At 42.4% G+C, this 144,179-nt stretch overlaps 1 protein-coding gene across 1 annotated transcript; it reads right to left on the reverse strand.

Moving 5' to 3' along the window:
- Positions 1 to 2,932: 2,932 nt before the first annotated feature.
- ARMC2 (armadillo repeat containing 2) lies at positions 2,933 to 107,534 on the reverse strand. Its single transcript, XM_028104190.2, has 18 exons — positions 107,300 to 107,534; positions 98,686 to 98,946; positions 98,137 to 98,209; positions 88,228 to 88,399; positions 80,897 to 81,104; positions 67,659 to 67,735; positions 63,095 to 63,193; positions 58,842 to 59,017; positions 53,570 to 53,672; positions 51,612 to 51,835; positions 37,101 to 37,246; positions 32,843 to 32,942; positions 18,859 to 19,174; positions 12,260 to 12,382; positions 11,839 to 11,952; positions 9,562 to 9,694; positions 9,064 to 9,224; positions 2,933 to 3,090 (listed from the first exon to the last, which is right to left on the reverse strand). The coding sequence occupies exons 2-18, from the start codon at positions 98,901 to 98,903 to the stop codon at positions 2,933 to 2,935; spliced, it is 2,601 nt and encodes an 866-aa protein (XP_027959991.2). The 5' UTR covers positions 98,904 to 98,946; positions 107,300 to 107,534.
- Positions 107,535 to 144,179: the final 36,645 nt, after the last annotated feature.

Below are 144,179 nucleotides of genomic sequence, written 5' to 3' on the forward strand. Positions count from 1 at the left end.
AGCCTCAGGACATTGGATTTGTCAATGATTTATTGGATGTAACACCAAAAGCAAAGGTTAAAGAAAAAAAAAAAACCTAGACAAACAGAATACATCAAACTTAAAAACTTCTGTGCATCATTGGAGTGCCTGGCTGGCTCAGTTGGCAGAACATGCAACATTTGATCTCGGGGTCATGAGTTTGAGTCCCACGTTGGGCGTAGAGATAAAAAAAAAAAGCAAAAAAACTTCTGTTCATTGAAGGGTACAATCAACAGAGTGAAAAGGCAACCTATGGAATGGGAGAAAATATTTACAAATCATATACCTACCTGATAAGGGATTAATACCCTGAATATATAAAGAACTTCTTCAACTCAACAACAACAAAAAACCCAAATAGACCAACTAAAAAATGGTCCAAGGACTTGAATAGACATTAATCCAGGGATGATATACAAACGGTCAACAAATGTATGAAGAGATATTCAACATCAATAATTATTAGAGAAATGCAAATCAAAACCACAATGAGATATCACTTTACACCCCTTATGATGGCTACTATAAAAAAAAATGACAGGTGTTGGCAAAGATGTGAAGAAATTGGAACCTTTGTGCCCCAACCTTTGTTGGTGGTAATGTAAGACAGTGCAGCCTCAATGGAAAGCAGTATAAATATTCCCCCAAAATTAAAAATAGAACTACTATATGATCCAGCAATTCCACTTCTGGATGTATACCCAAAAGAACTGAAAGCAGGATCTCAAAGAGCTATTTATACACCCATGTTCAAAACAGCATGATTCACAATAGCCATGAGGTAGAAGCAACCCAAATGCCCATTGATAGAGGACTGGATAAACAAAATATGGGATCTACATACAAGGAAATATTATCCAGCTTTAAAAAGGAAGAACATCTTGTCACATGCTTCAACATGGACAGACTTGGAGGACATTATGCTAAGTGAAATAAGCCAGTACAAAAAGACAAATACTGTATGATTCCACTTATGTGAGGTATCTGAACTAATCAAATTCACAGAAACAAAGTAGAATGGCGGTTGCTAGGAGCTGGGGTGGGGAGTGGGGAAGAGGAAATGGGTATTTTTTTTTTTTTAACAGATACAGAGTTTTAGTTTTGCAAGATGAAAAAGTTCTAGAGTTCTGTTGCAGAGCAATGTGAATATACCTAACACTACTGAACTGTACACTTAAAAATAGTATGGTCAATTTTATGTTATGTGTTTTTTATCACTTTTTTAAAAAGGCAGGGGCGCCTGGCTGGCTCAGTCAGTAGAACATGCGACTCTTGATCCCAGGGTTGGGAGTTCAAGTCTCATGTTCAATGTAGAGCTCACTTAAAAAATAAAATCTTAAGGAAGGTGGGGCGGGGAGCAGATAGATGGCTCCAAAAGGTCCAGCTTGCCTATGAGTCTGAAGGTGAGGAATTTATATGAAGGAGAACAGGTATACTGGTATTCCACCATGAATTATATTAGTTATAAATACTGAGGGGGCTGTTTTAGGGGAGGAAATAGTTTAATCTTTTTCACTGAAATATATAGCCTGCCATGGATAAAAAAAAAATTAAAAATTGTAAAAACACTTAGATCCTTAAATGGTTTTGAGAGATGAGTCCATCACACTATACGATAAGGGGTGTCCCCAGGGGATTTTGCTGAGTCCTCACCAGAGACAAGCCCCAGACTAGAAGGGCCCTACGAAAGTCTATTTCTTCCTGGAAATTTAGGTATTTTCTAATGGTCTTTGAAAGCCATCCAGTCTGGAATACCTGCATGCCTGCCTTCTTCCCATCAGTCTTGGCATTTTGCAGGGTGAAGAGCCATTAATAACAGCTTTTCTCCAAGCAGAGTAGTACATCTACTTTTATTTCCAAATTCTTCACTTGGTTAATATAGGATAATGGTAATCTCAGTTCCTTTGGTTTTTATCATTTATTCAATGGCCAAACTTACCCTGCAAAGAATGGCAAATAAACTAATCACCATCATAATGTTATTTATTGAGCACCTACTAACCACATCAGACATCGTGCTAGGCAATTTGCCCACTTAATGTTTTTTTTTCCCAAACTGAACTATAATAAAATATTCCCATGTTACAGTTGAAGCTAAAGAAATTAAGTTGCTTGCCCAAGGCCGAAGCAGGAGATAGCTAAGATTCAAACTGAGATCTGCCATATACCTAAGCCTAGACCCTTTCTAGGACATTACAGCACCTCCCTAGTCACAGAAAATTACAATTAGGAAGGACGATCTGGTCTGGTCATTTTATTTCAAATGAGAAGAAAGAGGTAAGATACTCCCTTTTCCACCTATTTTACTTATTTAATAAAGAGTAGATTGCCCAAAGTAGTCTTTTCTAAATGTTTCTGCTTACTCTTGCTCTTAATAGAACCAGAAAAATACTAGTACCTAACCAGAAAATTATTATTGGAGGATGTAAGAATTAGTACAGATGTTTATGTAGGAATGTGTTCCTCATAGTGTTGACCACCATTCTTCCTATATACAAAAATCTAATTTCTTCATCACATAGTTCATTTAACTACTGAACTGACAAACACTTAAATTCCAGAATTGTTAAATTGGGATTTTAAGATTAGAACTGAAGTATTGACTAGAGAATAGAAGAAAAAGTCATTTACTTAGAAAAACCATGGATATATTTTCATCTTACAGTTCTCGTAGCAGAAAGTACATTTATATTCATTTTTCCATAATACCTAATGAGAAAAAAAATGCTTATGTCTTTTAAAATCCTTGGACTACTCCCTAAAATCAGTACCTGAGAAACTTTCAATATTTGCCAGTACAGAAAAACAAATGTTCGTGTTTGTTACCACTGCTCAAGAATGAAGGAGACTGTTTCTGTTTGCTCAAGAATGAAGGAGACTGTTCCTGTTTCTGTTGTTAAGCTGCGTCAGGTTAGAAAGAAGGAATAGGCAGGGGTTCCAGGAAGGTGTGATGACTCTGAATTCGGTTTAGAAGCTGCTGTGCCACAGGTTTGAATTCTGTTTCCCACTGGAGTTTGTGATAGTTTCTTAGGTCTTGGTCAAAACTGCCATCCAGTGCTAGTTCTTCATCTATATCGGAAAAATTAAAATTACAGCGATTATTCGGAAATGTAATCCTATTGGATAAAGTTTAATTTTTGTTGGCATAAGTTAAACTTATCCTGGGTCATCTCTGATTCCGGTATGACACAGATACGATTTGGGGGTTAAAATGTTGCTTTATAGAAGGAGTTCTTTACTCTCTTTGGCGCTTTAGACTACACTTAAACATTCATAATCTCAATAAAAAAGGACAATAATCTTCTCAAAAGAAAAAAATCCTAGATGAAACCGAGCTCTTATTTCAACTAATCCCTAAGTGTTTCTGTGTAAGTGCACATCCAAAAGTCAGATCACAATTTCTAAGAGACAAAATATTAATAGTTACTTCCTTATCCGCACATTAGAAAAGTTAATTACTTTAGCGATTGACAGATATAAAAGAAGTCAGGAGATCTTTTGGGAAAGTAGCACAGTTGAATTTGGCACTGTAAACTTGACTTGAAAATTAATTTTGCTGGCTTCAAAGTAGCCCCAACATGCTGCTTGGAAAAGGCAATCCCCCGTGCTCTTGCCACTAACAGTGAATAGTATGAGACTTTGAGAATCCCAAGGAGTATTAGAATACCAGTGACTCTATGTATAATGCAAAAAGCACTAGTTAAAAAAAAGGGGGGCAAAATTACAACCTTAGCTTGCTTCTTAGTCCAAGGGCACCCTGAGTTCTGCAAACACCGTATGTCCAACCCAAATAGGAAGATAAATGGCCACAAAGGTCTCTGTGCCAAACTGCCACAGCATTTTTACTTGTTTATATTGGGCTTCACGCCCCATGTGAAGGACTTCAGGAAAAGGCACCCGCCTGCCACTCAGAAGATCGGCTCTACCACTTCCAAGGTCCGTGGCCGAGGCCGACTTTCCAAGTGGGAACCACGAAGCCCGAAAGTGACCACAAATATGGCTCCTTACATAACGAGCAAACTCCCCACCCCCATGGGGCCAATTAAAATCCCATTATAAAATGCTTTATTACTGTCTACATCAAATTTTCTATGCTGGATATTTTCCTTGCCCCTGTGTACTTTGGCACTGCTGGTGTTAGTGACAGCACTCAGAACAAGATAAGGGGGCCTGGAATCCCCCGTTTGTCCCCTCCCCTCCCCCAAGTGAGAGGACAGCTATGTAGTGCTGAGAGAAGGTCTGCACAGACACAAACACTCCAGCAAGGTGCTCCACGGAGGCCCGGCAAGCAAAGCTGGATCTCCCCAGCCATACGCTAACCAGGCCTCGACAGGAGGATGCAGGTGGCATTTGGTGCCTTCAAAGCCCTTCCCACTGGGCTACCTGCAGACAAGAGGAGCCTGAGACACACAGCACTTTCGGATTTCTCGATCATCTTCTGGCTCACTCTTTTCCCGGTTTTCTGAGCACAGACTTCTATGAGACAATGAATTCTCCTATTCAAGAGGCTTGGCAGTTCCTTCCTCTGCCCGGGGCTTTGGTTAGATTTAGTAGGTTTAGCAAATCTCAATTTGGCTGTTTTGGGGCTTTTTTCAATCTAAGGTCAAGACTGTATTACTTTTCTTGAGGTTTGGCCTCGAATTAGTTAATCCACACTCGGACCCTATTAATTTGTAAATCGGGTTAGACAAGATAACACAAGTGGCCAAATAGCTACAGGTAAGGGAAAAGCAGTCTGCAGTTTGAACGTAAATAGGCAAATACCTAAGAAAGTATTACGTTTTGGAACTTGACTGCCAAGAATGGCAGAGGTGAATTGAGATCTGTGATTTTCAACCTCTTGACTGTGACCTAAAAAATACATGCCATGACTGTACATTGTTACTTACAAACTTATGTACAAATAACAACTGTTTCACAATAGAATACTTCACTTTACTACATGTGATATATTCTGGTATTTTCTTTCTTTGCTACCTCATTTTTTTAAAGATGCTGGACACAGCGTGAAGAGCACTGATTTAGATAACCCATCATTCTTAAGCTTTCTTCATGCACAGCATACTTCTAATACTAAAATTTAAAGCAAGGTATTAGAAAGGTATAGAAAGGGGTAAAGAACTCAAAACAGATTTCTCAGTCATCATTATATCACAATCTCTATTATAGCTTAAGTATCCTGTGGCATCAATAAAAGCTTCCCCTACTCACTACACTATCTTGCAAGTTGCGGTCAGCACCAGGTAGCTATTGAGGGTTTAATTATTGCCCTATTATAAGGCACAGTCTTCACTGTCCGTGCTGTTTGGAATGGGCTTATTAATGTGCCTTTTTTTTTTTTTTATTTAAGTAATCTCTACACCCAGTGTGGGGCTCGAACTCACAACCCTGAGATCAAGAGTTGGATGCTCCACCGACTAAGCCAGCCAGGCGCCCCTCTAATGTGATCTTTTAACTTGAACATCGGGCTCCACTCTACCCCCTTGTCTCATAATCAAGGGGCTAAGTTGCATATACCTTACAATGAACAAAAGACAACCGATGTACTTTACATTCATAATAATAAACTGCACACTCTGATCACCAGTTGCCAGCCCCCACAAGAGCAGCTCAGGGTAGACCAGTGCGCCAGGGTACACCACTTAAGAACTTCAAGATAAACACACTGCTAATGAGTTTCTAAGAAGTGACTGCAATCCATCAGAAAGTTTTAGACAACATACTTCTTAAGCTATTTTCCAAAAAGAACATCAACATCCCAATGTCCCAACCATGTTGAGGACCATTAGTTTCTCCTTTTTTTCCCCCACCTCAGTCACCCATCAAGAAAAAGTTGATAACTTATATTTCTATATTGATGGCCTTGTCATTATTTCTAAAAACAGTGCTCACACTTCAACATGGGGCTGTAGGACTCAACGGCTCAGCCCGTTTTCAAAATGGCCGGCTTTTTAGCCATCTATGGGAGAGAACTGAAATTCAAGCCCACTCTCACCCCTCCTATCCACAGGGCTGCTGCCCGACCGGTGAGACACAGTTACAAGCCTGTCAGAAAGAAGGGTCTGGGGGGAGAAACCGGGAAACAGCCCAGTCCTTAGGGTTTGTAAGGAGGGCCTTGTGATCACCTGAGAAATCCCTGACACACACACAGTGCCGGTTACTTGGCTCCCTGATCAACTGGCTTTATTTTTGTTACCCATGCCACAGTCCCCTGCCAGGGGTTGGGGGCGGGGTGGATTTAGAAAGTTAGCCAGTCCACAGGCATCCATCAAGGACCTTCTTATGAGGCAATATTCTTTCCCTAACGTGGCTCAACTGGAGTGGGGAAACAAGATAAAAGTTACAAAACAATAATACAGGAGAAGTTACACCATTCATGATTGCTATTTAAGTACAGATTTCCTACGACTAGACTATGGGCTTGAAAAGGGATGCGAAAAGGGTCTGCCGGAACAGGCAGCACCTAGCTAGGCAGGTAAGGGGTACGGCACGTGCAAAGGCTCAGAGGTTGGGGAAGCACAAGGAGAGGCCCAACCTGGTTCTAAGGGAAGGTTGATGGAGGGGGAGCAGGTACTGGGCCTACAAGAATGAAGCACCTGCCAGGTTCTGTACCTGCCGAGGAGCTGGCCGTGCCCACACCCACTTCAGAGGGGCCCTTGTGTCCCAAGGCCCCACCATTTTGCTATTATGGTTGACTGCCCTGGACCTAAGTGCAAAAGGAAGCCAGGGATAGCCTGTGGTGGAGGCAGCTGCTGCCTAAGCCCCGAAGGCCCTATAGCCCCAGGGAGTGATGCACGGAACCAATCACACCTCTTCCCCAAATGAGAGACAAATAGAACGTAAGCCAACAGTGGGGGAGACTCATGCTGTGGGCAGCAAGCAGCAGCCTTGAGCTACTTGAAGCCAGGCCCGAGCGGGAGCCTACAGGGACTTTGTGCATGCCAGCAGAGACAGAGCAGAGTTGTGTCTCCAGCAGGGCGGAGCAGCTGATGGCCTGCTACTGTAGGGGTCAGTCGGACACTCTGGTTTCATCCAGAACGACCTTCCAGGGCCTCTCCAGCAGGCTTTGGGCAAGGCGCATCCTTCCCTTAAAGTCCTTCATTAACCAGGGGAGGGGTTCTCAAGCCTGGCTGCAGAGCAAACTCACCTGTGGGACTTTGGAAAAAACTGCAGACAATGGGCCTCACCCCAGAGTTCCTAAATCAAGAATTTCTGGGGATGGGGTCAGGACAAGTGTGTATTCTTTAAATTCCACACCTGATTCCAATGTTCTGCCACACCTGAGAACTGAATTAAGGCAGGTTGAGCACAGACTTCTGTTCCTGGCAACCTAAGAAAGCTCCGCATTCACAGAGCACACTGTGAACCTCAATGATTTAAAATCATGTTCATGGGCGCCTGGGTGGCTCAGTTGGTTGGGCGACTGCCTTTGGCTCAGGTCATGATCCTGGAGTTCCCAGGATCGAGTCCCGCATCGGGCTCCCTGCTCAGCGGGGAGTCTGCTTCTCCCTCTGACCCTCCCCCCTCTCGTGTGCTTTCACTCTCTCAAATAAAATCTTAAAAAAAATAAAATCATGTTCATTTTTCTCACTCCTACACACATAAAATTACTTTTACTGGGAAAAAGCAAATTTCACATCAATTTAGCAATCCCCAGTCTTTCAGATAACTTCTGGTTCTGAGTTCCTATTTAATAACATTGCTACAACACTTAGAATTTACAAAGCACCTTCACAGCCAGGCTGTGTGTCCGGGACTCTATCAGGCTCTCTGCATATATCTCCTCCTGTACCATTCTAAAAACTCTGTAAAGTGCCCACCAATTGTCCCTAGTTTAGAGATGAGAAAATATAAATTTAGGGAGGTTAAGCCCAACGTCAAAAACTTAGGACTGACTAAAGCAAGGTTTTAAACTCAGAACTGTCCGGCTATGGTCCTCTGGTGTTTTCCTGATGCGCTCTATATAGTGATCCTCACTACTCCGTGGAAAGCGGCAGGAATTACCATTTCCCCGCCGGAGATATGAAAAGACCAGTCCTGAAATTCTCTGGTCGAATCACACCACAGGAGAGCACGAGGGCTTGAATCCATGACTGCTAAGTCACACTAAGCCTCTCCACTTAGCCTTGCTGATCCAACACAGTGCTTGGGCAATGGTAGGGACATTGCCCCCATTTTGGGCAAAGGATTATTGAAAACACTCATTTACTTACTCAAATCATTGTTTTTAGACCTAACCCAGGATGAAAAAAAATTCTCCTAAAAAACCTTCTTTTTTTTTAGTGTAAGAAACTATCCTCTTACCCTTGGTTTGTATCAGTGATTTCCTGCCTTTCAATGGTCTGAACCCCACTGTAATATCAAAACTGTTTCACAGATTCTCCTCTACATTATAATTAATATAGCTGCTAATTAAAATGTATGGATCTGGAGGCACCTGGGTGGCTCAGTCGGTTAAGCTTCTGACTCTTGGTTGCCGCTCAGGTCATGATCTCAGGGTTGTGAGATCGAGCCCCACATGGGGCTCTATGCTCAGAGGGGAGTCTGCTTAAGAGTCTCCCTCTCCCTCTCCCTCTCCCTCTGTCCCTCCTCACCCCCGGTGCTCACTCTCTCATTCTCTTTCTCTCAAAATAAATAATTCTTTAAAAAAAAGTAAAATAAAATGCATACATGAAAAGCATGACTTAATTCAGAGTAGCTTTTAGCCATATTTTCTCAATTGCAACATCTATATATTTTTAAACAATAGCAATAATTCATTTAAATAATAGCAATAATTCAAGCAATAGCAATAATTCATAAATCTTGGAATTAGGCAGTCTATAAAAATGCAAAAAAAAAAGAAAAAGCAACAGAAATCACGACAGTATCCAATGAGTTAAACGTCCTTGTGTCCCCACTGTAAATAACATTCAGCCTCTTCCAGATATGTCCAAATTTACACAGCTACTCAAACACATACCAATCTTTATTCATGCAGGTCACAGAAAAAAAATTCTCTTACTCTGATAAAACTCACAGACTCGCAGTCAGGAGTCTTACCTAAAAATGATGGCAGCAGGACTAAGAGTGTGTTGGTGTCTTCATCTCCAAAACATGATGAAGCACTGATGATATTTTCACTGAAGTTCCATAAAGTTTTGCAAACCAAGCAGGCCAGCTGCCAATCGGTAGGACCAAAATGTCTTAAACAATCCACCAACCTGAGTTTTAAAAAAGTCAAACTGAGAAGTCATTTAGGTCAGAATCTTTTTTGTATTTTTACCATAATGATTATCCTTCTGCATTATTTAATATGTATTATATGTAATTCAGTGATTATTTTTTAAAATTTTCACATCTACAAATTTAAGTAGCTACAAAGTAGCAATAACCGACTTCTGAATTATTTTAAGAGTCCAGTGGAACTTAAATTCCCTCGTTAGCCGTAGCTTGGCGGTTCCAAATGTTGAAATACCTCCACCCTGGTAGAATGACTAGAGGGACCCAAGCTCCCTGGGAAACTATGAGAGAGTCAGGACTCCACACCTTGAAACTTACTTTTTAATGCCACCTCCTTCTTTCAGGATGACACGCTTGTCTTTATCCACAGTGAGATTTAGGAGAACGCCACAGGCAGAAAAGCAAATATCCTGATGCTTGGCATCCAGCAGTGCAATCATGAACTTATGTACTGGGAGGGTAGAGAATAAATACAGACCAGTAAAGCTCAGGGTTCCCAGATGTGCCTTATTTTACAAATGGCAAAGGGGGAAATGGGGGAGTGGCTCACAAAACTGGAAACTCTGCTAGGGGACTTAATCCATTCTTCCTAAGGCTTTCGCCATGCCCAGCCTCGGATTCGCCAACATCCATTGCATCTAGAACCTGCTCCCCATCCCCCAGGTCCTCAGTCCCCAAGTAGTGCTGTATCTGACCCAGACAGCAGCTCCCTCTCCAGGGCAGTGATACAGTCCCTTCTGGTAGAAAAGGGAAAAAAAAAAAATATTGGGTCCAACCACACGGGTGGCATTCATCTCTAACATCTGATTCTTCTTAAGGGCCTTTTTGAACCTTCACCAGCAATTTTCTTTAAATACACAACCCCGGGGGAGGATTGTAGGCTCCTGTTGAGATCTTCTCTAAAGTCTTCCAGGGTTTGTAAGAGAAGACTTGCTCAGGGGGCTGGAAACTGGTCCGTAGCAAGGCAGGGCTTCCAGGGTAGAGGGCCGCTCAGGTCAAGACAGGCCCCCCACCTTTGGGAACCACTTTCCTTTACTTCTAGGAAATGGAACTCTTTGTCTTGTTTTCTTAACACCCCCCAGCAGGGGCCAGGCGAAAGGTTGGGGGAGGTTGGATAAAGTGTGCCCTCTGCCTCCTCCTGTTCTCCCCCACACCTGACAAGTGGCCATCCTGCTCTGACTTTGGTCCCATGGATCGGTCAGACACATATATGTGTGTGTTTCAGAGTCTAAAGAATGGGGGCGCGTGGGTGGCTCAGTCGGTGAAGCGTCTGCCTTTGGCTCAAGTCATGATCCTGGGGGTCCTGGCCTTTGGCTCAGAGCATGCTCCCTGGGGTGGGGGGGGTAGGGATCGAGCCCTGCATTAGGTCATGATCCCAGGGTCCTGGGATTGAGCCCCAGGTCAGGCTCCCTGCTCAGTGGGGAGTCTGCTTCTCCCTCTCCCTCTGCCCCTCCCCCCACTCATACACGTGCGCTTTTATCTCTCTCAAATAAATAATCTTAAAAAAAACAAGATCTAAAAATGTACACCAAAACGTTAACAGTTTATACTTTCTGGGGGAGTGAGATGATGAGTGACAGTTTACTGCTGCTGCTTCCAACCCCCCCCCAATATCTGTATTATCTAAATTCGCTATCATGGATAATTAGGAATTTTTAGTTATTATTCTTACATGAAAGATTTGAGACATATAGAGGATGGTTATTTGGGTACCCACCACCCAGTTTAAGAAATAAAATGTTATGAACCCAATTTTATATCTTTCAGCATCCCTTCCCCTCCAAAGGTGACTTCTGTCTTATTTCCAAATGCCATTTGTACCTTATACCATTACTACATAAGTACATTACATAAACAATACTCATGATTGTTATGCGTGTTCTAAAACCTACTTAATGGCATTATTCTTTATCTACCCTGCTATCACTAGCTTTTTTGCTCCTGTATTACATGTTTGAGGCTGATTCATGTTGATCCATGAATCTCTAGTTCATTTATTTTAAGTGATGCAGAACTTTTTTTTTTTTTTGTAAGTAGACTCTACTGCCCAGTGTGGAGCTCAAGGCAGGGCTTGAACTCACGACCCTGAGATCAAGACCTGAGCTGAGATCAAGAGTTGGACGCTTAACCAAGTGAGCCACCCAGGCGCCCCGATATAGAACTTTTTGTTGAGTGAATGTCATAATGTATTTACACTTAGGCTTTTTCCATTTTTTGCTATTACAAGCTGTATTGTTATGGACATTCTAGTACATGAGGGAGAATATCTCTTGAGTCCATTCTCAAGGACAGTAATGATGACTATAGATTACTTGTTTCCCTTAAACACACACACACACACACACACACACACACACACCGTCTCAGAGCTCTGAAGACCACTCATAAATCAGAGAGGAACAGGGAGAACACTGTCCAGATCTATCTTGGCACACAGAGCTGAAGGCCGTTAAGTACAGATGGAACAGAATGTAAAGCACTACTCGTCCCAGAGCAGAAACAAGTATCACATTGTCATGACCCAAGCTCTAAAACTGCTTAGCTGTTTATTGGCAAGAAGAACATGTTTATGAACATTAAGTGTCATTAACTCACCATTTTTCTGCACAATGAAATCGCAGATGTCACGGTCCTGGGAGAGGTTTCCAAAAACACGCACAGCCTCTAGGATTCCATCCATGTTATTACTCACAAGAAGCTTTATGAGCACTGGGTTTGGGGACCAGAGACATAAAATCAGCGAATTTAACTTTCAGTTTAAAGGCTGTTAGACATCAGCATCATACTAAATACCAGCAACTCAAAATTTTAAAGTGACAATAAAACACAAACTAGAAGGGACTTTAGCAAGAACTAAGACCCTACGTTTCCCCCATATTCTGATTTCTTAGAATCAAATCGGGCTCTTTGATATTGTACAAGAAATCAGAAAATATGAATGACACCAGTTCTGTGTTTCGTTAATAAAGTCGAAATCCTAAACATTCATCTACCCAAACCCAATTCTGGACCTTACATTCAGCAATATATAGCTTTTTGTCTTGAATTATGGAATTCTTCACTTGGTAGTAAGATAAGTTGTTGATTGTGGCCGTAGCATTGATCACCAGCTCCTCACAATCCTCAATTGACTTGTGTTCTGAAAGAAAGTTAGGAAGAATGTATGGAAGACTTGTCGCTGGGGCAGAAACATGACCTTCTAACTGTCCCAGCAGCAGCGCCAGGGTCAGGCCGTTGTCCCCGACGAGGTCCGTGCAGGGACATTGATTCCTGCTTTACTTCCCAGGACTCTCCCTGCAGGGAAATGCACCAAACCCAGGGGACCACTCCTGACCAGGTTCTAGAACACTCTAAGCTCCATCGCTCCATCAGGGGGTTTGGAAAAATTGGGCTGATTTAGGTTCTGTGATTATAGTCAAGTGAAGGTGCTAACGCACCGGCAAGCCGAGCTGTGTCTCATCCCCACCAGTTTGCAGCGCTCCTGAGCTCTCCTGGGGGCTCTCTCTTGTGAGTCTGTTCCTCACTCCTCCACCTCTCAGCAGAATGACCCTTAGGGCATCATCTGTCCATGACTCCTATCCATGCTGCCCTCCAAACACACAGAATCTGATCACTTCGCACCTCTTCTACTACCACTTGGCCCATCCCTCACCTCATAACTGGCTTCTCTTCTTTCACCTTCCTCCCTGAGTCTATCCTTAACACAGCAATCCTTTAATACTAAGTCAGCTAACATCACTTGTCCTACTTGGGCCTCAGGCCCTACCTGGGCAGCCCCAGTTCTTTTTTGGGGGGGGTGGGGCACAGAGGGAGAGGAAGAGAGAGGATCTTGAGCAGGTTCCACGTCCAGCATGGATCCTGATGCAGGGCTCGATCTCATGACCCCCGAGATCATGACCTGAGCTGAAATTAAGAGGTGGAAGCTTAACCAACTGAGCCACGCAGGTGCCCCTGGGCAGCCCCAGTTCTGACATCTCAGGTCTCATTTGCTGTTCCAGCCCTCAGGTCCCCAGTGCCAACAACACTGATCTTCTTGCCCTTTTTTTTTTTTTTTTTTAACATATCAGCATGATCCTTCCTGGACCTTTGCACTGCTATTCCCTCTGTCTAGAATATACTGTTTCCACTTATCCACTTGGTTCACTTCTCACATCCTTCAGGTTGTTGTTTGGATGTCACCTTATTGAACATAGTTTCCTTAACCTCCCTACATAAAATAGCATCCATTACTCTCTTTCTCCTATCCTACTTTTATCTGCTCCATAGCACACGTAATTATCTGACCTGTTATGTGTTTAACATTTGTCTTCTGGTCCTAACAGTAAGCTCTATGAGACTAGGGATTTGTCTGTTTTATTTATTGTTGCATTCCCAGCAGCTAAAACAGTCTGGCACATAGGGGTGCTCAATAAGTAGTTGCTGAATGCACCAATGAGTGAGGGATTGAGCTCTTACTCCGCACATGAGACCCTTAGCGAGTCTCTTCCTACCTTTCACTCAGCCTTCAGACTCACCTCCCGGCAGATGTAGAAAAGCCAGTTAAGAGCCCTAGTTCCCTCCACCCCCAGACTGATGACACTAGACCCTGGGCAGTGTTCGGGAATCTGGTTTTTTTCTCTTGCCTTGGGAGGAAAATTCATTAGCTCGTCCAGGAAAGGAAAGGGTAGCTCTTCTGTAGCACCACCTTCTGTATGGTGTCTGGCATCACCCACAGCTACTAGGCATCCGTCACAACAGCATCAAGTGCTGTACGCGCACTCAGCCCCACAAAAGTAAACGATTAATAATGCTTCAAATGCACTTATAAGCATTTGAACCTACAATAATTCATATTCTAAAGGTGCATCTGTCTCGGTTCAGGCCACCATAACAAAATACCACAGATTTGGGGCTTAAATAACAGAAATTTCTTTTCTCAGAGTTCTAGAGGTTGGAAGTTGGGGTCAGGATGCCAGCGTGGTTGGGTTCTGGTGAGAACCCTTCCCGGCTTACAGATGGCCACCTTCTCGCTGTGTCCTCACATGGCGGAGAGAGAGCAAGAGCAAGCTCCCTGGCGTCTCTTCTTATAAGGACGCCAATCCCACCACGAGCACCCTAGCTTCATGACCTTGCCTACACCTAAGGATCTCCCAAAGGCTCCATCTCCAAATACTATTACACTGAGGGTTAGGGCTTCAACATATGAAGCTGGGGAGTGGCAGATACAATTCAGTCCACATTAACCTCCTAATATCCCATTCTACATATGAGACCACTGAGGCTGAGCGGTGTTAAATAGAGGCCTGACTTCACAGAACCCACATCTGAATCTGGGTGTTTCTGACTCAACCATCTGCTCTTTCCATTGCATCCTGAGTGCCCACTAGAGCTGCCTTGGGCAATCATTTGCTGCCAGAGGGCTTGAGAGAATCACACAGCCCTGTGTAGCTGACTCACCGATGTAAGTCAGTCTAGAATTTGGAGCTTGCCACTAAGGCAGCAAATGTCTAAATCTGGCAGCTTGCTGAAAGGGCTAGTCCTTATTAGAAACATTTCTTTACATTTTCTTTTTCTTTTTATTATTTTTTTAAAGATTTTTTATTTATTCGACAGAGAGAGACTCAGTGAGAGCAGGAACACAAGCAGGGGGAGTGGGAGAGGGAGAAGCGGGCCTCCTGCTGAGCAGGGAGCCCAATGCGGGGCTCGATCCCAGGACCTGGGATCATGACCTGAGCCGAAGGCAGATGCTTAACGACTGAGCCACCCAGGCACCCCCCGCTTTTTTTAAAATACCCTCTGCAATGAGACTGGCCTCTAGAGACAAGTCCTGAGTTTCCAGCCCCTCGGGCCTCATGTCCTGTGTACACCTTGCTGCTGGTGCTTATCATGTTTCCTGTCCACACGCCTGCCATGCCTCCACCATAGACTTGGAGCTCCTAGAAAGCAGATACTACATGTTTTTAAACCTTGTTATGCACTGAATGTTGGCGTTCCTCTCCAAATTCATATGGAGAAGCCCCAACGTGAAGTCACCCCAGTGTGACTGGAGCTGGGGCGAGGGCCTGCATGGAGGCAATGAAGGGTTAAGTGCGTCATCAGGACAGGGCCCTCATCCAATAGGGCTGCTACCCTTACAAGAGGAGGAAAGTAGCATCTGTTAGCCAGAAAGCGCATCCTCGCCACACGCCAACCTTGCTGGCACCTTGACCTTGGGCTTCCAGCCTCCAGAACTGTGAGAAAATAGATGTCTGTTGTTTAAGGCCCCCTGTCTCTGGTAGTTTGTTATATGGGAGCCTGAGCAGACTAAGATAAACCCCCTTTAGCATAGGACTCATTGTGCACTAAGGACTCAATAATGGATTTTTTTAAAAGATTTGTTATTTATTTATTTGAGAGAGAGAGAGAGAGAGCGCGCGCTCACGAGAAGGAGGAAGGCCAGAGGGAGAAGCAGACTCCCCGCTGAGCAGGGAGCCCGATGCGGGACTCGATCCCGGGACTCCAGGATCATGACCTGAGCCGAAGGCAGTCGCTTAGCCAACTGAGCCACCCAGGCGCCCTCAATAATGGATCTTAATGAAGAGCAGGGGGCATAGTTCAAAGGCTACCCCCAAACATCATTTTCATCAGGTAGTAATGTTTCTTACAGCAAGAGAATCTTCCAGAGCTTGGTAAGTAGTGGCTAAGTTGATCACTCTGTGCAGCAGTTAATTTCCCTGCTCACTGGTGGCCAGGGGTACCTGTGGGAAATGACAATGCCTAAAAAGTAGAAGGGGGTGCTATAGACTGAATTATGCCCCCTCCCCAAAATTCATATGTTGAAGCCCTAATGCAACTGTATTTGGAAATACAGCTTTTAAGGGGTAATTAAGATTAAATGAGGTCATAAGGGTGGAATCCTTATCTAGTAGGGCTGGTGGCTTTTATAAGAAGAGGAAGGGCGACACCTTGATGGTTCAGTCGTTAAGCATCTGCCTTTGGCTCAGGTCATGATCCCGGGGTCTTGGGATCAAGCCCCGCATCGGGCTCCCTGCTCAGTGGGGAGCCTGCTTCTCCCTCTCCCTCTGCCTGCCGCTCCCCCAACTTGTGTGTGTGCCCTCTCTCTCTCCCTGACAAGCAATTTAATTTAATTTAATTTAATTTAATTTAATTTAATTTAATTTAAAAAAAAGAAGAGGAAGAGAGCGAGAGCGCATGCTGTCCGAGGGCGCATGCCAACAGAGGCTGTGTGAGGCCACAGTGAGAAGGCAGCCATCCCCAGGCCAGGACGACAGACCTCACCAGAACCCAGCCATGATGTCAGCCTGATCTCAGACTTCCGGGCTCCAGAGTGTGAGGACATGCATCTGTTGCTGAAGTCACCCAGTCTATGCTGTTTTGTTGTAGCAGCCTAGCAGACTGGGATGGGTGTTGGTACCACGAAGTGGGGTGCTGCTGTAACAAGTACCTAAAAGTATGGCATCAGCTCTGGAACCGGGGATGAGGGAGGCTGGAGGAGTCCGAGGTGCATGCTAGAAATTAGAAATGTTAAAGGCAGTTCGAGTGAGGGCTCAGAAAGAAAAGAGCAGAGCTGGAGAGAAAGCTTCCATCTTCTTAGGGAACACATCAGTTATCATGAACAGAACGTTGGTAGAAATATGGACATAAAAGGCCATTCTGGTGAGGTCTCCGATGGAAATGAGGAACATATTACTGGAAACTGCAGGAAAGGTGATCATTGTTGTAAGGGGGCAAAGAACTTGGCTGAACTATGTTTGCAGTCTAGTGTTTTGTGAAAGGTCGAACTTGCAGGCAACGATATTGGATGTTTAGCCGAGATTTCTGAGCAAAAGTGTTTGAGGAGTGCCTTGGCTTCTCCTGACAGTATAGTAAAACGTAAGGAGAGAGAGATGAATTGAAGAAAGAATTGTTAAGCAGAAGATCTGGAAAATTTTCAGTCTATCCCTATGGCAAAAAGTGTGGAAGCATGTGCTAGAGGGAACCAAGCGTGCATCTGGAATATCCATCAGCACAGAGCTTCTGGGATTCCATGGGCAGAAACACTGCCAGTTTGGACAGAAAGGCTCTGAGACAGGAAGGCTATCCGTGCGTGTGACAGGACAGGAGGAGAGAGCTATTGTGCTGTGAGTGGGCATTATTCTTCCAGAAGAGTGGAAATGACCCCAAAGGGGAGTGAGAGGTCACAACCAGGGCCACTGCCTTGGGTTCAACAGGCCAAGACACCTTCGCCCCAAAGCCCTGAGGACGAGCCCAGCCTGCAGAGCCCCGGCACCCTGACTGACAGAGAAGTGGAAGCCGGACCACTGGCCCCGTGGGTCTGGAAGGCAGAGCGCTGAACCAAAGAGGATTGCTTTCAAGTCTTAAACTCCAATGGAATTCACCTTGCTAGCTTGGAGACTTGCCTGGGAACTGCCACCTTTTCCTTTTCCCGTTTCTCCCTTTGGAATGGGAATGTCTATCCCAGGCACGCCCCACCCCTGTATTTTGGAAGCATGTAACATGTCCGGTTGCACAGGTTCACAGGAGAGGAATTCTTCCTCAGGATATATCGCATGTGGAGTCTCACAACATCTGATTTAGATAATATTTAAATGAGATGTTACCCCTTAGACTTTAGAGCTGATGCTAGGATGAGTTAAGACTTCTAGAGCTATTGAGATGGAATAAACGTGTTTTGATGTGAGAAGGACATGAATTTGGGGAGGGTGGCAGGAGCAGAATATTATTGACTGAATTGTGTCCCCTCCCCCAAATTCATTTGTGGAAGCCCTGACGTCCAATGCGATTATAACTGGGGACAGCAGTTTTAGCAGGTAAAGTTAGAAGAGGTTGGAAGGGTGGAGTCCTTATCCGATAAGATTGGTGGTCTTAGAAGAAGAGAAAGAGAGATCATCCCCTCGCTCCCTGAGGGAACACTCTGAGGAACTGCCATGTGATGACCTGGTGAGAGGGCAGCTGTCTACAAGTCAAGGGGAGAGCTCTTGTCCCAGACCCCACTGGCCGGCCCCTCGACCTTAGGCTTCCCGCCTCCAGAACCACGGGAAACAAATTTCTGTGCTTTAAGCCACCCAGTTTGTGATGGTTTGTTATGGAAGAGGGCAGTGGCGACTAATGGGGGGAAAGGGACCTGAATGACTGAGGGCCATAACTGCAGATGCTGTACAAACCTGAGTAAAAGATACACTCTCATCAGGTGGACTAACCCAGGAAAAATTAAGGATTTTAAACTCTTTGTGCTTAGTTTGGCCAATTTTTGGCAATTTGATTCGTACACTTTTTTTTGATTGTGATAAAATTCACATACCATAAAATTCACCCTTTTCAAGGTGTACATTTCAGTGGGTTTTAGTAACTATTTTTTCTTTTTCTTTTCATATATATGTATATATATGAAAATATATTTTTATATATATTTTAAACCTGGATTTTAAAATTTAAAACACACACACACACATATATATACATATATATATATATGAATTACTTTTGAGGCAGTTCTGAGCAGAAGAGGACTTCTCCCACCTGCAGCTGGGAAGGCTCATTGAAGTGAGCCGAAGGCGCTCCCGAAACCCTCGCGCGCCCGCCGGGCCCGGGGCTGCGTCCCCCACAGGCAGCAGCGGCCGGCGGTGTGGGCCTTACCCAGCGTGGCAAGCAGCAGGCCCACGGCGTGCGGGTTAGCGGCCAGCGCCGGGCCGATGCCAGGGTGGATGGCTAAGTTGGCGAGCACGCGGGTCAGCTTGATGAGCACGTCCTCCGCCTGGGCCCGCGGCCTCGGCGCCTGGGGCTGCTCCGCTCCCGCCGCCCGCTTTTCCGCACACAGGTCCAGTTTGTAGAACGTATGGAACAATGACAGCAGGGTCGGGATGCTCCCTTTCTCTTTGGAAAACTGTTCGCGAGCCTGGTTATTTTTCGCTGTCAGGTTGCCGAGGATAAAGACAATACGGACGACTAAATCCTGCAGTAAAGGGAATACGGTTACAAGCGCACCAGGGCCGGGACCAGTCCTGGGAGAGACAGCAGTATTTAATTTATTAACGAGCTACTTAATAGTAGAATGGAACACATCTGGCTTCTACTAACTTGTCTAGTATTCGATTCGGTGCAAATTGACAGAGGAGATTAAAAGCATTGAAAGAATACAAACTGGGGGATGCTATTAGCAAGGGCTGTTAACTTCATATCCTTCATCTGAAATTCCGGCTAGCCTTTTTTTTTTTTTTTAATCCTCCCAGAGAACTATTAGTTGAGTGGGATAGGATTACTGATAAGGTGTTATGTAAATCTAAGTATTGACACTAACAGGTTTCTTGAGCACCCAAATCTTTCCCTGAGAGTTCGCCTCCTACTGAAGCACTGTGTTTCCAAAAATCAGGTGTTCCTCACGATGGTTCATCAGAGAGCTGCTCTTCCCCAACCCAGGCTCCACAGACTTCTGGCGCAGAATAAGCTTTGCTGTGGGGGGCTGTGTTCAGCACCAGTATTCCTGGCCCCTACTCGAGATGCCAGTGGCATCCCCAGATGTCACAACCAAGAAGGTTTAACCATTGTTTTAAGAAGAAACAATGTTGAATCATTGTTTGAACTCACGACCCCGAGATCAAGAATTGCATGCTCTACCAACTGAGCCAGCCAGGCGCCCCCCAACCAAAAAGGTTTAAATGTTCCCTGGGGGCAAAATCACCCCCATTTGAGAATCACCGTGTCATATAAATATACCACTTTAAAGCAGTACTTTTCTTTCTCGACCAGGGTAGGGGTTATGTGGGTGACACCTTTATCACGATTTGCTAAATTGTACATGTGTGTTTCATGCACTTTTCTGCATATCAGCTATATTTCACAATAAATAAATGTTTCTAAAAATCCCAAGCTGAGAACAATTTACAACTAAACAGGATACAAAAACAATTACGTTCTTAATTCTACAACAGACAGACAAACAAGTACAGTTGGCCTTCCCCCTACCCACGGATAGTGAGGAAATTCCTCTAGGAAGAAGAGACTTTATTTATTTATTTAAGATTTTATTTATTTACTTGAGAGGGAGAGAGCACGAGCGGGGGGCGGGCAGGGAGGAAGAGGGTGAGGGAGAAGCAGGCTTCCCACTGAGCAGGGAGCCTGATGTGGGGCTCCATCCCAGGACCCTGGGGATCATGACCTGAGCTGAAGGCAGACTCTTAACCGACTGAGCCACGCAGGCGCCCCAGGAAGAGACTTTAAAGAGACACTCACGGAGGGACTATAAATGATCTGGGTGCTAACTCTCATTGTGCCAGGTGCTGTGCAATTCGACAGACAAGAAACTGGGGTTTGTAGAAGCTGCCTGGTCACACAGCTAGCAAGGAGTGAGTCAGGATTTGAACCCAGGATTCCCCTGACCTGGAGTCCCTGCCTCCCCCAGGGCCTGTCCTGTAGGATCTCCTTTGCCTCGCCTTTTGCGGAGCAGTTAAGGAATTATCTGTTTTTAAAATGCAAATATGTGGGGCACCTAGGTGGCTCAGCCCCTTAAGCCTCTCTTGATTTTGGCCCAGGTCTGATCTCAGGTATGATCTCAGGGTCGTGATTTGGAGCCCCCAAGTTGGGCTCTGCTCTCAGCATGGAGTCAGCTTGTCCCTCTCCCTCCTCCTCCCCAGCTTGCAGGTACTCTCTCTCAAATAAATGAAATCTTTCCAAAAGAAATAAAATAAAAAACAAAATAAAAAGCAAATATGTCAGCAGGAGGGATTCCCAATAAACCCGGCTTTGTTTATCAGATCCGTAGTAATTAGCAGCCTTAGCCAATGGGGACAAAGGGGAGAGGCCTGGACCTGTTTTAATCGGGGAGCCAGGTCTAGGTGGGACCTGAGGGGTGGGGGTGGGTAGCACAGGGACTGTGTGTGCCAGAGAGTGGAGGGTCACAGACCAAGGACAAGACTTCCGGATTTGCCTGGGGCGACTCGGCCAACACCGACTTGTTCCTGCTTGTTTCTGAAAGAAGAGTTTTCCCTGGCAGGCCGAGAAGAAGCGAGGCCACTGCTTGTGCAGCTGGGAACCAATTGTCAACATTAAGAAAGTCGGAGGCTAACACGCCAGCAAGAACTGGAGCTGGTCCAGGAGAGAGTTCACCCTGGGAAAAACCTCTGCTCAGTGCGCAACCCATGGCAGCGAGTCATCCAGTTAGGAGAACCGGCTCCTGGGCCACAGGGAGCCCGAATGCCAGTCTGTGGATAAGTCTGAACGCTCGGGGCCTGGGAGAATACACTCACAGGAACAATATGAGAGAAGGGGCTCTGAAGAGCTTCTAATCTATTTGCGAGGACAAGGCTAACATACGTGGGGTAAGAGCAGAGACGAAAAGGGCCAAGCAGGGAGCGAGACACGGAGAGGGATTAGGATCCCCAGCTGGAGAGCCAGTGAGTCTAGTTCATACATGTGAGTTTACTTAGCCACTCTGTGCCTCCATTAACTCATTTGTAGAATGGAGAAAATATTGTGTTATGAGGGCAAACAAGACAAAACAGGGAAAGCACAAATCGTGAGGAATGATTCAGGCACTGTTCTGAACCATTTTCATGTACTATCAATAACATGTTAGTAGCATTAAACTGTGTAGGACAGACCTGATGGTCTTGGAGGAGTTTAGATGAGAGGACACCCAGGGAACCGTGTGTGTGTGTGTGTGTGTGTGCAAAATTACCTCCAATGGACTTGAATTCAACCTTGAAAAATGTGGGAAATCTGGCTCTCTAGAGGAGAGGATGGGGTGGGTTGAGCGGTCGAAAGCAGTGGGTCTTGAGAAAGAGGACATGGGACAATCCCCTTCCTGGGAACCGGGGTCACTTTGTCTGTCTCTGATCACCAGATGGTTCCCTAAAAAAGCTGAAGTCTGTGGGTCTTACATCTAACACACGCACACAATTTCATTGTAGTACCCGTCACTTGACATAAAACCAGTGGTTACTTCCCATAATTCCTAATGGCAGAGGCTCCTCCCTGGGTTCTGGAAGGAAAGCACGCCTCCACCCTGGCCACACCCAACAGAAAAGCAGGCCGTTTTCCAAACACGACAGAGGGTATTTCTGAGAATAAGGTTCCTCGAAGGTTATTGCATTTTATATTTCCTAAGCTGAGGAACAGGAGCTTTTTGCATCAACTTTGATGTATGATTTCTGATTAAAGACCCGCCAACATGAGTTCTACCTCTGAAAAATTATAATAGTCAGCCGTAATAATAGTTGTGGCAGCAGCAATGAACACAGCGTTTATGACGTGCCAGGCACTGTTCCAAGCATTTAGACATACAAATTAATTCATTAAAAGTGATAACGTGTGGTCCTTTCATCTGAACAAAGCTGTTCCCAAGCTCTACCATCCAGGTAGTCCCCTCCCTCACGCACTCGCACTCGACAGGAGCCCTGTTGATGTTTCTGGACTTCACGCTGTGCCCCAGATTGTGCCCCTCTCCCATCTCCTCAGAAGCACGGTGAGCAAAACAGGGAAGACCTTCTCTGTGATTTTGAATGACTTCTTAAAAAAACGTAAAAAGCAGTTGTATTCTTTTTGCTAAATCATGTACTCCATTTACCCTGTCAAATGTCACAGCTGTCTTGGGAAGGATGCTGGACCATTTCTTCTCCCTTCTCCCTCTTCCCAGGCCTTGCTACTTCACCTCTGCCTCCCTGTGTTTGTTTTACTCCTTCGTAGAATGCAGCAGGTGTTGCTGGTCCTGTCGTTGCTGACCTGCCAGGAGGATTCAGACCAGATCATCCCAGGCTGGAGAAAAAGGCAGCTTGCCTTAGAGATCACTGTCCTTCCAAATTCAAGTGAACTCCACCCACTGCCGCACGTGGTCTAATCTGGGGGAGACTAAGTGCTGCTTTTCTTCTTTGAGAAATTCCCTTGGTCCCTTGGACTTCTAAAATTCTTCAGTTCTCCTGTGTGGACCCTAACATGGCATCGATTATCGAGCCCCACGTGGGAAGGAGAGGCCCTGGACTTCAGCTCAGGAAGAGTTAACGTGGCCACAATACCTCTTTCCCTGCCTTCGGATGGAAAAAGGAGGGGGTGGCTCCTGGGAGCCGGGGTGCCAACTGAAGGATGGCATGCGAGACCAACAAATGGGGGTGGCAGACTGAGCGGCTTGCAGCACTGAGCTCCCAGCGACTGCTATGCTCACCGTGTCTGTCCTCCTTCTCAGGGTTGGCTGAGGCAGCTTTTCATCCCCCTTCAAATATATTCTCTGCAAATCTAGGGAACATGGAATAGGCCAAACTAGAAGCAGTCTCCCAGGAGGTTGGCGGAGGTGGTGCTTGTCCTGACCCATCTGGAATCCTGAAAGCCCCGGCGGGGCAGGAGGGCCTCACAAGGCCCCTTGGCTGGCCATGCGTGGTCGGCACTGTGCCGAGGACTGCCTTGGACAGTATCATAGAGAGGCTATGTATTGTCCCACAACCCAGTCCTTCTCAAGTCCACAGAGTGCCACTTACTTAAATATTCTATAAAGATTTGAAAAATTAGAGGTCCAAATTATCAATTTGTAGAGACCACGGCTTGAATCCATAGCAGAAAATCATTTCGTCAGGATACAAGTCTCCTTCAAGGTACAGATTCTCTCCTTTATTCTCAGACAGTATCTGAGAACTACCTATAAATCAACCCTGAACTTTTGGAGCATTTTTATTAAATTTAACACAAGGTTGCAGATTCATACCACAGCTATGAATTTTGAAACATCAAAATGAAGATGAATCAGGAGAGAGAATTTTTGTTTAAAGAAAGCAGTCCAGTACAACCAGTTCGTATGGACTTTCTCGTTTTGCATAAAAGCGGACCTGGGCGCACAATAGCTACAGCCGGCGAGGGCTCAGACAAGCAGGGACGCCTGTTGCAAGAGGCCTGACCTCCAATGCACCTTCCCGTCATGGCCTGTGGGACATTCTCTTTAGTTTCAAATATGTCGTGCCCTCCCGAGCAAGAATGGTCCTCAGTCTCAATGGGTGCCGCGCTGCTATAAATGAGATTGCTTTAACTGGAACAAAGCAAGGAGCAGGACTCAACTGATCAGCTGGCAAACCCCAGCGGCAGCGGTGTATTGATATTACTTTCCACGTGAGAGAGATTGGCCTCAAGTCAGCGAAAGAGGCTTTCCTTTTCAGAGACGTGCAGACTCAGGCTTCACGGGGCTCACGGTGCCCAAAGTCCGACCCTGGTGAGAAGGGGCAGGACTGGGGCCATCTGTGCTTACAGACCGATTCCCAAACTCCTTCAGCCCATCTCCTCCTTCCCCATAACCCTCACCTGTCTGATACCCCAGACTTGGCCGCACAGGTATCTTTGATTCTTGCTCCCCTCATCAACTACTTGCCGAGTTCCCTCTGCTCTGCCATCTCAAAATCTCCCCTGACCTCTCCTTCCCATGCCTGCTCTGGGGGGCCTGTCTGTAGACTCCTGCCCCAGACCCTTGTGGGATCCTCCCTCGGTGATCAACATTAACACCACTTCCTGAAGCACAGCTCTTAGGTCATCCCCTTGCTCAAAAACATCCACTGCCCATTAAACGTCAAAGGCAGCATCCGGTACACCATCCAGCCCCGTGTGACCAGTTCGGCGTGACCTCACATTATTACTCCCGCCCACAGTCAGTCAGCCAAAGCGAACATATTCCTCCTTGAGGCCCACACCCTTCCTACTGAGCCTTAAAATAACTGGTGGGCATCATGTAGACCATAGGGAAGGAACCATATCAAACTACCACAGAAAGGATAAACCATGTTCAGCAGACTCCACTTACTTAGGAGAGAACTACTTCTACTAAGTATAATAAAACATTTTAGAAAGATTTTCAAGATACCCCGTTTAAAATTGGGTTAGAAACTTCACATGCAATGTGGATCTGAGAGCTGAATCAGGATTTGCAATTTGCAACATTTACTCAACTTCCCACCCTCAAACGAAACCTCAACATTAATCAAACTTATAGGTGGCTCGAAGAACAGATCAATTTTACCCATGTGGAAGGCGGACTGCACTACTGTGAAAATGCTAATTAACCCTAGGGTCCTGAAAGTGGGTCAACAGTTTGCAGAAGTGCTGAACCCTACAAGATGGAAGATTCTGAGATGTTGGAGACTCCAAACCCAGAATCTAAGTGGAAGATCACTTAAAAACCAGAAGAGACTACACTTGATGCCTCATCTATCCATTCCATCCGCAGCCATTTACTGAACACCAGCTACATGCTTCTGGATGTGGCTCTCACTCTGAAGTAGCAGGCAAGGCTAGCATTTCACTGTGCTCTGTTCTTTTTTAAGTCCGCAGACATAAATCAGGCGTTCGGATTCCGTGCTGAGCGGGGGAAGAGCCAGTTCCACGAGGGCAAAGCGGCAGGAACTGGAAAGAATGAACAAGCCGAGGGCTTATTGTGCTGCCCGCCCAGTCAGGGGTGCAGACCAAGGCCAAGGCTGAAAAAAGGAGCTAGCTCAGCCAAATGCTAGCAGTAGCCACTGGGAATGTGCCTGCAGTGGGGCTGGGCAGAGAGCCGCAGGGCGCGCTCCTGCCGGGCAGGAGGCAGAGGGTGAGCTGGGAGCCAAGCTGCCATATAAAGGCTCCAGGGGAAGGGGTGGAGGTGCCTTCCTAGCCAATCCTTACCGGCCCCCACACAAGATGGAGGGGAGGGAGAGGTGACGGCACCCCTGAATGTTCCCTGCTGTGGCTGTGTTACAGACGGACAGCTAGAAAGACGGCAGATGCTTGTGCTTTCAGCACACTCTGCAGACATTCCAGGTCCCGCTGTCAACACGACGATGTCCAAGCATTCCAGACCAGACGGTGCTCACTGGGTGTACATGGCTGAACATGATCCCTTACCCGAAAAGAAGTCTACATGGAATGAGAGAGGCAGGACTTTGAAAGCAGCACAAGCAAGGACACGTCCGGCGAGTCCCAGACTGTGTTTGCAAATGCTCTGATGACGGTTCTGCCTCTGGAAGTTCTGTTTGAAAAAAAACAAGAAACTGACCGTATTTAAAAATGGAGAGGGTTAGATGGGCAGTTAGTTGCTCAGTGGATGTAAGCGATGGGAATGTAGATAAAGGTTATTCCTTTTGGACCATGACCTCTGTAAAGTATTGCCCGTCTTACAAAGCTTATTTGAGGCCTTTTACTGGATCTCCTGCCCAATAGATATTTACAGAAGAAATGGGGAAAATCCCTTCATGTTCTTCCAGAAAACAAACCCAAACATATTTTGCGGTGATGCTAAATGCAGCAATGCTGACGTCAGAGGCACCTCCTAAGGCCAGCCCTGATTTCCGAGGATGATATTGACCCTGCTCATTCCTGCGTTACTAGGCCCATCTGTTTGTACATTTGGTTTTGTACCAAATGTAGTTTACACCATAAAGCATCAATATGTGCACATTTCTTAAACGAGATTTGTCTTTTAATTGAATTTTGGTTAGCATTTGTAATAGATGTTCTACCTAATGCTAAAGTTTAGCTTTCAAACTGCATCAAGCTGACTGAAATGTTGTGTTTCAGTCTCCGTTTGGGGCGGGGGGGGGGGGGGGGACTGGAGTTATTAGTTGTACCATGGATCTTGGACCAATTAATCTCCTCAGACATGAGCCAGAGAAGTTTCCCTTGTTCTCCCTGAGGAAGTCCTTTGTAAGAGCTGGGAGGAGTGGATTCCTTTTCTCTGAGACTGTTGATAAACCAGAAACCCTGGCTGGTACCACAACCATCAGCCACAGACAGGCCCACCTCACTGGAGGGCTGTGTGCAAAGAGGGGCAGAGCCAACTGGGCCGTCGTCTGTATACGCACTAATCTTCCTCAGATGTATCTGTGGCAAACTTACAAAGTTTAGATATGGGTCTACACTGAACTTTCTCAAAGCAGGACATTGGCAGGAACATATGGTGATTACCTTAACAATAAAATTTGGGGGTGACTTCACTAACTGTGAATCAACAATTCATGGTTTGTCTAGTTACCTGAGGTTGAGGCCACTTTTTTCTGAGGGTCCTGCAGGAGAAAGCCTGAACTCGCCTCTCCGAAGTGGTTCATTCCGACCAGCGTCTGAAACCTCACCAATGTGATGGCTGTGTTATAAAGCGTTATCAGTGTTATCACTGGGTGTGGTCCGACAACTCCTTTTTGGTTTGTTTTCTTTTATCCAGGACTAGTTGTTTTGACACATGTCTGGCGGAAAAAAATTCATGGACGAGTCTAATAAACCATCTCATTTTCTCTAACTAAGAAAGCCTTCAGCTATTGGTACAAAAAGCAAAAGGCACGGTTATCCCCACTTGCTGGGGACACCTACACCAACCCCTGGTTTGTCTTGCTAATTTGGCTCCTACTTTGGAAGGGAGATTCACTGTCAGCCACAGGCCCTGCAGAGAAAGACTGACCCTGTGTGGCTGATTTGATTCATCACTTTAAAATCTCTTGAGATTTTGTAGAAACCCTCCGCTGTCAATATTGGAGAAAATTGTTTTAAGGAACAACCTTAATAATTTATACCACAGGGCTCCCAGAGCTGCCAGGCATTTCAATCACTTGAGGAGCCTCTAAAAATAGGTTCTTGCATCCCATTCCAGACCAGAATCAGAATCCCTGAAGGTGGGGCCCAAGAACCTGTATTTTTAAAGCTCCCCAGAAGATTCTGATGATCAGCCAAGTTTAGGAGCTACCACTGACTTAAATCAAGAAAGAATTAGAATCTCTCCATCTTAAGACCTACTGGTTGTTTTTATAATATCACTTTAAAAAATAAAAAAATCCGTATTCCTGGTAACAAATTCTCACAATACAGAGGTGTAGAAAATAAAAGTGACAATGCCCCCCACCCCTTCATTATCATTGATGTGATAGACACAGATTAAGTGCATTTTAAAAAGACCCATTCTTATATGCAGAAGTCAGACTTTACCTTGACAAGAGATGAATATGAATAATATAAAAAAAAGGGAATTCTCTCTCACTTTTTTTTTCCCTTTTGGCATTTTCTCATACAATTTCCTTTTTTTTTTTTTCCTTCAGTGGGAAAAACAGCAGATAGGGGAGGAAATCTTCTACTTCTCCCAGCAGCCATCAGCCCTGGTGCTACCTGGGTCAAAACAGAATTTCCCCCTTGGTGGACCATGGAAGTGGCAGGCACAGTTTCCTGCAAAGCTCCTCACCAGCTTGATAAAATCACTTAAAGAGGTGTGTGTAGGGGTTTTTCTTTTTCCTTCCTTTCCTTTTTTTTTTTTTGAGATTTTTGTTTCTTTATTCTTTGAAAATATGCTTAGCCATGAACCCGATTTGATTTAAAAATGAATCTCAGAAAAATAAAATCTCTGCTGATTACCAGTGTAGCCCTCAGACTTTTAAGACAAAGTTAACACTGACCTCTCAGAACAAAGATAAGGTATATAGACTCTGCTTGTTTAATTGCTTAGTGATAGCTATGTATATTAAGAGACTACCAATCTTCCAAAGTATATGTCTACAACCCACCTTAGTCTTGGATTTTTATAAACAAAAATAGTTATAGAAAGTAATAATTCTATAAGTTGCTGGAGGGCTGTTGGATTTTCCAAAGATTAGTTCAAAGCCTCAACATTCAAATAAATCTCAGGTGTAGCAGTTTTTAGCCACTGCGGATTAATACACTCCCAGCAGAACATGCATGGTGTGGGATTTCTGGATTTACTTTTATTTCTAAAAGCAAGGAAATACAAGTCATATTCACCTGGCCATTTGGGAACATGAACCTAAGACGCTACGCTGGTCTGAAATAATTTAAAATCCATTATTTCTGTTTTACTCTTGTGTATGGCAGTTCACCAATGTGAAAAATGTGGGAAAAAATTATTATTATTTCCCCCTCCAAAGTAGGAAAAAGAAAGTAAATATTTAAGGAAGAAGTACTAGAATACTAGAAGAAATATTTTATTATGCTTTACAGATTCCAAAGCATTTCAAATACTCAAAATTCATTCTTTCAGCACTTTATCATGCATCTACTACGCCAAGCATCATCTCAGGTTTATCAAAACACAAGGCCTGTGTCCTTCAGGAATTCCCAGTAGTGGGTGAGGCAGCTATACAAAAAAATAACCATTTGGAGACTCACAAAAGAAATATTTACAAAGACCTATGGAGTATGGAGCTTTTGGTTAATGATTTTAGGAAGTAGTTGGGACACATAACTACTTCCTTGTAGCCTGAACAATTTCCCTGCTCTTCTAAAATATTTTGGTCTTGAGGAAAATATAAATTACGTATCCATTTTTCTTACTAGAAAAAAATCAGAGATGGTTCAAAACTGTAACATTTCATTCTTTAGGATAAGTAAAACACAGCATAGAGTCAAAGTATAATTTCTGAAGAGTTAACAACATGACTCTCATACAGATATAAAATTAACACATTAAAAAAATTACTTATCTCATTAATGAGGGAGCCAATACAAGGGTTAAGTTGGCTCCAAGAACAATCAAAGAATTGGGTGTTTACAAGCATTTAAAAGAATGTTAGATTACTAGGTTAGATACACACCTGGCTAATAGCCTACAGGGTCATAAAACCATAACTTTTGAGGTTATCTTGTCTACCAGAGAAAAATCTACAAATTAATGTGTAACTTTATAGTGCCTGGGTTCTAATCAAATAGTAAATAGCAAGTTTAAACACAGATACATTCTCATGGAGAATTAAGCCCTGCCTATTAAACAGTTCCCCAGCATGACTTTGTCAGGACATGTAGCCTCCCAGCCCAACATCTTATTTCTAAGGTTTGGATAATTTTTCTTAATTATAGTAAAGCGGTTAAGATTAGGGAACATTCTGCTTGGGTCCTTAGCTCTGGGTGTACTAGCTGGATGCACTGGCTATGTTTAAATCTTTAAAATGATGCACGGATGTGGGAGGAATTGAAGGTCTTGTAAGGCTTCACAGAGGAGGGGACACAAGAGCTACATCTTGTAATATTAATTGGGCCTTGAAGATGAGAAGTGTCAAGGGATATTTCACCAAAGAGTCCCCTCAGGTCTGCTCACTAAGAGCCTATTCATATTCAATTTTATTTAAGACTTTTTTAGGTGACACTTTTAACAAGTTTTATTATGAGTTTCCCCTCCTAACTGCAAGCAAATAATCACAAAAGGTAAGTGAAAATTACCAAAGGCAGAGTTAACATCAATAGAAAAGGAAGAGAGAGAAATCTACAAAAAGAAGACACAGACATTTAAAGAATCTCATCAACAGACTCATGCTCCCAGGATGGGACAAATAGCCTTAGAGTAGTAATTAATGCTTGTAATATTGATCCTTGGCATCAAGAAGAGATTAAATTATTTTTAGTATCTTTAAGAAGGCAAGGAAATATGTAATATATCTGAATATGATTTTTACCACAATGATAAAAATAATGTAATAAGTTATACATTTCTTTGATGGTTCTGGAAACAACGTGTACTGTACATAGTTTGCAAGGAATGCTTCATTCTTGTCTGAACCAGAATAATTTTAATAGGAAAGCAAAATTATCATATAGATCAACAGAGAAAAATATGGCTTTGGAACACCAATTTTGCTTTACAGATAACTATTGGTCCAAAGTGAAAAGTAGTTCACTAAGAGGTATGGTAAAATTTTATGCCAATTAAACTTTAAGACAGTTAGTCCCTTGAACCAGAAGAAGCATACTTTTAACTACGTTGACATCTCAAGTGTCTCATAGTGGCAAGATACCAGGATATTTGTCTGTTTACTAAATGTGGCCATCATCCGAGCTATAATCAGAAAAACAAACAGCTATTTACTAGTAATGCTACAGAACAATAGGACTATTTGTCTGTCAGTACTGGACTGATGGGTTTTCTTCTTTTTAAAAAATTACAGGTTATGACATAACTTGAAATCAAACTGTTAAGCAGAAATGTCTGCTTTCACCCACATTTGAAAATTCTAGTGCAAGCGAAGGTGTCTTCTGCAGTTACAGTTATCTAAATCATCCATGATCCGAACACCAAAACAAAAAAGAATAGTGATGACAAAATAAAACTACAATGAAAGTCCATAAGATTTCAAAAGAAAATCCATAACTAGACTTTTTAAGTATAAGATCTAAAAGAATTCTTTTAATCTATAGTAAAGTATCTTTTTACCATTTTATTTTTTCCTTAGAAAAAACAACCAGGAATAGGAGTACCTAAGCTTTTCATTGGATTAATTCACTTGTCCAAAGATTACAGTTCAGATAATATATTGTACCAAGATCTAGATTAATAAGTGCTTAATGGACACTTCAATTAACAGCAGATTGAGAATACTCTCAGGTAGATGAATCAAATCCATTCTTCCCCTGACATAGCAATTCTTGTACCTTGAAATCTTTCAAAGTGTGTAGTTTAGAGAAAATACAAAATACGTAGGGAAAGGCATTTGTAACCCAAATATTCAGAATCAGAAACTCAAGTGCATATTTTTAAGTCACTACTTAAAAGCTAAATGAAAACTTAACACTTTAAGCAAGGTTGTATCATCTTCAAAATGCAGTAATGGTATAATATGAGCATAGAAACTTCTTTGTCATCTGTATAACCACAAAGAGACTAGGAACCTTTTAATAAATTAGCTAATAATAGCGTCAAATCTGACAAACTTAGTCATCCTCAGCAGAAGTACCTGGCTGGGTAAAAATAAGTTCATTGCTATTTGCGGCAAACAGGGATTATATTTTGAGGTGGTTTTGAGATGGCCAATATAAACAAACACAAAGCTATATATTAAAATGTTCTTAGTATACACATAAATTATTTGGTTTTAAACTTAGTGATTCTGAAATTTTACCATATTTGAAATGAATATATATTGTGTTCATGTATAAAACATCTCACTAAAGAGTTGATGTCACCTTAATCATTTATAAACCCGAATAAAAATAAACTGCATTTAATGAATATTCAAAAACTTATAATAAAACTTAATGTTTGTACTATTACGATTTTATTAAAGTGGAGTCATTTGTGACTTCTTCCTTTTTTTAAACAACTATATATACTTTTACTGGATCCATTAAAACCAAATTATTTTCTTTCTAACACTTACCTTACTTTAGAAGAATTTCATCTAAATACTAAAGTGTCAAAGAATTAGAGAATTTCAGGCCTAGAAGAATCTTTAGAGTATACCCAGTGTAGGGGATCCCAAACTTTACTTTGCATCAGAGGTCCCCGTGGTCCTCACTGAAGTGCAGATGGTCAGGCCCCTCCCCACCCATCTGACTCAGCAGGCCTGGGGTGGGGCCTGGAAGTAACCCCCATCCCACCCCAAGTGGATTCTCATGTAAGGGTCTATAAACCACTGGGAGGAACAACACTGTGCACCCACCCTCTTCCCTAAACCAGGAATCCTACCACATCCACCATCCTATTGTATCCATTTCTGCCTCAAACTACTCCCTCCAAAAAAAACAAAAAAACTACTCCCTCCTCAACCCCTAAGGGTAACTATCTCCTGAGGCCGCCCATTAACACATCAAATGGAAGCGTCTCATAGAAACTGGTACATTCAAAACATAAGACTACCCGACATGAGCTTACACAAATACACCAATGCAAAGACATAGTGAAGAATTAAATGCATGAACTGACCTGTTTCTTCTGGTATTTGTTTATGAGTTTCAAAAACAAGGCGTAACATCTGGAATAGTTGGCCAAGGCTACACAGCAGTCATGGTAAGAAGTAAGTTTGCTGCAGAAATGCCAAATGGGAAAATAAAAATACACTTTTCTTTTTTCTCAGCAAGTTCAAACACACATGGGGTTACTCTAAATACAGATGTTCAAAGCATTGCCCAGTGCCTGAAAAGGAGTCTACAAATACTCCACACACCAGTCCAGAGAAACCAAAAGGAGGTTTGCTATCTGCTCTGGACTCTGGGGGCGGGGGGGGGGGGGGGGGGGGTGCAGGGAGGAGATCCTTTGAAAAAGAGAAACCTGAAGCCTCTAATACATGTATATGGTGTGAATTTACACTATCCATGTGGTTCAGAAAACACAAGCTAAGAAATTTACACAAATTCTGTTTCGATACCAACCACTGAATCCCCTGAGACCCCATGAGAAACAAATGTTAAACTGCTTGAATATTCTAGGATGGTAGTGATATACTAATATCAGGCAAAATAGACCTGAAAGCTAAAAGCCTTGAAAACAGCTTCAAAATTTTGAAGGCATGCAAACAAGCAACCAACCAAGACCCACAAAGCAGTATTGACCAACCTATATCAAATTGGGAGATGTTCATAAATCTCTCATTAAGTGATAGATTAATAGGTAAAACATCATCAATATTGTAAAAAAAAAACATGACCATGTACCAGGCCATTAACAAGTCTCAGTAAATGTTTAGAGAACTGGTGTCTTCCAGCTCACATTCTCTGGTCAAAGAACAATTAAGTTAGGAAATCAATGTAAGAATACATATCTTAGAAAACATACTTTGAAAACTTAAAAACATAACTTATGGGTCAAAGAAACATAAAAGTTTAAAAATAAGACACGGACCTGAATAACTAAAAATACCACAAATCAAAATTTGTGGGATACAGCTGAAGCATTATTTAAAGGAAAATTTATAGTCTTCAGAAGGATTTTTAAAAAGGAATTGAATTTCTAACTAAAACAGAAGAAAAATATGATATATCCAAAGATAGTAGAAGAAAAGGGTTAATACCTATAAGAATAAAGAATATAAAAGAAAACAAACATACAGTGGAGTGGATCAGTAAATCTGCTCATTCTTTGCAAAAACTAATGAAGTTGGCAAACCTTTGGCAAAACTGATTGAGAAAAAAGGAGAAACATCATAAGCAATAAAAATAAGGAGTGAAAATCAGTGTCAACAATGCAGAGGCAGTGTGACATAGTGGTTAAATGTATGGATTCCAAAGCCAGACCCCCTGGTTTGAATTCCAACTATATGACACTGAGAAACATACTGAGTTTCTCCATGACTCAGTTTCCTTATATATAAAATGAAGACAATAATGGTAGTACCCACCTTTAAAGTTGTTATAAGGAATAAATTAATTCATATTTGGAAAGTGCTCAGAACATTGCCAGGCACACAGTAGTCGCTACCTAAGTATTTGTTAAATAATATTACTGGTAAATATTATTAGTAAAAGAATAAAAGGGGACATGATTCGAAATGCAACAGAGATTAAAAGGATAATAAAAGAATATTAGGAGTGACTTTATATTGTTTGAAAACTTAGATAAAATGGGCAGATTCCTATAAAAATATAACTTTCTGAAACTAACCCAGGTACAAATAGGAAGAATAACTGGATATATGACCATTAAAGAAAGTGAAGCAGTAGTCAGTGATATTCACACATGAATGTGTGCAGACACACCCACTAGGATAAAATAGCTTTTCAAGGAAGTTCTCTGAAGTTTTCAAGAAACAGATAAGTTTAATTTTCACAAATTCTTCTAGAAAAGAGAAAAAATGGGAATATTTCCCAACTCATTTTATGAGGGTGGTCTAAACTTGACACTAAAACCAGACAAGGACAATGTGAGAAAGGAAAGGTACAGGTTAACCTAACTCACAGATGAACAATCCTACACGAATTATTCGTTAATTAAACCTAGCAATACATAGCGGCTTAACATGAGAGAATCTATTAATCTGTGATCTACTATATTAATGAATTAAAAAAAGAAAATCCACATAATCAAAATAGATTCAGGGCAAGCATTCAAGAAAATTTAACATCTGTTAGTGTGAGAAAATTCTTCCTTAACCTTCTGAAGGGCATATACAAAAACCTACAAAAAAAATATTCTTTTTTTAATTTTATTTTATTATGTTATGTTAATCACCATACATTACATCATTAGTTTTTGATGTAGTGTTCCATGATTCATTGTTTGCGTATAACACCCAGTGCTCCATGCAGCACGTGCCCTCTTTAATAAATATTCTTTTTAATTGTAAAACCACAAAAATATTTTCTTTAAAGTCAAGAGAAAGGCAGCAGGTCCAACACTCTTACAACTTTGTATGGGACATCCTGAGCGATGTGGTAAGGAAGCGGTGGGGACAGCAGGGAAGAGTTGTGATAATTGGGGGAAAAAAGCCAAATTATTCCCATTTGCAGACAAATTGCATAGAAAATCCAAGAGAATCTATAGACTAACTCTTAGACCTAAATTTCATCAAGGTTCCTGGATAAAGATTAATAAGCAAACATCAATACTATTTATATAAACCAGCAACAACCAATTAGGAAATATTTTATGCACATATTTTATAGTCAGCATGTGCTACAATATTAGTTTCAGGTGTATGACATAGCGATTTGACAATTCTACACATTATAACATGTTCACCAGCGTCTACCACCATACAAAGTTATTACGATATGATTGATTGTATTCCCTATGCTGTACTTTTCTCCCCTGTGACTTATTATTTTATAAGTAGAAGTTTGTACCTCTTAATCCCCTTAAAAAATATGTTTAGAGATTGCATTCATAGTTGCAGCAAAAGCCATGAAGGAATAAATCTAACAAAAGATATGCAAAATCTTTTTGGAGAAAATTATAAAATTTTATGGGAAGATATAAAAGAAAATGTCATAAATGTTTATTGATGGAAGACTCAGTATCATAAAGATGTCAATTCTCCCCACTTGCATCCCAATTGCTCTACAGACTCAGTGTTATTCCATGAAAAACCCTAATGTTCCTACCACAAACCTTAGCTGATTCTCCAATTCTTGAGAAAGGGAAGAATTTGAATCTTAAAGGAGAAAAGGGGTGAGAGATTCATCTTATCTTATAGTAAGACTTCAATCTCTAACAGTAAAAACAGTGTGGTGCTGATCTGAGGATGGACCAGAATGCCCAGAAACAGACCTACAAGTATATAGAATCTTGTCTTTGACTAACTTGGCACTTAGAATCAGTGGGGAAAAAAAAAAAAGACATATTCAATAAAAGGTGCTGGGACAACTGACTATTCACATGGGAAAAAAATTAAATTGGATCCCTACATGCTACCAGATACAAAAACAAAATGTATGATTTTTATAATGCTTCAAAATGGGAGTGCTAAGTACCCAGAATTAAGTACCCAGAACGGAAAGGGCAGTGCTGAAAAATCAAATCTGGACTCACATCCTCATCCTGGGGTCAATTACCAATTCAGGTCTTCAGAAAAATGTTCTATTTTGTTAAACAACTACAGTGAAGTTTAAGAAAGGCCTAGGATAATAATGTAAAAACACTGGCAAAGAGCAGTGAGAGAAGAAATATAAACGCATAATTTAAAGACAGTTCTGAAACTTAACATCTTGCTTTGAAGAGACCTGGATTCAGATAGTCATCCCTTCTGGGGTGAAGTGTAAACATGACAAGTGAATATGTGAGCCAAAGTTCAGTCACACAACTGAAATAAAATAACCTTCTACTACAAATCAGTTCAGATCAGACTTTCTAAGCAACGCTCCCCTTTTTGAGTTATAACCATTAAGTACTATTTCCAAACGTACCAGAAAATTTATCATGTTTGGTGATACAGTTCTTTATCTCCAATAAGCTAAGAGGAATTTTTGTTTATTCTGTAAAAACCGTATGATAACTCACAACTCACCAAAGAACTAAGGTGACTTACAATGGATGAGTTTAGAATCACGTTAGGAATACACAGGAAACGGGGTCATTAGTTTTACATCATTTATTTTGAACTTGGGCCACTAGATTTACTTTTGCTGCTAGGGGAAGTAAGAAGCAAAAATAAGATTCCTTGCCAGCCACACACACAAATATTAAAGATAACCCAAAATTGAAGCCTTAGCATTTGTGTAAGTTTACTTTGTTTTCCTCGTCCACCTACCTGAATATTCTGGCAATATTGGTGCACACATCCTTGTCAGCCTCGTACTGTCCCATTGCTGTGCAGAGCGGGGGGAGGGCACTGATGCTCAGCAACTTACTTCTTGCTAGTGGTGAATCAACCAAGTTTCTCAGTGTAGCAGTCACCTAGGATAAAAGAGGGTTTGTGCCATTTTTTTTTAATTGAAAAGTACCGCAACACCAATCGGTACCGCACAATTGGTCCTACAATCTTCATTCAATCAGTAGCAAAACCAAGCCCCTGTTAGGTGTCTCCTACTAGACAACATGGGCTTAAGGACAAATAGCATGAAATGGAAAAAAAAGAGATGAATACAGAGAAAGCTTACTTTGGTTCAAAGGTTAAGAATGAGAAATTCATGTTAATAAGCAATTAGTATACCAAAACCCTAGGGTTAAATAAATCATCCTCTGGGTTTGTTAGCTGTCCCTCATAAGACTTTCACTTCACCCTGTGACATGTCACATCAGTTCCACAGATTAGAAACCTCCCCTTCTGTAGTTTTAAGAGTAGCATCAAATAATGCTCTAGCCAAAGGATATTTAAGACCATTAGTTTCATTCTTTTTTGAGAGACAAGAATTGATTTCTTGAAAATGTCTTAATTAGGTTTTTTTTAAAGATTTTATTTATTTATTTGAGAGAGAGGGAGAGAACGAGCAGGGAGGAGGGGCAGTGGGAGAGGGAGAAGCAGAAGCAGACTCCCCACTGAGCAGGGAGCCTGATGTGGGGCTCGATCCTAGGACCCCGGGATCATGACCCAAGCCGAAGGCAGATGCTTAACTGGCTGAGCCACCCGGGTGCCCCCAAATTTGTCTTATTTTGTAAAAAATGTTCAGGAAAGCTCTCTTTGTCTAAAAGTGGAGAAGAAAAAGGGGCACTTGGGAGGCTCAGTTGGTTAAGCAGCTGCCTCTTGGTTTTGGCTCAGGTCATGACCTCAGAGTCATGAGATCGAGCCCCATGTGGGGCTCCACGCTCAGCTCAGCAGGAAGTCTGCTGGAGATTCTTTACCTCTGCCCATCCCCTTGTTCTCTCTCTCTTTCTCAAATAAGTAAACAAATTTGTAAAAAAAAAAGAAAAGTGGAGAAGAGAACAATTCCATAAATCTAATTTACTAAACATAAAGTTTAGTGCAGCTAATGCTGCAGTTCTCTAATACTTTCGATATGCAGTGTGATCTTTCCTCATGGAACAGGACAAGGCAGACTCTTGATGAAGAAGAGTCAGCTCAGGAGTTGGACACCTGGTCAAACCCCAGCCCCACCACTCACTAGCTTTGGTTAGCAAGTGAACCTCCCAGGGAACATTTTTCTCATCAGTAAAGTGGGGATGGTGATAGCTCCTTGGAGTTGTGAGGATTCAATGAGACGAGAATTGTGAAGAGCATTGCCACCTGTCATCTAACAGGAGCTCAAACATCATGGTTGCCATCTCCACATTTGTTGTGGGGCTCCACACCCAAAATGCAGAAGAGAGATCACTGGCCTTCGAGTCAAATGATGAAGATTCAAGTCCCAAATCTCTTTCTAGTTACGTGACTGAGGCACCCACTCATTGCTCGACTTCCCGACTTTCTCATCTGTGTAAAGCAGTTACCATCACTGCTCACCTCCTGGGGTGGTTGTGTGTATCAAATGGAAACATGTAACAATGTCTCTGTGTGCTGTAAAGCATTATGTAAATATAAAGCTTCATTATAGCCATAGTTAATAAACTTTAACAATTATTAAGATATGTATCTTTGATTAGTTTTCCTTTGTCACAACAGCAACAAAAATATAACTGATGATCTTTAAAGCAGAGAAAATAAAAATAATGCTTCGAGTAAATGTGTTCAAGTCTTCTGAAGTCAATTCAATTATACAGCAATTCAGTAAATTATTCCCTGAAAGCTTCAGCATCCAAAACATTGGAGGGAGAAACAAACTACTTGAGCATTCCCCTTCACTGTGGATCTACAGCATAGTCTCCTAAGCTAAGGAATGGTCTTCTGTGAAGGCTAATACATCATTTTAGGCTCTCTAGGCCATCACCACGATAAAATGGAAAATTCTCATCATCTGACCCTGGCTGTACCTGTTCTCCTTCTCTAGAGACAGCCCAGGCACTCAAGCGCTGCTGGATTACATCAATCCAAGGAATGCCTCACAAGCGTTCCCACTTGGAATCCAGAGCCCAGATGCCTGTGTGAATCCTGACCGGAAGTCAGGCAGCCAGAGGCTGTGGAATACCCGTTCTAACCATCACACACAGAAACCCATCCCCTTCCGCAGTCCCCAAGGCTTCACGGATTGGGTACCACAATCTATAGCCACCCTCTTGCTCCCCTCATCCAACCTCTGGCAAGGGACACTGTCAGCAAAAGTGATGGTGGTGTTCTTAGTAGCTTTTATTTTCTTGTTTCAGCCTCAGTTTTTTCCTCTCTCTTGACCATTTTTCTCATCTCATTAGAAAAAGTTAAAATAGGGGCGCCTGGGTGGCTCAGTCGGTTGAGCGTCTGCCTTCAGCCCAGGACATGATCCTAGGGTCCTGGGATCAAACCCCACACTGGGCTCCCTGCTCAGCAGGGAGTCTGCTTCTCCCTCTCCCTCTTCCCCTTCCCCTGCTTCTGTTCTCTCTCTCAAATAAATAAATAAAATCTTTAAAAAAAAAATAAAAACAAAGAAGAAAAAAAGGAGGAGAAGGAGATGAAGGGACAAGGGAGCAGAAAAGGAGGATTTCTCCTTTAAGAAGCTTCTGGCAAGAAAGCACAGGGGATTAGCAGAGGCCTGGTGGTAAACCCCAGCCTAAAGCCCTGAGGGCTGAGGATCAGGAGGAGGTCACCAGGCAAAGGCAGCAGTGCAGGCCCCCCATTTTGAGAGGCTGGCTGAGAGCCAGGAATCTCACTGCGGGGGTGGGGGTGGGGCTGACTGCCAAGCACAGACAAGGGGCTGTTTCTGGGAAAAAATGTGTAAAGATTGGGGCGGGGGGGCGGGGGGGGGGGCGGAGAAGGAGAGTCTAGTTAAATCTTGCGCTAACAGTAAAGGCGAATTTCTAGTCAACCCACTTAACTTTCAACCTTGCTCCCCCTTTTAACAGAGATATATTTGCGGAAATCACTAATGAGTTTTCCTGCCCTCCCCCCAGGAAAGCCCACCCACTGGGCCTGCCCCCAAAGCAGGAGTTCACCAAAGTCCAAGCTTTAAGCTTACAGAAGTGTACCCAGCTCTTAACTTTCCATTCTAATTTATATTGTTCCTAGCTCTGCCTAGTTATGTACTTTTCTGTTTTACTGTCTATAATCTTTTAAGTCATCTCAAATCATTTAGGACAGAAAAAGAAGTGCAAGTTAGATGATTACATCGATGCCTGTTGAGCTTCCAAAGGGCTCACTGGAGCAGTTCTCATGTGTCATCTCACCAAGAGCAAACAGAAAAATATGTTTCGATTATTTTTCTTCCCATCTCCTAACGCACAACTGCATGGGGCAGCGAGGCAAGCAGGGGGAAAAAGAGAAAGGAGAAGAATATGGAATTGATCATCTACAAAGATGACTGATAAGAATTTAGGTATCCCTGCTTCTTAGCCGGTGTTAGATGATGTCTGAGGTGTCACATCACCCTACATTTTCAGTATAAGCCAAGAAAGAAACATTCTGGTGTGATTCTGGTTACTAATCTGCTCCTGAAAATGGACTGAGCTACACTCTACAACTTTTTGGTGCTCATTTCTTTTCTGAGGCAATTCCTCTCTCTGTGTTCCCAAATTCCTTGATCATAAGAGGTATTGGCCCCCACCCTCAACCAGAATCTCCAAGCAAAATTGCTGATGAGTTTGGCAAAACTGTCTTCTCTAGCGTTGAAAGTTCTCACTGTGTCGTCAACACTTGGAGATGCGTTTTAAAGGGAAAAATTATATTGAGAAGTGATTAGATAATTCATAAAGGCTTTTATAATTTATAAACAACATTTTAGTATAGGAAAATTAGAATTCAAAATATCTTTTTTTTCAAATTGATTATAGGCACGTAGTTATCAATTTCCAATTATGTTTTCAACTATTAATTGAAAAACCTTAGCAAATGCAAGAAATCGTTGTCTTAAAATATGAGGCCCTCCTGATTGATATCACAGGATTTAAGAATGACAATACAGGCCCAGCAGCTGGGGCCCCATTCCTGCAGGCTTTACTGCAATGGGGTGTGTGAGCAGTGGGGTGGGCGCAAGGTGGGGAGGGCTGGTTAGTTGACTTGAGCCTCCGCACACTGCTCATTTCCAGAGTGGTTGGCCCTCTCTCTTCCCTTTGCACTATTCCTCCATCAGAATCCTCAGTCCCCAGGGAACCCATGAGCTTCTGCCCTAGAAGGCATTCTGCTACAGAGCACAAGGGCTTGGAGCTCACAGCCCACCACAGAACTCCTGTTTCAGTACGTCAGAAGTTAAGCAGTCTTTTTTGGCGAGCCTGGGAACTTCACCATCAATCATGATATTGTTCCTTGAAGAAATATTTTCCCAATTTCAAAACACCAGCTTTCAAAGAAACCTCTGGAACACAACACAATTAAAAACCACATCATCAATAGTCTGAAAGTTATTATGTTTCCTCTACCAAAATCAGCATAAGAATTCAGTTTTACTTATTTTTATACATTGAATGTGATTATGGAAAGAATTTGAGCAGCTTCATGGTTTATAAATCTACCCTGTAAACTTGATCTCATTTGCTCCCTAAACCAGCCCCATGAGGCAGACAGGAAGGGTATTACAAGCCCCACTTTTCAGATGAGGAAACCGAGTCTCAGAAAGTCCACCAGCCACCAGGTAGGTGGGCATCCTAAGCTCCAGCTCCTTGTCTGTTGTCTCTCCCACTCCACTTGGCACTTCTCTAAAAGCATTCATTTTATTTCTCTATCATCTGGAATATCCATAACCAAAATCCCTCGAGCTTTATCTCAACTTAACTGCCAACTGCAAAATGGTTCACTTCCCGCTGATGATGTGAAAGAATAAACACAGCCGCCAGAGACCGCAAACAGTGTCAAATGATTTAAGAACCAAAGCCACACCATTTTCCAACCTCAGCAAAATCATCTCCCTCTATTAATAAAAGCACATTCATTTTCTGGATCTGTGCCCGGTTGCGACCACATATATGCCCAAACCAGAGCCTCTGTGGTAACTGGAGGAGTTTCAGATTGTCTCATAGATGGTTCATGCAGTTCTGGCTGAGACAAGAGACATCAATGACAAGATGTCACTGTACCCATGAAACCACCAGGGCCCCCACATTCCTAAGCATTTTATTGGAGTTAAGAGCTATGCATTTGAAAGTAATATTAATTCATAATCCTTGATACTGCTTGGTGCCTGGCTATGGAGCCCATTTGGCACATTCCTACCATGGGTGTCCTCCTTCAGCAGGAAATGATTCTGTCCTTCTCGAACACCCAGTGCCCTGTTCTGAGACTCTATTTAACGCTTGCCTATGTTCATTACTCTCCGGTTACTGCTTCTATGTCAGTTACCTTGGTAAAATGAGTAGGTAGCTGATTCTGCTAGTGGTGGTTATTCCATGTATCAGCATGCTTGAAATTCTGAATGTCATATAAACTACATAGTATGTCAATGCAGTAAAAGGAGGAAAACGAGTCTGAGAAAGATAATGTAATACCAAGAACTACCAAGTAATAACAACAATTTTCCCCGATTTCATGTTATATTTCTTTATTGCCACAACTAATATGTCTACAACGAAGAGACGAGGCTGAGGAGATATGACAGCAATTAAGAAGCAAACATCTCTCCCTGGAAACAATAGGCATAGGAATATTTACTTCCCACGCTCTATGTACCTTATGAAGAGATATTCTTCAGCATGACACTCCTGGCCGCACTCCATCCCTCACTTCCCGACTGGGGAGAACAAGGTGCTCTCCCCTGCTCCTCCTGGGGCAGATGCAGCTTGTGATGAGGTAGGCAGGTCTAATTCAGAGGTTCAGGCAGGTTCAGCCTGCCTACCTCAGCTATAAATTACAGCTTTCAACCATGGTGATAATCTTCTCCCCCTCCCCATCTGCCTTAGTTTCTCTCTTATTTCCAGGTTCAAAACCCAAGGCATTACATTACAAGTCTGGGGTCTCTGAGTCTCCCCAAATCTTTAGATATGCCTTCCCTGGAAAGTCTGAGTTGAACATAAGTTACCTATTCAGAGGTCTTTCCCTAGAAAAGGAGGAGTGGAGAAGAAGGGCCAGAGTTCTGACTGCCCACTCTCTCATGCCAATTGGGTGAGTGAGTTATTAGCTATAATACTGCTATTCCTTATAGAAAAGAAGCCTCCTAAGTAATAAATAGCGGTCCCCTTCCCACGTACAAATACATCATTACAAAATTAGCAAGCCTAATAACCAATACCAAAGATTGTGACAAAAAAAGTTGCATCCCATCTCAAAAACAATATACTATAAGAAAATGAGCCAGAAATAGTACTCTAGTTGCTGATTTTAATAATGTACTGTAGTTATGTAAGATGTCACCATTGGGAGAAGCTGGATGATGGTGACACGGGACCTCTCTGTACTATTTTTGCAACATCTTGTGAGCCTATATTTAATTCAGAATAAAGGTTAAAAAAAAAGACACAAAAAAGCACACACTGTTATGTACCATTTATATTAAATTCTAGAACAGGCAGGGCTTATCTGTGGTGAAAGGGATCAGAAAAAAATGGTTCCCTTTGTGGGGTAGGAGAGTGGGAATTAACTGGAAAGAGGTGGAAGGAAATTTCTAAGGTGATAGAAATCTTCTGCGTCTTGATAGGGGTGTGGATTACATGGCTGTATGCTTTTGTCAAAACTCATCAAACATGTAAGATCTGAGCATTTCACTGTATTAAAAATTATACGCAATTAAAACAATAAGAAAATAAATGACCTCATTTGCTCATTTCCTATTCAAACAAAACCTTCAAAAAAGATGCTTTAAAAAGATTTTTTTTTGTTTATTTTTTTAAGATTTTATTTTTTATTTGAGAGAGAGAGAGAGTGAGTACAAGCAGGGGGAGGGGTAGAGGGAGAAGCAGGCTCCCTGCTTAGCAGGGCTTGATCCTGGGACTCTGGGATGATGACCTGAGCTGAAGGCAGATGCTTAACCAACTGAGCCACCCAGTGCCCCTATTTTTTTCTGTTTAATCATCAGATCTCCAATAAAATTGTAAGAATTTAAGAAATATTAAAAAAAAGAATTCAAGAAATATGACCATGGGAATATTTGCTCTCATGGGTATGCAGTTTATCTCCCCCAATAACCAGAGCAAGTTTCCATCAGGTGGAAGTTATTGCCTTGGTTCCGATTTTATGGTCTGAGAGGTAGGCTTCTCATAGGCAAGTGTAAGCCAGAGAAAGGGAGTTAACATACTTTCCTACTTAAGTATGCATACTCATAATAATTAACTACCTAAATAAGCGTTAATCTCCACATTTTAAAACCATAAAATACAACTAAAGCAAGATTTAAAGGACCCCAACCACCTTGATACAGTTGTTAATTACTAACATAATGTAAATCACTGCTTCATTGAATCTCCAGACTTCAGTCAAAGGCATCTCTTAAATTCCCCAGATCCTTGAAGCAGGGAAGAGTCAGCTCTGAGACTTCGGCTCCATTAAGTACCCAGAGTCCCATGCTGCTGATATAACACCCCCTTCCAACTTTAGTTTCTATTCAGCATGGTTCTCCATATAGCCTCTCAAAGACAGAAAAATGAAAAAGATCCAACATTTGAAATCCACCTCTAACTCTGTCATTTTAATTTCTTGTGATTAATTTTTTTTTTCTCATCAGAAGAAATGGCTCTTTGAAGCTCCAGGTTTTGGTAATTCTGATCTTACTTTGTTTAACAAATTTCTGCTGAGTGCCAACTATGTACCAGCTATGTATCATGTCCTATTCTATAGTGCTTTCACAGATCAGCTCACTTAATTTTCCCAACTACCCGTTAAGATGGTCCTTTATTGGGTGCCTGGGTGGCTCAGTTGGTTAAGCATCTGCCTCTGGCTCAGGTCATGATCCCAGGGCCCTGGGATCGAGTCTGCATCGGGCTCCCTGCTCTGCAGGGAACCTGCTTCTCCCTCTGCCCCTGCTCCAGGCTTGTGCTCTCTCTCTCTCTGTCAAATAAAAAAATAAAATCTTTAAAAAAAATATGGTCCTTTATTTTTTTAAGAAATTTTATTTATTTATTTATTTATTTATTTATTTATTTATTTATTTGAGAGAGAAAGAGTATGTGTGCATGAGCCTGGGGAGGAGCACAGGGAGAGGGAGAGAATCTCAAGCAGACTCCAAACTGAGTGCAGAACCCAGCCCGGGGTTTGATCTCATGACCTTGAGGTCACGACCCAAGCCAAAACCAACCAATGCTCAAATTGCTCAAATGACTGAGCCACCCAGGCACCCCTAAGCTGGTTGTTTAAAGATGAGGAAAGGAAGGTTCAGAGACTGAGAAGCACGCTCAGGTCAGAGCTAAAAGGCCAGCTCAGGCCTTTGGCCTCTTCACTAGAGAGCCCTGTCCCAGCACCAGGTACAAAGCCAAATGGACCATCAGGCTCTTGAAGATGTGGTAGAGGAGAAGCCGGACACAGAATACAGCAGTGAACTCAAATCGGTCAAAGCAAGGAGTTTACTCTAGGGTTTAGAAATGACTTTAAAAAATCAACTATATCAAAACACCTTTTAATTTAAAAATACAGAGATAAAAAACTCATCCAAGCGTCAAAGAGAGCATGGACCACTAGCAGCATGACTGCATCCCGCCTGCCTACTCAAACTTCTCCATACAAAGGAGGGAAGTCCTCTTCGCACGGGTGCTGTTGGCCAAGGCTGACCAACCCAATTCATGCTTTTAAGATCTCTACCCTCCTGTACATTGTCCTTTCTTAGTTTTCTGACTACTTTTTTTTCCCATTGCACAAATTTGGCCGTTTTAAAGAATCTGTTCTAGCCCTCCTCTATAATCTTTCTATACTCTCCCCTTGAGTAACTTCATTGTCTTTCTTGACTTCAACTATCACCTCCATGCAGATGACCCTAAATCCGTTTGCTTAGCTTTACTTTCTCTGCTAAGCGCTAGTTCGTACCTCCAGTTGCTCACCAGACAGCCCCACTGGGCTATTCTGCTGGCAACTTAAAGTTTTCAATGAAGACTAGTTACATAATTTCCTTCTCTCACCAAATCGGTTCCTTGTATAACTCTCTAATTTCTCATGGTAATAGTAGCATTTTCTGAACCATCCAGGCTCATAATGCCTGAGTCATCTCTCTTTGTTTATTTCACTTTCCTTTTCCCCAAACTCAAGCCAAGGTGAAGGAACAGAGCAGGGAGTGACAAGGGCCAGGGGGACTGACATTACCAAGAAATTTCCTCTTAGGACCAGAAAGATAACAGGGGAGATGTACTGAGCAAAGGAGGGGGAAAGATTAGGATTTGAAGGACCCTCTGGGGTGACACTTGCAGACCTCAAGAAGTGAGACGAGCATGAGCAGCGGTGATGGAAGCAAACCATGGTATCCGGGTGCTGCAAGACAATCTTAACTTCAAAAACATACCTGAAGCAGGGAAAGAATATACTTCTCTATGGATTTAACTCAAAATCAAATGAGTCAGGCTGTAAAGAAGAAAGGTTGGAAATACAAAGGAATAAAAATTAGGAATGTTAGTTCAAGACAATCTGGGTTTTGGGCGCCTGGGTGGCTCAGATGGTTAAGTGTCTGCCTTCAGCTCAGGTCATGATCCCAGGGTCCTGGGATCGAGTCCCGCATCGGGCTCCCTGCACCTTGGGAGCCTGCTTCTCCCTCTGCCTCTCTCTCTCTCTCTCTCTCTGTCTCTCATTAATAAATAAATAAAATCTTAGAAAAAAAAGACAATCTGGGTTTTAACAGTTACATTATATACCTACCTATAAATTACCTAACTACAAATGTGATACCTTGAGATTTTCTTCAATGACAGTAAAGCAGCTTTCTGCCTGGTGTTCTTGAAACACAAGAGGACCGACAAAACACCAGGGGAATCAGGGCTTGGTTGTGATGATGACTTCCATTCCCCAGGAAGGGGGCATGAAGGAGAACAGCAGACTTTCTGATGGAGGGGCCTCCAGCAGTTTTCCTGTGTTATGCCTTCCCAAATGTTAGCCTTAGGAGTCAGAAATGAACCCTAACACCTCCTGATAATCCATTCCAGATTGACACTGACAAATCCCTACTTCTGTCTGTCACCTCCTTGGGTGATGCAATCCACTACTGACATGGAGGGGCCCTTGCCTTTTACCTGACCTTTCTCTTTTTCCAGGTTTTGGGGAACTCTCCTGAAATTCTAGTATTCTGGAATTCAGTAAACGTGCACCATTTAACTTTTCTTACTCTTGCAATTTTACAAAGTCGTATCTCCAGACTGGGAGTATTAATACTTCCACTTGGTGCACAGGTAGTGGCTTTCAGACCTTCCGAGCAGCAACACTCATCCTCTTAAAATGCTATTAAGCATCTGATTGGCAGAACTGAAGGCAGCATTGCATGTGTGGAAATGCTATGATTTTGTAGAAGAACAAGGCATCAGAATACTATTATCTGGACACGGGGATCTCCAAAATGTAGGCCCCTACTGGCAGCTGTCCCATCCTCCACTATCTTCCTCACCACCCAGAACATGCCTGGCATAGAGCAGCCCCTCCCCCAACACCTGTGAAATCAATGTCTCTTGATTTCGGCCACACAGTGATAAATATACACATATATGTAGTATATGTATATGTGTTACAACAACATAAAGAAAACCTTCAAAAATCTCAACATATCAGTATTTTTTCCTGTAAGCCACGTTAGCCCGGATGCTGTGGAGGAGCTTTTTTCCACACCCATTTCTGGATCTCATTCCTTTAGCTCTATTATAATCTGCCTCAAATCTAAGAACTGTTGGTAACACCTCTTAACCGGGGCTACTGTGTGTGAGATCTCAGCCCTCCAATCTGTTCGTACCCCTGATACATTCTCCTCCCATCACTTTTCAGCTTTGTGGTCTTGATCAATTTCCTATCTCATGCACATTCATCCTTCTGCCACTCTGATCTCACCTCCCCGCCCCCCCACCCACGCCCACCTGCAACGGCTCCGCCGAGTCCACACTGCACAGCCTGGTGTCTGAGACTCAGGGCTGTGGCCTATGAATCTCAGACTCTCATGGAACGCCCCTGCTCTGGATCAACCTACCTCCTCAGCATGCCCCAGGCACACCTTATCCTTTTCCCTTAGTGCCAGTTTCCCGAATCCTATACAACTTTCAGGCTCCAGCTTTAGGATGTCCAAAAGGGCAGCTTTAGGGAAACACAATGACTCTAGCATTTGTGCCAGATGCTGGAATGTACAGTTTTGTAATAGGAGGTCCCCAGATGGTGTGCTAAAGTTACTGAGGTTCTCCCGGTTGAAAGTCATGAAAGAGAGGAACTCACAACTGTCCAACGTTGCCTGCCTTTGTCTCTTTAGCCTTGCCATGTGTTCTCCGGCTCATAGCCACAGTAATTTACTGATTTTTTTTCTACTGAACGAAGTTGCTTTAAAAAAATGTCTCATGAGCTAGAGTTACCGAGTTCTGCAAACTAGTGTGAACAAACAATTCTGCACATGGCCAGATCTGTTTGGTTACATGTGCACACGAGCTGGCTAGTGAAGAGCCAGTCAGTGTTACACATTCACAGGAGTAGATTTTCATCTGCTCTTCTTGTGTAGCCATGTGGCTTACATTTTATCAATCATGTGATATAAAACAGCTTTTCTTCAATTTAACGAAATATGAGGGAATATCCAGTTCAGGGTCCCTGCAGATGAAATAGCCTCAGATGATATCTCCTCCCCCGACCAGGTCTGTAAACACACACACACAGAGTGACACTGTATAGCTGATGCAAATGGGGCTTGGTGACCACAGTAGGAGCACATTCTTAGGAGGTGGCCCTTCCTCCTGCTGAACTGTGCTCCAGGGAGAAACCTCAGGCACGTAAGGCCTGCCCAAGCCAGATCCTCGGCAGCCTCAGAGGAGGCCTGGAGACCATGACAGTGTCTGGTGAGTGGTGGCGGGCAGTGAGGAAGAAGTTTCTGCAGTGTCCCTTGTCACACCACCTATGCATGGATTTTGGGAAAGGAAAAGGGCATCTAATCCAGTGAGTCAGTTTGCACCTAAGGATGTTGAGTGGAGGGAAAAGGGAAGGAAGAGAGGAACATTGGGAGTATGACTGTACTTACTGCTATACCAGAGGTCCTAGCTCTGGACTGGATATATTTTAGGTCACAATAATACTCAATGTTCCTTTATACCAACTGACCTTATTTGTATATATTTTATTATAAATATATAAATAAGTATAAAAATAAAAAAATACATATATAAATAAATTTGTATATATTTTATTTATATGTGTATTTTATTATAGATTATAATATATTATATATATTTACATATATATTTATATATGTATTATATGTATATAAGTGGGTTAGAAAGAGCTTTTTTTTTTAAAGATTTTATTTATTTGTCAGAGAGAGAGTACAGGCAGGGGTGCAGCAAGGCAGAGGGAGAAACAGGCTCCCCACTGAGCCAGGAGCCTGATGTAGGACTCAATCCCAGGACCCTGGGACCATGGATCTGAGCTGAAGGCAGCCACTTAACCAACTGAGCCACCCAGGTGTCCCTGGAAAGAGCTTTTTTAATCAGACAACAATTTTAGAAGCTGTTGCATAAAAATTAAAAAGAGTGAACACCCCAATGGGAGAACAGTTCAGTATTTGAGGTATATCCTTATCACAGAATATTACACAGTCATTAAAAAATGTAAAATAAATCTACAAGGGGTTCTTACTATGTATTGTTACATGAGAACACAGAAGTGCATGGAATAACCTATTTTTGAAAACCTATGATTGTAAAAGGTGCTGAGCACATCAGTGTGAACAATGTTGGCTAACTGGTTGGAACAGGAGAAATGAGGAAGGAAGAGAGTAATGGAAAATAAGCAAAAACAACTATTAAAAATAAGACAGTCCATGATAAAAATCAAGAATTATATAAAATTATGCATATGTAAGTATATATTTGCATGAAAATGCAATGGAAGAATGGTTACTAAAATGTTGGAGGTGTGCTATCTCAGGGTAAAAATATTTCAGGGGATTTTACATTCTTCCTTATACTTTTTTGCATTTTACTAAGGAAATACATAACCAAAATAATGATTTTCATTGAGGAAAAATTTTGAATTACTCACTAACACGGGCAGCATGAAAATAAGGTTTCTAAGTCTTCCTAGACAAAAGATGGCACATCTAATAGAATTTTGAATCATTCACGACTAAAAGGGGTTTTCACAATCTTTTTTCAAAACGGAGACAGACCGCAAAGTCCAAAATTAATGATCATCATAAACACTTTAAGCATCTTTAAGGCAGGGCTTAAATTTAATTTTTAACACAATTTCCCAAAGGCTCCAAGCACTCTGAGTGCTCAATCAATCCTCATTAATTGACAAGCACATTTTAAATCTCATGAATTATTACATCAAAGATGCTATTATCTGATATACAAATGCTATTAAAAAGTAGAATCTCATCTAAAAATGAATATGAGAGCTGAAGCAGCTCCAGTGAAAATAATTTAACTATGAAATTTAATCTGCCACAAAAGAAGTAATAAGGGCGCCTGGGTGGCTCGGTTGGTTAAGCGACTGCCTTCGGCTCAGGTCATGATCCCGGAGTCCTGGGATCGAGTCCCACATCGGGCTCCCTGCTCGGCAGGGAGTCTGCTCCTCCCTCTGACCCTCTTCCCTCTCGTGCTGTCTATCTCTCATTCTCTCTCTCTCAAATAAATAAATAAAATCTTTAAAAAAAAAAAAACAAAAGAAGTAATAAAAGTAACACATAACAAATTTTTTTTCATCTTGCCCCTGGTCATATTAAACGTATCTAGTTTTGCTACCTTCATTCCTGTAGCCTCAGGAATGCACACCCCCCAACGACTGTCCACTCAATATCATTAACTTTTGCTTTTTATGGCAGATACAAGATTCATGACATTAGTTACCCATCCTCATGAACAATATCCAGTCTTTGAAACTCTGAAGATTAAAACTCTGCCTGTTAAAATTCTGATGACAGCCTGCAATTGTTTTGCAGAGTGAGGCTACCTTTTTATTCTCCTAGGCCTGCCTTCCCTGTGGATAGCAGAAATGGACACTGAAGCTGTGTAGAGAGATGCTCTTTGAATAGCCATGGAATAGCCTTTCCAGGCGAAATGGGCACACATGGGGTGTCGGGGGGGCAGTGGCTTCTTCTCTTGATCCCTAATGCCAGGTACGCCTACCTGGTTGTTGGTGACAGCCCACCTGTTACCTGTTACACCCACCTGGCAGGTAACTGATACTAGGGAACATGAAAACTATTTTTACACATATAACTTGTTCAAGTAAAATACTTACTTGGACTAGTAAGTGGCCTGAGTTAGGCAAACAGGTACCACATTTCTTGGTGTTCTCATTTATTTGCTTTATCAAATTCATCAATATCTCCACAGCATCTTTGCTGATCATTTCATTGAGAAATCGTGGATTTCCAGAAATGAATTTGATAGCCCCCATACAGTATAAAAAAGCGTCAGTGTTAGTTTGCAGATCTTCACTTCTCAGGACCTCCAATAATGATTCTGTCAAAAAGATGAATTATTACAAATGTGTAAGAACTCGAGAGAGACATTTTAAAGCACTTGTATGTGAACATCAAATACAATTTGTAAAACGTTAGTACTACCTTCAAATGCTTGTTAAGTGTTACTCATGTGGTAAAAAGAGATAAGCTTATTTGTAGCTAAGACAAATCTCTAATAATAATGACAGTGAAAGGATGGGATTATTGGGGCGCGTGGGTGGCTCAGTTGTTAAGCGTCTGCCTTGGGCTCAGGTCATGATCCCGGGGCCCTGGGATCGAGCCCCACATCGGGCTCCCTGCTCGGTGGGAAGCCTGCTTCTCCCTCTCCTACTCCCCTTGCTTGTGTTCCCTCTCTCTCGCTGTCTCTCTCTCTGTCAAATAAATAAATAAAATCTTAAAAAAAAACGAAAGGATGGGATTATTAATATATAAATAAGAACACATTCTTTTAATTAAATGCCACTTCTTGTCTCTTACTAATATTTACCAACCTTTATTTTTAGTTACAAAAATGTTGAGTTATTAGAGGACAATTGATAGTTGAGACAATTTAAGAGTTAAATTTCAACAAACTTTTGAGGATATACTGGTTGCTGTATGAATGGGAAATCAATCAAGACAGGGTCTTTTAAGAAATCTCAATCACCACAGAAAGGGATACTTTGAAGATAACATCCACTGTTTCCTGAGACAACTTAAGAACATCCATCTGAATAGCATACAACTACTTCATTTTAGGGGTAACCCAGGCAATTCTGATAAGGTTAATCATGCCTCTTTCACATTTAATTTTATTAATGTCAGTGTGATCATTTGTCAGAATCTTTCTTTGTCCCTTTCTTTGTCAAAAAAGAGATCATTTATCGTAGGTCGCAAAAAGAGAACTCAGGACATTTTCCATGTTGCTGCCTTGCCTTAGATCAGCAATGTGAATTCATAAAAAATTTCTATTGAGGTAACTATTTAAGCATCTTAATTATTTAAGGGTGTATCAAGACTTAAACAGTATTAGCTAGGAAGGTAGAGTGTAATCAAATTTCTCTACCAACATATCTGAAACACATCTGAGACACTTTGATGTCAAATGTCTATAACAGCTGTCTTCCAGTTTGTCTTCCAAGTTTGAGTCATTCCTACTCCATCAAAAGCCCCAAAATTCCAGTTATTTCAAATACCATTAAATGTATTTTGTCTGATAATCAATCTGAGACCAGGAAATGGATTTTTAAGTAGGGAACACTTGATAAAGTCACATAATGTTACTACAGTCTCTCATGGTTCATCTCCCCCTCCGATTTCCCCCGCTTCATTCTTCCCCTCCTGCTATCATCATCATCTTCTTCTTCTTCTTCTTCTTCCTTCTTCTTCTTCTTTCCTCTCCTCTCCTCCTCCTCCTCCCCCTCCCCCTCCCCCTCCCCCTCCCCCTCCTCCTCCTCCTTCTTCTTCTTCTTCTTCTTCTTCTTCTTCAACATATAATGTATTATTTGCTTCGGAGGTACAGATCTGTGATTTAAAACAAACAGCCAACTATCCTTCTCGGCTCCAAAGGATACATTAAACAGAATGTGGAAAACACAGAGAAGGACAGACAAAAACTAGGCATCATGTAACTTCTGGATATTATGAGAAAATAAAATATTCTAGCTACCATTAATGATAACTTTGCTCCCCAAACTTCTCACTTGTACTCAAGGGCAACATTTACTCAGTGGTAGCACTGAATGATACTCACCTAGAATGCTGTCATTTTCAATCAGAGAGTCATTCTTCTCACTCCTGCTAATTTTAAATATAAGTTTGCAGACATTAAGAAGATTCTTTCTACTCACTTTAAGCTGCAGAGAAAGAAAACACATTTTTATTGCAGAGGGAAATAAAGACGCACTATCATTTTTTAACACAAACATCTATTTTTAAAGTGCTGCAAGGATATTTTTTAAAACATAAAGAACAAGTCTAAGCTTAGGCTCCATATTTGCCAACTATAGTATTTCATTAACTCACAGTAAATACAGTATAAATGGTCCTTAGGGTACGCACACTTTACTGATAAGCATTTAGTTCTTACTTCATAAAGTCTCATCCTTATACATGAGATTATTAGTTACTTTTTAAAGAGTATATGAGGATAAAAGGGGGGAGGATGTTGATAAGTTTAATTAAATGGAGTAATTGCTTTAACACACAAGAGTACAGGAAGACGGATACCAAAATTTCCGATTAGACTAACTTAGAAAAGAATAACTAGAAGGGGTGAAGGAAAGAAAAGAAAGGGGGAAGGTATGATTCTTTTTATTATAAAAAAACAAAAAAGCAGTAATTTTTTGATTAGATAATACATATATATTTATTTTTCAGGCTATATCTGAAATGCTTTGAGATAATAGCAAATAATGTTCAAAATTTAAAATTACCTTCTAAATCCTACAAAAATATTCTAGTAAATTAAACATAGGGGCAATAAGGAAGTATACTTTTTATAAAAAAGCACAGTAGAGGGGGACTAACTACATCAAATAGACTCAATTCACTGTATATTTATCTAAAGTGGTAAAAATTAAAAATTAAAAATATCCTAAGTGTCCGATATTAGAGAATAATTTAATAAACTGTGGAACAATACCATTCATATCAAGCAGTCATAGAAAGTGTAACTGTGAAACCATGTTTAAAAAAAAGATGTTTATGTGGCGCCTGGGTGGCTCAGTAGTTAAGCATTCGCCTTCAGCTCGGGTCATGATCCCAGAGTCCTGGGATCAAGCCCCACATCAGGCTCCCTGCTCAGGGGGAAGCCTGCTTCTCCCTCTCCCACTCCCCCTGCTTGTGTTCCCTCTCTCGCTGTGTTTCTGTCAAATAAATAAATAAAATCTTAAAAAAAAAGACATTTATAACCTATACTGTAAGATGGGAATATTATATGCCGTCATTGCAAGAATGAAGTTATCTGAACAAATAAATATATCTGTGTGAAAAGGATGAGCATATGGGTCATTATTTTATCATTAAAAAGCATCTTTAAAATTATCTTTGATATTGTTTATTAATGACTTTCCAGTTAGTTAAAAAAAAAAGATAATGGAATTTGTCAGACATGTTTTTAAAGATTCATTCTGTGTTTGATCCACAAATATTAATGAGCTCCTGCTGTGTACCAGGCACAGTGCTGTTCACTGCAGGAGACACAAGGATGAACATGGTCAGCCCGGCGCCCAAAGGGCAGAGGGAGGGAAGCGTTATCCACAGAGCAGTTTCCATCTGCCTTCCTGCTCTGGGCCCTGGACAGGTTATCCCAGAGCAACCTTGCAAACTAGGAGTTCTTTCCATTTTGCACCTTGGGAGTCTCTGTAAGTATTAGAAATGCAGACTCTCAGGCCCAGGCCAGCTCTGCTGGATCAGAATCTGTATTTTAACAAACTCCCCAAAGATCCAGTACTTGTGCAAGTCTGAGAAGCTCTGTTGTGGAAGCATCGGAAACTGTTACATGAGGCAGGATGGTCATTCCTTCTGTTCTCAGGAGGAAAAAAGGAAATGGAAATTAGAAAAAAAATGTAATGCTTAGGGGTTTCAAAAAATTATTTAAAAACCCAGAAGATAAGCTGACTAAAGAGAATAGAAATAAAATCTATATCAATGGAAATCAATGTTGCCCTTAATACTCGGGAATATATTTTAATCAGTTAACTATCTTCCGCTACACTGTGAGCCTGTGTGTGTGTGTGTGTGTGTGTGTGTGTGTGTGTGTGTGTGTGTGAGACAGTAGCATGGGTTATGTACTTAATAAAATGTGCTGAATAAATGAATGACTACAACTAACCTCACCCCCCACCCAAGTCTTCTATTTTTAGTGAAAAGCGACAAAGGGAAAATGACAACAACTCATGTCCGGGTTCTCATTAAAGATCAAACAAACAAAAACCCGACAATTTCCAAGCCTGCTATGAGGTCAGTTTACATTCAAAGCACATTCCTATACCTTCTCTTTCAGTAACTGTAAAAAGTATGACTCTGGGACATGAAAATATAATAAAATATTAAATCATATGCAAGGAACATAGACAACCTTACATAAAAGAGCTCTTCCCCCCACCCTGACCGTCTCCTGCACTGTGCTTCATATTCTGCTCTCAGCAGCACCCCCTCCAACACCCCAGTCCCCCAGGTTCTCTGCGTGCTCACAGCCTCTTCTGCTACAGCACCAGCCGGGAAGGCAGGGGGTTGTAGTCACTTGTATTACCAACATCAAGAGTCCCTGGCACAGACTAAGTTCTTGTAGAGGGGTAGTTTACTTCTTACATTAAAAATAGCAGTCTTTTCTCTTTGAAGCAAATTTGGAAAATTAAGGAGAAGTTTAAAAACACTTATACTACTACCACCACTATATATAATCACTGTTGACAGGCCGGTGGGGTTTCTTTTCTGTTTTTTTTACCCCTGTATAGGGCACTAGATTTCCCCTCCTGAATATAGTTGCATTCATTGCATATATGTGTGCACTCAAAAAATTCTTAATATAGACTGAAACATTTTTGTAAGATCCTTTGACACAAAGGTTAAAATTAAACGGCTGTCTGGCAAAACCCCCAACTTACTTAACCAAAAACATGCAAGAAATCAGAAGAACTGACATTAGGCTCACTGAATGTTTTTAACCATAAATAATTTTTTTAAAGATTTTATTTATTTATCTGTCAGAGAGCGAGCACAAGCACAGGAAGCTACAGAGGGAGAGGGAGAAGCAGGCTCCCCATTGAGCAGGGAGCCCGACGCAGGGCTTGATCCCAAGACCCTGGGATTGTGACCTGAGCCGAAGGCAGACGTTCAACTGACTGAGCCACCCAGGCGCCCCTAACTATAAATAATTTTAAATGTCTGAATTTTAATACTAAACTGGTAGGTAAAATATTGGCAGAAACTAGAGAAGATATTAAAAACATCTTAGTTCCATATATCTTTTTTGTTTGTTTGCCGATTTTTTTTTTTTTTTTTTACTTTTTATGATGTGGTCTTTTTATTTTTTTTTAAAGATTTTATTTATTTATTTGACAGAGAGAGAGAGATAGTGAGAGCAAGAACACAAGCAGGAGGAGTGGGAGAGGGAGAAGCAGGCTTCCCGCCGAGCAGGGAGCCCGATGTGGGGCTCCATCCCAGGACCCTGAGATCATGACCCCATCTGAAGGCAGACGTTTAGCGACTGAGCCACCCAGGCGCCCTGACGTGGTCTTTTTAAAACATATAGAATTCCATTCAGCAAGGCCTTATGCGAAAACAATACCTTGCCTGGAACGTTAGGGCAGATTCAGGTAGCAGACGGGAAGTTGGGCTTGATGGCCTTGAGGGTCCCTCCTGACCTGGTTCTGCGGTTAATCAGAAGGAGCAGACAGCCCATCTCTGCACCCTGGAGGGCAGCCTAGTCAGAATCGCCCCTGACTCAGCAAGGCAGTCAATGTCACACAGAGAGCTCTATCTAATCAGATTGAGTTCAGAACGTGATCACTGTCTGGGAGATCACCTAGCCTTTTACCCTAAAATAGTTACATTGTGTGGTGTATATTATTGATTTGAGTGGCACCTTTAATAACCAAAATAATATTTTCTTGGCAAAGCCCTGATGAACTCATGGCATTTTCCTCCTCATTTATCTATTTTCTGGCTTGGCATGGAGCAAAATGTCTGGGACCCAGATGAAAACCCACAGACAACGGATCCCTCAGCAGCTGGTAGCTTGGGCCTCCCCAGGGCAGCTACACTGGTAGGGCCTTCCAGCCTCCCCCAGGGGCTCTCCCAGGCCAAGGGGCACCCCAAATCCAGGGCCAGAGAGGAAATGGGACAAACATGCAGATATCTTTTCACCTTTACCTACCACTTTTTTTCTTTTTCAAGTTTTTATTTAAATTCCAGTTAGTTAACATAAGTCTACCTATCACTTTTAACTTCAGCTATCTCTGTGGCTTATGCTCTTTTTTGTTACATTAAAGCTGATGGATCAGTTACCCCCAATGAGGAGATTAAAATACGACTCAAATCACTATTTTAAAGAAGTATTACTTTTTGAGTCATATTTCATATCACAGTTTTTTTTAAAGAGGGTGAATAGTTTGTGATGACAGCTAAATAAGAATGTAGCTTCTCCAAAAAAATTACATAGAGTATGTAGTCAGAATATTCTGCTTCATGAAAGACATCAAAATAAGGAACAGTGGGCATTCTTACTGAGCTCTTCTTAGTAAGTATGCCAACACTTACCTTCACTGTGTACTTTCAGATTTTAAATTATATGTGTTAACATAATAGCTTTTACTTTTATGAAACCAGGTAAACAAAGCTTCATTCATTTGTTTTAGCGGCTCTTTTAGAAAGTTCTCTAATAACTGTGTCTTATCTTTTGTTTCCAACTGCTTATGGCTATGACAACAAAGTGTTCCCCTCAAACAATGATATCATTTTGTTTGAGACAGAGTTTATACAGACTTTTATTTGGTGTCTGGCCTTTTCTTCTAACACCTCCCGGGAGCCTTCTGTTGCCACCTTCCCATGACCACATGTTTCTCTGTTTCACACTGGTTCATAAAGCACCTGGCCAGTGTATCCATGGCCCAGGTTACCCTCAGTTACTTATTAAATCATGGGGCAGAATCAAGCACCCAGCAGAAACCTTAGGGCAGAAACCACAGGTTGTGTTCTCTGATACCGATCTCCAGTCAAGCTACTTGAGAAACTGTTTTGAATGTATTTGCCTGTTGTCACCTTTTTTAAAAAAACCTAGCCACAGTCCAAATGTAAGAGTTTATTTGAACATTTTCCCCGTAGCCTTCCAGGTCAGCCTTCGTTCCTTAGATAGGGTTCCTAATCAAATTCAGAGATGTCAATTTATTACCTTGGTTTTTTTTCAAGATTCTCAATGAACACATTGCATTTCTACTCTTCTTTATAATATTTACAAATAAAGCATTAAGTAAAACTTTTATGTGCTACAGTCTACTAGACCAGAGGAAAGAAAAACTTACTGCTAGAATAATTTTTGCAAGTTTAAGGCTGAGCAAGTCTGAACCAATATCAACTAGTTTATACAGGGTCTTCAGGAGAACACTTCTTCTCTTAAATTTATTTCCAAGCATGTTTCCTTCCTCTAAAGCGTGATGAAGTTGTGTGCAAGAAGCACAAATCGTTTCAATGTTTTCTTCTGTCAGAGCAAAGAGAGTAAAGTAGCACTTACTAATTAAGGTCAAGTTTTCAAGTGTGTCAAACACAGCATTAAGTAAAACCCCACAATTATTTCCCCGAACATCTTCAAATTCCTGAACTATGTTTTTTCCCTTCTCTTGCAATTTCCATCTACCTGATTTTTTTTTCACCTCATTGATCCACCTCCTACCATGTTAACTTATTTACCCATCAGTCAGCTTATCTAGAACACACAGTCTTTCAAAGAGCGTATTAAAGTATGGAATTGCACCGATTCCAGATGGCCTGCTTTATTCCAAATGCCCTCTACCTCACGGTGCTCGCTTCAGTCTCAGGGAAGCCCACCACTGTGTCTCCACCTCCAACCCTTTGGGACATAGTTCCTCTGGCCTAGAATGTTCTCCTCACCTTCATTCCTACTGATTTGGGTCCATCAAGGCTCTGTTTACATTCTGGCCCCTCCAGAAAAGATGTACCATTCCACATTCAACAAACATTACTTGGTACTTTGTTGTTTTTCACATACCTATGTATGTTGTGTTCCGTGTCCAGTGCCCTCAAGCAGATGTCATGCTAAGTGAGGAGGAATTGTCTTTGTATCTTTGTATCAACAGAGCATGGTTCAGTTAGAATACTGTATGGACAACCTATAACATAGTTTAATGTGTGTTCGTTTTCTAATATATCTGCTGATGAAAACAATGATCAATATTTTTCTATGAGAACAATGCTCACTATCTGAGAAACGAGGGCTCAAAGGGAACAAAAATCTCAAAAATGCCACCTCATCCACTGTTACTTGCAAGGGGTTATTACAAGAGAGGAGAATAAAAAGAAGACTTCAGTTGGGAAACAGGAGAACCCTAGAACATTTTATTTTATAGTGAGAATTCTGAGGACAGCAATCTTTGAAAGTGGTATCCATACCAATAGACATGCAAGGAAGAAAACTAGCACACAAAATGGAACCTGAGGGGAAATATAAGAATCCAAGTCTGAGATATTCAGTTGAAAAATATTATCTGATAGATCCCATCACAAAATTTAAAATTAGGAAACCAATCTTAAATAAATACCATAATGTGCTCTTAAAAGCTCACATAGAGGAAGTGTGCGCCTGAAGAAGGAAATGACTCAGGCCATTTTTAGCTCTTTTCAACAATAACATCTAAGAAAAAATGTTAAACCTCAATAGCTCGGTAACCTTCAATGCCTTTTGGTTATGCACTTAAATAAATGAATTTTTGGGAAATGACTTAGACTAACTTTAAATAAAAGGAAAAACCTGAGCTCTATTGTAAGAACACTTTTGTTTTGTTGTTTTATTCTTCTGTTCTTGGCAGTTTCTTCACAAACCCCAAGTCCAGGCCGTGGGCCCCTCTCTGGCAATGGGGAGACCTCAAGGCATTTTTCTAACACTTCCCTCTACAAACTGTTCAGCCTGGTGGGTTCAACGAGGAGTAGCTGTCGTAGTTTAAAATAAACTAAAAAAGGAAGTTTCATGGGTCAAGTTCTAAACTGTTTTAGAAGTTGTGTGTCAAACACAGTATAATTGTAAATTATATACAAATTAACATAAATAATATACAATATTATTTTTATATACATATAATATATAATATTATATATATTATTGTATTATATATAATATTGTATATTATATATAATATACAATATAATATACAAATATATAACAAATTAAATTATAAACAAATTAACTCTTTATACCAGTTGGTTCATTATAAATGCTGTAGAGCCTCAAAAGACAACTTGAACTTAAGAGTTTTCAAGATTCTCAAGGGGCTAAAGCTAGTGGGTAAAAGTTGGATAAGTAATAGACAGCAATGTAGCCTCAAAGTAACATCTCCCCATAAGATACTTATTAATTACAAAGGGGAACATAGTAACTTTACAGTGGAAAAGCCTGGACACCACCTTCCCCAAGTGATCAAAATTCCCATCCCCAGTAAGAGATCAGAGCAGAGTCATGTGCCTACTGCTATGAGGCACTGAGAAGGACACAGCATCACTCATGCCATATACCTGCCCCAAATGCCTCAAGTGGATCAAAGTGAGAGAAAATACCAGACCAAACTCATTTGTGGGGGCAGTCTATAAAATAATTGGGCTGTACTCCTCAAATACATCAAGATCATGAAAAGAGATATGACAAATAACTTGAACTTATGATCCAGGATTTTCTTTTTCTATAAAGGAAATTATTAGGATAACTGGCAAAATCTGAATAAGGTTTGTATAGTATGGTATGGTAGTTTCCAGATATGTCACAGAATGTCCTTGTGTCTTAAAATATATGTTAGAGTACTAGGAATATGGGACATCATGTTGGCAACTTGTTCTTAAATGGTTCAAAAAAGGAAAAAACAGTGTGTGTGTGTGTGTGTGTGTGTGTGGTGTGTGTGTGTGTGTGTGTGTGTGTGTGTGTTAGGGGGGTACAGAGAAAACGAGAGCAAGAGGGAGGAAGAGAGAGAGGGAATAATGAAGCAAATGCGGTAAAATATTAATATTTGGGGACTCGAGGGAAGGGCATACAGGATTTCTTTGTACTATCCTTGACACTTCCCTGTAAGTCTGAAATTACATCAAAATAAAAAGGAAAATAAGAAAGACAGACCCTCAAAAGCTCAAGTAACCCAATCCTGCCACCATTCACTGTTCCTAAAGTTGAGGGGAGAGATGCCATACTTCAGGGCCAACAATCTTCTGAGAAGGGAGATTCATCCACATTCCAAATCCCAAACTCTAGTTCACTTTTTTCTGCTGGTGTCCCCAGAGGTCTCTTAAAATCCTTCAGGCTGAAGACTTCCTCCGGGACAGGCCTTCATGCTACAGGCCATCCTCCCCACTGCGTTCTTCCTAGCATGTTCTCTGTTTTAACCTTTGCTCAGACAGACTGCTCTCCTCACTAGTTTTTGGCCAACGTCTCCTAAAAATAAAGGGCCCAAAGTCAAAATTAGAAACTCCAGAAGGAGAACAGTCATCCATCGGGGTTTTTGAGCTGCCATGGACAGTGATGATGGTCCAGTCTAAACCACCCTCACCTGGCATGCGAACACTGCCACGCATAGAGATTAGGTGGCTGCCCACAGCCACGTGCTTCGTTGGTAGCAATACCAGGACCAGAACCCCTGCCTGGGGCACCTGCAGGAGCCATGAACACAGCCAAGTACTAAAAGGGAGCTGAGGAGCAGTGAGGTTATTTGAACATTTTAGGAAGTAGGTCTTAAGCAGGACTTCCTTGCTTACTGGGGAGGACTTCTTTACCATGCTTCTCCTAGGGTCTCTTCTTGAGCCTATCATGTTGGTTTGCTCATCCATGGAGTACTTGTTCCACAATGCCTAGTGAGGGCTACTGTGTGCTGTGTGCCGGCCTTAGCTGGGGGCCATGACTGTGGCTCCAGAGGAACCCATTTCAACTTCAGAAATGGAATCCCCACGGGGCGGCAAAGGAGAGAAAGCAGGGGCCATTCTCTTGACAAGCTTTCCGTGGGTTGCCTTTGCAGAGACCCATTGATCATGGGCCTTCCCTGCTGGGGAACCTCACAGTGCAAGGGCTGGGCACACCCTAGGCCACCTCCAGCTCTGAGTGGCATTCCCAACAAGTGAGGTAAACCTTAGGAGAGTAGGACATATACATTTGGATCTAGAAAACCATGGGCACACCTCCCAAGGATGCCAGTTTATGAGACTTAGTCAAAGTTTCAGGGACCTGAAATCTGTTTTAATCTTTCACTTTCGTGCATTAACTGCCACCCCAGAGAGTTAAAACCAGCATTTACTTGGGCAGACAGAAGGTGATAATTAATATGTATTCCATGGGGAGTTTTAGAAGTAGGCTCTCTTCCTGAATTTAAAGTATAATTTTTACTCACTAAAAATTAGGTCTACTTGTATTTCATACGTACATTACTGGGTGAATAAAGAGATAACTTCATTTGTTTCTGAACACGTTCACAAAAATGGTAATCAAAGCTTACTAAAGATATCAGGGCAATGGGGAACATAGAAATAGCTAAAGATATTCTCAATTTAAAACAAAAACTTTTTTTGTTACCCTTTTCTAATTCTTGCAAAATTGGTACGATCCTTGTATTCCAAAAGACTTCATCTACTTCTATTTCTGTTTCCTTTTCTTGCACGTCGCCTTTTGAGACTGCAAAAGAAATCCAGATCAGGAGAAAGCCGTGAACAAGGAGGTATACCTGGGGTACCATCACAAGTCTTTGTTGTTCATCACTAAAATTAATCAGCTCTGGAATTAAATTACACCTCACCCCCTAAGCCCAACTAATTCTAATTAGAACTACATGTCTTTTAATCAAATTACCCCACATCAAACTCAGATAAGATCATGTAAATAAATCAGAACTTTAAACTCTGGTTAGGACACTGCATTGATGTCTTAAGCTTTGGAAATGTTGGAATTGTTGTCAGTAAGGCAAATTAAATAGTTTGTTGTTTTTTTTTTAAGTAAGCTCTATCCCCAATGTGGGGCCTGAACCCATGACCCTGAGATCAAGGGGTCACACACTCCACCAACTGAGCCAGCCAGGTGCCCCGTACTGCAAATAGTTTGAATTATTTTTTATTTAAACTTACCATTCTGTAATGTGGGATAAATAGAAAACTATAAATATGTAAAGAATAAGGATTTTGAAAGTGTTTCATGAAAACTTTTCTGAAAAGGAAGGCCTTCAGAGAGGCTCTCTTTCCTATACAAAATGAAATGGCCACATCATTTTAAGGCCACTGCTATTAGCGCCAAGTGAATTTGTGTGGGGTAGTGGGAAAAGCCTGTGCTTGGGGTGCTGACAGATTTCAGTTCAAATCACAGCTATTGTATTGATGCACTGGTTGGCTGGGGTCTGGCTTCTTATCCTTTCTGAGCCTCATCAGTGAAACAGAGATGAAAATCTTTGCCTTTGGGGTTCTGAGAATTAAAAGACATGATACAGGTAAAGCTCAGAGCCCAGGGTCTGGGACCCAGGAACACTCAATAAACGTGAATTTCATTTTCCTGATTAAAAAACAACAGGCCACCACGGTCTGAAGTTCATCTGGCTGCACGATACCACTGAGTCATCAAGATTCAATGCTGCCCGGGAACTTAGGCTCTAGAAAATGAAAAGCTAGTTGCCATTGGCTGGGTCCTTTAAGAGGCAGCGTGTCTCTACTTAATTTTAATAACATAACAAGGAGGTCCCCAAGTTATCTCCATTTTCCAGATGAAGAAAGTGGGGCTCAGGGGCATTAGGCTACCTGCCCAAGGTCATACAGCTCCATGGCCCTTGCTCTTGAACTCTATGCCATTCCACCCCACAGCAGAAACAGTAAACTGAAAGTTGGCTTTGGAGGGCAGTGTGCATCATATTAGAAACTACAAATCATGATTACATTTCACAGAGGAAATACCCCACTATCTAAAGCACAGACCATGTAGCTGGAGGGGGCACCGCAGTGTGGACTCTCAGGAGCAATGCTAAAGACAGCCTCCCTTCTCCCTTCTGCTCCCTCCCCATAAGGCCCTCTCATGGCACCCAGTCTGTACTGCTTCAGAGTCTGTACCTGCCCAGAGTGGACCCGGTACCAATCATTCAAATGCCCACAGCGGGTGCCTAGATCCCCAAAATGTCACACAAAGAGTTAGAAATGATAGGGACAATCAGGGTTTCATAGAAAGAGAGCAAGAGAGCAAGAGCAGTGAAAAGGCAGATGGCCTATACAGTTTTAGGTTATTTTAACTGGAGAAAAAAGAAAGACCAGACAACCAGGGAGGCCTGTGATAGCATAGGTTCTAGAATCACTGTCTGGGTTTGGAGCCTAGCTCTGGGGTTGACTGTGGGCAAGTTGCATCACTTTTCCTCTATAAAATGAGGTAACGATGGTCATCTCCAAGTATTGGGATGATGGGTTAATTTCTTTTATGTGTGCCTGTATTTTCCTAAACCTCTCATGCATTTATGTTACTCTTGAGAAGAAAAAAAATATACAATACATATTAAACTTCCCAAGCATGTGGTGATGATGTCACCCAGAAGCAGGAAAGCTATGCGATTTACCCATCCCTTCCAGTGTGTAGGCCTTCCTCTAACACTCCACGCTGGAAACAGCCACCCCAGGTGCAGTGAGTCCAGGCTTGCTTTTTCTCAAACCTTCCTGACACCAAAAGAGGACCATACACACTGGGTGTGAGGAGTCCTTGAGCAGAAAAAGTAGATAGAGAGGGGTTGGCAACAAAGCTGTAATTCAGCAGTGTAGGTGTGCTGTCTACAGCTTTAATAGCAAAGTTTTCCATCATTTGTCTAACCCCTAAGGAAGAATTCATGAATTGCACGGGTGCATTGTCTTTAGGACAGCATCAGTCCCTATCGGTACAGGTTCTCAATCCCTTATCCAAAGCCTTTGGACCAGATGTAGTTTGGGAATAAAAAAGATTTTGAATTTTAATAAGGCAATAGGGTGAACACACTGCATATCATGCATCACCCCCGGTAGGGTCTTCTGGGGTGGTGCCCTGCACCAGGGTTCGTGCATATTTGCAAGAAACAAAACAAAGACTATTCTCAGCCTCCCATCAGCTCAGCTCAGGCATTGCTACTAAATGAGTTTGAAAAACACTTCAGCTTTCAGAGCCTTCCCAAGCTTCAGTTTTGGGATTTCAGAACTGCAGATAATGGATGGGAGACCACCATCTCAATCTTTTGGGTCATTACTTTTATGAGTCTACCCTAACTTTGATAAATTACAGGTATGGACTCAAAAAGTAAACCTGAATATTCAAGCAGGATAAAACCCATGGTTGTTCATATTCTCAGGTATCTGCCCAAGTCCAAAGCATGGGAATACAGTCAACATATATCAAGGCAAGTGAAAAGCCAGAAGATAATAAATCAGACAAATAACTTAATCACCAAATATTTACGGCACACTTAAATTTTACTAGAAATACAGACTCCAAGTCCAATAAGTTCAACTCAGCATTTTTACCTCCTGTGCAATATGCTCTCTAATGAATAGTTCTATGAGGAACCACGATTATCAATCTGTTTCTTAGGACAAACAAAATCAATAATGCGCTCACCCCAGGAAGAGTGGAATTACAGGGGTGAGCCAGAAATCACAGAGTTGTTTATTTAACCTTGGCAAAGCAAAGGCCCTTGCAGGCCCTTCTGAATGGTTCTAAGCCTTGTTCCTTCTCAGAGCAGAAGTCAGCCAGACACTGTGGCATAAGGGTTCTCCCAAGAATCGCAGGGCGAATGGTTGTTTCCAGCCACGACCTTTTCTGCATCTCCACCCACTCACCTACCTCCTCCAACTCTGCTTTCTGCAAAAATCCCATTTTCTATAACTAAACCACTCTCCACTCCAGCATCTGAAGCATGGAATCCTGTGACTACTCTTGAAGATCTACAAAAATTAAAGTTTGCTTCAGTCTTGGGCAACAATCTAATATTTTAGAAAGCACTTTCATCTAGGTTCACAGTTTGCTAAATATAAAAATTATGATTCAACAGGAAATTGGGTAAGTCAAGCAGAAATTTCAGCATGTTTTTGACGATTTTGCTGTCTCAGTGGTTATAGTTTTTAACCACAGCTTTGAGTTCTGGACACAAAAACTTGACACAATGTTTATTGGCTGATGTTTTTAGCAAGTAAATGTAAAATCCTTAGCAACAATGCTGATGCAGAAATCAGTCTAAGATTTTCCTGAGGGTTACAGAAATTCCTGTTGGCCACAAAAGTCATTTTATTGATAAAGAATTAATTTTGAAAGTGATAAAATATTTTTGAACCTGATATTAGTTTGGTTTTATAAAATTTCATGTGTGCAAAAAAAAAAGTGAAAAATATAACAAACACCTGTGTACCCACAAATAGTTTGGTCAAATACTAATGGTATTTTTATCCTCCCCTTTATTTCAAAAAAGTAAACATTACAGATAGAGTTGTCTCCTCTTATCTGTCTCCCTTCCTCCCCCTCCCTCCAAGGGTTACCACCATTCTAAATCAGGTGGTTATTTTTATCATGTTGGACTTTGCATGTCACCACATAGGTCTGTATCCATAAACAACATATGTCATTGCTTTTGCAACTTAACACTTTCATGTAATATTATGTTTGTACTCATTTCAGTCAATATTATAAGTGTGACTGCTATATTTCATTGCATGAATACACTTTGCATCATTTCTAGCCTGTGATTTATATTGTTGTATATTTTTTCTTGAACCAATTAAAGCCCCCAGAGGCTGTCTTCATACATTTAATAGAGTTTCACTTAGGTGAGCAATGATTTTGAACTCGGGTTTTGAACTCAAGAATTATGTTGATGTCAAGCTTTGCGATTTTCTGAATACTTTTACAAAATAATTTCTTGCACGCTCACTAAGACTATAATCTACAGATGTCTGAGGCCCTAGAGCTGGGTAATGGTAAGAATTTTAAGACTGTTGTGAAAATAATAAAAATTTCTAAAAATAAATGTTGACGTGCAGCCAAGTTGGATGAAGTTACTGGAGTTTTCAAACAGTGAGCCAACATGAGACCTCTTCAGTGGAAATGTGAGATGCTTAAGATGAAGAAGTTCTGGAGACCGCTCAGCATACGAGCGCCTTACCTGCTCTGGTTTCAGGTCTGCTCAGGTCTGAGCTGTTGAAACATGATGAAGCTCTTGAACGCCTCTTCCCCTGGTCCCTAGGAGGAAAACGAATACACACAACACTCAGAGCAAAAACCAAAGCATTTCTCTTTCTGTAAGTGTAGAGTCGGCTATATGCAGGTTGTGAAGAAAGCATAGGTGATTGTTTATAAGACGGGGTCTGGTGCTCTATAGTCCTTTAGTCAACATCTGATTTCCAGCTTAGATTTATCTATCAAAAAACAAGACAGAGCTGCTTCACAGTATCAAATACAGTTACTAGAAACAACAACAACAACAAATCCCAAGTTTACTTCGCAAATCAAAAAAAGGAAAAAAAAAAAAACCTGATAAAGGATATATACCACAAGAGGTCACTGTTACAATAAGAAAGAACTCAGGTCTGAGGGACTCAAAAAAGACCAGTGTTTAGGAGCTGGAAGGGACCCCTGCTCTGTCTCCCTGGGCACAAGGAAATTGTTCTCAAATTGATCAGCTGTGCCCCAAGTCACAAAGCAGGGTCGGATCTGGAGACCCACTCTCATAATTTCCGATTCACGGCTCTTTCTATTTCATCACAGAGTGTCCTGTTTCTACTTTAAACAATTCATTAAATTAATATTCTTTGAAAAATGCTTTATTTTTTGAAATAATTTAAATGTGAAAAAATGGAAGGTGAATTCAGGCAGCCCCCAGATGACAAATATTTTGTGTTCCAAAGAAAAGAGTAGCAGTTGGCCAATAGTAGGATTATATTGCCAGGTTTGTTTGGGGTTTTTTTTGTTTTGTTTTTTTTTTTTAAGGTTATATTTAATGTAGAGACCATCCAGGAAGGATACAACTTTTCTTTAGCTAAGCTGACACTTAAAAATACTCACTTTTAAATATCTGTAAACAATTCCAAGGTAAAAAACACTGAGTGCAAGTTTTACAACAGGTTTGTTTTTTTTTTTTTTTTTTGGTCATCAAATAAAAGATTTGCTACAAAAAATCACAAAGAACGCATACACGTGTAGCCAGGGTCACTCACAAACACCCAGATGTGTGCCTGTGCAGCGAGATCCCTGGTAAATGTTCAGTGCTCTATCCTGGCCCTTGGCTTTTACTGCTGCCCAAGGATTAGCTTCTCCAAATACCATTTTTCCCATAAACATGCCCCTTTTTTAAACACTTGATTTAACACTTCTTTTTATCATTTAGTAGAGAAAAGACCAAGCTAATCTTTCCCAAAATGTGTAATTATTTCATACCCTGAAACAATTGCTTTATTTTTACACAGCATAAAAACATAGATCTGGCAGCAAGAGGTGCCTGGCCAATCAAAGAAAGAGTATGGGGATGGGATCTCCTGTGTCAACACTCTCAGAGTTGAGATTCAAATGGAACAGATCTAATCTACCCTATGAGAAGAGAAAATACCGAAAGTTTGACAGGATGTGAAGCCAAGGAAGTTCTCATACTTATCACTCTTAGAAATAACAAGAAAGTCTGAGAACAATAGAGGCAGGGTCTTCTTGTCATTATTGTCCAAAACAACTATTGAAACTGAGGAAAATAGTTTTCAACTAATGGCTTTCTAAAGTCACTGGTCCACACTCTCTGAGTCATGGCCACTGATGAGGTTGCCTCCCTACATACCACATTTGTGTATCCCCAAGTACGGTGTGGGGGGGTGGGGGGTGGGGAAGAAGGGTCCCTCTTCTTAGTGTATACCAAAGCTCAACAGTGCTGGGTCCTGCTGGTTCTCGAGAAGAGCACAGGATTGGGAATTTCTAATACTCCCTATGATCATCATTGTACAGTGGTTGAGCTTGCAGGCTCTGAACCCAAACTACCAGGTCCTGGGTCCAACATTTATCAGCTACATAGATCTGGGTAACTTACTTAAGCTTTTGGCCCTGGTTTTCTTATCTTGACATGAGGGCAATGCCTCCCCTTAGTACAGTGACTGGTACATTTGAAGAACTTAATAATCAATATTGGTTTTCTCTTTTGTTCTGAATCAACAAGCACCTGTCTGAATAGTCCAGTGCTGGATGTTACTGTGATAAAGAACATATAAAGCGTTGCCCTGAAAAAGTCTAAAATCTACTTTGAGGAACTAAGCAACTTTTTTTTAAATGGAAAATTCCAAGGAAGTCTCTAATCAAGTGTTAAATTGTGAAAGCCAGCAGGTTACAAGAACTAGAGGGATGCTGGGAAGGAAGTGATGAGTGAAAGGGAGAAGTGGGCCACAAAGTGGGTCTTAAAAGCATAAAAGTGGAACCAGCAAGTGATAGCACTACTCTCAGGAGGGGAGAAACATGAGTGAAGGTAAAGAGGAACGTGAGCAGCCTGGGACTCAGGGCAGGGGCTAATTGTACAGGGCCAGTAAGGTAGGAATAGGAGGTTTCTGCTGGGGCACATGGGAACAGCTGCCTGAGACTCTGGGGAGAGGCGACGGCCCTGGTCTGATGAGCATAGGTTCTAACACAGGAAGTGATGGGCTCTGGAGTTGTGACAAGAGCATTGAGAAGACTTAGCGACAGGTAACAAGAACTAATTCTTGGGGGGTGCCAGTAGGACTGGAGAAAAAGGAACAAATTGAAGAGATCCTACACATGAAAAGTTGACAGGATTCGTGGTTGATTTCAGGCAGAAGAAAGAGCAGAAGGTAAGCCTGGAGGAACAGGATAGCAGGTTGCCATCAACAGAAACGGGAAGGTTAGGGAGTAGAACAGTTTGAGGAGTGAGACACATGTGAGGTTTGCCATATTGAGTTTCGGATGAAAAATGGAGGATCAGCAAAGGAGATGTGGAAATCAGGGAAAGAGCACTTTTAAAGATCCAAGTGGCACACAGGGACTAGAGTGATCAGGTTTGTGGCTCAAAGACCAGAATCTCAGGACCAAGCCTTGTCAGGTACTTGTGTAAAGGATAGAAAAGAGGAAAAGGAGCCCAAAGGAAGAGGAGAAATAAAATATGTTCTCATGCAGCCCAAGCATTCTGAGAAGGCAAGCATGATTAACAGGTCAAAGATGAACACTGAGGAAGAACTGTCCCATCTGACCAGGGTAAGCCGAACGGGATTTCTGGGGAGCAGGGCAGCTAAAGTCCCACAACCAGAGTAAGGTGGGGAGAGAGACATCAAGAAAAGAAAATCCCCTCTCTGCCCAAGAAGAGAATAGATGGGCTTATAGTTAATGGAGATCTGTTCTCCTATAACTTCTACTCCACGAACCTTCTCAGTTCTATGTACCAATTGAAGCCACATGAAACAAAGCTTTATCCTTCTTCTTCTCAACAATTCTCCACATACTTAAAAATGTGGTGTTCACCACTTAACATCCTCTCCTAGGGTTTAAATCCCATGGTCTTATTAGCTACGTTATCAGCTAATTATGATCACATTTATTAGCTGTGTGACTTCATGTCTGCTTTTCATCTAAGCTTTGGTTTCCTCATCTATATCTGAGGTAAATACTAGTAACCCTCTATATAAGATTGTTGTGAGGATCAAATGATAAAATGTGTAAGTACCTTAGTAAGTACCCAGTCAGTGTTTACTATCGTTGCGGCTGCCATCACTGATGTCACTGACAAACTTCTCCAGTCCCTTTAACTCCTCATAGGATGTGGTTTCAAATCTCCTTGCCAGCCTATTCAGTTACTCTGAGCGAGTGTCACTTGGTCTGGGTCCGTATTAAAGTCTGGAACCCAGCACTGAGCTAAAGGTATGGCCTGAGGAACAATGAAGAGAGATTCTAAATAATGTAGCCTAAGACTACATTAGTGGTTTTGGTGGTCACATCACAGTGTTAGTCGATTCTTGGTTTTTCTTACAAATGCAGCTAGGGCAAATTTCCCCCATCCACGGTGGACTCATGAAATTTCACAGTATTATATTTGGCAAAGGGTTCCTGTCTATCAGATGTGTCTAGATCTTGATTCAGTCATACAATATAATTCTTCTTCCCAGCTTCCTGTTCCAAGTTGTCAAAGACCATAATTAATTTTTGTGCAATGATTTTTGATGTCCAACAATAAAACCATTCCAGAAATTATTATTTAAAGCTCTTTTGTGAACTTCTTCTTAGAGGCAGAATAACACCATCTAATTAGTTAGGGTATCTTCATCTACAAATAACAACAACAACAACAAGAAACTAATCCTAACACACTTAACCAGTAAATAGAATGTATTGGCTCATATAACCTAAAAGCCAAACACTAGGGTGGGTTTTAGGTGTGGTGTGATCAGGGCGTTGGTTCCATTTTTCTGCACTTCTCTCAGTTCTGCCCTTCCTTCCGTTCCATCTGTAATCAGGTGGGAGTACTAAAGACAGCAAGATGGCTATGGCATTCCCAGGCCCCTGATCTACTGCCAACATGCTTCAGAGCAAAAAGCAAGGTCTTCTCTTCCCAATCACTGACAGGAGTACTACATTTCACTGGATAACCAGAACCAAGCTCTCTAGCCAAGGCAATGCCATACACAGACTGACTGAGTCACTAGTGCTCATCCACCATTCAGTGACATTGGCAACATTTACTTCTGGACCATATATACATGGAAGAAATAAAGTGTATTTCTTTAAAAATATTCTAAAACTCAGATTTTCCTATTATTTAGACAGTTTTCCCAATTATTATGATTAGGTCAGAGGTCAGCAAACTTTTTCTTAAAAAGCCAGACAATATATGTTTTACACTTTGCAGGCCAAATGGCAAAATAGAAGCTACCATATAGCTACTTTTGTAACCATTTAAATGTAATGACTTAGAAAGATGTAAACCATTCTTGGCACAAGGGCTGTAAAACAAAACGAAACAAAACAGGTGGCTGGCCAGGTTTGGCTCCTGGGCTATAGTTTGTTGACTCCTGCTTTAAAGCAGTAACTATAAAGACACGAAGAAGGATTTGGAATTAAGGTGAAAAAAAGCAGTAAATTTATTTCCACTTGGAAAAAAAATTACATGTAAGAAAATGGGAAAGGAAATCTTAAAGGTAGATTTAAAATTTTAAAGCACATTTAAATTTTAAATGTGCTCATTATCATAAGCATATGATAAAAAGAAAATTTTAGCAAATTGTGAGCTAAACTTTCCCTTTCCCTAAGAAGAAGACACTTCATTTTCAGAATTAGACTCAAGTTGTATAGATTCAAGTCAGGAAGTAAATATTGTGGGCTGTGCAGCCATACAGTCTCTACAGCTACTCAGCTCCACTGTTGTAGTGTGCTTGCAGCCACAGACAAGAGCTGAATGACTGTGTCTGTGTTCCAATAAAACTTTATTTACAAAAATAGGTACTAGGCTGGATTTGGCCCATGGGTCTTAGGTTGCTTAACCCTGCTTCATAGTCTCTTAGATACTTTGCCTACAGTTTGAGAAGGCCACCACCAAGGACTGGGGCGGGGCGGGGGGGGCAGGGGAGGGGGAGATGCCTTAATCATGTCTTCGTGGCCTGAAACACCAGATATATAGTTTCCAGACATATTAGCATTAAGAACATTAGCATTCTGTCTTAATAACTAAGGTTAAAGATAGAATTCTACCTAAACAGTTACATACAAGCACAATGAAATTAAAGAATAGGATTTTAAAGTAAGGTTCATAAGGTCAAAATTTTAAGTCCACCAAGGTATTGGGTTGTGGCCCAAGATTTTAAAAATACATATTTAAAAATACATATTTAAAAATTACACATATAATCTTAGTATCTTTTTCAGTAATCACAAAGTGGTTATTATTCAAGCTCTACTTGTATAGACCTGATTAGACATGGTTTTGTAGCTAACCATATTAGCTTCACTTAGTTAAGCTCAAACTCCCTTGGCTTCGAGTACAAGCCCACGGGTTCATGCTTCCCTTAACTTCCACAGCCCCACAGCTTCAAGGCCCTTCGTGTGAAAAGCCCTGTAACTTCCCGCTACGGCAGTGACGAGGACTTCCTCATCGGGCAGAGGGGCTGACACTGCCCCCTTCCCCAGCATGTTATACCCAGCTTCCGTTCTCTGATTTCCTCCCTGTGGTCCTGACGAGGTGCTGACACACAGCCATCTTCCACTGGAACTGCTACAACCTTTGCTTTCCTAACCATCTCCTTGTCCCAGGCTCTCCCTTCTCCTGGCCCTTCACTCTGCCGCCAGAGTCAGTCTCCAGCTAGAAACTTCCCAGTGGCTCCCTGCAGCCTACAGCCTCAGGACCCATGCTCCTGCCACACTGGCCCATTTGCCTTTCTTCAAACCTACTGCCACGAAATCAAATACCCCTCTGCTTCTGCTGCTCCTTTAGCAAAGAACACCATGTTCCACCCCTAATGAAAATCAGCCTCCAGAGGCATCCCAAACCTACATACCCCAGGAAACATCCCCTGATCGTCAGGTCAGAATGAGGTGCTCTCACACCGAAATACCAGGGTAGGTGCTTTCATTCTCCCAGCATTGGAGTTAATCACTGAACAATGCTTTTCAAACTTTTCTGTGCATTCAAATCACCTGGCTATCTTATAAAAATGCAGATTCAGATCCAGTAGGTCTGGGATGGGGCCTGAGATTCTGCATTTGTAGCAAGCTCCCAGGTGATGCTGATGTGGCTCTTGCAGAGACCACACCTGAGCAGTAAGCCCGCTGTCGTGTAAGCACCTCATGGGCAGGGTCCATTTCTCTGTCTCCCACCTCCCCCCTGCCCTGACCCCTCAGCATAGGGCTTTGCTTGCTTACCAAGAAATGCTTACTAAATGGAAATGGTCGAATAAGGTGGGATTCTGCAAAACCATTCTGGCCGGTGCTTATCTTTTCCGAACGGAAACGGTTTCTCAGCCACATCACCCTTAATTTCTTAAAATAATGACTTCATTATTTTTGAAAAAATGACATATTTATTAATTTTTAAGGCCAGACAATATAAGAAAGTACAAAGAAGATTTTTAAAAAAATCATCCAGGTCCCACCACCCAGAAATAAACATTCATATACAGTAAACATAATTCCAGACATGTTTTGCACATATTCAGATGAAAAGAGAAAAGAAGGAACAGAAGAGTGATTTGGAGGGAGGGCAGGTAAAGGATACATATATAAATAGGATCATACCATACATGTCACTGTAATTTTAAAGTATTAAGTATAAATTTTACTTGAATTTAACAGAGAAACAGAAATTGAGATGAAACTGAAGGAATTGTAGAACTTCAGATGAATGAGTCTTCCCAAGAGATATTAGTTTCTAAAAGATCTCTCTGAAGTTAAAAAAAAAAAAATAATGAAAAACATTAGAACGCTGAAATACTCTTTTTTAAATTTATCTTTCAATTTCAGACTATAGCTACTAACAAATCTATTCCCTCTTATCAAGTGAATAATTGGCTCTCACCCTTCCTCCCAAGTACCAGTTTGGGTTATTTATATTAGTATTACATCATTAAGGTTTCCGTTCCATAACCATCGTTTTCAGAGTTTTAATTCACTATGAAAATAAAGTGATACTCACCAGGAATGCCTCCTCATTTCTGAATTTTGACACATCATTTTGATGTCAAAGAGTTTTCTGGGGATGCCTGGGTGGCTCAGTTAGTTAAGCATCCGACTCTTGGTTTTGGCTCAGGTCATGACCTCAGGGTCATGAGATGAGCCCCGTGTGGGCTCTGCACTCAGCACAGAGTCTCCCTTCCTCTGCTCTTCTCCCTGCTCTCTCTCTCTCTTTCTGTCAAATACATAGATACACATATACAATCTTTTTAAAAAAAAAATGTTTTCTAGAAAGTGCACGTGTGATATAGTCCCCAAGTTCATCCACATCTGGAAATGTCTATCCGTTGCCTTTTTACTGAAGAACAGCTTGGCTGGCAATACAATCTTGGGCTATCCTTCTTATACTTAGACTTCATAGACATTTTTCCACTGTATTCTGACACTGAGAGGTGCTCTAATAAAGCCAGAGGCAGCCTGCCTTTTCCTCCTTTTATGTGACTTGCTTATTCAGCCTGGATGGCCATAGGCTACCTTCTTCCATTTAGCCACTCCATCAACAATTACTAATTGAGTGTGTACTATGTCCTGGGTAGTGTTCTAGAGCTGAACATGGTTGGAAGTATCTTAGTGTGGAGTATTCCATGTAAAACTTTGTTGATGTGTCCACTGAGCTTCAGAATCAAATTTTTACTTCAGAAAGTTGTCTCTTCCATTGTCAGTTGGTTCTTGTGAATATCAAATGAGTTAACACATGTAGATCACTTGGAAGAGTGCGAGGCACTTAGTTGTTGAAAGTAAGCTAGTACTAGGAAGGGGTGGGGGGAGAGGAGGAAGACTCTCTCCTTCGGGAATACAAGTGCCATGCCTCCTGTATCTGTCTCAATTGCTTTCATCATTTTCATATCTTCGCATTCATTTCTTTTTGTAGGATTGCTTCCAGCCTGTACACCATGTCTCATTACATTTTCGACCTTTTTATTCTCCCTTTATTTCTAATATGACTTTCCTCTCTGTGTTTATACATTTTTCTTTCATTTCTTGAGGACTGCAAACATATTTTTCATCTCTTTAGGGGGCTTAGAATCTCTAATTTGAATTCTTCTAACCCAAAGAAGAGCTCCTTTTTCTTTTTTTTTAAATTTTTGACATGATGGAAAATCGTTTTAATACTTGTTTTTAGAGGGCAATTCCTTTTGTAATCCATATTCTTCATCTGTCTTTTGTTATGTTTTTTACGTATCTGTGCCCGAGTTCTATGTTAATTCTTGTCCTCCTATTTATTTATCTTTAAACAGAGCCATTTATTTGTTGAAGAATGAATAGGATCCACAGAGGGGGAGAATCAGGGTGTTCTGCAGCTTCAACTTGAATCAGCTTTCTTGAACATCCATTCACCAAGTCTGTTATTTTTCTTGACCTGAAGTGTGTGGCCTCTTGGTCTGTGTGTGGCATGCTACTGTGACTCACAGAAAAGCCCTGTTCCATGATAGGCTCCTGGAGTTCTAACCTAGCAAACCCGCCAACACATGCACGCACGCATGCACGCACATACACGTGCACCAGCTGGCCTACAGGAAATGAGGAGATCATCGCCCTCAGCTCCAATCCCCTGTCCTTTCATCATCTGGATCCTGAATGAGGGCTTTACAGGGGCATCTCCATGTTTTCCATGGCTGGCCCATGCCCTTAAGTCTCATTTCTTGAATTAAAGACTATTGGATGTATACCTTTCTGAACTGAGAGACTCATTCTTTGTGAAATCTGTTTCTTACTCTAGGTCTGAGGAGGTCAGTGTCTGCTCTCAAATTACCCCTTGTTTTCATCTATATTTCACAGACTCTGGCAGGTTAACTGGACTCCTGGTTGCACTATTCCAAGTGACAAAAACCTAATCTGAAATACTACACGCTGTCCCTGTCAAAAGAAAGGAAGAAAGGAAAGAAGAGGAAGAAAAGAAAAAAAGAAAGAAAGAAAGAAAGAAAGAAAGAAAGAAAGAAAGAAAGAAAGAAAGAAAGAAGGAAAGAAGGAAGGAAGGAAGGAAGGAAGGAAGGAAGGAAGGAAGGAAGGAAGGAAGGAAGGAAGGAAGGAAGGAAGGAAGGAAAAAGGAACATACTGGTTCAGACAACAGAGAAGTCTACAATGCGGATATGGATCATCCTTGAACTTGGTCACTATCTCAATTTCCTTAGCTCTGTTTATACATCACTTCCCACCCCCAGCCCCCACCCCAGAGTCACCCTCCACAAGGCAAAGAAATGGCCACTGTTGGCTCCAAGACCACATCATCTTTACAGCTTATGAACTTGAAAGAACACTTTCCTCAAAGGCTTTGGCAAAAGGCCCAGAGAGGAATTCAGCTGGCCTGTTTTGGATCCTGTGCCCACCTCTGAACCAACTGCTGTGGCTGGTGGATTGGAGAACTCGGAAGGCCAGTCCAGGGCCACATAATCACCCCTGGACCCCCAGGAAGGTGGGCAGGGAAGATAGAGTCAGCCCTTCTCTAAACATGGACTGAGCATGATGCAAGATGGCTTGCTCTCCGAAGGCAAGTATGCTAGGTAGACAAAAAAATCAAGCCCACACTACGGTGTAAAGTTTATTCCATGTTTTGCTGTTTCAGGCTAGAACCAGTTTTCTGCTTCATTGATGGTATTTATGTCTGTGTTTTTCATTCTTTGCTGCTTTCCTTCAGTTTCTACAGAGAATGCCTTTGCTTTACCATCTTTAACCAGAAGCCCTCTTTTCTTCTTTTTGACTCCAAAAATACTATTGGCCCTTGACAGTTTACAGATAAGGCTTTCAAGCCTCATTAATCATTCCACAACCCACAGTGAAGGCTGGGGGGAGAGGGGGGTGAAGGAGCACCGTTATTTCCATTTTACAGATTAGAAAACTGAGCCCCTGAAAGCGGTAAGAGACTTGCCGAAGAGCATACAGGTAAGTCAAATGGCTGAAAGAGAACCAGACCTAAATCCAAGGATTGTGGTTCCCAGCAAAGAGTTCTTGGGCTTTCCTCTTGAGGGTCACATTTCCAAACCATAATAGTTCAAACCGTATTTACATAGAAAAGCCTTAAAAGGTTTTTAAGCAGGCATATGAACGGGTTCATCAGGTTGGACCACTGGCTGGATGAGTGGATAGATGGACAGAGATATACATACATTCCTATTTTAACGGGAGCTTTATGATTTTTCAATCCACATGGCAACGCAAAGTAAGAGAAAATGGAGTGTCGCTAAGGGGCAGGCCTGCCAAAGCTTAGATGGGCCCTTAACTGGACACACAGAGACTGTCGGAGTTGCAACACTGTTTGAAGACAGACAGTTGGATGAGTGCTTCAGAGTATGTTCTCTCTGGGAAAGTTAGATAGTCCCCCAAGATCTCGTTTATGATGATAGCTTGCTTAGCAAACCCTTCTTCCATCACGACCAGCATAAAGTGAAACCACACTCCGTCCCAGGTCTGACTTATCCATACTCTAAATTAAGGGGGTACAAATCAAAGCTATTTCACCGGAACAGACTGCTCCTTTCCCCAGCCCAGAAGCAGGCGGCGTGAAGGTGGAGCGCTAAGGACCCTGCACAGGAGGCAGGTCCTCACTTACTCTGTCCCCTTTCTGAGACCTGCTTGTGCTCGTTCTAGAGCCAGTGTCCTCTCAGGCCTTTCTTTTCTAGTTTTTGCATTCCTTTCCCTCCCTTCTGCCAGCCAGTCTCACTGACAAGAGTCTTCATTTACCACATTAGGGTTTAAAGATGGAAAAATGTTAATTAAGTAAGGCTTTAGCATCAAAACTGGGAATACTCCACTGCATAGCAAAGATCATTTCTTGGAATTCTTCACTTAAATGTTTACAAGAAACAATTATCAAGTGTCTCAGATTGAGTCACAAGGGTAATTAATGAAAGAATTGCTAATAGTTTCCATTTTCTGGTTTGTTTTAATCCTACTGTATCAACTGGTTTTTTGGCGCCACGTCAACAAAACCCCATCCATGATTCAAGGAGGTAAAGGTTCCTAAAGCAGAAATGTTACTGGAAGTTAAACTCGCCAGGGTGCATTGCAAGCCCAACTCAGAGGCAGTCATTACACGACACAAAAGCTGTCCTCACCAAACAAAGGGAAAACAATTAGTGCTGCCGATGCCTCATAATTTTGGCTGGTCAGGAAGAAGTGCTTCCAGTTCCTAATTGATTTCTCCTTTGCTGTTGGTGGGATAAAATATGCAACTGAAAATGCCTTTGCTGTCCCTGACTGAGGAAGACATAATGAACTCTGGCTTGCCAAATTATTCTGCAACATCTGAAGGTTTGCAAATAGTAATAATAATAATAAAATTAAAAAAAAACAGCTCTTGTCTACTTTTTCCTAGTCAACATTAATTACTGTAAGGATGGGTGCAGCAAGATAAATGTTTCCTTTTCACTCCAGTGCTGAAAAATCACAAGCTCTCCTGCCGTCTTTTATGTTTAAGCTCGGAGGTCTGCAGCCTATTCTTACTCACCAACTGGAAAAGATTGGTTGCAATGGCCAGTTTGATGTTTTGTGCTCAGCTCCCAAAGTCCCCATTTGAAGTCATTCTCTTCCACTTAAGGAGACATTTCATTTTTCCCTTAATTTAAAAAATGTTCTGAATGCAAAGCAGCATTACCAGGGCTACTAGGTTGCCTAATATAAATTCTGCGTGCGCGACACCCTTCGGGCTCTGTCAGCAGACAAGGTCAGTTCAGCTAAACTAACCAGCTGCCAAGTAGCCGGTTCCGGGAAAAGTTTTAAGCACGCTGCGTGTGTAGGAGCCAAAGTCAGACCCAAAATCTAAAGTGAGGGCAACTCCTCAGTCTTAAAGCGGCCGGTAGAATTTAATCTTGTTAAGCAAATTTGAACCGGGCAGTCGTCCACAATGACCCAATGGAAAGTCATAGAAAAATATCTTTAACTGAATGACCTGGTCCAGTCCAAGACCTCCTGCCTATCTTAGCACCATTATTAGCTGGGGCTGGAGAACAGAGGCTGCTCTCCCCACTCCATCCACTCCCCACCCCAGTCCCCAATCCCCAGTCATTCAAGACTTCTTTAGGAAAACACAGGGGTGAGAATTCACAGGGTCCGTACAGTGAACATTTTTCCACAAATCTTAATGTGGTAAGAAAATTGCTCCTCAATTTTCTAGGGGAAGCCCTAGAAAGCCCTGTCTAGGAACATGGTATGAAATAAAGTAATTCCTAATAATTCATTTTATGAGGGATTAGGTGAGGGATGTCACAGACAATAGAAGTCTACAGGATTCTCCTGTTTTAACTACTTACCTGTTTGCAAAATAAATATTTAAATCCAAGTTTTTACTGGGGAATAAAATAAGTGTCTACTCTTTGGTGGAATTAACAACAGTGAACTAATCCAAAGGGAGGGAACAAGAGATTCCAGGCCAGGCAAGAATCCCAAATAACACACAAACAGAACAATCACTCATCACTCGAGGGCTGGCTGGAACAGCCTAACTAAAGCAAAGACTATTCTGACAGGCAGATCAACGCAGCATTTGGCCCGTATGAATAAATGTTTTCCTGAGGATTAAATGGGGAATGATGTAACACCAACTCCATTTAGCCATGAGAAAAAAAGTCTTTCCTATTGATGCATCATTAACTTAAAAATTTGTTTACATAAAAGGGAAAATGCAAATCAGTCATCTATATAAGATTAGGAAATAAACTAGTATATGACACAGTTATCCTAACCAGAAAACTAAATCAAAAGAATACTGACCCTCCACTTCTGAGATGAGATGGCAAGGCTGTTGTCCCTTTGAACATTTCTTGCTTCTTGATTTCACTGAAGCCTCCATCATAAGTTAGCTGAAGTGGGTGACTCTTTAAGTGGCCAATGGCATTTGATTCTGTTAAATAAATCCCATTGATTTTCACCATAGCGTCCCCCATCACAACTGTTTCCTTGGATGCCACTGTCTTCTTTGCTGTAACAATCAAGGAGGTGTTTTGTCAAAGCAGTTCTGATTTTAGGAGTCACTATTTCAGTATTTTTTAATCTAAGAATTTATACCATTTAAAAATTTTTATATGACTTATAAACAAGTCTGGAATTGTGAGACCAAAATCTACAAGACCTCACCATTATTTCAGGCTTGGCAGCATCAATTCATCAAAAATGAATGGGATCTTCTCTCTACTCTCTCAGAGTCTACCAGAGGACATGCACTCAAATGTAGGTTTATGAATAACTCAGTCCACATAAGTACTTCTGCATCCCAGAACAATGACTCCTTTTCCTGAATTTGATTATGTTAACAATTTTTTCATTCAAAAAATACTGAGTGCTGGGGTGCCTGGGTGGTTCAGTCGGTTAAGTGTCTGACTCTTGATTTTGGCTCAAGTCATGATCTCAGGGTCATGGGATCAAGCCCCGCATCAGGCTCTGTGCTGGGCATGGAGCCTGCTTGGGATTCTCTCTTTCTCTCTCCCTCCCTCTCTCTAAAATAAATAAATAAAATCTTTTTTTTTTTAAGATTTTATTTTTCGACAGAGAGAAGGACAGTGAGAGAGGGAACACAAGCAGGGGGAGTGGGAGAGGGAGAAGCAGCCTTCCCGCCAAGTAGGGAGCCAGATGTGGGACTCGATCCCAGGACCCTGGGATCATGACCTGAGCCGAAGGCAGACGCTTAACGACTGAGCCACCCAGGCACCCAATAAATAAAATCTTAAAAAAAATACAAAAAACAAAAAACAAAAACTGAGTGCCTCCCTGATGGCAGGCACTGGTCTAGACACTTGGGATGTATCAGTGAGGAAACAGAGATCCCTGACTTTGTAGGGCTTACATCCTACTAGGTATAAACAGATAATAAATAATATACCATAATAAATGAGGTACATCATATAATAAGTGCTAAGGAAAAAAGCAAAGTAGAAAAATGGAGAAAATTGAAGAGGATTGGGGATGGGGGTAGGCAGCAGTTTTGAACAGGGTGGACATGGTAAGCAATGGAGGTGAGGCATCTAGCCACAGGTTGACCAGGGACAGAATTCCCTGCAGAGGGAAGAGCAGGTATGGAGGTCTTAAGGCAGGAGTGTGGCTAGCATGCTTAAGGCACAACTGGAGTGGAGGATGTGAGGGAGAAGAGGAAGAGAGCTGCTCAGAGGGGTAGCACCCAATTGTGGAGGCCTTATACATCACTGCTAGCAGGTAGGAAGAGGAGGGCGTTGGCTTATAAGGCTTTGTAAAGAGGAATAAGATGATAAGAGTTACAAACAGAAATCCGGCCTCTAAACTGAAACATCTATTGTGTGTATGACTGCAGATTCTTACTTAGGCTTATGATACAACACTGTTTCTTTATCAGCCAGTGGCCATTAGGAATAGCTCATCTGTGATGCTGCTACCACACTTGAGTCTCGATAAAATATTTTTTTCAGGGGCACCTGGGTGGCTGAGTCGGTCACATGTCTGCCTTCGGCTCAGGTCATAATCCCAGGGGCCTGGGACCCAGCCCCTCATCGGGCTCCCTGTTCAGCTGGAAACCTGCTTCTCCCTCTGCCTCTGCCTCTCCCCCTGCTTGTTCTCTCTCTCTCCATCAAATGAATAAATAAAATCTTAATTTTTTTTCAAAGAGGAATGTGGGGATGAGATTCATATAGAAAAAAAACTGTTTTGCAAGCTTCTCCAGAACAACTCAAGGTTTCCTTTTCTGCACTCGAACAAACCAATAAAAACCAACAAAACCACTTAGTCCACTCCAACTAAGCTCCCTGCTTTCAAAACAATGAATTCTAAAGCTGAAAGGAACCTTAGGGATCGGCTAGTCTAAACTCCATTTTTCAGATGAGAAAACTGAAAACCTGAGCGTTACGTGACCAGTTTAGGTTCACTGAGCAAGTTCAGGGAGGGCCAGGACTGTAGAGTATGAAGAGCGTGGGCTTTGCATTCCATCAGACCTAGGGTCAAGTACTGGCTGAGTGACGCGGGCAAGTCACTCAACTTTTCTCTCACCTTCCTCAGTGGTCCCCACCTCTTAGGGATGTGCTGAGAATCAAATGATATGGCTTAGTAAAGTGATTTACTCCAAACCTAGAAGTTATTGTCATCATTATTAAGGGAACCCAAGGATCCCGACTTCCGGTCCAGGGCTCTCTCTGTGGCACCACGCTGCCTTAAATATCTTCACTACTGAATTACAAAGCACAGATTTTGTTTTAGGTAATACATTTTTAGCCTATTCCTACATTTTAGCATTGGTTTCTTTCATTCATGTACTCCATGAATATTTATTAGGCACTTGCTGCTCTGTGTCAGGTGCTGTTCCAGGTGCTGGGGGTCTAGTGGTGAACAAGAAGTCCCAGTCATCAGGGAGCTCCTGTTCAAGAGGCGAAGCACACCCATACTCATGGGCAGAGTTGCTGCAGCCTCTCTAACTTCACAATCTATTGGAGGGAGCTCGCCGGTTATTACTATGGTGAGGAGCTGCCCTGGGGCTCACTCTGACTCCTGATGGAGGTCCACCGTTAAACTGAGCATGAAGAGGAATGCCCTGTGTGTCCCTGGTAAATGTCGGTAGCACACTGTACTAATCTTGTAATGGATCGTGGGTGAACTTCAAAAGTGTACAACAAGCAGTATTACTATGTGGGAACAGTTCCATTTCACAGATATTGCTTTGGCACCTACTATATACTGGTCCCCGTTTTAGGTTCTCAGGCTACAAATAAAGAAATCCTCTTTCCTACTGAAGTTGCTGAGCCTAACAGGGGAGACAGAGAGGCAGACGTGTAGAGAGAGAAATGCAGTACAGCATGGTCTTGGCCAGGTAAGGGCAGCATAGAGAATAGGAGAGTCCTGAAGGGTTGGGAACTGGGCAGGGAAGGATTCATAGAGGAAGCAGAGCCTGAGAAGTATTCTGAAGGATTAACAGGAGGCAAAAAGGAGTTCTGAGGTAAAGGAACAGAAGCCTGCAGTCAGAGCTAGCTTTCTGTGTATACTGGCTGTATAGTCAAGCGGGGTTGCACACTTAGAAGCGCCCTACACTTGGTTGAATGCTTTGCTGTCGCCATCTAGAAATTCTCAATAATTTTTGAACAAAGAGCTCCACATTCTAATTTTGCTCTGGGTCCAGCAAATTATAGAGTAGATCCTGCAAGAGGCTTAAAGCAGCAGGATGGGTGTGGGGAACCACAAGGAGGTCCATACTGTTGGTGCACAGGCTGTGGGCGGGAGGCAAAGGAGAGTCGAGAAAAGGGCCTGGAATGTTAGGCTGGGGCCAGATCGCTACAGAGCTGTGCATGCCGACGAGCCGGGACTTCATCCGCTAGGCCAGGAGTCAGCAAACTACCCACTGAATCTAGCCTGCCTCTTGTTTTTGTATAGCCTGCGAGCTAAGAATGGTTTTTACATTTTTAAATGGCTGGGAAGAACTCAAAAGGAGAACACTATTTTGGAACATGTGAAAATGACAGGAAATTCAAGTTTTGGTGGCCATAAATCAGTCTATGTTGCTTTCCTACTACAACGGGAGAGTTGAGTAGGTTGAACAGAGACTCTATGGCCCATTCATTTGGTCTGAAATATTTACTCTCTGGCCCGTTACAGAAAAAGTTTCCCAGCGTCTGTGCCAGGTCAGTATGTCCCAAACTGCATTCTTCAAAAGACAGATTCCCCAGTCAAGTACCTTTATAAAATGCTGGGTTGAATTAAGATTAAGTAGGCATCTTTACCAACCCTCAAATAGACCCGGGCGCACTGGGACTCTCTACGAGGGGAGGGAAGCAGGCAGACTGATTTGAGTGCTGAACCCCTCTTCCAAGGGAAAGCTGGGACTCAGTTTGGCCACTTCAGGCATAGGGAGCCCTCCGAAGGGCTTTCAGCAAGAAGATGATGCAATCCGATTTGTATTTGCCTCCTGCCCCTTGTCCCGTATGGCGCACACAGACAGTAATCAGTTCTCTCCGTCCACCGGGATAAGGGTATGAAGCTACTGCTCACAGCCCTGTGCAGCTGGCAGCTTGGTTTCTCCAGGCTCTTGGGGCTGCTCCGGCGGAGCTGAGGGTGGAGCCAGACGGGGGGCCCTAGGAGACCAGGCACGAGGCGAGGGGTGCTAACAGCAGTGCAGCAGTGGTGCGAAAGGAACATGCAGAGCCAGGGGACACTTAGGAAGCCCGTTTAGGGGGCCTGTCGAGGGCTCTGCGAAGGCAAAGAGGACAGGGACACGGCGAGAAGGTGGAGCCTGTGGTCTCTGTCCGGCTTGAGTCCCTGGGCGGCCTTAGCAACACTGCCACCTCCAGCCAAAAGGCCTGTTTGAACACGGAGCCATTACACTGGCCTGTCCTCCAAACATGGCGACGCACGTCTCTTCCCCTCTCATTTTCTTAAATCGGGAATTCCAAAGCTGCCACCACACCCTCGCCCTGCCTGTGGCCGTCAGCCGCGAAGGACTTCGCATCAAAGGCAGGGACGCAGCCTCTGTCTCCAAGCTCAGCGGCCTCGGCCTCAGTCACACAGTCACCCACCGCAAGATACCTTTGCTAGACAACAGGGACCCCGAAGCAAAGCCCAGGGAGCCCCTGCACAAATGACAACGATTCCAAGGCTGGAGAGTGAACCGTGTCGTTTCAGTGGGGGCAATGGGGGCTTTAGAACGACAAGGACTTTTTACTGCCGTTGTTTCCTGAGTGCGGACCCAGACGTCGGGGACGAGGAGGCGTGAGGGCCGCCTCAGCGCGGGGAAATGGCAGCCGCAGATGGCGCCTCCCAGAGCACCGCTGTGCTGGGGGGGCGCCGACAGGGGCCGGGGGCCCAGCGGGGGAGGCGCGGAGCCGTGAGGGAAGCAAAGACGATGAGGATGGTGGGTGAGGCACCGTCCCCTCAGTCACCCCCACGGAGCCACCAACTGCTCAGTAAGCAGCAGGACTCTCACCCGAGGGCTAAGAGTTAAATCCAGGAACCGCGTATGCAGCATTGAGGCTCAGAAGCCAAACACCCAGCAAACAACGGTACCCTCCCACCAGCTCGGCCATCCCTGTTCGTAAGGAGTGACGCTGCTCCTAGCGAGGTCTGACCTCACCCCCCGACCCTGGGTCCGGATCCCATCCCTCTCATGTTGGCAAGGACATGTGGCTCCTTCAATTGCCAATCCTTTCCGATTCAATTGGTCTGACTGGGTCCCCAGTGCTTTGAACGTTTGAAAGCTCCTCAGGTGATTCTAATGTGCAGCTTTGGTTGAGAAACTTAAGTCAGATGAGGTCGGTCCCTTTCTTGAGTCCCTGGCTTTTCAGGGCAGGTAGCAGAGAGTCCGGCCCATTTGCCCCAGCCTGGCCCTGCTGGGCTGTGGCCTCAGCTCCCTCCATGTCCCTGGGGTTAACCATCTTCCAGCCACACTGGCCTTCGGGTCGTCCACCACCTGAGTGACCTTCCTCCCATCTCCGGGCTTTGCTGTCCCCTCAGTGTGGGCACGTTGTCCACAGCTTTCTACATGGCTGCCTTCTTCTCAGGCACATTTCAACTCAGGGGCCACCTCCTCAAGGACACATTCTGGTGCCACCTGAGGTCACACAGAATACTCCTGCCACGGACATTCTCCAGCCCATCATCTTGCTTATCTTCTTCATAGCCCTCCTCGGAACCCAAATTATCTTATTTCCTTGGTTTCCTGTTTACTGTCTATCTCCCCTCACAAGCTGTTTGAGGGCAACACCCTGTGGGCCTAGGGTGGTGCCTGGCTCTTAGAAGGGGCTCAGTAAATATCTGATTGACAGAAAAGAAACCAACTGGGACATCGAGGTAAAGCAAGTTGCCTAATCATACGTCCCAGGACAGCATCCGTTATGGTGTGATCTGCACACCCTCTATTGCCTTGTTGTCTCTTCCTTTCTTCTTGATTCTACCCCCTCAGCTATGACAGGGATCATGAGGGATCTGAGGCACCAGGAAATGAGGAAAGCGGTCTGCGGAGACATAGGGAACTGCAGCTCATACTCTGGGCTAACGGGGGGTGGGTGCTCCATGGAATGGGGGGCCCAGTGTTGCCAGATCTTCCAATTTTCCACAAAAAGTCATAAATCTGGATTCTTCCATGAGATCTTCTACATTTAAATGTTGGTGACTAAAAGGAAACGCTTGTATGTCAAGCAAGTAGGATCCTCAGGTGGTGGCTTGTAACTTTTGGGATTCATCTTCGGATAATCTCTCTATGACTGTAAACCTACCCTTCTTCCTCAATCCTTATTGACTGAAGGAGGGCCAGTTCGGTCAGCCCCTGGTAAAGTGGTGTTCCAACTTTTTAACTACACATAATAATAATAAATTCACAATATAGTTTAATATAAATATATAATAAATTGGTAATATGACCCCAAATACACATGTATATGACCACAGTAAGGTCTCTTTGAAGCAATACTTACCTTATTGTCTGCTATATGCCTTGATGTTTTCCATTCTATTCTACTTCATTTTTTTTTAATGCTGGTGATCCACTAAATCGATTGCCATCTCAATAATGGGTCATTTCCTACAGAATTTGAAAAACTCCTAGTATACTCTGGACAGGGGTGATTCCAATGGTTGGGGCACACCTTAGAACTTGAGGTTTGTAGCTTTTCTGTTTCCAGGTTTAGATACCCACTAGCAATTCTGTGGAAAAGAACTGGAAAAGCCCCATCCAACTTTAGCTTACATTGTCACATGGGATTAGAAAGGTGTTTTCAAAGACCTCAGCTTAGCACACACCGTATGAACCTTAAATGTGCCTGATGAAATGAACAACTGTTTGAACACTGATTTAAAAATCATTTATTTCCAATACAGTTGAACCCCTTCATTAGAAAACACTTATCCTAAATATTCTTTTCCTACCAAGTAACTTTAAAAAAAAAAACAAAAAACTGTGCTATCTAGGTATTCTTCATAAACGCCCAGAAAAATATATGAACACTGTTTCTTAACCAGGTTGGCACAATATTCACTAACTGTTAGTTAATGTAAAAATCCTGTGGGGTTTGAAAAAAAAAAAATCACGTAAAAATAGCTTTTGTGTGCCAATTCAAAAAAACAATGCCCGCCCCCAGATTGCAAAGGATGTGACCCAGCCTTACACTCAGCGGGAGGCAGGGTCCTGTCAGGCAGCAGGGCCCCCTGGGAGGCCGCCCTGAATAGGCGAGCCCGGGCACTGCTTATTCTTCTGATCTTCGCAGGGTCCACTGGGGGTTTGGGAAAGGCAAGGGAAAGATCCTCCTCTGTGGTGGGAGATGCCGGAGCTTTCGGTTTCTGGAAAGAGATTTTTCAAATGATTGGCAAGAGTTTCCGTGTCTCAAGTAAGACTCACCCCACCTGGAGCTGGTGCTGACGCTTCCAGATGAACGCAGGGCTTGCTGCTCGGCTTCGTCCTGGCCATCTGATCCTACACGGCGCTGGCTCATTTTACTTAATGTGGGATGGATATATATACATATAAAATATAAAGTATATATTTTAAAATAATAAAAATATTATTTTAAATACTCTATTACTATGCTTAGCATGTTTGAAAAAACAATTATCCATGCTAGGAAACAGATATCTGTATGAGACTGTAAAATTTGATACAATATAGTCAAAATGTTTTGTAAATTTTTGTGTTCTTGCCAGCTCAGGTAACAGTTACTGAGCCCCTGTATATGCCAAGAACTATGTGGAATATAAGTACTATCTTTACATATTTTGGACTCCACAAAAGTATTTTTTAAGAATATAAAAATTCTTGAATAATTTAGATTATAAAGTCTAAAACATAAGAACAAGACGTTGTCTTGGACTTACAATATAAAAATGTTTGATTTTCGTGGTGCCTGGGTGGCTCAGTTGGTTAAGCATCTGACTTCAGCTCAGGTCTTGATCTCAGGGTCCTGGGATCGAGCCCCGAGTAGAGCCCTGTATGAAGCCCTACGCTGGGCTCCACGCTCAGCGGGGAGTCTGCTTATCTCTCTCTCTCTGTCCCCACCCCCCACTCTCTCTCTCTCAAATGAATAATATAAAATCTTTAAAAAATGTTTTTGGGCGCCTGGGTGGCTCAGTTGGTTAAATGGCTGCCTTCGGCTCAGGTCATGATCCCAGAGTCCTTGGATCAAGCCCCACTTTAGGCTCCCTGCTCAGCGGGGAGTCTGCTTCTCCCTCTCCCACTGCTCCCCACCCTCTGCTTGTGCTCTCTTTCTCACTCTCTCTTAAATAAATAAATAAAAATCTTTTTAAAAATGTTTTATTTTCTACATCTCAAGAATTCCATGCTGATACCCTTAGAAAATGAACATTACTGGCAAAATTCCAATTCCTTAACGACTTTAAGAAATACCAGCACCGAAGCACTGGGCACTATGACACCCAGAGCACCCTGTAGTCCCACCTCCAGATGGTGGTGGCCTCCAACCCAGGGCCAGAAACTCACAGGGACCTAAACTCCCACTTTTGGTGTTGCTTAGTGATCCACCCTTCCTCCCTCCAACTTTAACATGATTATCTGTTTATGAAAGAGTAATTTTATGGCAGCAGGTGCTTTTAGCTCTCTAACCAAAAACAATCAAGTTAAAGTTCCTAAAATCACTTATGTAATATGTGAAATGAGTGACTTTCAATCTAATAGGTAAATCAACACATTTTTTAGAAATCCAGTGTGAAATTCAAGTAAGACGATTTGGAAAAATGGGTGAGGTTATGTATCATATAGAACACATAATTTCAAACACTCATTTTCTCATATACAGTAATAGAACATAGAACATATTAGAGTTCTCCTTCTAAGCAGTTGCTTATTTCAATAATGATATTTTTCAAAATATTTCTTGTATCCTCTTGTTCATTTCATATGAATCAATCCATAAACCAGACAGAAAAAAATTAGCTTAATGACTTTAGAGACACATTTTTCTAAACACAGAAAAAGGGTAAATAAAATAATCAGCCTAATATAGGGGAAGAGTAAATGAGTAAAAATGACTCTGGGATCAAACCAAACTAGAGTGTAATCCATTTCCAGTTATGTGAACGTGGGCAGGCCACTTACTTCTCTGAACTTGCCCAGCTATCAAATGGAGATAGTCTCCTTCTTGCAGGGACATTGACATCTGTACAACTCCTGTCATGGAGGCTCGAGAAACACTAGCTCCCTTCACCCTTTATTTGCCAGATTTGTTTCCAAGTTACTTTTAAGTGTCAAAAGCCAAGACCCTTAGGGTCGCCTGGGTGGCTCAGTCAGTTGAGCATCTGCCTTCGGCTCAGGTCATGATCCCAGGGTCCTGGGATTGAGCCCCAGGTCAGGCTCCCTGCTCAGTGCGGAGTCTGCTTCTCTCACTTCCTCTGTCCCTCCCCCCACTCATGCGTGCATGCCTGTTCTCTCTCTCTCTCTCTCTCAAATAAATAAATAAAATCTTAAAAAAAAAAAAAGCCAAGACCCTAGCCTCTGACACAACTTTACTGGAAAAAAGGTTTTGAATTCAGAGGGGTCTCTTCTGAAGGAGACAACACTCACTTGTCTGCATAAATTACGCTATATTTACTTAATAGTCCCTTTACTTTTTAGTCTCCCTACCTTGTTGCAAAATATTCATAAGAATGTGACTTAGACCATGAAGCTATTGGTAACAAAAAAGGTAAGAGTATAATACAGGAAAATAAGCACTTTAGTTATAGTTATGAAAGATGAAATACCTAAGGATAATCTCAGTATTAAATGTACATATGAGGTTGTCTTATCTCAGAATGCCTGTACTCTGCAGGTACCTTGAATCTTGAAACAAAGATTGAAAAGTCTGCCAAATAATAATAATGTGAATAAAGCAAATGGCTTCTTTTATAGATGCCCTAACTGTTATAAATGTTTTGGGTACTAAGTAAAAGATCTTATAAAAAGGGAACACGTGCAAAGTTAATTTTTACCCAAAAGAAAATAACTCAATTATCTCTGGATGGCAAGATAAAACCCCTTAACTGCTCCTTGATAAAAGACATTATTTTCCTAGTGCAAAATCTATCATTGTTTGTATAATGAAAAATAAGTCCCATGTGACTCCTGTCCTTAACAAAAATTATTTATTCCATTTAAACACGTATCTCACTGGACTATGTAAGGTATAAAGTAATACACGTAAGCATTTTTAGTTCTTCAAGGGAAAACTACTAAACAAGCCATCAATTTCCATCCTGCCCAATTCTATAACACATTCTTCCACTTTGTGGAGCAAATTGGCTTTTATGCAGCAAAACAGTAAAAACTTTTTTCCTATAAGATTCACTTCATTTTCGAACTCAGAGAACATTGCAAGGACGTTGAAATTTTCCCTTTAGGACCTCACCTCCCTTGTTTTGTGTGCCATGACACTAACCAGTGACTCGAGTATAATTAAGGACACTGGGAAAGTCAGATTGTAGGATTTGTTCCGGCTGATAAAACCGCTGGAGTCTGTGGAAGAATGAAAGACTGTTCTCATAGAACAACCCAATCGAACAAGATAAAATTCCTAGAACATTTAAAGAATCTGCCTGGCCTTGACTCTTACCCTAGCACGGCGGGCCTTGACCAGTTTTTGACATGGTTCCTCTGGGTCATCAGACAGAAAGGCGGGGTCTCCCCTATTCTATGGGAAGAGGAGTCGGCCACAGCCCACCTCAGAAAGTTGCTAGGATTTCTTTTGTAGAGCAACAGAACACACACACACACACACACACACACACACACACAAAGACCTTTTGGAAGTTAGAAAGCAAATATTAAAAATTCTTGCAAGTGAGGAAGAGTGTTTTTGCCCTCTCTGCTTCGGCTGAAACATCCATCTTTTCCCCTTAGACACTGGTGCTTCTGGTTCTCGAGCCTTCACATTCAGATGGGGACTCACACCACCAGCTACCTGCTACTTTCTCCCCCATAGCTTTTCAAGCCTGGTTTTCCTGGGCCTCCGGCTTGCAGGCAGCAGATCCGGGGACTTCTCAGCCCCCCTAATCACGTGAGGCAATCCCTCAAAATAAATCTTTCTATATATCTGTATGTAAGTATGTATGTATCTATCTGACTACTGGTTCTTTTTTTCTGGAAAACCCTGAGTCATACAACTGTGCATCAATTGTACCTTACTAAAGCTGTTAGAAAAAAAAAATTCCTACAAGCACATAACCTTTGGATGTGGCAATTGTATGTGCATCTCTACTACTATGATTTTCTCCACAGCTATGCTGGGCTCCTCTGTCATTCTCAGCATGTGACTCACTGCAGCAATGTTCCCACTCAGAAATAGTGACAGAAAAAAAAACATTGCTTTGACATTCTCATTCTGCTTTCTCTTACCCTGGATTTCCCCTATCCCCAAGGTATATATGGGATTCCAAGTCCCTTTCTTTCAAAAATATATTATATTATTTTACTTGTCAAATACTTGGAGCTTGGTTCCTGTAAAATGTAAAAAAAAAAAAAAAAGGCTCAAACTAATCTATGCTGGGGGTGCCTGGGTGGCTCAGTTGCTTGAGCATCTGACTCTGATTTCGGCTCAGATCATGATCTCGGGGTCATGGGATCAAGCCCCCTGTCAGGCCCTGAGCTCAGCGTGGAGTTTGCTTGTCCCTCTCCCTCCACTCCTCTCCCTGCTCGCTCTCTATCTCTAAAATAAATAAATACAATTTAAAAAACCCTAATCTATGCTGTGAGATCAAGACAGTAGTCACCCTGGGGAGGCAATTTCTGGGGTGCTGGTAATAATCTATTTTTTCTTTTTGAATGCTGATTACAGAGTGAGGTGAGTTTGTGTAAATTTATCAAGCTGTACTCTTATGATCTGTGTCTCTTTGGCATGTCAATAAAAAGTTTAATAAAAATATTTGGGGCCTAGACCCAAGGGCTCCCATCTGCAGTGGCCCTTTCAAGTCCTGCTAAACCCGTAACAATGAGAGGAACTGACCTGTGGACACCAGAGGCAAAGGATGATTAACATAATTCACCGAGGAAATACAAAAACCTTACGAAAATGTCAGAAATCCCAAAGTACAAATGAAAAGGAGATTCTGGCTTTTCTTATCTATAGAATTGGTCAAGATAAAAATAATGAAAACACCAGATGTTGAGGTGGGAAGGCAGCAGAGACCCTTAAACAGGTGAGCAACAGGTGAAAACATCATCTCTGAAGTTTAGGAAGACTTTAGTGTAGCCGTTTGGACAATGGGCTGGAGAAGCCAAGAGGAGCTGAGCCATGGGCAGTGTGTGTGCCAGAGAAAAGCGGACCTGCCGTGTCCGAGGCCTGTGGCTGCCACTCCTTAGTTTCCCCATCTGCAGAATGGAGATAAGAAGACCTTCTTATGGAGTTGCTGAGAAGATGATCTGACTTCATATATGAAAAGTGCCAAGCATAGAGAATGCCCAGCCCGTGGTCAGTAGTCAACACATAGCAGCTGTTACTGTTAATATCGCAAAGAAGATCCAACTAGCCCCAATCTATAGATGAGGAATCACAGAGCAAACAGCTGAAGTGATTTGCCCACTGAAACAACCAGAAGAAAATCCACTCTGGCTAGCTCCAAAGGGAACTAGAATCTGTGAAGCTTCTGTAATATACCACACATGACAGGAGGCCTTTTGCATAATTTTGCAAAGTGTCACCTGGTACTGTTTAGGGTCTAACAAATACAGGACATAGAATACCCTAAAAAAAAAAAAAAAAAAAATATATATATATATATATATATATATACATATATATATATATATATATTTGGGGCCTAAACAACTAGACTTTGTAGGTTTAGGAAACACAGGGAGAATTCTGTTTGACACAAATAATGATGAAAGACAAAAACCTCCTATTTATTCGCAGGGTCACATCTCTTTTCCTACTTCATACAATCCAAAGCAAGAGAGCAGCTGCTCCTGTGTATATAAACCTGAACACCAGTTAACCAGGGTAGCAGAATGAAAACAGAAATAACAACTGCCACCCAACAACAGCTCCATGTCTCAGAGCTGTCGTGGGAAGGTGGGGAGCTGCTACAAAAGAAAACAGAGGTACAGGGCCACACCAATATAGCAAGTAGGTATACAAGTTTCCCTCCTGTCTGATAGGATTATAGGAGCTCATGGGGACCTTGCCCAGCCAGTCAGGCCAGGCAGCCAAGGCCTGAGTGGTCAGGGGCCAGGGCACCCCTGAGGGGAGGCAGCCCACCACCTGCTAGAGGGTATGGGGGTGGGGGAGGAGCACAGTCCAGACCTGGGGGGTGGGTGGCTGGAGGGGTCGAAACGGGGAGAAGGGAAAACATACAAGCTCAAAGAGGTGAACTGAATGGGCTGCTTTCTTGGTCCCTCTTCCTTGATTGGCTGCTAGCTGAGGAATTATTAAAAGGCAAACTAGTCTGAGAAAGTAACCTAGAACCAGAAAGTGCTGAAGTTCAGTCCCTTAGGTCTTCGCAAATTCTTTCAGCAAATGAGCCCCTTACCTAGAAGATACCCCAGTCCCAGCCTCCAGCTGTCTCCTTGTTCCCACTCCCTCCTCCTGCACTCCTCTTTCCCTTAATCTCCCTCCTCTGCCAGGACAGTGGTTCTCGGAGTCAGACGGTTCTCTCAAAGGTGAAAGGGAAACGAGGAAAGAAGGTGGAGGGGCAGGTAGTATAAGCTCACTTTCAGAATTTTTTGACTGGGGGTTCCAAACTTTAGTTACAGTTTAAAATGAAATATATACTTAAGACCCTTACATAATCTACTATAACAAAAGGAGTTCAAACTAAAGGAGTTATTTTACTCAACATGGGGATTTCTGGGTCTACTTTTACTTTGCACATAGCACCTAACCATTCTGCAATAAAGAAATATAATTAAAATGACCATAAACAGAGGCAGATGTCAATATTACTCTGCCTAATAGCTAATCCTGCAGTCCAAAAACTGTACCAGTTTGACAAGGACTGGCTTTGACTAGGTTTACTCTAGAACTAGAGATTTTTAGGATAGAATAGGCCCAAACTGAGTGAATCTCCCCAAACTACAGAATATTAAAAACAATTCATGGGAGTCAAATGCCAGAATCATAACACAGAGAGCCACTCTACAACAATGTAGACCCATTGGGCTTCTAAACCAGGGGCCCCCTTGTAGCTGGCTCAAAACCCAAGTGGTTTCCAAGATTGCAAGTGTAAGAAACTATGTGTCAACGATGGCTGGCAAAGTGTTTATTGCACATTGGTCCGTGCATACTATATTGGAACCTTATTTTTGCCATCTACAATATGAGAACAAGCATAACCTTCCTCATGGCGGCATTTTGTTGAGTAGTTCAAGAATATAAGATACATTTTGAGACAATTGGGGTCATTTGAACATGGACTGTACATTAGATGATATAACCAAGTAATGTTAAATTTCTGAGCTCTGATGATAATATGGTAGTGATGTAGGAGATTGTCCTTGTTCATCTGAGATGCACACTTAAATTTTTATGGATGAAGTCTTAAAAGATCTGCAACTTACTTTCAAATAGTTCATCAAAAACAAACGTGCGCGTGCGCGCACACACACACACACACACACACACACACACAGAAATAAGCACACATATACATGGTAATAAAAATCAAGAAACAGCTTGCCTAATGCCCCCCATTCCATGAAAGTCTAAGGGACTGGTATCACCAGGTACTTGTGACAGCAGAGCTACAAGGGGAAGAGACTGAAATAACAAGGAGTGGCTGAAAGTTTGTGTAACTCCTTCCCTCCCAGATCCATGTAGTCTGGCTACATGGTTGGGAGATTTGCTCCATAGAGAAGGTAAAACAGAGGTCTCTGAACCGGGCTAACCACTCAGAGTTAAGTGTCAGGGTACTTATGATAAATATAGATATTAACTGAATATTTACCTACTGAATGCTAGGTATTCCTACCTTCTTCCTCCAGCTGGTTCTTGGAAGTTAGCAACCAGCATTTATCCTCTAGGCAAGAGCTTAGAAGATACTTCTTTAGAGAATTAACTAGCCACAGGGAAATCACTAAAGACACTGCTAATCCCTAAAGATACTACTACTGGGGGTTTCACAAACAACACAGCCCAGCTAGTCCTCCCTGATGTGGGTAGGTATCACCTATGGGTTGACCAATCTATTCCACATGCTTCTACTTTCAAATAAGAGCAGCAAAACAAGCAGCATGAGCTATCAGAGGAGAGCCTCTGAAATGAAAAAAAGAAACCAAAATAAACATTAAAATGCAACAGAGACACAGAGGGAAGACCATGTAAAAACTCAGGGAGAAGATGGCCATCTACAAGCCAAGGAGAAAGGCCTCAACAGAAATAAATCCTAATGCCCCCTTAATCTTCAACTTCTACTCTTCAGAACTGTGAAAAAATAAATTTCTGTTGTTTAAGCCACACACACACACACACACACACACACACACACTCACACACAAAGCACAACAGAGATTTTAAAGGAAGAAGGAAATGATTCAAAAATCAAAATTATCATCAATATACTCAGACAAGATGCTGTAACCATGAAACACAAGAACACTATATATAAGAAAAGATAACTTAGAGCAGGGAAAAAGCTTTTAGGAAACTAAACATAATTAAATAATTTAAAAATATGGTAGCAGAAATGAAAATAACTCAATAAAAGGATTAGAAGATAAAGTCTCTTCCAAAAAAAGATGGGAAATAAAAATTTTAAAAAGAAAAGAAAACTGAAGTACCAGTCCAGGGACTCCTATATATTGGAATAATAAATTCCAGAAAGAGAAAACAGAACAAAAAAGAGGGGCAGACACACCAAAATAATTCAAGGATATTTCCCAGAGTTGAAGGGCATGGAGATTCCATTGAAAGTGCCTAGCACAATGGATGAAAATGAACTATCACAAAGGTCCATTATCATGAAATGTCAGAACACTGGAAACAAAGAGAAAAATCCTACAAACTTTTAGAGAGAAAAAAACAGCAATCAAGGTCTCAAATAATGTACTTCCCCTAAACCCTTTCTCTAGAAGCTACTGGAGGCAGTATTCTGAAAGTAAATCAAGAAAGAGAAAAACTTGGGATACAGGAGACAGGAAAGTCATCACAAGAGGGAGAAGCAAGCTGTGTGCAAGTACCAAGGGTAAATGGTCTGGGAGAAAGTGGGGAAAGTTCTCCAAAAAGATGAATCAACAGAATACCTCATGTACCTGAATATGTGAAGGAGATTTAGATCCCTGGGGAAGAGTTTGTGGAGTTGAAATGGTAATAATACAAAACAAAAAAGCAAGGCGATTATTAACACTAGGGAAAACAAAAAGTGGTGTGGGGAAGGAGAAGTAATCATCATCAGTTCAAGACTCAGTTGTAAACAGGATTTGTATAATCATAGTCAGAGAAAAGGGATCTAACCAAAATTATGATATATCTATACTGGGAATAGCAGTGGGGACAAAAAGGATGAATGTGTTGTGAGGATGTGTGGGAGGACAGACAAGAGTTAAACCCTCATCTTCCTTAGTGAGAAGTCATTAGATAATTCCTCAAACTCACAAGTCAGAGAGGAACAAGACAGTGTTATTTAAAATTTTGGATGTAAATACCAAAAGAATGTGCCAAAAATCTAAAGTGAGAGTCACTGGTCAGGGTAGAATAAAGAATAAGGGGACAGGAGACCCCTGAGTGTTTTGGGTAACAAGCCTTTGACTCTTTATGTATACATATATATAATTTATTTGTATATGTTACTATTAAAAATAAAGTAACACATGCATAACTTAAAAAAATTGTGAAAAACAAAAAATGTAAAACATTCTGTTTGCCAGGTTACTATTTCTGATATATTCTTCTTTATTATTAAATTATAGGAAAATAATAGAGGTGTTTCATTAGATTCAAAACATTATATTTGAAAAAATATAAAAGAAATTGTTTTTATATTAAATTATCAGTATACTTAAGTCTATGTGATCCTTTTCTTAGCATGTACAGGTACTGATTCCAAGTATGTTGGGCCAATTCCATTTCACAGCATTCATGGTAATATAAAGTACTCACAAGCTCTAGCGGACAGAGACGAGCACCAGAGATGGGCCTGGAATCAGATGACTCAAAACTGGATGCATGGAGGCTAGCAGAGGAGATGGAACAGAAATATTAGTTTGTGAAGAATCATTTATTTCTAGTGTATATTAGTTAACTCTAGCCCCAAAACAAGTAACAGCATTTAATGCATAAGCCTTGAGGAAGAAGCAAATTTAAAAAGACTCATAGTACTTAGAACATTTTACTAAGTTTTTTCATTGCTTTTAGGGGAATTAAAAAATACTGAATAATAAAAAGAAGAAATGGATATAGTGATTTTTTAAAAAGCTCTGTTCATGTCGCTTCATAGAGCTGGTATGACAACCACTATTCACCATTTCAAACCAAAGCAACTTCTTGAACCCAAGGTCTGGATTTATCTTTAGGAATCTTGAATAGATACAAGAGGTGTAATTAGCAGACATCAAACTTAAAAAAGCAACTATTCATAACGAGAATTAAGGGAAAATGTCATTTGGTGGCTTACATATCCAAGTGTACAAGCAAGAGAAATGTCATTACCTGAAGGAGGAAGGAGGTCTATTTTCCAGTGTTCTTGAAGATGCAGGCCCGAATAGTTTTCTTTGGTCTTCCCGTGGTGTAAATGGTCTTTGGGTCCCAACTGTTCTTAAAGCATTTCGTGCTTCACTTATGATCTCTGCGCTGGTCTTCTGCTTGGACATAGAAGGTCTATAAAATGGATCCAGCTTTTCTAACTTTTTATCATTTGGAGATAGCATCTTTCCTTTTAACGAAAAATGTTCTTCAGGTAGACCCGACACGCTGCAAATATGTGGTACAAAATATTAACTATTTTCATCCAGGAGTTTAGAAAAGAGTGCTTAAACCCATCTACATACGCTTAAGCCATTCCTCTATATTAAACTAGAAAAAGTCACAAGTAATTTTTATTAAAGATTTTTAATTTATTACTTATTTGAGAGAGAGAAAGAGCCTGTGAGCAGGGTTGTGGGGGCAGAGGGAGAGGAAAAGGGAGAGAATCCCAAGTCAACTCTGCACTGAGCGTGGAGCCTGATGTGGGGCTTGATCTCACAACCCTGAGATCATGACCTGAGCTGAAATCAAGAGTCTGTCGCTTAACTGACTGAGCCACCCAGGTGCGCTGTCACAAACAATTTTTATTTATTTATTTTTTATTTTTTTTTAAAAGATTTTATTTATTTGACAGACACAGCAAGAGAGGGAACACAAGCAGGGGGAGTGGGAAAGAGAGAAGCAGGCTCTCTGCTGAGCAGGGAGCCCGATGCGGGGCTCGATCCCAGGACCCCGGGACCATGACCCGAGCCGAAGGCAGATGCTCAACCAACTGAGCCCCCCAGGCGCCCCTCACAAACAATTTTTAATTAAAAATCTACCAGGCAGTTACAGTTAGAAGATCAAGGTAGAAGAAAAGCTTTCAAAAATATAGGTTGATGTGCACAGTTATGCCTACGGGAATGTAAGCACTCAAGGGAAATGATGTACAGGGAAGAGAGCCAGTCTGAAAGCTGAACCTGGAAAGAAACACTATAAATCATGAAAGAGGACAGACGAGGAAGAGAAAATCATCTCGTATTCTCCAATCTGTAAAAAACAACAACACTGGGGGGTTCTGTTAAAATTTTAACTAAATTTTCCTTTTTTTCCCTCTATTGTCCTGCACACAAACTGCGAGTTTAAGGTTAGATTTGGATAGATGGGGCCTATTTCCAAGCTATTTTTGCTTTTATAAATGTAGTCTGTAAGTTCCGGGAAAGGTTCAGCCCCACATTTACCCGTGATGTATTTGAAGGAATGGATTCAAATCATCTTCCATGTGCGATAGTGTCCTAGATGAATAAATACCAAATATCAACAGCAAATATTCTTTCCCAGGCTAGCTTTCTCAGTTAAAGTCATGTGCAAGGGCCATGAGAAGGCAGATTCTTCTTAAAGGCTGGTGAGTCCCCAGGGAGGCCTGGTGAACTTGGCAGGACACCTCTATAGCTCTAAATTGGAAAACAGTCCAGATTTTAAAAAAACATAATTCTAACTACTATATGCTATTAGGTGTTCATTAAAAAAACAACAACCCAGGGCGCCTGGGTGGCTCAGTTGGTTAAGCAACTGCCTTCGGCTCAGGCCATGATCCTGGAGTCCCGGGATCGAGTCCCGCATCGGGCTCCCTGCTCAGCGAGGAGTCTGCTTCTCCCTCTGACCCTCCCCCCTCTCATGCTCTCTCTCTCTCTCATTCGCTCTCTCAAATAAATAAATAAATAAATAAAATCTTTAAAAAAAATAGAAACAACTAAAAATCTTAAAAAAAAAAAAAAAAACACAACCCAGATCCCTGAAAATATTATATCTCAAAGGAGAAAGCGGCCTGGAAATTTTTCCTATATTTCAGAGCCTAATTTTAGAATAACTTTTGCAAAAAAGAAACATCTTTTTCTGACATATGCCCAAGGAAACTAAAAAGATTTCATTTCCATAAGTGGAATCAACAGATGATTCCTTAGACAAGTAAAGAGGATTTACTATATTATGATTCTATACATTAAGTTGTTATATAACAACAGACAACAAGAACATTTGTTTAGTTCTACCCAGGCCCTACCCTAAAAGTTTTTGAGGTAAAGAGTATGATGAAAACTACAAATGATATGCTATTCCTTTCTTTTCTTTTCTTTTCTTTAAATATTAAACGTACTTTATTACTTTTGAAAATTGGTCATGTACATGATTATTTTTGGTCAGTCATAATACCTGATTGGCCAGCACAGATAAATATTTACAGAGAAACACTAATACTTTAAAAAACTAGCCTTTGGAACACATTTTTTTTTAAGATTTTATTTATTTATTTGACAGAGACACAGCGAGAGAAGGAAGCAGGGAGAGCGGGAGAGGGAGAAGCAGGCTTCCCGCGGAGCAGGGAGCTGTAGTGTGGCTCGATCCCAGGACCCTGGGACCACGACCTGAGCCGAAGGCAGATGCTTAACAACTGAGCCACCCAGGTGCCCTGGAGCACATTTTTTAATTTAAAATTCTTTAAATGTTAAAACCAACATGAGTTGCAGGCTTTTATGCTATTCCTTTCATATGGAAAGGCCAGGTGAGGTAAAACAGTAAAAAATTACTAGATAAGCAGTCCTATTCTAGGTATTTTCTTTCTAGGAATTTTTGATACAGGATTTGGAATTTAAGCAAGGTCTCCAAAAATCATGTACATTAATACAACTAACAAAAACTATGACAGGTCAGGTGCCTGGGTGGTTTCAGTTGGTTAAGCGTCTGCCTTCGGCTCAGGTCATGATCCCAGGGTCCTGAGATCAAGTCCCACATCGGGCTCCCCCTGCTCAGCAGGAAGCCTGCTTCTCCCTCTGACCCTCTCCCCTCTCACGCTGTTTCTCTCTCTCTCTCTCTCTCTCAAATAAATAAATAAAATCTTAAAAAAAAAAAAACTATGACAGGTCAAGTACATTTTACTTCTAGTGCTTCTGATATGACTGGCTGTTTATTTTTAAAATATTCAAGGCTAATTTTTAAAAATATGTATAAAGTGTTTTTTGATTAGCTATAGATGCAGTTTCCCCTGCCATCTAAAAACAGAGCATTCCTATTAAAACTATGGTAAACCGAAATGGTGTGAAGAGTACGGTATCCCCCCACTTTACTTTTATTTTTTTAATTATTTTTTTAAATTTAATTATTTTTTAATTTATTTTTTTGACAGAGAGAGACAGCGAGAGAGGGAACACAAGCAGGGGGAGCGGGAGAGGGAGAAGCAGGCTTCCCGCCGAGCAGGGAGCCCGAGGCGGGGCTCGATCCCAGGACCCTGGGATCATGACCTGAGCCAAAGGCAGGTGCTTAACGGCAGCCACCCAGGCACCCCTGCCACTTTGCTTTTGTAAAGGACCTACATTAATAACTTGTTTTCACTCACCAAGAAATCTGAAGAGGACTTTTGCTTTTATAAGACAGAGCTATTAGCAGGTCTTGCATAAAAGCAAAGTGATATAACACGAACCTTCAGAAAGAAGGGGACACCTTTATTATTTTTGGATGCATAATTATGTAAAGTCAGTCCCATCACAACGAATTCAACTGGCCATATCAGTTTTGTTTGCTTGTTTATTTGTTTTTAAAAGGCCCACTGCAGTAAGAAGGTATACCACTTAGTGAGAAGTTCCTACACAATGAAAAGGTTTCTCCCAGAGCCCAAATCAGGTTTGTGATTCCTTTGGCCCCACATAGCACTAGTTAAGTCTAGCAATGTCAAAGGTGATCTGGCAAACCTAAAAAAGATTAGAGAAAGTGCTTTGGATGAACAATAACGGACCATCGTTCCTGACTGAGAGCCTGTGTTTAGTTTGCATGGAAAACTATACTCTTTCACGGAGTAATGAAGCAGGAATATTTACTCAAGTTGAGTGCTAACAATTCTGTACTTTATTTGGGCATACAGGAATTTAGATTGATCAAATATTGGTGGAAATAACGTAGAAGAACGGGCTTAAAAATCTTTTTGTTCATAAATTTTTACCCCAAATTCTAAAACAACTTTCTCTCCTTCTTCCTTTCTCTTTCTCCCAAACCTTAACAGTTACATTGTGAGAAGCAGTTTCAATAATGTAAGATCTGCAGTTAATCTCTTATTATTATTATTATATCAATGTAAATATGTCATGAACTAAATCAAATATGGAAATTTTCAGTGACACAAGTGAACTGAGTTAGAAGCATGTTTTTAGGGGAGAGGGAAGGATTTTTTTCTTTGTTAAATTACAAATTCTTATTATAGAGGATTTTTGCCAACTTAAACAATCACTCAGAGTTTGAAAGCTTGTCTGTTTATAGTAAAGTACGCCTGAACGATGACACAATAGTATCACAGAAATTTTAACTTTACAAAAATTCTCTTGACAACTGGAACAAATCCATTGAGCTAGTATGGCTTAACTGTTTCCTATGTGCAAAGCCCTCCGGTCTCTGGGAACACAGGAATAAATATTGTCTTCACTCTCAGGCAAGAGGGACCACCAATGCTAGTTAAACATTTGCCTTCATACCAAGCGCTATGCTCAGCAGTCTCAAGTACATCATCTCAGGGAATCCCTATAACAGTTTTGTGAGGGATGAAGTCTTAGACAACAACACAGAAGCTATGACATATGCCCAGACATGACACTCAAGCTACTACTTGTGAGAGGGCGTGGAAGGAGGCAGGGCCGTCAGAGGCCTTGGGGCTACAGTTATTTATGCACTAATACAGAGACATGCCAATATTTTCACACCTGGAGCAGCTTTCTTGGGGTGTACCAGCTGAATGTCAACTCTACTTGTACCCAAATGATACAAGCTAGGAACTGATGGGGGCAATGAAAAACACTGAAATAACTCCCATGCGGTTACAAAAAAAGAAAAAAAAGGAAGGGATTTCTGATTGGGAGAAGGTGTCAGGGAGACTTCTTGGAGGAGGTGTTGCTTGAGTTGGGTTCTGAAAAATGGGCTGAATTTGAAGCATGTGGCTGACATTAGGTCTAGAGTAGAGAAGGAATTTCAAGCGAAGTCAATGAGTGAGCCGAGGCAGAGTGCCAAGAACATATGGGATGTGTGCTGGAGAAGAATGAGCTCTGGAAATACAGATTGGAGTTGGACCAGAGAGAGAACTGAATGACAGGTCAAGAAACACAAAAAGCTGGTGAGCAATTAACAGATTTGGAGGCATGATGTGATCTGGCAGGAGTGGGCAGGATGGGAAGGAGGGAAAAGACTGGAAGGGACAAAATCAGGTAGTTCTTATGTAATCAGTCAAATAATTCTTAGAGGTCCTCAAGGATATTCCTGGATATGCCTCTCCCTGTCCTCCAGCCTCAGTTAGGTGCTCCTCCTCCATAAGCTACAAGGTCACCCGTTGGCCTCTGTCAGTATACCCTCCCCCTACGCCCCTGGTGCTGCTTCACCCAACTCTGAGCCACGGTTCCCTAAGTGAGGCACGGCTGAAGGTCCACATTTGCTGAATCGCTGAACTCCATTTTCTCTCTCTCTCCCTTTTCAAGACTTTATTTTTAGAGAGAGAGCACCCATGAGCAGGGGAAAGGGACAGAGGGAGAGAGAGAATCTCAAGCAGACTCCCCAGTGAGCTCGGAACCTGACTTGGGGCTCCATCTCACAACCCTGAGATCATGACCTAAGCTGAAATCAAGAGTCACCCAGGTGCCCCTGAACTCCATTTTCCAATACAGATCTGAGCTAAGCAATATCAAGCTGAAGGCAATATGGCTTCTTTCATGGGAAACATTTGTTACAGTGGATTAGGAAGGCCTATGGGGACTTTATTTCAATGGCATCTGATTCTTTTTTTTTTTTTTAAAGTAGGTTCCACACCCAGTGTGGGGCTTGAACGCATGACCCTGAGATCAAGCACTGCATGCTCTACTGAGTCAGCAAGGCACCCCGTCAAATGGCATTTGATTCTTGATGCCAAGTGGTAATATGAGATCAAATTCAGCCCCCTTTTCCTTTCTTGCCTTCACTGGAAGTTGCCTGGCAGGGAGTAAGACTTGATTAACAGTGTGATCCATGAATGAGTCATTGAAAGCCTGAGATGAAGGAGTAAAGGTGAAACAGAGGTACGAAGAGAGATGAGAACAAGTGAGGGGCAACTACAGCAGAAGAACCAACAGGATTCAGCAGAGAGGAAAGCAAGAAGCCAGAGGTGACACTTCATGCAAACCTGGACGGGGAGGTCAGAGGGCCCGGAGACCTTTTAAAAGAAAACAGTAGACTTTGAAGGGAAAGAAGAAAAAGGCTATGAGTTGCCTTGCATCACTGTCCTGAGTTTATGATGTCCACAGGACCTCTAGAAGATGACCATCACCAGTGGTAGGAAATCTGAAACTGGAGATCTTCATTTTTAACAAAATACTTCTTACTCATTGGGGGTAAATTTCAGAGTCCTCATTTGTAAAAATTTGTATCTAATTATCAAGATCTTTCTCTTTGCTGCTAATAGTTACCTAAATTTGTAAAAATTTGTACCTAATTATCAAGACCTATCTTTCTCTTTGCTGCTAATAGTTACTGAACCAGTCTCTCTGCTAAATGCAGCACTGCTCTTTAAAGATATTTTGCAACAAGAGAAAGGCTGACCATCTCCACCCTCTATTCCCTGCAAATCAAATACAGATCTTCCTCAACTTATGATAGGGTACATCCTGAAAAACCCATCCTAAATTGAAAATATCATTAAGTCAAAAATGCATTCAATCCACCTAACCTACTGAACATCATAGTATAACATAGCCTAACTTAAACATGCTCAGAATACTTACATTAGCCCACAGTTGGGCAAAATCATCTAACGTTATAATGAGTGTTGAGTATTTCATGTAATTTATCGAATACTGTGCTTAGCGTAAAAACCAGAATGGCTGGGGGACGCCTGGGTGGCTCAGTCGGTTAAGTGGCTGCCTTCTGCTCAGGTCCTGATCCTGGGGTCCTGGGATGGAGTACCCCCTGCCCCGGCTCAGCAGGGAGTCTGCTTCCCCCTCTGCCCTCTCCCACTCGGTGCATGCTCGCACTCTCTCTCTCAAATAAATGCATAAAATCTTTAAATTAAAAAAATTTTAAAAATAAAAATACAGAATGGTTGTGAGTGTATTATAGTAAGTGGCTGCCACTACCCAGCATCACCAGAGTATCACAGAGCCTATGGCCAGTCCGGGAAAAAATAAAAATTCGAAGTATGGTTTCTACTGAATATATATTGCTTCCTCACCAACAGTAAAGTTGAAAAATTTTAAGCTGAACCATTGTGAGTTGGGGCCATGTGCACTCAAGACCCTTTCCACAATTTTGAAAAACCTTTCTGTTAACATGAGCATCCAAAGAGGCAGTGGTTAAGTGCATTGCTGGAGCAGAGGTTCGTATACTCTCTTGGCAATTCACAGCTGTGTGACATTGGCAAGGACTGTATGCCTCTAAGCTTCAGTTTCCTCATCTGTAAAATAGGGATGGCCATAATTGCCTTATAGGATTGTTCTGATAATTAAATAACATAATTCGTGTAAAGTGTTTTAGCATCTGGCCCTTAAGAAAAAGTGCCTGACCCAGGCACTATGTCATAAAAGGATATAATAAAAATTCTCCCATGAATAAAAAACTGCATTTAACAAAAGAAATTGTGGGGCACCTGGGTGGCTCAGTCGTTAAGCGTCTGCCTTCGGCTCAGGTCATGATCCCAGCGTCCTGGGATAGAGCCCCGCATGGGGCTCCCTGCTCATCCGGAAGCCTGCTTCTCCCTCTCCCACTCCCCCTGCTTGTGTTCCCTCTCTTGCTGTGTCTCTGTCAAATAAATAAAATCTTAAAAATAAAAAAAAGAAATTGCAAATGAAAGGGAATGACGTTTGTTTAGTGTTTCCGTAAATTTTGTAAGTTAAAATTTAAATGGAGGGTGTTTTTTTGTGAAAAATAATTTTATTAGGTATTTTATTGAATATCAGGTATGCCAAATCAACAAGTAATCAGAGTTTCATAGATTCACAAAATAGGATACAAATAAAGCGCTTCTTGCTTTTCTACCAAGTTAAAAGAATTCTAAATTAGAGTGGGATGGAAGAGCCGCTGTGATAGTCATGGGAACGGAGGATAAAAGGCATTATATGTGCATATGATGTATTTTAATGTATACTGTTATCTTTATTTATTTATTGGGGCCCTCCCTATCTGTTGCCTAAAAGAGCCCACGTACAATCTGTGTGACCGTGGCGAGGTCGCTGTCTGCCTAGACAAAGCCCCTTAGTTTACCACTTTCATTCAGTAAATATTTCCAAGCTTCTGTTAGGCTCCACGCACATGACTAAACGCTCAGTGTACAGAAATAAGGACAGCCGCGGCCCGACCCCGAGAGCATGCACCCTTCTGGGGGCAGAAAGGCGGACGACAGCTGGAGAGGTCCCCGGTGACCCGGAGGCGGACGCCTCACCTCCCCGCTCCCGGCAATGCCCCCTCCTCCACAGGTTCGGGCCAGGACACAACGCAGCAGCGCGGTCACTCGGCCTGCCAGCCCACCCTCCTGCCAGCCAGCCCCCTAGCCCGCCCGCTCCGCCGGGCCGGCCTGCGTCTCCATGGTAACCGTACACAAACTACCTACCCCGGGCGGCTGGGCCGCCTGCCTGCAGAGCCAGGTCGCTGCTAGGCGGGCGGAGCGGGACAGGAAATGAGCTGGGACTGGGCGCAGGAAAGGGGGCTTCCGGCCAGACCCAAAGCCCCTGTGATTAGCGCTGGTGACAGTAACAGCTGCGGAGGTTCAGCTCATCCCTTAGCTTTCCCGAGGCAGCGGCCGCAGCGAAGGAGCAGCAGGGAGGGGCGAGGCGCGGCGAGGCGGGGCGAGGCGAGGCGGGGCGGGGCCGGGAGAGGAGAGACGGGGAGGTTTCCCGGCGCGGCTGGGCCACTGGGCCTGCGCGGGTCCCTCCAGCGCATGCGTAGGAACGCTGAGGCCAGGGGCAGGCCGGCGAGCAGGCGGGGTGACAGGAGGATCCTGGGCGACGGCTGGAGGCGGGGAGTGCGAGGAAACCGCTTAGAAGACAGGTGTGGGGCGGAGTTAGCAGCTCACCGAACCACATTTGTTGAGAGTCTACGAGATCTCAGCACCTCTATTAAATAACAATAAGCAGGATGGCAGCTTAGTGCTTAGGGTTAAGAGTCAGGATTTGCTGATTCAAGTTACAGCTTTGTATAGCCTTGAACTAGTCTTAACCTCTTAGTTCCCTCATTTGTAAAATGGAGATAATTAGTAGTACCTAGCTGGGTCTTGTAGTTGTGGCAAAGACTGAATGAGAAAATAGATATAAAGCGCTATGCACGTGGCAATGAATGAATGTTAAACTGTTGGCTGTTCTTAAGCCCTTGGACGGGTGCAGCACTTTAGAGTTTACAAAGGGTATTGTATTGCATATTTTCTTTTTAAGTGTCCCTACCACTGTGCGGTAGCAAGCCTGGCATCCCCATTCACAGGGGACAAAACAGCGGTCCGAAGTGTAATGAATGACAGTGGTAGATTCAAGTCTAGGCTTCCCATGGGCAAATATTTTTTGTATTTACTGGGCCATCACAGTTGATTGGCAAAAAACAAAAAACCCGTTTATGTATTTCCGGTTTAAATTCCTTTCTCTCCTATTAGACCATTCAGCAACACTTTGCAGTGTGAAATACAAGTGAGACCATAATCACACTCCATTCAAGTTTATACCACGTTTTATAAATATAGGGATTTTTCAGCTGAAGTGTTGTCAACATAAAAAATGCCACGTGCCTTGGTGCTAAGTATAGTTATACTTACTATATACTATACTTAATTATAAAGAATAATTAAATTGAAAATATTTTTGAGCACATAGTATGTGTAAGCCAACATGCTAGGTGGGAAATGATACTAACCTAAACTAAAGGAATTAAGTATTCTTCAAAGTATCCAAGAGGACATACTCATTAGTTGATTGGGTAATCTTAAGGCCTGAAACAAAGCATTTGTGTTCTTCCAGGTTGAAATTTTTTTCCACTGAGTCAACATGTCATCACATCAAGTCCCTTTTACTGGCCACTGGACTCCATTATGTAAAGGGAACTTTGCCCATTTAATACAAAAACATAACTAATATTTTGAATTCACAACTTGTGAGATGTGATTAAAATGCAACTTAATTTTAGTCTCTCACAGCTGCTTTCAGGTATATTCAGTGTTGGTTGTCTTTCCTTGCCCCTAGATGGAAAGTTGGGTAGAGTCCATGTATTTTTAGGTAACTGATAGTCCATTTTTAGGTAACTGATAGTCCTATAGTAACTAAATCTCAACCGCAGCTTCATTCCAAAATTATAATGTTGGATACAAGATACAAACAAATGCATCAAACTTTACTTGAAAATAAGACTTCATCCCCCTCTCCTGTCTCAGGTCTCCAGATAACTTTCCCAGCAAGGATGCAGTTGGTTTAGGCTCAGCACTCCCGCATTCACTAGAGACCACTTTAGGACCCACCCTGGGTGGAGGTGGGCAGGAAGTGGGGAGAAACGAAGCCAGGAGATGGAGCACTTCTTTCTGGATTTGAATAGCTTTGACCTTACTCTGCCTGGGCTGTAGTTAAAGCAGCCCATGTGGAGCCCTCCTGGGTTCTTCAGCATTTCCTATTAAGGAAGACCTCTTTCCAGGGGACTCTTCAGGTGAATGCTGAGCTATTACTCTGCTTGTTTATAACTCCTTCTCTGACCCTAGAAATCCAGGGTTTACTCCAGCCCCTTTAGATGGGTCCCAAGATGGTGCCATACCTTGTCAAAAAAAAAGAAAAAACCCACAGACATCTCTTTCCCTAGTGACTCTGAGAATGCAGGCCCATCCCAGTGCAGGACTCCCCACCCGCCGTGCCCCCCCCATGCTGTCACAGGATGGAGCTTTAGCTTTCCCAGAGTGAGGCGAACCCCAGTCCTCTGGACTACCTAACTGCAGTCTCTGGCAGGCTTATCTGGGAAGGCCTCTCACTGGATTTGAGATGAACGGGGTGGCATCCCCACACTCCTCTCCAAAGAAACTTCCTCACCCATCTTGTCCCTGCATTCTCTGACTTATTTTTTAGCCTCAGCCTGGACCGTTTGGTCCAGGGAGTCTATATAATTTCTTTGTAACTTGCCCTAAGGGGACTTTGCCTCGCCTTCACTTTGGAACTGATGATTACTCACCATCTCAGCTGAAACTGCAGTTTAAAAAAGCTGTTGTGCAGCGAATTACTAACTATGGTCTTGCACCTAGGGTCTTCGTCTAAAGTAGACAAGGAAGCTCACTACTGGAACCGGAAGCTAGCCAACTCAGTTGGCTAGGAAATGTCTGCCAGGCAAATTAGACCAGTTGAAAAGAGTGACAAGGGCAGGATTATAGGAAGCAATTATTTAAAGCAATAAAGTTGCCCAGCTTACATTACTGAAAGACAGGACACAAGAAAATATTGAGCCTATCATAGCAATGGCCTATTACCTGACCTGGCTATTCCTCCGTGCTTACCTGATGGCTGTTTAACAGAATTTGACATAATGAAATTTATAAGTGGAATTATTTTAGAAATAAAATTGCTATTTTTTATACCTTAGAAAGATTGAAGAGGAAAACAAAATATTAATTGTAAGCATCTGGCATTTATAAAGCACTTTATAATTTCCAAATTGCTTCCATTTGGAGCATTTCATTTTCATTGTTTTATCTGGAGTTCACAACTAGCCTGAGAGGTGATTAGTTCGCGGATTATTATCCCAATTTGAAAGTGGAAAAAATTGAGGTTCACAGAGGGTAAGTGATCTGCCCACAGTTACAGAGCTAGTAAAGTGATATGAGACCTGGCGTTTTTGATGCTCAAGTCCCAAGTGCCACCTGCCATTGTACACGGGTAAATACAGTTTTTCAGGCTGAGGCTTCTCATTCACAGCCTTGAGAGGTACTTCCTCGGCTGCTGAAACTGTTAGGAAATGCCCTTCATGTTCCATCACGTATCTCAGACTACATCCTGTGTGGGGCTGCAGGGGTCAAGAGGCGCTTGAGAATCTTTACGTTCGCTTGAAAATGCCTGCTGGACTTTTGGGTTTTGAGTTAAGAGGAGAATTACACACCCTAAGACGGAACAATGCAGCAAAATGTTGAACTCATAGTTTTACCCACCCACTACTAGTGGATTTCATAGTTTACATCACAGTCTACATCACACACATCTCATGTTTAATATCTGTAAGCTTATCCGGGTTTTTATATTAGATATATTTTTGAAAAGATGATGTTAAATAAATAATGCTCACAATTCCCTCAACGATTTTTATGACCATAACAGAAATGGACTTACAGAGGGGAAAAGTTGCTTCTGGCATGGAATAAAAATCCCCAATTTAGAATTCCAACATTCGCCTCAAGACACTTTCTGCTTTTGTCAGGGATGGACTCTCGGTGCTTTAACTGTATTTATCACGTAATGTCTGTGAGGAGTTCATCAAATTGATAGCCTATGCAGTCTCTGCATACACATTTCAAGGTACCAATACATTAAAATGCAACTTGGTGGAAATTTACAATGCAATGAAAATTAACTAACTTCATGGACCTGCATAGATACAAGACTGTAGAATGGTCCTAAAACTTATCAGCTGAAAAAAATTACATGAAAATTCTCTATTTAATGGGGCTCAGCCTTTACCAGTGCATCCGAAGCATTACTTTGCCTTTAGGCACATTATCCCCACCACAGCAGCCCCACCACCCAAGGCCACGCTCTCAGGAGCAGTCAAGTCAAATTGTTTCTAGGGATGCTAATGAATGGGGGTTCATTTAATTACCAGTTTATTACAGAGTCTCTGACTACTTGGTATTTCATTGGAGGGGAGAGGGTTCTAGTTTTCAGGGCTGAGTCAGTAGGAGTCTTAACTCTGAATTGCTTCATCCTCAACGACTGCTGAGGTCCCTCTTCTATGTTGGAAGAGACCTATTGAGACAATCAGAAACTGGCTATTTTCTTTTCTTTTTCTTTTTCTTTTTTTTTTTTTTTTTTGGTCAGCCTCACCTGTGAGACCTTTCTAAGTGAGCATGTCTGGGAGCTTGGGGCTGCAAATGACAGAATACCCCATCAAAAGTAGCTTAATTACCAAGGATATTTATTATTTTAACAATCAACCTCAAAGCGGGCTGCTTTGGGGTTGGTCCTGCAACTCAGGGCTGCCATTAAGAAGTGTCAGTAACGGTCACAAGATGGTTGTGGTGGCACTGAGCTGTGCCTTCTCACAGGACGGCGTCTCAAAGCAGGAAAGAGAGAGGAGGGGCGGTACACCTCTTTACGCAGGAAAGGGGAAAATTTCCCAGAAGCCTCACATCTCACCGTTCAGAACTGTGTCACATGCCCACATGCCAGGCCCTGCCGGAGGTGAATGGATTACTAATTACTATGATCCACTCACATCAATCATGGCTCATCCTCTGGGGCTTCAGGGGAGGAGTCCATCTTCTCTGCACTCTTTGCTGCTGCAAGCTGACCCAAACTGAAGTTCTTTTCAGCATCTGTTGGGTCGATGCTGACAACATCCGCCACGATGGTCTGGGTGAGTTTAACCGAATGAAGTGTGTCTCCTAATAAGAGATTTTGAAGTCTGCTCACTCTGATTGGAACAAGAGAGCTGAAAGTAATGCCAAGGTCAGGTGCTCTAGTCTGGTGCTAAGTCCCGAGGGGGAGACCCCGGTCCCTGGTCTCACTGCTGTTCGATCCTAGCGGCCATTTGAATCACCAGGGGAGCCTCAAAAGCCATCTCTGCCCAGCGCCCCAGATGTTCTGATTCCGTTGCCGGGAAGGGAAGGAGAGCGCGGGGGAAAGGGTTTCGTGGTTTTGGGAGCTGTGGCGGATGCTGTAATGTGCTGCATGGAGAACCCCGACCCTAGCGAAGGCCAGGGCTCTCCTGCCTGAGGGCCTCAGCCAGGACCCAACAGGAAGGAGAGAAGTAAAAAGAATCCTTGCATTTCAGAGCAGAAAGACTAGAACTCTGCACGACTCAGAGATGAAAACACGGATCGCACCGACTCCGTGCTTTCCTTGATATCCCTCCCCCCTGGTCCCACGCCGTCTCGGGCACTTTTTATATCTACCCTCCAGCTGGTCTCTCGGACCCCACTCCATTCTCCCCCCACTCCAAGGCCACCCTACACTCAACAACCAAAGGGACTGTCGTAGACCGCATTCCTGGACGTGCCCGTCTCTGCACGCGATGTCTGCCCATTGACCAGATTAAATCCAAGACCCTCTGCCGTCTGTCCTCCAGCCTGCACTGCTGCTACCTTATTATAATAACTAGGATTTATTCAAGGGTTCTAACAGACCCTGGGCTAAGTGCTTTGATGACTTTAAATCAGCAAATCTGTCAACACTAAAAGCATAGCTATTATCCTCCCTTTACATGCAAGGAAATTGAGGTTTAGTGTCCTCACTTGCTCAGGACACAAAGACGGTAAAAATGGCGGATCTAGGAGTCAAGTCCAGCTGGTCTGACCGTGGAGGCCCTATCCCTACACCCACCATGTGCTCAGCCAAACCGACTACCGCCATCGCCCAGACTCTCCCTGCATCTCCCCACCTCTGTGCCTTCCCTTTGGTTGGTGCCTCTCCCCTAGAAAGCCTGGGCACTCGGCAATGATGTTATAGAACCCTGGAAGACTGGCAAGGAGGCACGTGTTTTGGCGTCGCCCGCAGGAGAGACAAAGAAGATGCAATGTATCCGCCCATTCCCTCCTGCCTCCTGTTTTCCCCTGGTCAAGTTCATGGTGGATCTAGTTGGGACGCTTCTGTGGCTTTCTATACAGTGCCCCACAGCCCTGGAAGAAGAGCAGTGCCTAGGACTGGGGAGGGCCCAGAGGGTACAGTCGGAAGGGGCAGGCTGCAGCCCTGGGCTGCATGGGGAAGTAGAGGGAGAGGAGAGTGTGCTGGTCTGGGAGGCCTGGGAGAGGGTGGAGGTCACACAAGGGCCCAGAGCAGATGACGTGGTTTAAGGCTGGAAGTGAGAAATGTGCTATGGTAGCAAGAGTCCTGAACTGGGAGTCAGGAGATCTTAATCCAAATGCTGCTTCTGGCACTGCTCAGCTGGGTGCCTATGAGCACATCATCTAATCGCTGCAATGTTCCCACCTGTGAGATGTGGAGGTTAAACCAAATGACCCTCAAGAGATAGCCAAGCTCTAGAATTCTCTAGAATGGGAGAGGTTGTCATCAAAGAGAGGGCTGAGGGTTAGAGATTTTGGGGGTGGCTCTTTTGTGACAGCCAGATAATGAGGTCCAAGGTGTGGCCTGGCTGGCTGCTTCCCTGGAGAAGGTCCGGGTGGTGGCGGGCACCGACAGAGCGGGAACAGAGGGAGAGAAGAACCCGACCTGTCAGGAGTGTGTTCCTCAAGGCTCTTGCGCTGTGCTAATGATACCTGTTTGCTGGTACCACCCCCCACAGAACCTGCAGCCCCAGAAAAAGCTACCACTCCCCAGGGCTCAAGACTCCAGGAGAGAGAGGCCTCCTGCTTCTCTTGGGTGGTGATAGCAGGGAGTTGCCCTGAGAAGGAACTTACTAGTCTGGAGACCCTGTGGGCTTAGAGAGGGCCACCCAGGATACTGACTTGTCCACTTCTTGGGGTTCTCCAATTTTAAACAATATGCTTATTTACTATTGAGTTACCAGCCCAAGAATATATTATCTTGGCAATATTAACAAGAAGGAAATGTAAATAGAGAAAAGTGTAATTTAACTGTGGAAATTCAGGTGATCCAGGAACTAGAGTCCAGCTTCAAGCTGGATATTCAGACAGACGGAATCCTAGCAGGTCCCAAATCTAACTGAAAGTATTTGGGCTTCTAATAGCAACATCTTTAAGAGCTAAAGATGTTAAGCACATCTCATTGGCAAGAGAATGGTCATACAATTCTTTATCTTTTTTTTTTTTGAGATTTTATTTATTTATTTGACAGAGAGAGAGCGCAAGTAAGCACAAGCAGGGGGAGTGGGAGAGGGGGAAGCCGACTCCCCGCCAAGCAAGGAGCCAGATGCAGGGCTTGATCCCAGGACCCTGGGATCATGACCCGAGCCGAAGGCAGACACTTAACCGACTGAGCCACCCAGGCACCCGGGTCATACAATTCTTTATGCTATTCAGACAAAAGTTATTACATAAATAGGGTATACACAATATTACCTACCAAGAAGGCAAAAGTAATAGCCACAAAAAAATTAAAGCCTCCTGACATTCATTTGTGCACGCGCAAAGCACTTTTTTTCATCAGAGCTCAAAACACATTTCATAGAACTAAGTACACACCTACACACATGCACATGTGAAACAGAGGAAATCCAAATATGGTGATGAGCTATCAATATCAATGTCAATGTCCTAGCTGAGATATTGTGCTATAGTTCTGCAAGATGTCACCATTGGGGAAGGGGGGCAAGGGGTACGTGGGACTTCTCAGAACCTCTCTATATTATTTCTTACAACTGCATGTGAATCTACAGTGATCTGAAAATAAAAAGTTTAAAATAAACCACTTCACTTTCTCACTTCCTATTTCATGCCTGCAAGGCTCCTCAATGCAAACATAGAAGAAATATGAGTTGGGAAATAAACAGGATGATTATTTCACAATGCAGTCTGGATAAAACAATTTCTGTCTGGAACTTGGAAACCAGTGGACTGGCCTTAACCAAAAAAAGTGGATTTCAGCACTGAAAGTCTCAGTGAAATTATTCTTTCCTGGCGTTTTTCTAAGTTCACACCCAGAGATTGTTAAAATGAACACTGTGTCAATCACAGTTTTCTTAACATTTTGTTCTTAAAAATTTCAGCTTCACTGAAGTATAATTGACCTATAATTTTTTTTAACATTTCAGTGCCACAGTTTTTATTAGGGTATAGAAAGAAACAAAGTTTTCAATTTTTTAAAAGATTTTGTTTATTTGATAGAGAGAGAGCACGAGCAGGGTTGGGGCAGAGGGAGAAGCAGACTGAGCAGGGAGCCCAATGCAGGACTGGATCCTGGGACTCCAGATCATGACCCAAGTCAAAGGCAGATGCTTAAACCAACTGAGCCACCCAGGCGCCCTAAAACTTCAATTTTTAAACTATGTTTGATTTTGAGAGTTCAAGCTCAAATTAAGAGAAGGAACTTTTGGCATAGACAGCAGTGTTCAAAGCAGCTCATTTTCTATCAGGAGTGGAGACCCCCTGACTCCCAACCGCCCCCCTCCCCCCTCCTCCCTCCCCCCTCCCCCTCTCCCACTCCCACCCCGCCTCCTGCTGCTCCAGGCCGCACACTGTTTCCACCTCCCACGCCCTTTAATTAAGCTGCCGGGGCCAAGCCCCCAGCCAACCGTGGCTGACCAGGCCACGCACCACCTCCCATTTCGGCCTAGCACCCACATTAAAGCTCTACCAGCCTTTTGCACTAAGCGGCTTAAGGTCTTAAGAAGCCACGTGACCGCATCTCGTACCAGCCGGGGCTCCTAGAACGGCTCCTGGCAGAGTGCACTGCGGTTCCCCAGCCAGGACCCTCCGTGAGGTCCTGAGGAGCACTGAGGAAAGCTCATCCTGCAGGGAAGTCATTTCATGTCCCCAAGCGCTCAGTACAGCAGTCCTATGCCAACGCCCAGTCCTCACTTTCAAGGACCTTACCAAGAAAGATTATTGCCTCTGAAGATGCTCCAAAGCATCTCTCTTTTTTTTTTTAAAGACTTTATTTATTCATGAGAGACAGAGGGAAAGAGAGGGAGAGAGAGAGAAGCAGAGGGAGAAGCAGGCCCCCTGCTGAGCAGGGAGCCCGATGTGGGACTCGATCCCAGGACCCTGGGATCATGACCTGAGCCGAAGGCAGACGCTTAACCATCTGAGCCACAAAGCGTCTCTATTTTTGGTTATTGTTTTTTTCACTGTGTATTATACTTTTTGTTTATTTGGGTCACAGAGAGGAGAACCCTGAGAAGAGGAGAATGGGAATGCTAAGCTAAATGGAATGGTAAGCGCCTGAGAGCAGAGATCTTGTCCCTCTTGCTCACCTTTGGGTATCTTCAGTACAAGCATAGTAGCCGGAACACAGAGACGTTCAAGAAATATTTGTGGAATAAGGGAACAAATGAATGGCGGCTTGAGAATGTGATACTGAGAGTCAGAAGATCACAATATGGAACCCTTATGATCCAGGAGTTCTCTCCCTTGACGGTCACCCCCAGTCTCCTGCCAGGTATTTCTGGGAGTGCCACAGCTCTGCCATCTCCATGGGTTTAGGAACAAGCCCGCTCATGCTCCTGCACTCTCACCATCTCAAGGGCCCCTTGTTGCCCCAGCTGCGGGAACCCTTCCTTGGTTCTGCCATCCTCCCTACTAGTGCCACTTCTGGGGTGAGGCAGGCTCCCCTGATTCCGTGGCACTTGTCTCAGTGCCCTGAGGCTCAAAACCAGTCCACAGGCCTGGCTCAGGCTCAGACTCTCCTCCATCTCTCTCACTTCCCTGTCACTCCATTTTTTTCCCTCTCCAAGCCAACAAATTCCTTCAGTTTCCATCAGCCAGAGCCAGAGTTCTGCAATCTTCTGCAAACGGGTACCTGCCCAGAGGCCACCATCCTCCCAGATCTCAGCAGTCCAAGGTCAAGCCTCACATCTTTCTCTCAACCATTTTGTAATGTGAGCGAAATCACAGGAGCTCCATGGCCTGTTTCTGGGTCTGCAAAATAAAATGGGTTTTAGCGGTCTATGGTGCTATGAGATTTATGAGAGAGAAGTGAAGACAAGAAGCACAGGAAGGAAACCTAGTGGTGGGAAATCAGTGGTTAGCCAGGAAAGGCATGGGAGGGAGTGGTCCTCTGGGCATATGGAGGAAACTTAGCCCACCCAGAAGCTAACGAGGGCAGCTCATGTAGCAAGTGCAGAGGTAAAAGATGCCTCTTAGGGTAGGTTCACCCCTCAGGTTCCAGGAGCTTCCGCAGGTAGAGTAGATGTGGCTCTTTTGTGCAGTCATACAGGATGGCTGGCTGGCTACATTCCAAATTTTCTTTTATTGCTTGTGCTTTTGGTGTGTATCTAAGAATCCATTGCCAAATCCAAGGTCATGAAGATTTTCTCCTGTTTTTTTTTTTAGGAGTTTTATAGTTTTAGTTCTTTAGTTAGATGTCTTCAACCCATTTGGAGTTAATTCTTTTTTTTTTTAAGATTTTATTTATTTATTCATGAGAGACAAAGAGACAGAGAGAGAGAGAGAGAGAGAGAGAGAGAGAGAGAGAGAAGCAGGCCCCCTGCTGAGCAGGGAGCCCGATGTAGGACTTGATCCCAGGACCCTGGGATCATGACCTGAGCCCAAGGCAGACGCTCAACGGCTGAGCCACCCCAGGCGCCCTGAAGTTAATTCTTATATAGAGTGCTGGTAATGGGCACGCTTCATTCTTTTGGGGGTAGCTCTCCAGTTGTCCCAGCTGTTGAGGAGGGGGAAAGACCTTGAGGCAACAATACATTGTGTCACTTCAATGTCCTTTGCTCCAGGGCCAGAGAACCTGGGTAGAGTTGTTTCAGGATAAGATCCTGAGGGCATGAGCTTATCAGAGAGCCCCCATCCCCCCCCCCCATCGCACTGAAGAAACAAAGCTTGCTCCTCCCTCAGCCAGAACAGCTCCAGTGGACACCTGCGGCTGGCCTGAGGGTGGGGTGGTGACAGAGAATAGGTGGCTTTGGGGCAGCAACAAGGTCAAACATGTGGAAGCAGCGGCAGTGCTGGCCCGAGGCCACCAGGGAGGGCGGAGCCGAGGAGGGGAGCACAGGGGAGCCCGCCAACCAGCCACCGCTGCCCAGGTTTTATCCAGAGGGGCCTCCGCCAGGAGAAGGAAGGATTTTGAGGACAGGGGTTTCAGAATTTCCATTGGTGGGCCCTTGGAGCCAAAAACTATTTTTGTTGCTTTTTGCCTGTCCTCCCCCAGGATGGCCGCAGCTTGGAAATGCAAGAGTTACAATTAATTTCCCTTTTCAAAATGTGGTTCAAAAAAGAACATTCTTGTTTCCAGGACCCCAGCTTTCTGTGAGAAATTCTATACCAGCATTCAAAATTAAGCACATTTGCCAGAATGTAAATTTCTTTCAATGGTTATTTTTTTGTTTTGTTTTGTTTTGTTTTTAAAGTGACTGCTTTATGTCTCTAGCAGAGAAAACAAGAAAAAAGGAGGAGTAATTTATCTGAAAAATAGCGGTTTTATTTTTGGGAAGGGATTTCAGAGAGAAGCCTTGTAGTTCTGTAATATTAATCTATTTTAAATTGTTCAAATGTCAAAAATACAGTTTACATTTGCTGCTGCAAATTCGGTGAACGTTTTTCATTATGCACGAAGCAGAAAATTCGAAATTAAATGTACAGCAATGTTCCGACAAATGAAGAAATCCCCTCCCCCAGGCCATCCCTTGACATAACTAGGACAATCCAATATAATAACCCTCTAAAAGGATTAATTCTGCCTAAAACCAGCTCCTGAAAAAAAAAAAAAAAAACCACATGGCACTGTCTGAAACATTCTTGATAATGTGCACATCTTTGTTACATTTGCAATCCATGAGCCTGGTGCTGACTCTGGGAACATTCTATGACGATACTGAATGAGGAAGTCTTTACCCCCAGAATCATAGGAAAACCTCAATAATAGTTAAAATATGCAAAATAAAAGTGCAATAAGGTTCCATTTTACTTCTATTAAATTAATAAAATACTTAAAACACACTCGTTGCTAGAAGTGGTGTAGTAAATCCGGTTCACACATACATTGCTGTTGGCAATGCAAAACAGCAATTCCAGGCAAATCTATTCCAAATATTCATAGGATTCAGTGATTTGCATTATCCAAAAGAAGGACAATGTTTCATACTTGTTTAATACAAAATTAATGTAAGAATGTTTATAAGCTGGCAGCCTCCTAAATATCTAGTAGGGGTGGTTGGTGGTTAGGTAAAATATATTGTACCCACTTAATGAACATACAGGCCCAGTCGAGATATGCAAATAATGCAATGTTAAGAGGCACAAGCAGCTCTGTCAAGGGGGGAGGGACAGAATTGTAAACGCAGTTCCTTCTGTTTTTAGACGTTGCATTAATGTTTCCATGATGGGTTTTTGTTGTGTGTGTGTGTTTTGTTTTTTTGTTTTTGTTTTTGCTTAATAAAAATGTGAAATAAATTGCAGGCAAGGTTCATTTCCTTTTAGTTATTTGTAAGAGGATACAAAATGGAGCATACACAGTATCTCATTTTTTCAACCTTTTTATTTATGCTTGGTTTGACTTGGCTAGACTGGTCTGTGATGTCTCCCCCTCAGTATTGAGTTACACCTACCCATGAGGCCAAAGGGGAAAATTTCTCAGGGCATGAAGGCATTCACTGGAAATGCTTAAGGAGAGCACTAGGATGAATAGATTCATCCCGAAGGAAGCCAGGTTTGGCAACAGGGCACCACTTCTGGGGCATTGTTCACATTTTCTTCTCTGTAAGTGGGGTGCGCCCAACAGAATACAGCCCAATGGTGCTTTGTAATGCCAGACACCTGCTGAGCCCCTCCTGGAGTAGACATGGTGTGGCCTACCATCAGCCTTCTCCACTTCTTCCTTGCAGAGTTCCTGGCAATAAACAACAGGACCAACTGGAGCTAGTTTAAGCCAGAAAGGAATTTATTTAGGGACATAAGGAGCTCACAGGATTCCCAAGGAGGGCTAGAAAATCAGGCTTGAAAGCTACATAACCTGGAACAGTACCCATATTATACCACCACACTGCTCCAGTGGAGACACGTGGCCATTCATGTGCAGAATGTTACCCCACAGTTGTCTCTAAAAACCACACTGTCTTTCTGCAATGCTCCTCCACCTTCCCTGGAAAAGGGATTCTGTCTGGCACCTAATTCCTTACCTTGTTCTATTCTGAATTTAAGTCTTATGTAGGTGTGTCTGATTAGCGGAGTCCAGGCAACATACCTGCACCCAAACATACCTGCCCACTGGTGAGTTTTGCTTCCAACCTGGGTATCCAGAACTCACAATGTGGGAAATTTCTCAAATATAGGGAGCCACAAATATGACAGATGTCCACAAAACTTTACCCAACTTTGTCCAGTGGGGGAAAAAAATTTTTTTTGATTAAGCCAGTTATGGAAATTCCATTTTCCTTGATGCAAAAGAGGCATATGACCCAATTCTGACCAACAAGGCATGTAGAGATACCTGCTGAGGGACTTCTGAGAAAGATTTCTTAGCTCTTAAAAAGAGACACAAGGGCACAATAATCCCCTTGTTCTGCCTCTGGATGGTGGTGTGTGGGGATTTGAAGCCTGGAGCTGCTATGGCCATCTAGTGACTGACACAATTAAAATGGCAAGGCAGAAGGACGGAATTAATCTAAATCCTTGACAGCATTACTTAGCTACTGACTCAACCAACCCATCTTATCTTGTTATGTGAAATAATACTTTTCTGTATTATTTAAGTCAATGGAAGTGAGATTTTCTTTGTAGCCCACAGGACCCTGATCTACCCACTCTGTCCGGTGTCGCAAGGATGGCTGAGACAAACAGGAACATAGGCATGACCATCTTTGGGGGCTGAAGGAGCCTGAGGATATATCAGTGAAAATGAAGTGGATGGTAACATGGGGCCAAATTAAAAGAACCCCTTCTAAACAGCTTTCCCTCTCAGAAGTGGACCCACTCTCCACTCCCCTTCTGCAACAGTGCCCTATTTCCTTCTGTGGCATTTCATTTCCTCCATTATGTTCAGTAATTGGAGACAACCTGCCCTATCACTGAGAAGGCTGAAGGAGTTTTTGGAAGTTCTTTGCAGAAATTTCCCGTCCCATCCCCAGTACAGCCAGGGGCAGGCTCAAGACCTAAGCTCAGTCAATTATACTCCTTCCCTCAAGACTTTACATCTCCAGCCAAGTGACTCGAGGACAGAAGATAGCAGTGGGTGTTCATTCATTCCAGAAAACTCCCACTCCAGTCCTACTACCTGGCCAGGTCAGCTGAGTTGTTCTGGCTGCCTGGTTGCCCAAAGTTGCCCTGGAGGAAGATCTGTTCTGTTTCTAAAACCACCATGTTCCCAGAAAACAGAGATTTCAAAACTCCTGGTAGCCCGGCCAGAGACATTCCAGTATGAAAGTTTCCACGCTTGAAGAAAATCTAAATTAGAACCTTGTGAAAAGTCAGTTTTACAACTGCACCTCTTTCTCTAAGGATTGCTTCAGTGAATTTTTATGGAAATATTCTTTATACATGGAATCCATCTATTTCTTCTTCTTGCCCCCACCCCAAAATTGGGGTTTTTAAATTATGAAATAAAAAGGCTTGTATAAAACAGGCTGCTAAACTTAAATTCATCTACAAATTTTACAGATAAATCAACTCTTCATGAAACATTTATGTTTACATATTTCAGAGACTATTGGTATCCCAGATTTTTGCTTATTGGGGACTTGACAATTATTTGAAATATTTTTAAAAGTATTTTATTTCCAGGAACTCTAATAATGAGTAACATGTGACATCTGAGGGCAAGAGAATAAATAATGAGTATGTGGAGGAAAAAGAAAAACATTTCATTTCTTCATGTGGAACTTTTTACTTACATAAACATTTTTAAATTGTGGTAAAATACACATAACATAACGTTTAACATTCTAAACTTTTTTTTTAAGACTTTATTTATTTATTTGTCAGAGAGAGAGAGAGCACAAGCAGGGGAAGCAGCAGGCAGAGGGAGAAGCAGACTCCCGGCTGAGCAGTGAGCCCGATGTGGGGCTCGATCCCAGGACCCCGGGATCATGACCTGAACCGAAGGCAGACGCTTAACCAACTGAGCCACCCAGGCATCCCCATCCTAACCATTTTTAAGTGTATAGGTTAGTGGATTTTTTTAAAAAAACATTAGACAATTTAATGTTTGGGGTTTATCAAACATATTCTCATACAATTTGCTAGCATGAAGACTTGTGAATTTTCTAATAAAATTAGATTCTTGAATCTGTTCTCTGAGGAAATGTTAGTTATAAAGCTCAATACACTTCCTTGCAGGGTTTGGCCTGGGTGAGTGATGACCTCTCTTCCATTTCCAAACATTGAAACAAATGAAGATGATCCAAGAAATAAAGAGAAATACATTCCTGATGAAAACCACTTAATTTCTCATTTTTAACCTCCAGCTAATTACAAATACTAGATCATGTTCAGTGGATCTTGATATAATCAAAAGGAATTACACATCGATTATTATATTTTTAAAACTTTATTATGGAAAATGCCCAATGTATACAAAGCAAACAGAACAGTATCATGAACTCCCATGTACTCAAACCCCAGCTTCAACAATTGTTAATATTCTGCCATTATGGTTTCATCTGTATCTTCAACCCCCCCCACTACACCCAATTATTATAATTTTTGCTGTTAGTTCTTTTAGGTAATCTCTACATATTAAAATACACAAATGTCAACAGGATAATTTTGACAAGTGAATACTCTCATATAACCTGCACCCCTATCACAATGTAGAACATTTTCATCTCCTGGAAAATTCCCTCATGTCTCTGCCTCGTCATTCAGAGACAGCCACCAGTTTGATTTTTTCACTTTTGGTTATTTTTGTCTGGTCTAGAACTTCACATAAATGAAACCATACTCTTGTGAATCTGCCTTCTTTTGTTCACCATAATGTTTGTGAAGTTCATCCATATTTTTTAGTAATGCCTTCTTTATTATTGTTGAGCAGTATTCCACTGTGAGAATATTGGTTTTTATGGTGGGAGAACCCTTATAGGATGGTTCTTACTATCTGATGGAGGACATTGACTTGCTTCCAGTTTTTTGCTGTTGTGGAGAAGGCTACTATGAACATTCTTGTACAAATGTTTTGTGTGTGTGTACATGTATATCAGTTTTCATTTCTCTTGGATAAATAGATACCAGGAATGGAATTGCTGAGTAAAAGTGCAGTTCTATGTTAATTGTATGACACTGCCAAGCCATTTTCCAAGTGGTTGTACATTTTTATAGTCCAACACACACATATCCAACATCATACATCAACATATGAGAATTCCAGTTACTCCACATCCTTGCTAACATTTAGCTTTATCCATCTTTTAAATTTTAGCCACTATGATGGAGATAGGGTGGTACCTCTTTGTGGTTTTAATTTCCATTTCCCTGATGACTAATGAGGTTAAACACTTTTTCATATGCTATTGGTTAGTTGTGTCTCTTCATTTGTGGAATGTCTGTTCCAACTATTTTTCCTTTTTTAATAAACTGGGTTGCTCATTTTTTAAATTATGGAGTTGTAGAGATTCTTTTATATATTCTGATGCAAGATCTTTGTCAGAACATGTTTATGAATATTTTCTAGTCTGTGCTTTGTCTATTCACCTTACCAATGATGTCTTTTGACAAGCAGAATATTTTAATTTTGATGAAGACTAATTTGTTAATTATTTTCTTTTATGGTTATTACTTTCTGTGTCCTATCTGAGCAATTTTTGCCAAATCCAAGGATGTAAAGATATTATCTTGGGTTTTCTTGTACATGCTTTTTGATTTTAGCTTTTATATTTATATCTATAGTCCATCTCAAAATAATTATTGTGTATTATGTGAGGTAAAGATTCATTTTTCAAATGTGCATATCCAGTTGTTCCAGCACCATTTTGAAAATACAATCCTGTTCCCATTAAATTACTTTGGCACCTTTCTGAAAAAAATCAATAGACTGTATATGTGGGGCTCTGTTTCTAGATTCTATTTTGTTTCATTAATTGTTATGACTACCTCTATGCTAATACCACAACGTATTTATTGTATTTATTACAGTAACTTCAGAGTTGTTTTTTAAATCATGAATGAGAGTTGAGTTCTGTCAAATGACTTTTCTATTGATCATCTGTTTGTTATTCTGTTACTACAGTGGAATACTTTTATTGAAATTTTAAGTGTTAACCAATCTTGCATTCTTTGGATAAAACTTCCTTTGTCATGATGCATTATTTTATTAAGAATTTCTGTGTCCTGGGGCACCTGGGTGGCTCAGTCAGTTAAGTGTCTGCCTTCAGCTCAGGTCATGATCCCAGGGTCCCAAGATTGAGCCCTGCATCAGGCTCCCTGCTCAGCGGGGAGTCTGCTTCTCCCTCTCCCTCTGCCTACCACTCTCCCTGCTTGCGCTCTCTCTCTCTCTCTCTTTCTCTAATAAATAAATAAAATCTTTAAAAAAAATTTTTGTGTCTTGGGGCACCTGGGTGGCTCAGTTGGTTAAGAGTCCAACTCTTGTTTTCAACTCAGGGCATGATCTCAGGGCTGTAGGATTGAGCCCTGCATTGGGCTCTGTGCTGGGCATGGAGCCTACTTAAGATTCTCTCCCTCTCTCTCCCTCTGCCCCTTCCCTCCCTCCCTCTCTAAAAAATAATAATAATAATAATAATTCTTCTGTCTAATATTCATGAGATATATTAATTTTCTTTTTGTTAATGCCTTTGTCAGATTTTGGTATCAGGGTTATGCTAGCCTCATGAAAGAGTATTTTTTCCCCTTATTTTCTAAAGGATTTGTATGAAGTTGGTATTATTATTTCACTAAATGTTTGATAGAATTCACCGGTGAATGGGTTTATTTCTTCTTTCAGTTCTTTAAAGATTGTATTCCATTGTCTTCTAGCTTCTCTTGTACAGGAAAAATGTAATTCGTATTATTGTTCCCCTTTATGAAATGTGTTGTTTTACTATGGAAACATTCAAAACTTTCTTTTAATCTTTGGATTGCATGAGTTTTTGTATGATGTGCCTATATATGGTTTTCTATCCCACTAGGTATATATTTATTCTACTTAGAGTTTATTCAACTTCCTGGATCTGTAAATTAATATCTTTAACTAAATTGGGAAGTTTTTGACTTTTACTTCTTCAGGTATTTTTTCTTCTTCATTCTTTCTCCTTTCCTTCTGGGACTCCAATGTTATGTTAGACCATTTGATATTATCCTACAAGTCTAGGACTGTTTATTTTCCTTCAATTTTTTTCTCTCTGTTCTTCAGAGGATTGCTATTAAATTGTCTTCAAGTCATTGACTCATTTTTCTGCCAGCTCCAACCTAGTGTTAAAGCCATTGAGTGAATTTATTATTTTAATTGTATACGTTTCTGCTTTCGAATTTTCATGTGTTTTATTTGTACAGCTTATTTCTCCACTGAGTTTTTCCCATCTGTTCATTTATTATGTATTGTTTTCTTTCACTCCTTGAACATAGTTATAATAGCCACTTTAAAGTCCTTGTCTACTGTTGTAACTTCTCAGCATTAGAATTTAACTTTTTTTTTCTTGAGCATGGGTCACATTTTCCTGTTTCTGTCATATCTAGTGACTTTTAAAAAATGCATATGGACATTGTAAATGTTTCAGTGTGAGGATTCCAGATTCTGTTATGTTACTCTAAGGAATAATTCTTGTCTTAGCAAATAGTTAACATTATTGAACTCAAACTTCAAGCTTTATTTTCCCCATGATGGGAAGCAGTTGAAATACAGGTTGTTAATTTCTAGCTGCTGTTTTTCCATCAGGGCCCTGAGATCTCTTCACAAGTGCATCATCTAATGGTCAGTGTAAGATTTTCTTTTTCTTTTTCTTTTTCTTTTTTTTTTTTACAGATTTTGTATTCACTGCCTCTGGGTTTCCTTCCCTTCTTAAATATTTCCTCTCCCCCAAACCCTGCCATCTGACTCCTCAACCCAGTGAGACTGGATTTCTGCTGCCCCTCGAAGAAAGCTGCACACAGATTGACAAGTTATCTAAAGCAAAAAACTCCTGCACGGGACGCCTGGGTGGCTCAGCCAGTTAAGCATCTGCCTTTGGCTTGGGTACTGATCCCAGGATCCTGGAACTGAGCTTCTTGGTGGGCTCCCTGCTCAGTGGGGAGCCTGCTTCTCCCTCTCCCTCTGCCCGTCCTCCTGCTCATGCTCTCTCTCATTCTCTCAAATAAATAAATAAATCTTTAAAAAAAAAAAAGGCTGCTGCAAAGAAAGAATCTCACCAGGGTAGATTCTTGTTTAGTTTCTCTCAGCTTTGGTTATTCTTCAGTGCTTTCTCTTCAGAGAAATTTAAAAAATTTCTCCCAGATATCATTAGTATTGGGAAACCTTGTCTAACCAATGTTCTCTGTCACTTTTGGCTATTATTTTTAAATATGTTCAAAATAAGGGGTGCCTGGGTGGCTTAGTCACTTAAGCATCTGTCTTCAGTTCAGGTCATCATCTCCCCCTCACTCTCCCTCTGTGTTCTCTCTCTCTCAAATAAATAAATAAATAAAATCTTTTTTTTAAAAATATGTTCAAAGTAAGAAGAAGAACAAAATGGAGGTATCACAATCCCAGATTCAAGATATACTACATAGCTGTAGTAATTAACACAGTATGGTACTGGCATAAAAATAGACACATAGATCAATGATATAGAATAGAGAGCCCAGAACTAAACCCATGCTTAAACAGTCAATTAATCTTCAATGAAGAGGGCAAGAATATGCAATGGATAAAAGACTTTTCTTCAACAAACTGCACTGGGAAAATTAAACCGCTACATGCAAAAGGATGAAACTGGACCACTTCCTTACACCATGCACAGAAATAAGCTAAAAAATGGATTAGAGACCAAATTTGTGAGAACTGAAGCTATAAAAATCCTAGAAAAGAGCACAGGAAGTTATTTCTTGGACACCAGCCTTAGCAACATTTTTCTAGATATGTCTCCTAAGGCAATGGAAACAAAAACAAAAATAAATTATTGGAACTACATCAAAATTAAAAGCTTCTGCCTAGCAAAGGAAACAATCAACAAAACTAAAAGACAACCTAATGAATGGAAGAAGATATTTGCAAATGACATATCCAATAAGGGGTGAGTATCCAAAATATATAAAGAACTTATATAACTCAACATACACAAAAAACAAATAATCCAATTAAAAATGAGCAGAAGACATGACCAGACAATTCTGCAAAGAAGACATCCAGATGGCCAACACACACATGAAAAGATACTCCACATCACTAACCATCAGGGAAATGTAAATCAAAACCACCATGAGATATCACCTCATACCTGTCAGAATGGCTAACATCAGAAACACGAGAAACAACCAGTATTGGCAAGGATGTGGAGATAAAGGAACACTTGTGGACTGTTGGTGGGAATGCAAACTGGTGTAGCCACTGTGGAAGACAGTATGGAGGTTCCTTAAAAAATTAAAAATAGAATTACCATATGATCTAGTAATTCCACTACTGGGTATTTACCCAAAGAAGATGAAAACATTAATTTGAAAAGATATATGTACTCCTATGTTTACTGCAGCATTATTTACAATAGCCAAATTATGGAAGACCCTCAAGAGTCCATTGACAGATGAATGGAAAGAGAAGAGGTGGTATGTACACACACCATATGTAGATACAATGGACTATTACCATAATAAATAATGAAATCTTGACATTTGCAACAACATGGATGGACACAGAGGATATAATGCTAAGTGAAATAAGTCAGTCAGAGAAAGACAAATACCACATGATTTCACTTATATGTGGAATTTAAGAAACAAAACAAATGAACAAAAGAAAAAAGAAACAAACAAACAAAAAACTCTCAAATATAGAGAACAAACTGGTGGTTACCAGAGGGCAGTTGGGTGGGGGTGGCGGGTGAAATAGGTAAAGGGGATTAAGAGTATACTTACTTTGATAAGCACTGAGTAGTGTATAGAATTGTCAAATCACTATAGTGTACACCTAAAAAAAAATAACATTGTACATTGATTATACTGGAATTTAAAAAATAATAAATAAATAAGATATATTCAAAATATTGGGAATTGTTTACTGAGATGTTTGAAATTAGCCAGATGCTCATATCTGGAAGCTGGCTATATATAGGACAAACTAAAGCAAAATTTGGGCCTTGATACAAAAAATCACACAGAATATATGTATCCCCACAAGGTGCTATCCCTTGATAATTGCTGCTGACAATTCTACTGCAGGTGACATAGGACAAAGCAGTCTGGGGAAGGGGGCATGGGCCACCTTGAGTGATGAGCAGTGAGTACCCCACATCTAACCCCTTGGCACAAGTAACCTGCCCTCGGGATCATAGCCTTAATTATGAGACAACACCAACTGGAATGATTTATGTGGAGGTAGGACAGTGGAGGGATACACAGGCAGACACTATACTGTCGAGAATCAGAGCAGCTTTGGGAATGGTGTAAAGAAAAGTGCTTTTAAGGACATCCAATTTCAAGCATGAAACCGGTTGTTAATCAGGTTTGCCTTTGACAAAGGGATGAGGGAGGGAAGATGAGTGACGGGAAAAAAGGGAAGAGAAAGCATTCCTATTACTTTCATGTCCAAATTTCCTAAAATGACTACTATGGTTATTCCCCTTTATAAATTAAGACCAAAGCTTAGTGAGGTACCTGGCTTAAGTGATTCCCCTATGTCTCATGTACCGCTAGGGCAACAGCTGTGAATTTTTAGAAGTTGGAGGTCAAGTTGCTACATCCTTTGCCTTTGATGGATGACAAAGCAGTCACTGAAATGAGCAAGAGAAACAGAGAAGGTGTCATTGTAAAATCTCTAACTCTGCTCTACATGCTCACAATTTATTAATAAATCAATCCTCAAGTCAGGTAATGAGAGTTTTAAGTGAGTTAAAAAGCCACTCTTAAAAAATAAAATCTGGAGCGCCTGGGTGGCTCAGTCGTTGAGCATCTGCCTTCGGCTCAGGTCATGATCCCAGGGTCCGGAGATTGAGCGCCGCATCGGGCTCCCTGCTCTGCGGGAAGCCTGCTTCTCCCTCTCCCACTCCCCCTGCTTGTGTTCCCTCTCTCGCTGTGTCTCTCTCTGTCAAATAAATAAAAAAAATCTTTTTAAAAATTAATTAATTAATTAAATAAAATAAAATCTATTCCTGGGAGGCTTACCTATCAGTGCTGCACATCATCGTATTCATTATTTTACGTACATGGCTTTCCTCCTAATAGCTATCTGAGGAAGAATGTGTCATCTTTTCCCCCCTTTGGAGAAGGAAGAGAGGCAGTTGTGGAGCCAGGGTGAGGGTGGCGGGGCAGCTGGTGGAGGAAATTGAGAGAAGCAGACAGGGGTTTTCAGCACCAGAGAATCTCATCTTTTCTGGAGGGCAAAAACAGGAAAGTTATCAACCATCAAGAATATGTTAAAGACTCTTTTGCCCCTTTCGACTTCCTAGGGTCTCTCTGGGGGTAACTCTCACTCCTAGGACCCCGGCTGACAATCCTGTCCATGACACTGCCGTGGAGGAGTGCTTCTCTTTCTGACCTTTCTCACAAAGCTGGCCTCGTTGGGTTGACCCATGAAAAGAATGGGCGTGGTGCTGACAGAGCGGCCCCACAGGTGACACCGAGGGCTCCCCCCTCTATCCTGCAGTGCCAGACACACTGATTCACCGTGGCAGGCACCAGATTAACCCAAAATGGGGAAAACCACTGAGAAGTGGGGTGCAGTATCTAGCATGCGAACACAAAAGAACTAGGTTTGATTTTTAAACACACTGTGAAATTCATCACCAATGGTGTTCCCTTCTTTGCTTTGGTCCCCAGGAAACTCAAATCTAAACCGAGAAGTTCAAGAATTTTTTAAAAATATTTTATTTCTTGGGCGCCTGGGTGGCTCAGTTGGTTAAGCAACTGCCTTCGGCTCAGGTCATGATCCTGGAGTCCCGGGATCGAGTCCCACATCAGGCTCCCTGCTCGGCAGGGAGTCTGCTTCTCCCTCTGACCCTCTTCCCTCTCGTGCTCTCTATCTCTCATTCTCTCCCTCTCAAATAAATAAATAAAATCTTAAAAATAAATAAATAAATAAAATATTTTATTTCTTTAAAAGAGAGAGAGAGAACGGGAGGAGGGGCAGAGGGAGAGGGACAAGCAGACTCTGCACTGAGCCCAACATAGAGCTCAACCCCACGACCCTGAGATCATGACCTGAACCGAAACCAAGAGTGGGTTGCTTAACCAACTGAGCCACCCAGGTGCCCCCAGTTTTTTTTGTAAGTAGGCTCCATGCCCAGTGTGGAGCCCAACACAGGGCTTGAACTCACAACCCTCAGGTCAAGAGACCCGAGCTGAGATCAAGAGTGGGATGTTTAATCAACTGAGCCACCCAGGCACCCTGAGAAGTTCAAGAATTTTTAACATACGTGTCTGTATACTAACTTTATCCTTGCCTTTGTCTTACTATTCCTTCTTTATTTTCCTTTGGGCCTATCTCTGTTTGTTCATTTTCAGTTTGCCATATTGTGTATATTTGTATAAAGCCAACTCAGATCCTTTTGGGAGTAAGGTAGGGGAAATAAGTAAGTCCTCTTTAGATTGTCTTTTAATAGACTGAGTATGCATCGTTATTTGGCACAAAGAACTAGAGCTTTTCGGTATGCTTTGTCAAATGAGTTATGGAATAAGCCTTGCTTTTATTTTATTTTTTTAACATTTTTATTTATTTTATTTTTTATTTTTTTAAGATTTTATTTATTTATTTGAGAGAGAGAGAATGAGAGATAGAGAGCACATGAGAGGGGGGAGGGTCAGAGGGAGAGGCAGACTCCCCGCTGAGCAGGGAGCCCGATGTGGGACGCGATCCCGGGACTCCAGGATCATGACCTGAGCCGAAGGCAGTTGCTTAACCAACTGAGCCACCCAGGTGCCCAAGCCTTGCTTTTAAATAGGAAAACAATTTTTAAATGTGCCCTGTGCTCTCCTGCCCATCTCAAAGCTCAGTCTCCTTTGGGTTTTTTGATTCCTTCCTATTCAGACCAAATTGCTCTACTAGCTTTTGAAAATTCTGATTTTCATCGTGCTCCAAGTTTATAAAGGGTCAACTAGCATCACTCTAACTTTATGAAAGTTAAAATTAGAGAAAATAAGGAGAACTGCAGAAACATACTCCAGTTTGCCAAAATAATAAAAGCTTGCTTTGAAAAGTGATTAAAAAGTGGGCTTTTCTGGTAGGTTGTGGAATTCCTATCCCCTATGCCTTACACAATTAGCACAATTTCCATGAATGGTTGAGGTGCCACTTTCTTGATAATATCCTTATACAAAACTTGACCCACCATCAATCAACATGTATTTATCAAGAGTTAGCTACATTCGAGATATTAATCTCAGCATCCAAGGAATTGCAAAGACCAGTAACTTCAGTTCTTGCCCTCCAAGAGCCTACGATGTAGGGGTTGCGAGATGGTATAGATGGAGAGGTAGACATAAAAATAAGTAAATACATATATTGCAAGATAAAATCAGAGAGATCATATGGAGAAAGACAAACATTCGTGAATGTGGAAGAGGAGAGGGTCTGTTTTGGGAGCTGGGATGAGCACTGGCTTCCTGGAAGAAGAAGATTTGTTATTTCCACTTGGGAAACAGAGAGGAAGAAGCAGTGAGGCCCACTGAGGCCTGCCATTGCGATTCTTGAATGTAGGGTAGAGGCATTTACTCTCAATTTTGCAGTAAGTGGTGAGGGGGAGGGGACATGAAAGAATTTGCAACTGGAGAATTGTGTGTTTGACAGCAAAGAGATTTTTATTTAATTTTATTTACACCACATACTTCCAGATTAGGTTTTGTGGTAGCTTATTACAAAACCATAAAACTATTAAAAAAAAAAAAGTGGAATGAAAAGCGTAAGTCCCAACGGACACTTCTGCAAACTGATAATGAACCAGTTTATTCCTGAGCCATCATGGCCTTGTTTTGATTCTACACGGTATATAAATAACCTGAATCATGGAGAGAAGTAACCAGAAGTCAAATAGCATGTTTGGGAGGGCAGTTCCCCTTAGCTAAGCAGCGTGACATTTTAACCGGCCTGCCTTCCTCTGGGCTGCGTCGGTCCACCTCCAAGAGGAGTGCTGACATTTTCACAGTGTTGGTACCCAACAAGCCTCCTTTGATTTTACGGAGTTCTTCCTCAGACTTGGCAGCTTTCCTGACATGACTGAATTCCCCGTCAGGAATAGCCCTTAAATTAAATTGCTTCCTTCACTTCTCCGGCCCCTAAAGTTAGGCAGACAATATCTTTCTGATTTCTCTTTTGGGTTCTCATTCTCCAGTCAGAACTTCTGCTCTAGTTATATGATTGATGTGGCATTTTAGGTCCCCCAAATGCCTCTGTGGCTTTCCTACAAAATAATACCTCTACTAACAAAAAGGATGATCTCAGAGACATTCCCTTCGCAGACATTTTATTAGTAGAGGGAACATTAACATAGAGGTAGAGGAGAGGGACAGTATAGGAAATAAGGCCAGTAAGTTTGGTACAAACAAATCATTAAATATGATCTAAAATGCTGTCACTTGTATGATGATGTCTGTATCTAGGAGCTTTGGCATGAAAAGACGGGCAAGGCAGGGACCCAGGTGAGGAGACAGGAGAGAGGTGGGTCTGCTTTTAGGTGGAGAAGTGAATGTGAGCGTTCTCCTTTCTTCGGCTCCTTTGGGACCAAGCCCCAGGCTGCCTGGGCCACCCTGGTTGGAGGAAGCAGAGGACCCCTAGGCTCTGGCTCCCTATACCAGGGTTCTCTGAGGGCCAACCAATCACCATCAGGGCCTGGGATAATCCCAGGAGCACTTACTGACCCAGGGCCATTGCCCCTAAAAATGGAACATCTCCCCTACCTACTGAGACATAAAAACCCCATTAAGGAGAGAAAAAGCCTTTCATTTCAATTAATGATAGAAGGCTTAAAATGCAAAGCCTACGGTGTTCACATTTCTTTTCTTTTCTTATCTTTTTTAAGATTTTATTTATTTGCTTGAGAGAGAGAGAGAGAGAGAAAAACAGAGAGAGAGAGAGAGAGAGCTCAAGCAGGGGGAGGGGCAGAGGGAGGGAGAGGGAGAAGCAGACTCCCCGCTGGGCAGGGAGCCCCATGCGGCGCTCAATCCCAGGACCCCGGGATCATGACCCAAGCCGAAGGCAGATGCTTAACCGACTGAGCCACCCAGGCGCCCCAGGGTTAACCCTTCTTATGAATAAGCGGGTTACCTTATCCTTCCCTCTAGCCAAAGATGGCAGTGGGGGACTAGAGACTCACCTGGGGGTGTGCTACATACAGACAGGAGGGAGCATTTGGAAAGTGAAGAGTCTGCCTCCAAAGAGGGACCTGGAAGGCATCACAACTCTGGGGAGTCACCCTGTTACCTTCGGTGGACCCAAGACAGAACACGCTGTGCCCGGGATTGGCCCAACGAAGGCAGGGCTGGGTTCCATGGCCCCCCTTTTCTTGGTTACATGAATTCACCCATTTATTACAGTTAGCCATGTTTCCAATGAGGGAGCTTCTCTGGTTCCGATTCATTCGTCAGTCACCTAACAGCCGGCTTCACTGGGTCGGTGGCATTGGGGGTGTAGGTCCGGGCACCCCTGGTTGCTCTTTCACGCAGAAACCTCGTCTCTTCATTTTGATTTTGCCACAGAAGAGGCGAGTGTACTTGGTGCGCAGGTTGATTTCAGTTTTCTTGATCACTTTCCTGAGAGAGGAGCCCTAACCGGGCCTGTACCTGCGGACGCCTGGGACCCTCTTGGTCCCATCAGCCATGTCTCTGCAAGCTGCCTCCGAGCCCCGAGAGGAAGTGACCCCTTTTTATTGCAATGTCGACCAGTCACTGTATAAATTGATTTTGTCCCCGGGAGATTTGGTAATTGAGGCAGCATACAATTGGCTACTTTAAAAAAATGTCTTATTGGCCAATCGGAGAGTGGTACTTCAGTCACTGAGACATCAACGAACAGGTAACAGAAAAAGCAGAAACTGGGCACATGGCCAGTTCAGGGTGCTGCGTGGGGACAGCGCGGGGCTGAGGTGAGAACTCGTAGGGAGCCATGAGGCCACGCCCTGCTTCACTAGCAAAGGGTGCTTCTTTCCTCTCCACCCCAGCTCTCCTGCCTCACACAGGAGAGGAGCTGCTTGCTTGAACACAAGTCTCCTTGACCATGATCACACCCCCGTGGAGCGGGTATTGTTCTGGTTAGGCAGTGGTCAAGGCCCTGGCCTAAGCCACACCAGTGTGAAGTACAAGGATGGAGAGGAAGCCAGACCCGTGAGACTGTGGAGCCCACACTCCTGGCCACAGTGCTCACCCGCAGGACCTCTGCTGTTCCCCCAGGGCCTGACGAGGCAGCACGGCCACCTCTGGGAGGACACCTACCCTCTGCACTCTACCCCCAAGATGTTTAGCTCACAGGTGGAGAAGAGTAATGGGCATCAGGGTCCTAATATGGCTGGGGCAAAGTCACTCTGCAGCCAAGCCTCTGGGGGGAAAGCCTGGCCAGGGCCCAGAGGGAGAGGGTGACAGGGACTCGGAGGTAGTTTGTGATGACAAAAAGAGGCAAGGGGAGCCCAAATCCCCTTGGGGAGGGGCAGTGGGCCCCCAAATAGGCTGAGAAAGAACGCACCAGGAGTTCATAGGCAGCTGAGACCACAAGAGCACCGCCCCAAGCCAACCATAGCTTGGGGGTCATGGAGGGTGGTCACACACACAGACCAGCACAAGCCCAGGGCACCCTCCCCACCCCCAGTGGCCATGACAGCCTGTAAAGCCTTTTTTGCTTTACAGCAAAAAGGTGTCTAGTGCAGGGGGGTCTAGAGCACTAGACACCTTCTAAGAGAGGAGCAAAAGAGGTGGGGGGGCAGGGCAGGGGGAAGTCTAGAAAACTGAGCAATCGAACCATGGAGGTGAAGTAACCCTAAAGACAGTATTTAAATCATTGCATCTCAGTCTTAAACTAGTCAGACTCAATCTGGCTTCTCTCTATCACCATCCAGTGGGTAGGGGCCTCAGGAGGACCAGGACAGACATTTTCTTTGCACGTGTGAGCGTAGGAAGTAAATCGGAAGTCACTGCAGGTGTTCCCTGGGTACCACCTAGGCTATACTTGGCAAACTCATCCTGTTTGTTTTCCATAAACTGTGTCACGGGCCTCTCCTAGAGGAGGCCCAGCTTACATCTGGGGTACGGTGTGGGTTGTCAGGCCTTCTTGGGTGCTGTCTGCAGGATGGGGGTAGACGCCAGGCTCTCTCAGCCCCCTTGTGTTCCCCCCTTACCAAGGTAGATTTGCAAAACATGGTCTCATCTTGAAACCCTGAGGCCTCTGTGCTGGCCTACACTTGGGATTCCAGAGGATGAGGGTAGAGGGTATAGAGTAACTCCAGGTTGGGAAGCAGTTAGTTGTCAGAGGCAAAAGCACCAAGAGTCTCCAACCTGGAGGTTTGGAGGCTTCGGGCTCATCTTCAAGCCTCTTGCTTGAAAAGGAAACCGGGGCTAACCAAGTTGTAAAGTCAAGACTTGAGCCCCTGTTTGCTTGCTCCCTGTCCTTTGGGACGGAGCGTGAGTGGGGACCTCCCAGGAGGAGCACCCCGTGGAGGAGACTAATTCTGCTCACCGTCCAGTTCCCTCAGGCCAGGGAATCTGCTTACTGTTCCAGTTTGCTTTTCTTCTCCTTTTTCAATCAAACTTTAAAATGAACTTTACAATGTTAATTAACCTTTTCCACTGTTTGGCATCTTCCTAGACCCTGTGCTCTGTATTCCCCCAACAGCAAATCATACTGTTTGCCTATCGATCAGCTGTAAATCAAACTTTTTATAGCCTATTAAATCACACCAGATCGACTAGGCTGGTTTCACAAAGTCAGCGTTTTGGACAAACATTGTTCCTTTTGGATAACCAGCTCTCGAGAGGGGGAAGAGTTCTCTGCGTAAGGGCCATGGACACTCTAGAGCTGACCATTTTTAAGGCTCCAAGCTAAATTTAGCCCTCCCAGCTGATTTCCAGCAATTCAGTGTGGGCTTGCCCAGCTGTATTTTAAGCTGAACCCCAAATTTCCCTCTGTTTGGCTTTGTTGTGTTCTACAGGATTTGGGTTTAGCTACCAGAAATTACAAAGGATTTCCTTGTGGGCCTTTAAGTGAGTAAGTTCAACCAGAGAGAGTAAGTGCTGACATGGGAATTTGTGGTTTTGGGGGCCTGTCCAGCCAGTGAAGGACCTTCTCTGACCCCCGAGTTTAGGCCAAGGAAGAAGGAAGTCCATGACTACAAATTTACATAGCCAGAAAGCTTACTTTTTGTATGTTAATACAATAAAGTGAATTAAAAAAAAAAAACCTCAATAAACTGAATTAAAAAAAAAAAAAAGCTTACCGTTAGGGCGCCTGGGTGGCCCAGTTGGTTGAGTGTCCAACTCTTAGTTTTGGCCCAGGTCATGATCTTGCGGTGGTGGGATCAAGCACCGTGTAGGGCTCCCCACTCTGCAGGGAGTCTGCTTGAGATTCTTTCCTTCTCCCTCTGCCCCTCCCCCTGCTCACGCACACATGCTCTCTCTAAAATAAATAAAATCTTTAAAAAAATAAAAGATAAAAAGTCTTACTGTTAAGAAAATTTCCCCAAATTTCAAAACGCTATGCTTATGTACAAAACACTATATATAGGATGCTACCAGCTGTGTAGGGAAATAGGAAGTATATGTTTGTATATGCAAATAATATCTCTGGAAACATTCACAAGGAAGTGGTAATCCTGGTTACCTCTGAAAAGAAAAATTGCAAGACTAAAGGCCACAAGGGTCATGTTAAAATTTTTTCCAGTGTGTATGGATTACTTAAAGTTTCATGCTTTAAAAATGTATTATTTGGACAGTGCACTCTACACTGACATGTTAAGTCACAGCCTCATCATTCCTTTATTGCCACAGTGGTTTGTAACATAGCCCTTTCCAACTCAGAGACTCTGGGGAAGAGTAAGCAAAATGCCACAAATGTGTGAGTACGAATTTGTGAGTTCACACTGTGCAAACACTGACACACTTCATATTTTTCAGCACATCCTTGCACTAACATAGGTTTTAAAAAACAGAGTACCACATGTAAAGGCTGGAAGCAAATATGCCCAAATGTTAACAGTACTTCATTCCGCATGGTGAGGATATGGGTCATTACTATTTTCTTCTCTATATCTGCATGCCTTTAAAAATTGTCAAACCAGAGTTTTCTCTTAAAAACAGAGCCTGACTCTGTGTCTTTAAAAAGCAGTGTCTTTTCAGGACACCTGCATGGCTCAGTTGGCTAAGTATCTGACTCTTGATTTCAGCTCAGGTCATTAATCTCAGCATCATGAGTTCAAGCCCTGCATTGGGCTCCACGCTGGGCATGTAGTCCACTTAAAAATAAATTTATAAATAAATAAACAAATAGATAGATAGGTAAATAAATAAATAAATAAATAAATAAATAAATAAATGCAGTGTCTCTTTAAAGCAGGAGACAGTAAAGGAATCCACATAGCAGCAACTCACCAAGCATTAATACCAAGTATAAGAAGCACCAGGATTTCTTTTCATTTTCACTTATTTGACATCATTCAGGAATAACTCATATTTGCTACTGTCTCACCCTTCGAGCAGCTCATTTCAGCACAACAGATGCTTCTTGAAGGAGTATTTAAGGCTTGCAATGGGCTGGGTGCTGGGGGTACCAAGATGAATGAGACCCAACATAGCTCTCTTCATGTGGGAAGTAATTATCCTTTCTCTAAGACTCTTCTGAAGCAAGAGACCTTTTACATTGACTCTAAGCCTTAAATAAAACACTTCTCAATCATCAGAGTTACATGTAGCCAAAGGCTTATGTTCTCCTCCTGAAGTCTTCCCACACAGGATTATTATCTCTGCTACCATCCTTGCTCAAAGTTAATTCAGGGAACAGAGAATGAAAGTTCTTACCAAACTAATCAGAGTATCTTCTCCTTACTTCAGCATTTTAACCTCTTGGCAGTGGTGAATTCAAAGTCGGGGTATTGACTGTCAATAACTGACTTTACACTGTCTGGAATGGGGCTAACCATCAAAGGGAGCTTGGCAAACACTGGTTGAGGTAGAGGATGAGGAAGCGGAAGGCACAGGTGAAGAGAGGTCTTCACACCTGAGGAAGGGTTGATGGAGCCATGGGAAGCACCAGGAGGTTCTTGGCGGTAGGGCGGGGACTTCGGGGCCTCCAAGGGAGAGCCTGGCTCCACAGAGAAGCTTCTGCATTGCAGCGTCCCCAGTGAGGCTGCTGGGAAGCCCTGTGGCAACCTGACCCTGCATCATGGCAGACTGCTGCATCATGGTGGACTGCTGGCCTTCACAGAGCCAGGCTAGCCTGGGCACCTCCAGACTTACTTTGGCTTAGTTGGTGAAGTAGAAATGTGGAAGTCAGAAATAGAAAAATGACTCTGAGTCACTTGAGTTTTTTTCGTTACCAGCACCACAGAGACTCTTGATCCTGACCTTTTTAACACACCCTTTTACTACACTCTTGACCCTGACTTTTTGACACACTCAGCCCTGGGCCAATCCCTCCATCCATTAGTTTTCAGACTGAAAATAGGGCAGCATATATTGCTAGAGCAAATCACTTAACTGCCAATTGGCCCCACAGCAAATCTACACTTTCTAATCTGGCTGGCCTTGCGGCGCTGTTCAGGATTCATCTACTCAACCTACAGACTCCCTTTGCTTGTCACATACATTTTCCCCCAATTTTCTCCCCATTTTGACCTTTTCTCTCTCAAGGGGTGATATCATCTCTTTTTTTCACTAGGAGAGGGGCCCTCTATTTTGTTTTAGCTTTCTCAGTTTCCTTTCTTTGTATTCAAAAATACACTTCATCCATTTCTCCTTATCACAGATTGACTCTAGAATGGCTCCCAATAATCCCTTCCCCCTGGTATTCAGAGCCTTGTGAAATTGCCTTCCCTTTGAGTATGGGTGGGACCTGTGACTTGTTCCCAACCAGTAGAATATGGCAAAGGTGATGTCACTTCCGTGGTCATGTTACTTAACACCGTAACTTCCTTCTTGCTTGCAGACTCTCTCTATTGACTCTCCTTTGCAGGACATTCACTATAATTCACTATATGGAGAGGCCCACGTGGCCAGGAACTGAGGGAAGCCCCCAGCTGACAGCTAGCAGGAAAGGGAGGCCCTCAGTCTCATAGTCCATGAAGAACCGAATCTTGCCAACAGCCATGGGAGCTGGGAAGTGTACCTTTCCCCATTCAAGCCTCAGTGAGACCCCAGCCCTGGCTGACACCCCACTGCAGTCTCAAGAGAGACCCTGAAATACAGGACCGTGCCCAGATTCCTGACCCAAGGAAACAATGGGATAATAAATGTATGTTGTTTTAAGTTGCCACGTTTGTGGTAATTTGTTACACAGCAGAAAATAACAAATACACTCCTCCTCCCTTCTTTCTCAAAATCATAAATGCCTCACCAATTCCTTCCCAGCCCCCCAACCCATTCAACCTACTCCTCCCTCTCTCTCAGGTTATTTGTCTAGCTTCTGAGTTATTTAAATCCACACCTCCACCCATGCTGTACCTGCACACCACAGTGGAGATTAGCTCACAACCCTGCTGATCGTTTAAATCCATGGCCACCGGACTCAGGGCTGACGCTTCCACTGTTTCCCTAGTGTTTCCCCCACTGTGTCCCTGCCTTCTCAAACCCCCAGGACCTCTTCCTCCACTCTACCTCTCAGCTGATGATCTTGCTTCTGGCTTCCCAGAGGGAAAGAGAAATAATCAATAGAGAATGCACACATTTAAACATTCCTACTGCTGCTTCTGCCAACGTACCTGCACCTGTGTCCACGTGCGCTGGTTCCCATTTTGTTTCTCCCAACTGTGGCTGGAGACCTTATCTAAGAGCATCTTCTCTCTGTGCAGTAGATCCCACTTCCTTGCATCACTCCACGTCCATAGCACCAACACCCCCATTAGCTGTCCTGCATCGCCAGTTTGTCCCTCCCCAGTGGGTTCTTTCCATCGGTATACAAACCACTATAATTTCTCCCATCTTAAAAAAGAGAAAAAAAGGAAGAAAATACTTTCTTGGTCTCATATCTCTCTCTACATACCATTCCATGCTTCCTACTCTCCTCTGCAGCAAAATTCCTCCAAAAAGTTCTTTAAACCCACTCCCTATGTCTCATTCCTCTCTTCTAATTCTCTTTTGAACCCCCTTCGGTCAGGCTTCTACACCCACTCCCCCACTCCACTCCACTGCCCCCGTCTGGTCATCAGTGACATCCCCCTGGCTAAGCCAGCAGACAATCTTCAGCCTTCACCTCTCTGGACCCCGTGCAGCTGATCCTCCTCTTTGAACCACTTTCTTCGCTTCTCCTGGGAACTCTGCTCCCCTCCGGTTCTCCTCCTCCTTTGCTGGTTGACCTTTTTCTCACCTGCTGTCCGTATTGGGGTCGCCAAAGCTCAGTGCCCAGATTCCCTTTCCTGCTGTACTTTTTCCCAGGTGATCTTCTCCACGCTCACAACTTAAATACTTAATACTCACCTGCAGAGAACTCTCAAATGTGTGTACACAGCCTGGCTGACTCCCCCGAGCCCGAGGCTCCTGCTTCCAATGGCCTACTCCACATCTCTACCTGGATGTCTAAGGGCATCTCAGAGTCATCCTGTCTAAAATGGAACTCCTAACTGCTCCTCTTGAAGTCCTGCCGACTCAGCAACTCCATCATTCACGTTGCTAAGGCCAAACACCATGGAGTTATCCCTGCTTCCTCCCTTTCTCTCAGAGACCACATCGAATCCCTGAGTATATCATGTTGGCTGCACTTGCAAAATATGCCCAGGCCCCAACTTTTCATCTCCTTCTCGGCCACCACACCAGCCCAAGCCATGCATCACCTAATACTGCAACAACTTTCTTCATGTTCGCCCAGGTTCTACCCTTGCTCTTTATCCCCCTGTTCTCAATAGAGTAACTACACTGGTCAGTTTCAAACACAAGGCAGATTATGTTACTCCTATAATCACATTTCAGGAGCTTCCCATATCACTTAGAATAAAAATCAAAATGCCTTCCATAGTCTACCAGTGAGGTCATAGGTGATCTGTCCACCACCCCACTTTGACCTCTCATTATTTCTCTGAACTTTTCTACCACTGACCCCCTTACTCATTCTGCTCCAGCTATTGACCTCCTTGCTATTCCTCTAAACACAAGCACGTTTCCCCCTCAAGGCCTCTGCCTTTTCTGTTCCTCTATCTAGACTGTTCCCCCCAACAGATAGAGAGATATCTTGCCCGTCTTTAAGGTCGTATGTCATATCTTCAGCAAGGCCTACCTTGACTTACCCTGTTGAAACTTGCAACACCCCCCACCCCCGTTCCCTTTCCCCTTTCATGTTTTTGTCTTTATCACTATAGGATACACTCCATATTTTACTTATTTATTTTGCTATTGGTTATTGTCTGCCTCCTACCATAAAACATAAACTGCTTGAGAGTAGAGACACTTTATTTTCTTCTTTACTCCTGTACCATGAGGACCTGGCACATGGTAGGTGTTCAGTAAATAATTGTGGAATAAATGTTGTTGACAAATATTTGGAGTTGGTTTTGCAGGGACGATTGGGGACGGGGGACTACAGAAAAACCCAAAGCCCATGCTCCCTCTCTACACTCACTCGACCAATCACCTTTACTTGGATGAGCCCCACATCTCTATCTCTGATCTCCAAATTCATATTTTCAGTGCCTATTTAATTGATCAGTGAAAAACTCTGAATGCCCATATTCTAAGTTTGTACTCTGTGTAGTATCATCTTCGGGTTTTTTCTCAGAAATAATGCATCATTACTTGCCATTCACCCTGTTATCCAGATGAGAAACTGATCAATTACACTTATAGAAACATATGAGGACCTATCCTGTGCCATCCAGTGGGCCAGACCCTACCACCACAGGCAATGCCCATAGCCCCTTCCTTCAAGGAGCCAAGTTTGATAATCATTGTGATAGAGATGCTATTGTGTGCACGATGCTATTATTCATTTTTTCCAAAGTGGAAAAATCGCTTTTTTGGGGTTAGTAAGGTAGTATATATTCAAAAAATAGTATGTGTTCATCATAAACAATTTGATTAAAGACATAAGTGAAATGGAAACTGTAAGTCACCTATAATCTCACATTCAAGACACAACTGTTGTTAACAAGTCAGTATATATTCCTCCAGACATGTCTCTGTGCATATTTAAAGATAACAAACACTTACTGAATTCTTATTATGGACTAGACACCATGAAATGTGCTTTAAAATTAACTCATTTTAACCTCACAATGATCATCCCAGGCAGGTACTATTATTATCCCCATTTTATAGACCAGGAAACTGAGGTTTAAGAAGGTCAAAGAAGATCCCGTAGGTGGTAAGGTACCTATCAGTCAATGTAGGCTGAGTTATACCACGGTAACAGCATCTTCAATATCTCAGTGGCTGACATTAACAAAGGTTTATTTCTTGCTGATGCTAATGAACCGTGTCAGTCATGTGTGGCTCTGCTCCATGTTATCTTGTCTTCATCCCAGGACACAGGTTGACCCCCAAAGAGCACCTTCTATCAGGGACTTAGCTAATCTTCAGAATACAGAGAAGAGAGAACAAAATAGAAGCAAATGATGGCTCATAAAGGGTCTACTCACAAGGGGCCTGACTCACTATGCCTCTGATTTCATTAGCCAAAGCAGGTCACACGACTAGCCTGGTATCAGTGAATGGGAAAGCAAAACCTTCCCCCAGGGAGATACAGTAAATATTTTCAATAATAACACACTCCATTGAAAGTACTGAGTTTACATTTTAATCCAGTCTGCCTGTAGAGCTTAAAAGCTTGACTACTAGGCATCTATCTATTTTTTAACTCTAAAAGTAAGAATTCTACACACATTGCTGAGTAACCACCTTTTATATGTAGTCTCTATCAGACTGCAGGCTCTATGTGTTGGTCTAGACAGCAGAATTTCATAGGGGAAATCTTCCACTCTGCGTGTGGAAATCCTCTTTATCTCTAGTCCACCTCGGAGGCCTCAGTCCTGGAATGAATCACTGCCTCCTGAGCACCCTTGTTGATTTGGTTTACACTCTACCTTTGCCATGTATGTGCCCTGTCTTACAATCATTTGTTTACGCGTCTGTTTCCTTTGCTAGATTTTGAGCACCTTAAAGCAGGAATTATGCCTATCTAGAGCTAAAGGTTTTTTATCTTCCTGTGTCTGGGCTTGCTTGACAGAGATGAGATACTGTCTGTTGATTCTGCAATATCGTGGAGTAACACTCTTTGCTACCTCTGTCACTTCAGTACCTAAACTGGTTCTTTTGTGTCATTTAAATTTAGTGACCCCTGCAGAATTCACGCAGAATTTGTTGGTTAAAGGGGTCCTTGAATAGTTCTGCCTTCCCGTGCTTGTTAAAATTGCAGCAGTAACAATATTAGGGAAGCAAAATGGCAAATAGATATTAATACCTCCCTGCTTACTCTTAAAGGAGGAGTAGCGTGGGAGAAACCCAAACCCAATATAATAATCGC

Source organism: Eumetopias jubatus, unplaced genomic scaffold (genome assembly GCF_037043125.1).
Source record: "Eumetopias jubatus isolate StellerSeaLion01/CBP00866 unplaced genomic scaffold, mEumJub1_p1.0 scaffold_6, whole genome shotgun sequence".
Taxonomy (NCBI): domain Eukaryota; kingdom Metazoa; phylum Chordata; class Mammalia; order Carnivora; family Otariidae; genus Eumetopias; species Eumetopias jubatus.

What these genes read in the sequence shown, in the direction of transcription:
- ARMC2 (XM_028104190.2), bottom strand. Translation starts at nt 98,903, where the DNA reads ATGCTATCTCCAAATGATAAAAAGTTAGAAAAGCTGGATCCATTTTAT. An exon ending in TGAAAATGACAGCATTCTAG is followed by an intron (nt 51,836 to 53,569) that starts GTGAGTATCATT and finishes TCTTTTTGACAG; the next exon opens with AATCATTATTGGAGGTCCTG. An exon ending in TTTCATTGTGCAGAAAAATG is followed by an intron (nt 9,695 to 11,838) that starts GTGAGTTAATGA and finishes CTACCCTCCCAG; the next exon opens with TACATAAGTTCATGATTGCA.